General features: G+C 38.2%; 3 protein-coding genes across 11 annotated transcripts; 2 read left to right on the forward strand and 1 right to left on the reverse strand.

Annotated features, from left to right (window-relative positions):
- The first annotated feature begins 11,304 nt into the window (after window positions 1-11,304).
- On the forward strand, window positions 11,305-68,356 carry mak (male germ cell-associated kinase). Of its 7 annotated transcripts, none has more exons than XM_026237765.1 (15): window positions 11,305-11,485; window positions 31,744-31,975; window positions 45,030-45,084; window positions 45,519-45,640; window positions 45,909-45,988; window positions 48,651-48,783; window positions 49,316-49,487; window positions 52,459-52,626; window positions 54,274-54,522; window positions 55,295-55,464; window positions 56,449-56,591; window positions 57,032-57,160; window positions 66,577-66,696; window positions 67,372-67,467; window positions 67,836-68,356. In XM_026237765.1, the coding sequence occupies exons 2-15, from the start codon at window positions 31,875-31,877 to the stop codon at window positions 67,994-67,996; spliced, it is 1,899 nt and encodes a 632-aa protein (XP_026093550.1). In that variant the 5' UTR covers window positions 11,305-11,485; window positions 31,744-31,874; the 3' UTR covers window positions 67,997-68,356. The 7 variants fall into 7 exon arrangements, with proteins under 7 accessions (XP_026093550.1, XP_026093549.1, XP_026093551.1 ...); XM_026237764.1 differs by lacking the exon at window positions 45,909-45,988 and adding an exon at window positions 48,128-48,210; XM_026237766.1 differs by lacking the exons at window positions 45,909-45,988; window positions 67,372-67,467 and adding an exon at window positions 48,128-48,210.
- Window positions 68,357-68,575: 219 nt separating this feature from the next.
- Window positions 68,576-71,566, reverse strand: LOC113066116 (transmembrane protein 14C-like). 2 transcript variants are annotated; one of them, XM_026237773.1, is made up of 5 exons: window positions 71,433-71,566; window positions 70,830-70,914; window positions 69,572-69,673; window positions 69,332-69,419; window positions 68,576-68,758 (listed from the first exon to the last, which is right to left on the reverse strand). In XM_026237773.1, the coding sequence occupies exons 2-5, from the start codon at window positions 70,906-70,908 to the stop codon at window positions 68,701-68,703; spliced, it is 327 nt and encodes a 108-aa protein (XP_026093558.1). In that variant the 5' UTR covers window positions 70,909-70,914; window positions 71,433-71,566; the 3' UTR covers window positions 68,576-68,700. The 2 variants fall into 2 exon arrangements, with proteins under 2 accessions (XP_026093558.1, XP_026093557.1); XM_026237772.1 differs by having other exon boundaries at window positions 69,332-69,472.
- An 8,337-nt stretch (window positions 71,567-79,903) lies between these two features.
- On the forward strand, window positions 79,904-88,618 carry LOC113066117 (transcription factor AP-2-alpha-like). Of its 2 annotated transcripts, none has more exons than XM_026237774.1 (7): window positions 79,904-80,030; window positions 82,027-82,446; window positions 83,356-83,407; window positions 84,750-84,978; window positions 85,153-85,271; window positions 86,496-86,637; window positions 87,361-88,618. In XM_026237774.1, the coding sequence occupies exons 1-7, from the start codon at window positions 79,980-79,982 to the stop codon at window positions 87,647-87,649; spliced, it is 1,302 nt and encodes a 433-aa protein (XP_026093559.1). In that variant the 5' UTR covers window positions 79,904-79,979; the 3' UTR covers window positions 87,650-88,618. The 2 variants fall into 2 exon arrangements, with proteins under 2 accessions (XP_026093559.1, XP_026093560.1); XM_026237775.1 differs by lacking the exon at window positions 79,904-80,030 and adding an exon at window positions 81,067-81,537.
- Window positions 88,619-144,179: the final 55,561 nt, after the last annotated feature.

Below are 144,179 nucleotides of genomic sequence, written 5' to 3' on the forward strand. Positions count from 1 at the left end.
GTCCTCACACCATCGGTGCTCGGGCCCTAATAATAATAATAATAAACAAAGCAGATACAAGAGGGTCCTCGCACCTCGGTGCTCGGGCCCTAATAATCCTAAGGAATTGGAATGGATGGAATGGATTGATGATTCTATTCGTTCTCTCAGACGTTGTTGTAGAAGAGCAGAACGAAAGTGGAAAAAGGACAGGCTTCATGTTTCCTTTGAGATTTTAAAGGACTCTCTTTTTAAATATCAGAAAGCAGTAAAAAAAGCAAAATGTCGACATTTGTCAGATATTATTAACAAAAACTGTTCTAGACCAAAGACTCTTTTTAACATTATTAATGCTACTCTTAATCCGTCGGCCTGTCGTTTTTCTGGGGATTCTTCTCTTTCATGTGAAGAATTTTTATTATTTTTTGATGGTAAAATTAGGGATCTCCGGCTGGGGAGAACTCCCTCATTTTGTAATCCATCTAATTCCTCCATCGCAAAAACATTTTTTAGTCAGTTTAAACTAATCTCTCTTCCAGATTTGCTGGAAATAGTTGAGCACCTAAAGCCCTCGGGCTCGTCCTTGGATATTATTCCTCCTTTTTTACTTAAGCAAGTTTTTATTGACATCGCTCCATATCTTTTGTTCATCGTTAATCGCAGTTTAGAATCTGGCATTATGCCTGACTGTTTAAAGCATGCAGTGGTTTACCCACTGCTTAAAAAACAGAATCTGGATTCATCAGTTTTAACAAATTTTAGGCCCATTTCTAATCTGCCTTTTATCTCAAAGATTCTGGAAAAAATTGTGTTTTCACAGTTACAACATTTTTTATCTGACAATTCAATGTTTGAAACATTTCAGTCAGGTTTTTGTAAATGCCATTCTACCGAGACTGCACTCTTGAGGGTTCTTATTGATATTTTGATTTCATGTGATTCAGGTGATTTTGCAGTCCTGGTGCTCCTGGATTTGACGGCTGCTTTCGATACAGTCGATCATGCTGTTCTCATTGACCGTTTAGAACATTGTGTTGGTCTAAGAGGTATTGCTCTAGAATGGTTTAAATCATATTTTGCAAATAGGAGTTTTTCAGTCAAGATGGGTGAACATTACTCGAGTAATGCTTTTTTGCCCTGTGGGGTTCCTCAGGGTTCTATTTTGGCACCTTTGCTTTTTTCCCTCTATATGCTCCCACTTGGCTCAATTTTTAGAAAACATGGTTTGTCATTTCACTGTTATGCGGATGACACTCAGGTTTATCTGCCTGTCAAACGAAACTCTGTGGGTCTTGAGTCTCTTATGGCATGTTTGGCAGATGTAAAGACTTGGCTTTCCTTAAATTTTTTAATTTTCAATGAAAAGAAAACAGAAATTATATTTTTTGGTCCATCTGAATTTTCAAATTCCCCAAAAATTGATTTGGGAGGGATGACTCCATGTTTAAAATCATGGGTAAAAAACCTTGGCTTCATTTTTGATGATGGCTTAAAGTTTGACCGACAAATAAATTCAGTTGTCAAATCTGGCTTTTTTCAGCTGCGTCAGCTTTCTAAAGCTAAGCCTTTTCTTTCTTTTAAAGATTTTGAAAAAGTAATTCACGTTTTTATTTCATCAAGGCTGGACTACTGTAACTCACTTTACTTTGGAATTAGCCAGACAGCTTTATCCCGCTTGCAGCTTGTTCAGAATGCTGCGGCTAGACTCTTGTGTGGCGTCAAAAGGAGGGAGCATATCACTCCTATTTTATGCTCACTACATTGGCTGCCTGTTTGTTTTAGAATTGATTTTAAGATGTTGCTCCTCATCTTTAAATCCATGAATGGTTTGGCTCCACTTTATCTCAGGGAGTTGCTGACCGAGTATAAACCCACTAGATCCCTTCGGTCTTCCAACCAGGATCTATTGTTTACTCCAAAGTCGAGGCTTAAGTGCAGGGGAGACCGTGCTTTCTGTATTGCTGCCCCCAGGCTTTGGAACGCCTTGCCATTGTCCATTAGACAAGCCTCTTCTCTTAATATTTTTAAGTCCAGGCTAAAGACATTTTTATTTTCAAAAGCATTTGGCTGATGAGATATCTGTACAATTTTATATATATATTTTTTGTTTGTTTGTTTGTTTGTTCATTGTGTGTTTTTCTCTGTTTTTAATGACCTAATGGAAAGCACATTGGTCGACAGAAGTTGTAGTTAATTGTGCTATATAAATAAATTGTCATTGTCAAATTGTCATTGTCAAGAGGGTCCTCGCACCTCGGTGCTCGGGCCCTAATAATAATAAACGAAGCAGATACAATAGGGTCCTCACACCTTCGGTGCTCGGGCCCTAATAATAATAAACGGAGCAATTCCAAGAGGGTCCTCGCACCATCGGTGCTCGGGCCCTAATGATAATAATAATAATAAACAAAGCAGATACAAGAGGGTCCTCCCACCTCGGTGCTCGGGCCCTAATAATAAACAAAGCATATACAAGAGGGTCCTCGCACCTCGGTGCTCGGGCCCTAATAAACAAAGCAGATACAAGAGAGTCCTCGCACCTCGGTGCTCGGGCCCTAATAATAAACGGAGCAATTCCAAGAGCCCTTACGAAAAATAACCATGGTTTTATTATAGTAAAACTGTAGTAACCCATGGTTTTTTGGCGTATTGACTGCCATTTGTAAAACCACAGATTTACTACAAATACCATGGTTAAACTATGGCTAATATAGCAAAACCATGGTTAATTTGTGGTTACCATGGTTTAACTACAGTAACCATGGTTTTTTGGTTTTATTTGTAGTAAAACCATGGTTAATTTTCGTAAGGGAGGGTCCTCGCACCATCGGTGCTCGGGCCCTAATAATAAACAAAGCAGATAGAAGAGGGTCCTCGCACCTCGGTGCTCGGGCCCTAATTATATTGTACTTGCTATTAATTAGAAATATGTACAGGCCAAGGTGAATACTTTTTGTATTAAATCTTCTGTAATGGATATGATATGCATATTCTTTTACTAGTTGTGTATATTTACATTTGATACATTGTATGATATAACAAAGAAGATTTTTTCATGAGTTATTATAAAAATACTTTTCATTGTCAACTATTTCATTGTGTTATATTTTTATACAAAATATACATTTTACATTACAATAAAAAATGAAATAAAAATAAGTAAAAACACTTTTAATGATGGTAGGTATTAAAAGTATACACTGCAACTAACTGAAAAGGTAAAAAAAGAAAGAAAATATAATACATAAAAAACTACTGTTTTTTATGTTAACTAATGTTAACACTGTAACACTACTATTGTAATAATCACAGTCATTCTTAAAAAATCTAATATACTAATATACATTCACTGCTCAAGAAACATTGGTCCCTGATAATAAACCATAAAACAGCAATTATGCCAGATCTGATTAATACTTCCTGACAAGGTGAGTGGCACAACAGAATCCCAGATGTGTATTTCCTTGACCCTTCTAATGACCCTTTCCACCAGAAGTCTGAGGTGTGCAGTGGCCTGTGTTTTTTCACAGTCCTGTTTGCTGAACTGCTTGGCACATTTGAAAGGTTGAATGATCCATCTAGCACCAACACTGGAGAGCATATCTTCAATACTAAACCCCTTGTCTGCCATAACCACATCTCCACAGCACCACACAGAGCTACCCCAACCAGACCTTTGAATGTGGTAGTGCACTTATAACTTCAGAGTGGAGTTTCAGTGATGTAGGGCTTTCCCAGCCGATTTCTGTACAGACCAGGATGACATGCAGGTTTGGACTGAACAAACGGTAATTCTCTGGCATGGAGGAGCTTATTTGTTGGCTGGACATCTAAATGGGTACTGAATCCAGGTAATCATCCTGCTCAGCATAGCCACACTTACCCAGAAAATGTCAGCGATATCTTGATTGACTGAAACAAACAAATATATATTTAATTATAAGACAGAACCATTGTTTTTACTAAATCATTTAATTCAACAACTAGTGTTAGACTCATACAGGTATGTTATAATTAGACCAAGATTTCAATCTAATAGCTTGAGAGAATTCGCTTTACCCAGACGTAAAGTGACCATGGTTTTATTATAGTAAAAGTGTAGTAACGTTTTTTTTTGTGTAATGATTAACGTACCATTTGTATAACCACAGTTTTACTATAAACAGTAACACCATGGTTAAACTATGGTTAGTGTAGCAAAACCATGGTTAATCTGTGGATGCCATGATTTAACTATATTGACCAAGTTTTTTTTTTTTTTGATAGTAAAACCATGGTTATTTTTCGTAAAGGTGATTTTACTACATGTTTTGCTAGTTGCAAAATGGCTAACTAACTTTTTAAACGTCCACACAAGACTCTCGAAAAGCATGTTCTCTTCCCTATATAACTTAATTAGTGTAACATTTGAATAAAACTGTTAAAATATAAAATATCAGACGCTGCTTACCTCCTTTTGCCATCAATCAACCATTATATACCACTTCCTGTGAACGGCGTGCGTGTGACGTCACATGGGGCAGGGCAACGCGATACTCCACCTGAGTCTGTTTCGTCTGATGACTTTTTGTCTGAGTCCGTTTCGTCTGATGCCTAACATTAATTGTATGAGACTTGACACCTGACGTAATTTTTCCTGAGACCTGAAGCTTTTCAGTCAGAGGCGCGATGCCGTTTTGTCCGATGACTGTAGCCTTTTAGTCTGAGGCATGACGCCCTTTTATTTGATGACTGAGGTCTGAGGTTGCCATAAAATGTACACCGTACCGACACCACCCTGCCGTCACTGTGAGGACTCAACCTTCCCCTCAGCGGAAAATGCTGAGAAGGTTATTTTCAAATAGCCAAGTCCACTATACTCTCTTCTGTTTCTATCTAAATTTCCTCCCACTGTCTACCTCCAGGTCAATAAGTGGGTTTTCTTTACGCCGGTGGTGCTAACCAACCACAAAGTTTTTCTTTGAACCCGGCAGGCTCAACAAACACGTCTCAGTCTCTTTCACATTTAATTATCAGGCAACAAAGCATCCAACTTTCACCTCCACCGCATTTTAAAAGCATCCAAGAATTGTTCATTGTCCATAGGTGTTCTGTAAGTCATAATAATGAGAAACTTTCTCATAATAATGACTAGTAGGCTATAGTTATATTGAGAAACTTCCTCGTAATAATGAGAAAATGTATCATTATATTCTAATAATGAGAGCTTTTCTCGTAATGAGGAACTTTTTAGAAATAATGACTTAATCCACAAAAAAAGAAAAGAAAAAAAAAATCTAAATCGGTGCATGCACAACACAAGTTTGACGGCACGCCTAGCGACATGTTGGTCAAAAACATGCAGGAAAACCACAAACATTGCTTGTTATGTAATCTAAAGTGTATAATGCTATAATATGTCATGGGGGGGGGGGGGTGAAATGCTCGTTTTCACTCAATATCCTGTTAATCTTGAGGACCTATAGAGTAGTACTGCATCCTTCATAACTCCAAAAAGTCTTTAGTTTTATTATATTTATAAGAGAAAGATAGTCTGTACCGATTTTTCCCTGGCTGGAGGCGTGACGTGTGGGCGGAGCTAAAGAATCACGAGCACGAGTAGGCTTTTGCGTTGAGAGCGTTTGGAAGCTGTGACATTACCGTGAGGAAAAAAACATCCAAAACAAACCATGGCTAACAGTCAGATTCGGCGTATATTTATGGTCCAGAATCAAATCCAGAGGCTGAAATTTAACAAGAGCAGCATCAGCAACAACGTCTCAACAACGTCGATTACACTTCATCCTGCAACATCTGGACAAAACAGGGACTTATGTGAGGATCCTGTTTGTGGACTTTAGTTCGGCTTTCAACACCATCATCCCAACAACTCTCCAGACCAAACTGACCCAGCTCTCTGTTCCTAGCTCTATCTGTCAGTGGATCGCCAGCTTTCTGACAGATAGGCAACAGTTAGTGAGACTGGGGAAATTCATGTAAAACAGCTGCTCCACCAACACTGGTGCCCCTCAGGGATGTGTTCTCTCCCCTCTGCTCTTCTCCCTGTACACCAATGACTGCACCTCTAAAGACCCCTCTGTCAAGCCTCCTGAAGATTGCAGACGACACTACAGTCATCGGCCTCATCCAGGACGGTGATGAGTCTGCTTACAGACAAGAGGTTGAGCAGCTGGCTGTCTGGTGCAGTCTTAACAACCTGGAGCTGAACACGCTCAAAACAGTGGAGATGATTGTGGACTTTAGGAGGATCCCCCCTGCACTTTCCCCACTCACCATAATAAACAGCACAGTGGCTGCAGTGGAGTCATTCATATTCCTGGGAACCACCATCTCTCAGGACCTGAAGTGGGACATTCACATTGTGAAAAAGGCCCAACAAAGGTTGTACTTCCTTCGCCAGCTGAGGAAGTTTAACCTGCCACAGGAGCTGCTGAAACAGTTCTACTCAGCCGTCATTGAATCTGTACTGTGTATTTCAATAACTGTCTGGTTTGGTTCAGCAACAAAATCAGACATCAGAAGACTACACAGAACTGTTCGGAATACCGAAAGGATTATTGGTGCTCCTCTGCCCACCCTTCAAGAACTGTATACATCCAGAGTGAGGAAAAGAGCTCAGAAAATCACTCTGGATCCCTCACATCCAAGTCACCCCATCTTTGAACTTTTGCCATCTGGCCGGCGCCTCAGAGCCGCAAATACCAGAACAGCAAGGCACAAGAATAGTTTCTTCCCCCAGGCGATCTACCTCATGAACAGTTAAATGTTCTCCACTTATGCTTATATATTATCCTTATATTTATTTGTTACCCCTCCATCCTAGTACATCCCTGCATCTTATTCAATCCTATTCCATTATAATTTATAGCACAATTGTTTATACACTTATTTATTTGCCTACATTTCTTTTTTGTCTGTGTGTTGATGTCTCTGTGTACTGGAAGCCTATGTCACTAAAACAAATTCCTTGTATGCGCAAGCATACTTGGCAATAAAGCTCTTTCTGATTTCTGATTCGGATAAACTTAATTTATAGAGGTTTATTATGGAAGGATTTTCCGGACTATTTTCAAATGGAATTGCAAATTGTATTTTCACTTGTTTTCAAAATGTGGATGCATAAATTGTGACATAATCCAAATGCATTGCAAATCTTGCATTAGGCCTATACCGTTTGCATGTTCACATTCGCGAACGCACATGAATGCCAAATGTCCAGCATCTGAAATTTAGCAATGTAAGCAAACATAATTACTAGTAAAATCATAAAAATCACATTTCAACTCCCTCAAAATTGACAATTTCTTAATGACACATAATACATCCTTAAACCCTGCCATTTCTACAGCCTACTGTACTCTGTTTGGCCTCAGCTACAACTACAGTGATTGAGGGCAGATTAGAGTAGTAGACGTTTGAAGGACAGTCGATGACGTCCATAGGCTGGCATTATGCAAACAAACCTAACAGGTAACTGGTAACATAACATGAGATTGGAGTTTCTGAAACTCATTTCAGCACAGTAGTTCGGAAGTTTTCTTACTTTTCAGAGACAAAACTTGATTTGTTGTGCAATTTGATCTGTAAACCTTTGCAGACCTTTATACATTTACAAACAGCTAAATTGCAATTCATGAAAAATTATATTTGAGGGGAAAATAATATGGGCACTTATATCAGCAATAATATGGGCACAAATATCAGCAAGATTCTCAAATAAAACTAGAGGAGCTTACAAAGAAAGTCCAGAAATGTTCTTTCTCCAAGAAGGGACCACTGAAGACTTCTGCCTTTTCCAAGAATGTTATTCTACAAAGAGAAGACAAACGACATGACACAGTCACAGCTGTAATAAAAACAAATGTATGGGCCCTGAGTCCAGCACATAGTTTAGTAAAATAATAGTTTTATGAATATTAAACAATCCCGCCTTGAGAGCAGGATATAATACAATAAAAATAACAGTAATATGAATATTGAGAACTCCTGCCCTGAGAGCTGCATATAGTTTAGTAAAAGAAAAAATAATATGAATATTGAGTACTCCTGCCCTGAGAGCAGCGCATAGATTATTAAAATAATAGTAATATAAATAATTAGTATTCGTGCCCTGAGAGCAGGGCATAGATTATTCAAATAACAGTAATGTGAATATTGAGTACTCCTGACCTTAGAGCAGTGCATAGATAATTAAAATAATAGTAATATGAATATTGAGTATTCCTACCCTGAGAGCAGCTCATAGAACAGTAAAAATAACAGTAATATGAATATTGAGTACTCCTGCCCTGAGAGCAGCTCATAGTTTATGTAACGGAGGCCAGCGAGTAGTGCTGCACAGGTAAACCTCACTCCCCGATCTCAAGAGATGCACTAGCAACAGACGTTAGTGGCTGTAGCCATTTAGCCTCCTTGTTAGTGCGTCCACCTCCCATGCCGCAGGCCCGGGTTCGAGCCCTGCTCGTCGCGAGTGCGAGGAGCGTCAGAGAGGACCCGGGAGAGAGGGGTTACATTTAGTAAAATAACAGTAATATGAATATATAGTACTCCTGCCCTGAAAGCAGCACATAGTTTAGTAAAATACTAGTTATATGAATACTGAGTACTTCTGCCCTGAGAGCAGCACATAGTTTAGTAAAATAACAGTAATATGAATATTGAGTACTCCTGCCCTGAGAGCAGCTCATAGTTTAGTAAAATAATATTAATAAGAATATTGAGTAATTCTGCCCTGAGGGCAGCACATAGTTTAGTAAAATAACAGTTATATGAATATAGAGTACTCCTGCCCTGAAAGCAGCACATAGTTTAGTAAAATAATAGTTATATGAATACTGAGTATTTCTGCCCTGAGAGCAGCTCATAGTTTAGTAAAATAATAGTAATATGAATATAGAGTACTCCTGCCCTGAGAGCAGCTCATAGTTTAGTAAAATAATATTAATAAGAATATTGAGTAATTCTGCCCTGAGGGCAGCACATAGTTTAGTAAAATAACAGTAATATGAATATAGAGTACTCCTGCCCTGAGAGCAGCACAACACACACACATAACCATATAACTGTGATAAAGTTCAAACAAGCTAACTGGCACAAAGTTCAAACAAGCTAACTGACACAAACTTCAAACAAGCTAACTGGAACAGACTTCAAACAGCTTCTGTCAAAACCACATGATCGATGCGGGGGGAGTCTTTCCTATACCGTTAAAACTAGCCTTCAAAAAAATATAATTTAGAACTAATTAGGTCAATTAGGGTAAAACTTTCTGTCAAACCACATGATCGATACGTGGGGAGTCTTTCATACACCGTTAAAACTAGCCGTCAAAACCATGATTTAGAACTAACTAGGTCAATACGGTAAAACTTTCTGTCAAAACCGCATGATCGATGCGTGGGGAAGGGTCATAGGTTAACCCTTGAACTCATTTCGGAAAGTTTCGCCCATCCATCATAAGGTTACCGGAAGTTCAACCTGTCAAAAGGTCAAAGGTCAAAGTCATAAATCATCATGACAGAAAGTATAGAATATATAGTAGTCAGGTGTGTTTAATTAGGGTTGGCACAGTGGGCTCCATTAACAGGTTTGCACACCCCAGGGGCCTGTTCTTTGTACGTCACTAACTTAGTTAGCTGGATTTGATTGTTGATGATTTGGTTATTCTTGGATTATTTTTGTTCTTCGAAGCTCATCATGGACTTGTTGTCATCGCAACAGGTCCATAACCTGTTCGGGAGCAGGCTTATTTAATGTAAACAGGATTAGATTGCATCCTTTTACGAGGAATAAATAATTAAAATAATTACAAAATAATAAAAAAATTCTGTCTGAAGAACCAAATTAGCCAGGGATTAGTTGCCTTGATGAGAAGATCTGGCATCTTTCAAATCATCTCAGATGTCTTAAGCATGGTACGAAGAATGGGCCCCTGGTATAAACACAAGGGGACATTTAATTACCTACATTACAAAATGTAATAAATGTAACATTACCCAACATTGGTTAGATACACTGGCTGCATAAAAATACATAAAATTTGATTAATTTTAAGAGAGACCCTGCTGTTATGCTGCATAAATAATGTGAATATAAATTCAGAGTCATCAGCAGAACCGAAGGGGTTAAAAAAATAACAACAAGCCCCATGAACCTTCGCACATATATGTGACCCTTGATTTGGTGACGTGCACGCAAAGTTGAAGAGAACACCCGTTGTCTGATGCAGGCATTGGGTTTGGAGTATACGGCAATTGAAAAAAAAAAGTTTTGTCTGGATTGAGATGATTTCTGGGGTAGTTGATAAAGATGAAATGGAGTCAGATGACTGGAATCTAATAAGTAGTAGGAAAGGACAAGAAAAGAGAAAGAGTGGGTGAAATGAAGGGATCTGGGTAGATAGCCAACCTATTAAAAGGGGATTCGAAGGATCAGATCAGATGAAGATAACATGGTTGTACGTAAAAAAGATATAAAGAGGAATATAAAGAGAGGAATATAAAGTAATTCTTAAATTTTGAAAGGAAGATGAACATGTTAGTCTAAGTACAATAGCATTGTCTAGAGAGCTGAAGAAAAAGCTGAAGTGGATACGGCTAAGATTTTGAGAGATGAAAGCCAGTTTGTCATATGTAAAACAGAAGAACCAAACAAAATAATGCAAACGTTATGTAGAATTCAAATGATGGGGATTACATTGGTGTTTGAATGGGTGCTTGCATTTCAAGGAAATGAAATTGCATATAAAGAAGCAAGAGAAGCAGTTAAAAACAACAACATTAAATTACTTGTTAATCTAAGAATGAAATCAAGAGTATTATTAAGAAAAGACTGAAGGAAAGGTGTACAAAACTATGGGATAAGGAGAAAATAAGGTAGGTGGTTTACAGAATTCAAAGGAAAGTGGGAGAGATGAAAAGTGCAGGGAAAAACAGGAGAGAGAGAGTAATATCGAGGCTGAGATTTGGACACACAAGATTAAATAATACACCTTTTAAAATGGGTAAACATGATACGGGAAGGTGCGACTCTTGTGGACAAGAAGAAACAGTGGAACATATAATGTACTATCAAAAATTAAAAGAAAGAGCATAATGCAAAATTTAGAAAAGAAAAATGCAATTTACACTGAGAGTTATTTTACAATATAAATAATTTCAATAAAGGAATGCATGCTATAATGCTGTAGTTAAATTTTTTATATTCCTTATGTATAAATGGGGGGGAAAGGGATTGTCATTTTGATCCCCACTCCATACCAGTTGGTGGCGGAAATGCACCATTTTGTTGTTTGTCAACCGCCAATAAAATTTCAAGAAGAAGAAGAATACTCACTTCCGGCTGCGGCTTGCCGTGTGTTGCTAGCTGTAGCGAGTGTCGGTTGCCAGGGTGAGGTTAGATCACTCCTCTTTGCAAGAGAGATAAACTCACGTAGTATCTCTCTTAAACACATCTATCATATCTAGACACAGACAACGACTATAAGGGAGGAGTGCCATCACAACGGGTGAGTTTGCGGAGCAAAACTACGCAGAAGATCATGTGAATGAGAAAAACATTTATAGTCAACCCATGAGATTTAAATGAAAACACATTTCAGATTAATAATGATAGATAATTAAAAATGACTTAACTCTAATGTCTTATTCAACGTCTTTGTGTTGCAATACTAATAAATACTCATGAGGGTTGTCAGAAAATACTGTTAATGTTTAAGGTTAAGTGCAGTCTCGAGACACTTGTAAATTCATGTTTCTATTAACAGTTTATGCTTTTATATAGGTTGACTTTCTGCCCCCATATTAATTCACACGTGTTCAGTTTATTGAGTGACCTTGAGCAGCATCTTAACTCCATGTGTCATCTGTAGATCCACTAATGCTTCTTAAACCAGATTACTGACAGATCTGTTTTGTGAACCTTTATTTTTCCCATATGGTATGCTATTCACGCTTGGTCACAATAATTTGTGCATAATAATGTGTTGGGATTTAAAGTAGTGCAGTGGTGATAGATGTGTGTTTTATGTGTGCTTTTTATATATATTTAGATATATTGGATTTAATTGTGTGACATAATCTTTACCCTGAACCTAAAGTGTTGTTGTAAGTGTTGCCCTGCGCTGGTCAAAAGTCTACGGTGGCCGTAAGGAGACATGGTCGGTTAATTTAGTTTTGTCGTCGCCACGACATAACTCGCGGGAACGTGATAGTATGTCGTGGCCCGATATATTAATTTGAGGGAACGTCATATTAACTCATGGGAAGATGATATTATGTCTTAGCCACGAGATCATATTGTCGAGGTAATGACATCCTTATGTCATGGCGTCAGGACGCTATGTTGAGGGAATGACATCCATTTCTCGTTGCCACAACTCCTTATGTTGAGGAACAACATATTTTTCTCGTGGCCACGAGTTTAATACGTAAACAAACCTGCGTGACCATAGAAACCCGGGATTATCAAAAATAGATAAAACATTTTTATTGACATTAAACATTTAATATTTGTACATTATTATTATTATTGTTATTATTATTACATTAACTTATTAGGGTTATATATTTATATTTATTGCTATATATTTGCTTATTTCCCCGTTCAATTTGTGTATCGCTTTACATAGTTAACGTTTTGTATAATAATGCTAGTATTTGCTAGCCTACCATATATTTTATAAATAAACGCCTGACAAGTGTGCCAATAAAGTTTTGACTTTTTGATTGTATTTATGCCACTGTGTGATGGTAAATGAGCATGTTGTGTTTTCATTTACAAATGAAACTACTGAATGATTAATTTCTCAAAGAAATACTACAATATAATTATGGGCCATTAATTAGCCGAAATAAACAGATCTTTTTTTTTTTTTTTTTTTTTAAATGAAACTGCATTCCAGCAAAAATTCCAGTCAACATAAACTAAGCTTTATTGGCATGTCGAGCATTTACAGTAGGCTATTATTTACAAAAGTATTCAGAACGTTAAGTAAATAGATCGAAATGAAGGGGCAAAATGAATATAAACAAATATAAAAATATAACCAATAATATTAAGCTAATAATAATAATAGACAAATATTATGGAGAAAAATTATCAGTTAATGGACTTACAAGACTGTAGGATGGAATTTTTTTTTTCTTGTAGGCCTATTTTATATTATGCACTATACGTAACATTTATTCATGATAAGTTTGAATGTTGAATATCACACGTAATACAGTCCGATAGCCAAGGCCTATGGCTAATATAATAATTTTATAATGTAATGATTTCTATAATAAATAATATAATTTCTAAATTCAAAATAAAATATTAATGAATTCATCTCTGATACTTGCGGGTTGCTATTGTCATGCAAGTTTGTTTACATTAAACTCATAGCCACGCGAAAAATATGTTGTTCCCTCAACATAGCATCTTAAGGCCACGACATAAGAATGTCGTTACCTCGACAAAATGATCTCGTGGCCACAACATAATATCTCGTGCCCATGAGTTAATATGATGTTCCCTCAAATTAATATCTTGTGGCTAAGACATATTATCATGTTCCCACAAGTTATTATGTCGTGGCCATGACAAAACAAAGTGAACCGAACATGTCTCCTTACAGGCACCTTAAAAGTCTCCTTATATGTGATGATCTTTGATGAAAGTGAAATCTCATGAGCCTGGTTTCACAGTCCGGGCTTAGACTAAGCCAGGTTTAGGCCATACTTCAATTAGGACAATTAATTAAATGTAAAAATTAAATTTAAATTAAAAAATTTAAAATTAAATTTAATTTATGCATTTAGCAGATGCTTTTATCCAAAGCGACTTACAGTGCATTCAGGCTATCAATTTTTACATATCATGTGTTCCCGGGGAATCGAACCCCCAACTTTGCGCTTGCTTGTTTGCTAGCGCAGTGCTCTACCAGTTGAGCTACAGGTTTAATTAATTAATTACCTTTTATAAACGTTTCTGCTATGACTCTTTAGACAAAACATTGACACCGATACATTTTAAGATATGTCAATGCAAGTTTCTTCCAATTAAAACAGCTCAGTCATGCATTGTTATTTGTAGTCTGGGACTAGGCTTAAGCCTGGTCTTTGAAACCAAAGGAATAAGTCTTTTAAGAACATGAATAAGAGCAAGACACTTACGTTTTGGGTAAGGAAACTAAAACCTCTTTTTGGTTTTTAGAACTAGGGGTGCACAATATATATCGATGATAAATGTGTCCTCATGTCGCGTTTTATTACTGGACCTTTATGGTTTGTGTGTGAACGCACGCACATATTCCGGGAAATCACTGTCAGTGTGAATGAATCAAAATCTAACGATCTGGGAACAATTCCCGGGACACATATTATCCGCAGTAATGATTTTCTTAGCACCATTCATTCCTTAGGACATCCTTGTCATGTTGTTTTTACTATTTTGGAATAAATTGCATTACAGCCAAACTAATTTCACTATTATAAAGGCAGATATTTTGGCCAAAGAGGGCGAAGATAAAAATGTGCATTATTTTTTTTTTTAATAACAAAGAGAAAAGGATGATAAAGATACACATTACAACTACACACAATATAATAAAAAACAGTGCTTAATTGTAAGGTACAATAGGTGCATTTAGCAGGAGCTAGGGCTGTCACTTTTTATTCGATATTCGAATATGCATTCGAACATGACGTGAAATATCCATAATCGAACTATAAATAAAATATCCATTTTTTAAAATGCCATGTGTAGCCATGTTTTTTACAGTCTATGAATATACCGTTTGTTTTTTATTTTATTCTTTGCCATTTCTTATCCAGTTGAGGGCATTCTAGACGTATTGTAGCATAGGCCCATGACCAAATCAAGCGAATAATAGCTAGCCAGGCACGTCTGTGCACTCCCGAACATGTGTTCTCCACCGCGGGGAACATTGTAAACAAAAAGATAGCCGCACTTAGTCCAGATCAAGTTGATAGACTGGTGTTTCTTGCAAACAAAATTAAGAAATGAATTAGGCTAGGCTATATGCCTTACTCCTGCTGCTGTTTAAGTGGTCACGTTATTGTTTGTGCCTGTTCTGAATCGTTTTTTTTTTTTTTTTTTCATTTAGCCTAATGTTGTGGGATATGCATTATGGGTGTGCACGGATAGTCGAACAATCGAATATTCGGTCTGCTCTAATTATTTGATAAATAAAAATTATATTCGAATTTCGCAAAAAAAAAAAAAAAAAAAAACGTTCAAAATAAAAAAACCTAATTTGGTCACTTTCTGTGATTCTCCATGGCATATTTGAAGATGTATGCAAGCAAAAAATTATTAATGAATGATTAAGGGGCCATTCACATATCGCGCCTAAAAACGCGTGGAAAACGCTAGGCGCGCCGCTTTCTCCTTCTCCAAAGCGCTCGGGCAGAAGCACTCCTGATGTGTCTGCCGTTGCTAATCAACAATGACGCGCTCTCTCCATGAAGACACGGAATTTTCAGCAAAGGATAAATGGATTTGCAGCACAAATAATCGCTTTCAGTAGCTCTGCTACTAAATTTATTTCAAAATGGCAATCCATACAGCTATGACCAGCTGTTCCTTCATCTTGGATGAGCTTTCAACGTTGTTACAGGAAAGGATTAAGCTGAATGTTTATTTCTTGTCACATGACCTGCGGTGAAAAGTTCTGAAAAGAAAATTCTGAAAAGTTGAGATGTTTTTAACTCGATGCAGTGCAGACGCGCCTGGAAAAGACGGGCGCGTCGCACCCCGTCGCTTCCATTATGAGCATTACTACATTGGAAATAACGAACTTGAGCACGCAAAAGACGCGATATGTGAACTGCCCCTAAGAACTGCGGTCTTCTACAGTACTTCAAATATGCCGTGGGGAATCACAGAGAGTGACCGAATTCAAGAACATTGTTGCGTCATCTCTCAAGCAACGAATAAACACTGCTAACTTGGAGAATGCAGTGAAAACTCCTTTTCTTGTGTCTGCCCTAGACCCTCGGCACAAACATCTCAGATTTTCAATGAAAACATGAGAGAAGTAAAAAAAAAATGTTTTTTTTAACATTATCAGAACACTTGCCTTGATGCGAGTGGTGCGGATGCAGCCGCTGTCACCAATGATGAAGAGCAATGCCCACTCGTCGGAAAAGGCTGAGCCAGTTCTTCAGCGATGATTACAGAGAGTCCAGCCGAGACGAGTGGGAACAGTTCTTGCTGGAGCCATGTATTCCACCAGATGAGGATCCCATTCAGTGGTGAAACGAAAACACGAAGCGCTTCACAAAACTTATTCGCTTAGCACACCGTTATTTGTAGGGCTGTAGTCAACCAAAGAAATGCTTAGTCGACCGAAGTCCTGTCCTGCGCAATGATCAGTCGACTAAAAAAAAAAAAAACGCGATGTTTTACATTTTGATTTAACATTTATTAAACAATTGTCATAGAGCATTTATAAAACATCAATAATACATAAAACTATAATAATACAATTCTTTGAAAATTAAGTGATTTTTTTTCTACTGCAAAGTGAGGAGCTCTGTCCTAGGTCTATAGAGACGGTCACAATCGTGCACCTGACCACACCACACGCTACAAAAAAAAGGCAGCATTTACCAGTGGTGGACAGTAACGGATTAGCTTTACTTCGTTTCTGTACTTAAGTATATTTTTCAAGTATCTGTACTTTACTGGAGTAGTTTTATTTTGAGTAACTTTTACTTTTACTTCACTACATTCCAAAGCATAAAATCGTACTTTTAACTTCACTACATTTCATAAAACATATTGTTACTCCCTATAATATATCACGTGCTCCGACACGCAGAAGCGGTGTCTGATTCATCATGAACGAACTGAGTCTTTTCAAAATATACTTTTAAATCGGATCGCAAATCATACCAAACGATTCGTTTACGAACTAGAATGATCCGATTGCAGCCTACTGTCTATGGATTGCAGCTGTTCTGGAGTCGACCACTCACTGATTCAAATGAACCGTTTAGTGCGAGTCTCCAGAAGTAAGAACTGGGAGATCTTGTGAGCGCGCGTGCATCTGATGTTGCTAAAAGTAAGTTATTAATGTCGAAATTTTGGATTAATTATTGTAACTGAAAATCATATTTAGGTCAAAATTGTCAGTTTTTTGGGAACTAAATCCGTTGTAAAGAGTGATCTATTTAAGCCCACTGAAATGCTCGAGTGTAGACGATGCAGACACATCAATTTTGGGTAAAAAAAATAAAAATAAAAAACACAACCTTAAAATAACACAGATTAAACACAATAACTCATGCACGTTCAAATTCCCAGCTGCCGTAATGTTAACAGTTTTATTAAAATGTCCTTTGTGACGTCTGTTTTTATATTGTTTATCAACAGTAACGTTATATTGTTTTTATTAACTAGACAAGTAAACAGACATGAATGTTTATTCATAACCATACTGAAAATAAGTAAAGATTGTTAGCTGATCTGTCTAGCTAGCAAGCTTGTTGGTGCTAAGTTGAGGTAATTTTTATAAATAATGTCCAAATATTTTTATTCAACCCCCTATATATATATTACATCTGGGTAGAAAAGAAAGGATGTGATGTTAAGAACATGGTAACTACAGTAATTATCAAAGTGGGAAGAGATGCACCCCGTTTGGCCAGTGGTGTTTTTAAACCACAGGCAAGGTTTGAGAAGGAAAACAAATAATTATGAAAATACAATTATATTTTCCGTAATGTTCTTCCTAACTTCAGGCCTTATTATCATGTCATATATACAGTACAGACCAAAAGTTTGGACACACCTTCTCATTCAAAGAGTTTTCTTTATCTTCATGACTATGAAAATTGTAGATTCACACTGAAGGCATCATCAACACTATGAATTAACACATGTGGAATTATATATGGAATTATATACATAACAAAAAAAGTGTGAAACAACTGAAAATATGTCATGTTCTAGGTTCTTCAAAGTAGCCACCTTTGATTACTGCTTTGCACACTCTTGGCATTCTCTTGATGAGCTTCAAGAGGTCGTCACCTGAAATGGTCTTCCAACAGTCTTGAAGGAGTTCCCCGAGAGATGCTTAGCACTTGTTGGCCCTTTTGCCTTCTGTCTGTGGTCCAGCTCTCCCCTTAACCATCTCGATTAGGTTAAGGTCCGGTGACTGTGGAGACCAGGTCATCTGGCGCAGCACCCCATCACTCTCTTTCTTGCTCAAATAGCCCTTGATGCCTTCAGTGTGACTCTACAACTTTCATAGTCATGAAAATAAAGAAAACTCTTTGAATGAGAAGGTGTGTCCAAACTTTTGGTCTGTACTGTAACTTTGATGTTCTGTAAAACAACAAACTTTAAAATACTTTGTTCTTACTGGTGAAGATCAGATGGTCATCTCTGTTTTCTCTCAGGTACATCAGAGTGTAAGCTTCACAGTTAACCTCACTCTCATCAGCGTAGTCCATATCATCAACAAAAATATATCTTGACTCCATATAGTAGTTATTTTGGAAAAAATCCCAGGCATTTTGAGCAGTAGGATTATAAAAAATATGTGCCAATATAAAATTAAATTAAGTAGCCTATATAAAATTCAAAACATCTATTTTTCAGTACTTTTTTATTTAAGTACATAAAAAATCAAGTACTTTTGTAGTTTCACTTGAGTAAAATTGAAAAAGGAGTACTTTTACTCTTACTGGAGTAATATTTTATTATATGTATCTGTACGTTTACTCAAGTACTTGATTTGTGTACTTCGTCCACCACCATTTACACACAGCTGCAGGGTGTGGCCTGCACACCTAACCAACTCCAAGTCTGGCGCTGTTATAAAATAGCCTAAATTAAAGCATTTAAAGTTTGGGATAAAACATAGGCAAATTATATTTAGAATACAGTAATATATAACTGCCAATAAAGGAATCAATATCAAGGAGTAAATCAATGAAAATTTCTTTATTGGTGAAAAACAAAAGTAAAAAATTATGCAACTAAATGACTAAAGTTGACAGCCCTAGTTATTTGTGAGTCTCGCCCACGTCTGTGCCGTCAGAGCGCGTTTTCTCCACGGTCGGCCTTATTGTTAACAGACTAAGTAGCCGACTTCCCCCGATCATGTTTACATGCCCGTATTTCTTAACAAGAACATGTAAAACAATAGAAAAAAAGCAAAAAAGATTTGCTGACAGTTTCAAAGTTTCAAAGTTAAGTGTAGCCTACTTTCTACAACAGCCTAATTGCTGCAGGCTGCCTTACGTTTATTCTTTGTTCACTTTTCTTTTTTTTTTTTGCTTTTAATCTGTACTTTTGTTTGTTTGCAAGCATTGTTAAAGGTTTTCAGCTACAAAACACGATGTGCAATGTTCAAGCTTATTATGTGCAAGCTTGTTCAAAATGACGGAAACAATAAATGTTGCTGAAAAATAAGGTCTGTCTCATTAAACTTCATTTTTGTTTTGTTTTTGCTTGATTTCAAACTTAAACTGTGAGCTCAAATATTCGAATGTGATATTTGCGGAAAATGCCCATCCCTAATATGCATAGTGGCACTTCATATAAATGGATATTCAAGGTGATAACCTGCTGTTTCAAACATTAAGTAAAACAAATAATAATACAGATAGTCCTGTTTATGACTCACTGTTAAACATTTGTGATTGAATCTCCATTAGGGGTCGTTCACATATCGCGTCTTTTGCACGCTCATGTTCGTTATTTCCAATAAAGGCGCGCGGTATATTCAAATACATTGCATGAAATTCGATATCCGTTCGAATTTGATTTTTCTCAAAAGTGACAACCCTAGCAGGAGCATTCAAGAAATTGAATGAACAAATATAAAAATAAATAGGGGTGTATTTTCAAAAGCCAGTTCTCTAATCAACTGTAATTTCCATCAGGTGCATGATTTCCCATAGAGCAGCTTTTACTTCCACAGAGCCTTTGTTAACTGACAAGCTGCACAAATCAGTGGTGATAATGAATGTGGATTTTTGTAGCTTGTCAGTTAACAGTTAAACTGATTCCTAAAACAACTGTATTAAATTTCTTCAGTCAAGAGCAGTGAGTGATCTTTTTTTCTTTGTGTTTTGTTGTTTTATAAACAGTAAATAAATAGTTCACCCAAAGCTGTCTGTCAATTCTGTCATAGTGTTTTATATTTTATACCACCATTTACTCAATCAAAATGGGTTTTAAACCTGAATGAGTTTCTTTCTTCTTCTGAACATAACTGCTATTTTGAGGAACATGGAAAACCAAACAAGTACTTTTTTGCTACTATCAAATTAAATGTGGACCAGCAACTGTTTGGTTACCCACATTCTTTAAAATAAATTATTTTGTGTTCAGCATAAGAAATAAATTAATACGGGTTTGGGACAATGTGACAGTGAGTAAATAATGACATCAGGTGCGTGATTTCACATAGAGCAGCTGTTACTACACAGAGCCGTTGTTAACTGAGAAGATGCGCCAAAAAATGCTGAAAATGAAGTGGATTTGCGCATCTTCTCTATTAACAACGGTTCTGTGTAGTAACAGCTGCTCTATGTGAAATCACGCACCTGATGGAATTAACCGCTGATTAGATAACCGGCTTTACTGACGAAATGCGCATAACGATCAGCCGATCGTGATCGGAGCACCCCTAGTCTACATGTAAACCTTTTGTGTTTTGACAGCATTAGTGCAAAATATATTTTAGTTCAGTAACCAGGCACTGTTTGACAGGCTTTAGCGTGCGCTTCGTGTGTACATGTGGCGTTCAGAAATAGCACAGGTCATACCAGCGCGCGAATGAAACCTATAAAAGCACAAGCAAATAATGACAGAGTAAGTCCTCCGTTGAGTTAACACTGCTGTGAATGCGTGTGGCATTGTACAGTATATGATGAAGGCGCCAGAACTGCATCTGATAGAATGTGTGCTGTAGCACGATACTACGATATTTCTTCAAAAGCAGATCGTGAAGACATTTTTATTGTCCACGATCAAAAATCGTCATGTCGCACATCATTAAAGTATGGTGACACAAAATAAAACGTGGTGATTTTCTAAGCAGATAAAAAAAATTATAAATATAAAGTGGAAGTCATGACATTGTGCCAAGTAATGGTAACCAATACTCGGAATTGTTGCTCTGCATTTAACTCATCCAAATGCATACACAGAAGTGAGTAGGGAACACACCGTGAACACACTGGATATAGCTTGCAGTGGGCAAGCTATATCCAGCTCCCGGGGAGCAACTGGGGGTTTGCAAGGGCACTTCAGCCATGGGATTTGAGGGTGGAAGAGAGCACTGTTCATTCACTCACCACCCGCGCATCTCTAGGCTGCATGTGCGAGCACGAGTGATACAGTGGCCGCCGGTCCACGACTGGCAGAAAAAAATGACACTCATTAAAGCTCACTGGCTGAGTTTTCTCCTCTGAAAGAAAAAGTTGCACAACTGACAGGATAAGTTACAATATCTGAGATATTGCTGCTAAATAATTTTTTTTTGTTTTGTTTTTTTTTACTTGAATGCCATTGCTTAAATTGATATTATTTATCTTTTGACATTTAATCTTCTGAGTTCAGAAACATTGTTTAATATAATTGCTGTTCATATTTTTATTCAAAGTTCAGAATCAAGATACATTTATTTCTCTTATGTTTCTTAGGATAACTGAGATAATGCTGCTAAATTTATTCTTTCTTTACCTTGAATGTCATTTCTCTAATTTATTTTTTATATTTTTATATTTCATATTTTGTTCAAATGTTTAATATATCTGCTGTTCATATGTTCATTTATGAGTGTGTTATATGATTAGGATGTTGTCCCGGTTTTAAAATAAAGCACAGCAATGATATTTGAGAATGTATTTTCCCTTTTCAGGAAAAGTAAATTGAAAAAGTATCGAAATCGCAATTCTTGACTAGGTATCAGTATCGAAACAATAATTTTGGTATCATGACAACACTAGAATATGGAAAAATGGTGGCATTTTCCTTTAATGTCATCTCTTCTTTTGATTTTAATTACATAATGTTGTGTTCTTCTGTGCATATTGGCCAGTAGGTGGAAATAGAGGTTCATGATATATGGTTTAGTTGAATATCGAAGACTGAGGGAGTCAGAAACATTCCACCTGCTACTACGTGTGCGGTACCATTCTGCTATATAATTTGGTTGAATAAAGAATCTTGATTTTTGAATGCCTCCTCGTTGCTTCATACAAGGGATATAACAATTGGCGATGAGGTTTTTTTTTTTTTACTTGAGGATGGCAGCTATTTCTACTTTTCCCACGCCATTTTTACCATATCCCGGAGAACCAACTATTCTGCTTGACACGTGGCTGGGATGTTCCAGAATTATTTGCTCGTTGTTGGTGCTTCTGGAGATGCATGGCCGGTCGAACGAAAACGAGCACTGCTTCTACATTGTCTCGGGACTGAACGCCAAAGGTTGCTCTATACCTTGCCGAATCAAGGTGATTTGATGGAGGATGCAATCGTGACCATGGAAGCGCACTTTGCTCCTCGACGGAACATAGTGGCTGAGCGTCATGCTTTCAGGAAATATATTCAGGTACCAGGAGAAACCATACTTCAGTACATAGCTGCTCTAAGGGACTTAGCGGCTACTTGTGACTTTGCAACTACTCTGGATTGACATGTTGCTTGATCAGCTGGTGGAGAATGTGTCCAGTCATCGCATTCGTGAGAGATTGCTTTTGGAATCTGAATTGACTCTTGAAAGAGCCGTTACTATTAAAGCCCTGCATTTCAGCCTGAACCCGACGGGCCCCGTTTTATTTATGCCCCTAGGGCCGGGCTTCGGGCCAATTTTCACGCTATAGATCACATGCGGGCCGGGCCTCGGGCCTTTTTGGGTTATCTTTCTATTTATATTTTTATGCATTAATAAAAAATAAAAAAGAATTGAAGTTGACGTCGACGATAGAAAAACATACAAAGACATTTCATAACCTCATAACTTTCATAATTTGATAATTCAATCCGTTATAATTACACTGACATACTGACATGACCGTCTCACGCACGTATTTTCGCCAGCGCGACCCACGATTATACTTCACTTATATCCACTTATTGTAGTAGTAGATATTATAGGCCTCTACATTAATGTATTAATCATAAACGAATTGGCCAACTAATAATTATAAAATGATGATTCATGTAGCGGCGGGCATTTCTGTGTCTGCACCTGTTGCTGCGGGCCACGGAGCAAAGAAGAGAGCGCTGGCCGAGTATGAAAACATTGTGGAGCAGGACGAGGATGAAGACGATGAAGTACAGCAATACATGCCCCTCAATCACAACATGGAAGGGGATGGATGAGATGGGCTGCTATGGTGGAAACAGCACGAGACCCTGCTACCGCGACTGTCAAGACTGGCTCGTTCTGTGCTTAGTGTCCCGCCAGCAGCAGCTGCGAACGTGTCTTCAGTGCAGCGGGAAGAGAGGAGGACGGGGTTAAAACCTTCCACTCTGGATGCTATTCTTTTTCTCCACGATGCTCCGTAAGAGACTGTTCTAACTTTTCATTTGACTGGACTTTATTTTCGTTTACCTGTTGGAAAATGGAAAAAAGAATTAGAGCCCGACCGATATATCGGCTGGCCGATATTATCGGCCGATATGAGCTTATTGCATTTAAATCGGCATCGGCGTTTATAACGGCCGATGAAACATGAGAAACAGAGTCTCATGCTTCACTCATGTTGTGAGTGTTGCATAGTTTGCCCACCAGAGCGAGCTCTGCAGCTCCAGAGTTGAGAACAGCGCCAGAAATCCACTAGCGAAGAAAGCGATAAGCCAAGCCAGTCACGGAATTTTTTTTTCTGTTTTGACGGTGAGTCTGTCGTTCGTCATGTGAAATGATTTAGCTCATACACTGTATATACAATGATGTGGTAGTTCTAGCTAACGGTCCTATCATTATCACTTATAAATATTCTGTAATATCACTTACAGCCGCTAATGCATTGCTATATTAGATTAGCCACAGAGCTACTACCATGTTTATCAGTGGAAGAGTGTGAACGTTAATAAGAGGTCAAACTATAACGTTAGCGTTTAACTTATTCTAAATATATCTGCAGTGTTTCCCACATAATTACCGGGTAACTGTGGCAGGGGGGCAATGACTAGAAGTTATGTACAGCGTGCCTCGAAAAAACAACAGCTGTTATGTTATTGAATGTTATTGAAAACTTTTTTTTAAAGTTTTAATTACACAACATTTCTTCCATGTTTTATTTTTTTTTTTATATAGTAAATCCCCTTTGTTTACCAAAAAGTTAAGTAAATTTTCAATAATTAAAAGATAAATAAAATTAATGTTTTATGTGTTTAATGTGCAAGTACAAGTACAGACAGAAACAATGGGTAATAACTAAATGTTTATTTTTCATGTATGCATTTAATTCTATGCATTTAAAAAATAAAAATAAAAACATTTTTCTAAAAAAGGAAACTTAGTTGTTAATTTTTTCTCTTGCATAATTAATATTGCACTTTAATTAAGCAAAAACACATTTTATCCGATTACTTGATTAATCGATGGAATTTTTGGTAGAATACTCGATTACTAAAATATTCGATAGCTACAGCCCTATGTTATTCTAACGCTAATATAGCTTCCTTTTTAGCAGGCCCCTTAAATGCTTGCTATTAACTTGTTTGAAGGTGGTTCTTCTCAAAATTGACAGCGGTGTGTTCATGACACTAACGTTAACCATTCAACTTCGAGTAGGTGCGTCAGAAATGATTAACCAGAGGGGACATGTAAATAAATGTGAGCTGAACAAGCACTTTTTTAAAATTTAATTTTATATGTATTTTTTTACAGATTGTTTTAAAGCAGCTTTAAAGACATAACAGGAAAATGTTGTAATATTGTTAAATAGAAGTAGGTAATAGGTAATACATATTGCTTGACAAATAAAAAAATATATATATATTTCTAATTTTTGCCTATGTAGGAGATTCCTGTTTAATATAATTCTAATTCTAATGATGACACGAGTAATGATACATGGTGATATTATTAATACACATGCTTATTCTTTCTCTGTCTCTTTCTGCCCTACAGATGGCTGAAAAAGGTGAATGCTGTAGCAGCAAAGTGTGGGACTACTTCTGCCAATACTTTAACTTTAGTATTATAATTTATTTACAGAACACACAGACTGTTAAAACCAGCTTCAACTGGAAGAAAGTAAAAGTGTTAAATGTTTAAAACCAGACTGTTTTTTGATCATTAAAAAATATATACTTTTGATGTGCAATTGTTTAGTCATTGAGACTATAATCTAAGGCTTTTTTTTTTTACATAATCTCTTCTGGAAAATGGTTTATACAGCCCACATACATAGAACAGGCAGATATTTTGCTATTGAATGTTGTGTAAGTCCAGTATATAGGAAATGGGTCTAATATCCAGTTTATTTTCAAAATCAAAATATCGGCTTATAAATCGGCTCTTTTCGAGTTAATATCGGCATCGGCATCGGCATTGGCCCCCAAAAATCCATATCGGTCGGGCTCTAAAAAGAATAGACATGTTCTGTGGTGCATTTTTGAGGTAAAATAATCTGCAGGTTGGTTTTTAATTAATTTAATTTAATTTGTTTAGATTGTAGGCTATTTCTCATTTCGTTTGCGAGCGCTGTTGCGAGCCTGCCTCTGTATTTCAACATTTTTCATTTTACTCACTGTGGTTTAATAAATAAACATTTATTAAACTAACTGTCTGTGTGATATGCTTGAAGTGTTTTATATCTCTTAATTTTATTGTAGCCAAGTAAAGTATTAGCGTTGATTTGAGCGGCTTGGCTGATTAACGTTAATCGTCATTTTAAAAGAAAATGCTCCAAACATTTTTCTAAATTTGATAAAGAAATGAAAAGAAATATAAAACAAAACGGATCTATTTTAATTGCTGCAAATAGGGCAGGCTCCCGCTGTGTAATAAAATAAATAAATAAAAACAAGGGCTCGTGTATGACTCGGGCTGATAATTCTGATGAGCTGTCGGACACGGGTCGGGCTAGGGCCTGAGCGTCTCAGGCCAGGGCCGGGCTCGGGCCTAGATTTGAGGCCAGTGCAGGGCTCTAATTACTATTGCAACTCAAACAGAAGTTGCTGGTGAACAAGCCAAATTATTATCGAGTAATCGCTCAGTTCCTGTGCGAGTGATACATGCAAATACTCCACCTGCAGGTGCACGCCACCGTCAGAGACCACCTTCAAAGCCAGCATCCACAGTGCGTTCTTCAAAGCCACCATTTACGGTACCTGTTTCGTCGTCCCATGAATGTTATCGATGTGGATCAAGGAAACAACTTGTGAAGGACCGTAGTTGTCCTGCTGCATCAGCACAGTGTAATAACTGTAAAAAAATGGGACATTATTCACAAGTCTGTTGCTCGGGACTAGGGCTGTCACTTTTGTGAAAAAATCATTTTAGATTTTTAAGACATGTTTATTGAATCGACTGTAAAATCGATTTTCCATGTAAAAGTCAGCAATATTTCTTATTTATTGGCATGAAGTTTCATGCAGAATAACAAACCGCAAACAGCTAAAAATATATGTGCAGAGGGGACGGCTGCCATAACAAAAGAAAAACATCAGTGCAGGCTTCAACCCGGCTGCATTTATGATTTAGGCAATTCAGAAATCTCCAAGATTATTTTAAATAATGATTAAATCCATTTCAAACAACTGTTAAAAAAATTAACTTTAAATGGACTTGAGAACAGGCCATGTGTGTTTTTTTTTTTTATTGAACGTAACCGACACCATTACAAATTTATTGGACAGGAAAACAAGTCGATCAACATTCTCGGGGTCCAGAGCAGAGCGTTTTTTATTCACTGTATGTCCAGCTGTTGAGAAGATGCGCTCCGACCGCACTGATGTCCCAGGGACACTCAAGTACAGCTGCGCAAGGTGGGGGTATTACTGCCAATTTTCCACCACAAAAGCCGGTCGCTGTCAGCTGGCAACCGTCCTTTTCATAACTCAGAATCTCCTGTAACTAGATGCGCGAATGAGGCGAATTCACGTCTACCATGCCACGAGATCTCCAGACGCGCGTTAATGCATTGAAATCATTTGCGCCAGACGCTCTATTCACATTTGGTGTTAACGCAATGCAGCATAAGAGGTCTTAAAGGCTCGTAAAATTGCTGGTATTTTCTGTCTAGCTTTCGCAACGCATACTGCACTTAAATATATTTTATAATTGTTTAATTCTTTTTTTTTTTTTTTTTTTTTTTTTTTTTTTTTTAGATGTGTGCATATTTGGTTAAAACCGATTCCCTATTTTCATTTCCGAAACTTTTTTTGGTTGGTCAGATCGATTGTGCAATCAATTTTCAAACTAAAAGTGACAGCCCTACTCGGGACAAGCTCGCTCAGTGCGTGATTCCTGTACTTGGATGCTTACCTGTGACTGTCTCTAAGGATGACATCACCTGCTCCACATCGTTCTTCGTGGTTGAATCGTGGTTCATGCTTAGAATGGATCCGATCAATGGGCTGCATCTTCGTTTCGAAAGGCAATTCAATTTTGCCAGAGCGCACGTCAGCTCCGGTCTTGCGATTTGTCTGCTTCGATATCTGCGATATGGGATGCGCAAAAGGTTTTGTGCACAAGGTAAAAATTTGGTCTGATGTGACTCCTGTGCTCCAGAAATTCCACCGCTCACCTTTGTCTGTTCGAGACACAGTCATTGAAGAAATTCGTTGCCATCTTGAGTTGGGCGTAATTGAGAGAGTGGATGTTTTGCCGTGGGTCTCCCCGAAAGTCAGGGCTATTCGTATGTTTGTGGACCTGCGAGAGCCCAACAAGGCTGTAGTTATGGATCGCTACCCTCTACCACACATCGAAGAAATGTTGTCTTTGTTAAGAGGCGCGACTGTATTTTCCACTATCGATTTGGCAAGTGCTTACTTTCAGTTACCGTTACATGAGAGCCGTGATCTGACCTCCTTCATTACTCACAAAGGACTTTTCAGATTTTGTCGGGGCCCGTTTGGCCTTGTTTCAGCACCCTCCGCTTTTCAGAAAATGTTGGCGACAGTTTTATGAGGACTTCTGAATGTGGCCAATTACCTATCTGATTACCTCAGATTTCGTCTTGTCTGAAGACGCACAGCAATGCTTTAATGCTGTAAAGGAATTGCTCATCCATAGCCCTGCACTTTCATTATTCGATCCAAATTTGCCTACAGTGGTATCTACAGATGCCTTTAACTACGTTCTGGGCGCTGTTCTTGCTCAAGTTCATGCGGATAAAACGAAACTTAATTTCGTTTTTGCATTGCAGACCTTGTCAGCAGCTGAACGCAAGAACTCGACCATTGAAAAGGAAGCACTTGCTTGTGTTTGGGCCGTTGAAAAGTGGTGAACTTACTTGTGGGGCCACAAATTCTTCCTGCGCATGGACCACCAAGCCTTAACTGTGCTTCTCTCATCCAAAGGAACGCACCAGGATGCGCATTGCACGCTGGGCAGCGCGGTTACTGTGCTTCAATTGTGACATGATTTACAGGCCTAGGGCTGTGAATAAAAAGGCCGACTGTCTTTCTTACCTGCTGTTGCCTGCTTCGGAAGAAGACTGTTTGGAAGCTGAACCTTTATAGCGTTTCTGTCTCTTGCGATGTCTGCTTTGTCGCCAGCTGAGTATGCATCTGCTTCTGTGTCATGCTCTGAACTGAGTGCATTACGCGCACAAATAGCTCATGGTTGGCCTTCTTCAACTTCTGTGGATATTATTCTACGTCCCTACTTTCAACTATGTGATGAACTGAGTGTTCAGCAAGATTATGTGTTCAGAAGGTCACGTCTTGTTGTACCTGTTGCGCTACGGCACACATTGGTGAAGTTAGCTCATGAAGGTCACCAGGGTATTGTGCACACTAAACAGCGGCTTCGTGAACTGTACTGTTGGACTGGCATTGATTGTTTGGTTAGCATATCCAAGCCTGTCAAATGTGTCTTTCTTCTGACAAAACTGCTAACACCTTCGCTGCGCCACTGCAGCCAGTGCGTTTTCCGTCTGTACCATGGGAAAAGATAGCTATTGATGTGGTGGGTTCATTTGAAACCGCTGAGTGGGACTGCCATTATGCGCTGACATTTGATCGACTATCACAGTAAATGGCATGAAGTCGCTTTCACCCCCATAATGGGACCCAATTCACATCAGTAGAGTTAGCAAAATTGCTGGAAAAGAGAGACATTCAGCACATACGTACTTCGTTGTACCATCCTGATGCCAATGGAGCTGTAGAACGTTTCCATCGTGTGTTGAAAAGCTGTATTCAGTCTGCTGTTCTGGAAGCGAAGCCGTGGAAATCTACAGTCTTGGAATTTCTCCAAGTGTATTGTGCTGCTCCCCATTCTGCTACTGGACTTTCCCCGTTTGAGCTGCTTCATGGCAGAAAGATGCGAACGCGTCTCAATGTTCTTCCTCCTCCCACCACAAGTCAGGATGCTCCGGCGCTGCTTTAGTGAGATTCTTTAAAGCAAAAGAAAATTAAAGCATACACTGACTCCAGACGTGCAGTTCGCACTCCAGATTTTAAAGTGGGGGACTGGGTGCGTATTCCAACTCATGTTCCGAAAGCACATCCAAAGTTTACCAACCCTTGTCAAATTGTACGTAAATTGGGTGCGTGTACTTATCTGTTATCTGACGGAAAGAACTGGCATGCTTCTCACCTGGTTCGTTCTGTTACACCTATTTCGGAGGCAATTGACACAGGTGATGTGGACTTGTCATTTCAGCATCTTTCTTCGTCTCCTCCTCCAGAGATCCAAACTCCTGAAGCTCTTCAAAGGGTGTCTTTCCGGTTGAGACGACCTCCAAGTTGGCTGGAAGACTATGTCACTAAGTCACCTTGCATTGCATGATTATGATGGATGCGTAATTTATTAAGTCAGCTTACGATTGATTTTATATGAATGCTACGTCTAATAAATCTTGTGAAGATTAATTTTGTTCTTTGATCTGGTTACAAGTGTTATATAACAAGTGAATGCTTTAGTAACTTTGTGGTTGTGTTCCTTTTTTTGTTGTTGTTCCTAAATATAGGGGTAGGTAGGTTGCTTTAAGTGATGGGGGGATATGTTGTGTTCTTTTGTGCATATTGGCCAGTAGGTGGAAATAGAGGTTCATGATATATGTTTAGTTGAATATCGAAGACTGAGGGAGCATTCCAGCTGCTACTGCATGTGCGGTACCATTCTGCTATTTAATTTGGTTAAATAAAGAATCTTGATTTTCGAATGCCTCCTCGTTGCTTCATACAAGGAATATAACACATAATTTATACACAATTTACGTGAGGTTCACCCAGTTTGCATGGAGATATTTCCACATAGCATTTTTTTTTTACTTCTTATTTACTCATCACTTGTAACAAAACAGTTAATCTGAACATCCCCTGTATAGTATTAACTTTTAAAGATCTCATTAATTGACTAAATTGATAGCTGTCCTGTTGTGTTACATTTTGTAGGGATATACCGGTTGACCGTCCATCAATCGGAACCGGTTTTTGCTATTTTTTGGGGGGGGCCGATTTTCCCGGAAGTGCACCCGTGTGCACAGACTACATTGTAATCATTCACTATCATGTAATTTGTGAGGAAGTATTTCGAAATCTGTGCGCAGGACACGGGCAGCCGTTTAGCACTGAAAGTGCAGAGCTACACATCTGAGGCACAGATAGCAGGAAGCGAACACATCTATATATTTTTTTTTATTTAAGAGAAAAGTTATTTATTTTTCATCGGCTCAAGTAAAAAAATATAGATGTGAATCATTACCTTATTTTTTTTTAATTGGATGAATGAAACATTTTGCATCTTTGTTTTATTTGCACCAACATTAATTGTTTTGAACATTTTGGAATAATGTATTTATATAGCATACTTTTATTTATTTTTTACCAAATTTAAAAACTAAAACAAATACTGAATGCTGATTAAGAAACATCTTATTGAATGTGTGTTGATTGTGTTGTTTGGACTGTAGAACTATGCAGTTATTGCCTTTAATTTCACAAGGTTACAGTTAATCTTTTAATTTAAGGCCAGTTCTATGTAGTTTCAACCCAATTCAAAAACAAAAGCTAAATGCTGATATCTGTACCATCTATGTTTGTATTGAATGTAGGCTACTGTGCAGTTAGATGGTTTTAAGATGGTTACAGTTAATGTTTTCAATAACTAAAAGCTATTTTGGCCTATTAAATACCAAATAAACATCTTGAAAAAGAAATCCATGAAAAATCATGATTGTGCATCCCTAACATTTTGTACTCCATTTCAAAATATTTTTGTTAGAATTTAACTATTCGTTGCTGATCTTATTGTTAACAGTTCATTCATTTTGTATTTAGCGATTTATTAGTTTTTTTGGACTTTGGAATCTGTAATCAAAATGTCATTACTTGCTTAATGCAGAAGTAAAGTTGGTCAAAACTTCAGTTTCATGGACTCTGTTTAAAAAAGGTCCATGGAGAAGTTATTTGTAAACTCAATTAATAAACTATATGCAAACTGTGCGCATGTATTTTCTAATTACTTACATGTATAATTGTTCTTCAAGTTAATTTGCCATCAGTAATATTTTGAAGCATTGATTAATGTCAATTAAATTTGACTTAAGCAACATGATAGAGGACTGTTACATTGCATTGTGTTCTATTTTCTGTATTTGTTTTCAGTGCCAACATTGGGATGGAGTGGTGTTCACCGTTTCACTTCCATTAAGCTCATTTACAGGACAGATATGATCAGGTGATCTGAGGGGAGAGACGTCCATCTGTCAGTACCGTTTCTCTGGGTGAGAGTAAAGATGAACCGTTATACAACACTCAAGCAACTGGGTGATGGGACCTACGGCAGTGTTCTGATGGGGAAAAGCAATGAGTCTGGAGAGCTAGTGGCCATCAAGAGGTGCGTCAAACCATTAGGCTTTGTTCAAAACCAAAAGCATATTTCTTGCTTCTCAATCCATCAATGCCTTAGGCTAATTGTCACTTTGACTTCACACTTTCTAAAGAAACTTAGGCTTCCAAGGCAGAATAATTCCTGATTATACTGCACAAACTCATATAAGCTTTATAATGCTTAGCAGTTAAAATAATCATGCAGTCTAAAAAAAACAAAAAAAAACTTATTAAACTGCTAATTAATACCTTAAACTGCTTTTCAGACACCAAACTGAATGGTTGTTGGATATCATAGGTAATTAAGCATACATCTGTGTTTTAATTACATTAACTTATAACACATTCTAGGGATGGCACGGTTCACAAAAAAAAAAAAAAAAAAAACGTTCGGTTCACCACACGCGGTTCGGCACACGCTGGGAAAGCATCTCTAATATGGTTTACTATAAATATCACGTAAAGCAAACGGTTCAGCAAATATATGTTTCTGTTTATGAATGTGCATTCTGGCTTCCCAGACATTACAACAATAGCGATGGAAAAAAACAATTCTGGTCAAACCATTCACTTTTGTTCAATGCCAATATGCTGTATGCTGGAAAATGAGCAGTCATTTATTCCATCTTCACCCGGGTGCTGATAGTGCATGCGCACAGATGAGACCTGAACATCACACGTTAATGTGTTTAAACTCATTTAAGCTTTGTCAGTTTAAACATTTAAAGGCCGTGTTGCAAAGTAAATTTTTTAACGAATATGTGCAATTTTCTTGTTGGTAATAAACATTTAAACTGTTATCCATCGATTTTATGTTGTTGGGTATCACAAAACGGAATATAATACAAAAAAATAGGTACTATCTTACAGCGGTCTCCTTTCCCCCAAAATGCATTGCATCACGTCACGTTGGGGAGAGAATTTATCAAAGCCGCCTTGAGAGCATTGAGAGTGACTAGAGAGACGAGAGTATTCAGATAGCGCAGAACACAGATTATAGATAAATACATATATATATATAGATAGATAGATAGATAGATAGACTAGATACAGTATATAGATAGATAGACAGACAGATAGAGAGAGAGATAGTGACCCAAAGGCACTCACTTCCCTACAGCACAAGCTTTCTAACGCAGTTTACATGGGACGGCACCCACACAAGCACCTGCCAAACACAGCGACACACACGCGGCAACGTTTGCAACAACATTTTTACCGGAGGACGAGATAAACGCTTAGAAACGTCCATATAGCTAGCATGATTCCTTCTATTTCTAAATGACAAAGACAAAGTTTATCAGTTCTATGACACTATGACAAAGGTTACCGGTACTTATCTGAACTAACGTGATGATCACTGACACTAGATATAAAGAAAATGTTGATTTTTCACTCGGTGCTATTCAATGACAGTAATATATAAATAAAATTTTATATATATATATATATATATGTGTGTGTGTGTGTGTGTGTGTGTGTGTGTCGTTATTGTGCACTGCTGCTCGTAAACTAGCTCCAGTGCTCATTGCTGCGATGCTAAATGATAGCAACTCACCAGGACACTTCACCAACTCTCCACTCATTCTCCTCGGACCATGCATTACAGGCTTTGACGGACATCAGTTCTTGACAATTCCTCATTTGCCCTCTCACGTCTGGCTCGATCGAAATTACACAGCTGCGGGCATCATACATGTTTGCTCTCGCCACCTCTTCCTCATCCCAGTCAGTCGCTATAGTTCTGATGCTGCGTTCCAGGCAGGTTTTTGAGCTCGTAATCACTATTTCATACCACTACTAACGACTTTGTACCATTCCAGGCAAGTTACGCCAAACTTTCTGAGCGCAAGTAATTGTAACTAGATTATTTATTTTATTGTAAATCGTTTTTTCAACGTGTACTACTTGCATAAACACTGCATCCGTAGGCAGTATTATTCGTATGGGCTGTCATCGTTGTTTCGCGTGCTGTGTGACCTCGGAACTCAGAGTGCATCGATCTAGTATGAGACACGAGTTCACGGGTGGTAAGTCACGGATTTGATTGCCGTTCCAGTGCACTTTCATGGGTTTAAGGTTGGAAAAACACGGGTTGCCTGGAACGCTGCATCAAACTAGACTGAGGCTACCTTTCCTCCACCTCTCCCCAACATGACGTCATCACCGAGTTGCGTAAAAAAACCGTTAATACCTATGTGGCGGCGGAGGCGTGGTTCAGCGAGGTCTGCGACGGGAGAGAGAGTGAGGAGACGAGCGGTGGTAAGTGGCTCAAGTGAGAAACAAGTAACACCGTTGCAGTGATTGGCGTGGGGAATCGGCATTTAAGCCGCCCGCGAACCGGCAGAGACAGAGAGAGCTGAGGACTCGTGGGAGGAAGCAGCAGACGTGCGGGAGAGACCGTAACCCAGAATAGTGTTCAGTGAACGTGATTGATGCGCATGTGGCGCAAGTTTTGTTTTCTTTTTGAGCTAATAAATATTCCCACGAGCCTCAGAACGCCGACTCAGTTCTCCTTCCTTCTCAGCTGATCTTGAGCTTAATATCGCTACACTGGTGCCGAAACCCGGGAGGGAAGGAGAATCACCCCGCAATGCAGACTCCGCCAGGAACATCGGGATCGCCGTTTGCGGAGATCATCACGTCGCTTGCAGGCCTCCACCAAGAACACCACCAGGCCCTGCTGGACTTGCGGGCCGACCACGATCGCCGTTTCCAGGCGATGATGCAGGCCCAGCAGGAGGACCGCGAGCTGTTCCAGAGCTTGCTGGACCGTGAGGTTCGGACGCGGCCGGCAAGCCCCAGTGCCGGCCCCGCTGCCCACATGCCTCTCACGAAGATGGCGCCAACCGACGATCCGGAGGCGTTCCTGGACTTGTTTGAGAGGACGGCCGAGGCATGTGGGTGGCCATCAGACAGCTGGCCGGTCCGGCTGATCCCACTGCTGTCAGGAGAGGCCCAGAAGGCGGCCCAACAACTGCCCGTTCCCGAACCTCATGGTGTATGCCGACCTAAAAAGAGCTATTCTCCAAAGGGTCGGCCTCAGCCCCGAGCAGCATCGTCAGCGCTTCCGGTCGCTGGACCTGGCCGAAGCGGGCCGGCCCTTTGTCCTGGCCCAGCAGCTCCGGGACTCATGCCGCAAATGGCTGTTGGCCGGAGGAAGCGACGCCGAGAGTATCATCAACACGGTGGTACTGGAGCAGTTCGTCTCCCGTCTCCCGAAAAAGACTGCTCAGTGGGTCCAGAGCCACCGGCTGGCGTCGCTTGATCTGGCCATCCAACTGGCGGAGGACCAGCTGGCGGCTTGTTCCGGGGTCGGCGAACCCCTTCCAGCTATCTCTCTCTCTCTCTCTTCCCCTACATTTCTCTCTTCCCCTACCCCAAAGTCTGTTCCTTCTCCTAGGACCCTTTGAGGTCACACAGCGGATAGGGGATCTCAATTATGAAGTAGTACGAACGGATCGGGGCAACGCGCGCCAAATTTACCACCTCAACCTCCTCAAAAAATGGAGTGCGGAGGCGTCAGTGCTGTTAGCGACGGCAGTGAGCGGAGAGGAGGATCTCGGGCCAGAAGCGTTTGTCAAAGAGAAATCCCTCGCCCTGGCCCCAGGGGGGGATCACCTCTCGCCCTCGCAGCTCACTGACATCGGGCGGTTGCAGTCCGAATTTGCCGACGTGTTTTCGCCTCTGCCGGGTCGTACTAATTTGATTCAGCAACATATTGAGACCGAGCCGGGCGTGGTGGTTCGCAGCCGGCCATATAGATTACCTGAACACAAAAAAAAGGTAGTTCAGGCGGAATTAGAAGCTATGCTAGGGATGGGAGTAATCGAGGAGTCCCACAGTGATTGGGCGAGCCCGATAGTTTTGGTGCCTAAAACGGACGGCTCAGTGCGCTTTTGTGTGGACTATCGCAGGGTGAACGCAGTGTCACAGTTTGATGCTTATCCAATGCCACGGATTGACGAGTTGCTCGATCGGTTAGGCACGGCTCGTTTTTATTCGACACTGGACTTAACAAAGGGATATTGGCAGATCCCCTTATCTCCCATGTCCAAAGAAAAAACAGCCTTCACCACGCCGTTTGAATTGCACCAATTTGTGACGCTTCCGTTCGGTTTGTTCGGGGCACCGGCTACGTTTCAGCGCCTCATGGATTGGGTGCTAAGACCCCATGCTGCATATGCCGCGGCCTATCTGGATGATATTATCATCTATAGTGGAGACTGGCAGCGGCATATGGAGCATGTGAGGGCCGTACTTGGGGCGCTGAGATGGGCGGGGCTAACGGCCAATCCGAAGAAGTGCGCAGTTGGGCGGGTGGAGGTAAGGTATCTGGGCTTCCACTTGGGTCACGGGCAGGTGCGTCCCCAAATTGACAAGACGGCAGCGATTGCAGCCTGCCCCAGGCCCAAGACCAAAAAGGAGGTGAGGCAGTTCCTGGGGCTGGCGGGATATTACAGGAGGTTTATCCCTGACTATTCGGACCTCACCAGCCCGCTGACTGACCTCACTAAAAAGGGGGTACCAGATACGGTCCAGTGGACGGAGCGGTGCCAACAGGCTTTCACCCGGGTTAAGGGTGCCCTGTGTGGCTGACCGCTCCTGCACTCTCCTAACTTTTCTGTCCCCTTTTTTTTGCAGACTGACGCGTCGGACAGGGGGCTGGGCGCAGTCCTGTCCCAGGAGGTGGAGGGGGTGGACCGGCCGGTGCTGTACATTAGTCGAAAGCTCTCAAAGAGAGAGACTAAGTACAGCACCATAGAAAAGGAGTGTTTGGCCATCAGGTGGGCGGTTCTCACCCTTCGCTATTACCTCCTGGGGCGGGAGTTCACCCTCTGCTCGGACCATGCGCCCCTCCAGTGGCTCCACCGCATGAAGGATACCAACGCGCGAATCACTCGTTGGTATCTGGCTCTGCAGCCGTTTAAGTTCAAGGTGATTCACAGGCCGGGGGCGCAGATGGCTGTGGCCGACTTCCTCTCCAGGAATGGGGGGCTGCAGGCCGGATGGCTCCCCGGCCTGAGTCGGGCGGTGGGGGTATGTGGCGGCGGAGGCGTGGTTCAGCGAGGTCTGCGACGGGAGAGAGAGTGAGGAGACGAGCGGTGGTAAGTGGCTCAAGTGAGAAACAAGTAACACCTGCTTCTCGTTGCAGTGATTGGCGTGGGGAATCGGCATTTAAGCCGCCCGCGAACCGGCAGAGACAGAGAGAGCTGAGGACTCGTGGGAGGAAGCAGCAGACGTGCGGGAGAGACCGTAACCCAGAATAGTGTTCAGTGAACGTGATTGATGCGCATGTGGCGCGAGTTTTGTTTTCTTTTTGAGCTAATAAATATTCCCACGAGCCTCAGAAACGGCGACTCCGTTCTCCTTCCTTCTCAGCTGATCTTGAGCTTAATATCGCTACAACCAAAAACTTAAAAAATAGGTCTTTAAGACCATTTTTGAGACATTTTAAAAATGATATACATATCTTGAGTGATTTATGTACCCATTAATCGAAAGTGGTGTTTCACCTGCAACATGGCCTTTAAGAGCCAGAGGAGGCGAGCTCACACGTGCAGTGGGAAAATTTGTGAGTGTGCTTATCCGAAGTGCGCCTCAGAACGCATGCAAAAATTAAGCTCTCTCTGAAGTATTGTGTTTAAATGGATAAATTCACATAAAAATTATGTCAAAATGCCCGTCTTGGTAAAGCAGACCTAGCCGGCTGAACGTAGGCCTACTGTATCAGTGTATTCTCTTAAAGTGACATTTATATTAATCGAACAGCAACAACAAAGAAATCACTCACTAAAGAATAATCTTTAAAACATAGTCTAATATGCAATGCTGTTTTACATTTAATTACTTTATTCAATTTCTGTACCTAAAAACTAATGCTAGACCTCCCTAAAAAAACTGAAAATCATTGTTTATTTTTTGTATCTTTACTCTTTTGTATTAGTTTGTGCTGTTGCTTGTAGTTGGATAGAATATTCATTTTTTGTTTTTATTAGAAAGTATAGTTTTTCCATAAACATAGCACATACCGAACTGTACCGAAACTGTTACTCTAAAACCGCGAAACAAACCAAACCATGAAAAAGTTGAACCATGCCACCCATAACACATTCACAGTTGCATGTCATTTAACTTTTGAAACTTTTATCAAAATGTTATAACTTCCTCTGCCACTAAAGCCTCTTTTTATTCTCACTGACACATCAAGCACCTCACATCTCACCTCACTCCCTTCACATCTGATAAATTCCTAGTGCAAAACATAATTTTTCTCGTTGAAGATGATTTTTTTCTACTTAGAAATCAGATTATGCAAAGAAAATGGGAACAACTTCAGGAGAATATTAGATGTAATGTACCTATTCTGAAGAGAGATTAGCAGATTGCCTTTAAGGGAAAGAAGACTCTTACTCTGTTTAGTAATGAAAACCATGTCAGTGGTATGGTTTACAGTAATTGTGCTTGTGTTTTTCCTCCTGAAGTGCATAATATTTTTCAGCCTTTTGGGTTTGTATGTTTTACCCTAAGAGTATCTATCTTACTCAAACCCTTGACATTAGTATCTGACACAAATTGAATGACGGATACATACTATTAATAGCTGCAGATATGGACAACTCTAGTTAGTTAGTTTGCTGTCGGCTGCAGTCTGTGCGGTGTGTTGAGCGCACCTTTTTGGCCCGACGTTGCCAACTCGAGGTGACAACACTGTTGGCTTTTGTTACTGCTAGTTCTTTGAAGTCTGCTTGGTGTGTACCAACCTTTACATATTGTTGCTCTTTTGTTCGTTTGTTTGCTTGTTTTGTGCTCATTTGTAAGTCGCTTTGGATAAAAGTGTCTGCAAAATTATAAATGGTTAAATGCAAATGTAAATGTAGGAAAAGACGAGGGCTGCTCAAGTATAGAAACTAGGGATGTCAGAATGTCGTTTAAATTAACAATCAATTAATCGATTAATCGTTAACCTTAATACTGCAAAATGCGTATATTGCAGTGGCACAGTCACCGGCATGACATGATGTGCAAAAGCCACACACGCACACACGCAGACACACACACACACACACACACACACATAACGCTTTCTCACTTGAATTAAAAGGGGTTTTTGTCTTAATAAAATTCTAGTAGCATTATTATAAAATGAATAGATATGATTAAGATCATTTCAGTCTTCTATCCCACACGGAGACCGCTGAACGCGCCTCTTTAAATGGTTTTGTGGTGCTCGTTGTTCTTTTTCAAAACACAATTGCAATGTTTTCAACTGACATTATGGCATTTTAAAATAAAATTATCCCAAACATAACTGCGTGTGGCTGTGCTGCACAATAAGTGAACAGCTTCCATCAGCGCTGCAGCAAAACACACTGTTGTTCACATCTTTTTATGTGATTATTATGACCAGTACTTAATTTGATCCTGCTGGATTCTGTTCTGGAAAATGTCAGACTTAGAAGTTTTGCGTTCCGGTAGGCCTATTTGTTTAAAAAAATCCAGCATGCAGTCCATTAGATAGTGACAAAGCGTGCAGACGAAGACAAGCGAGCGCGGGTTTGGCTAAATTTATTTGGAGGTAATTGCTCATGTCTCATTTGGCACAAATCCAAATATTTCCATATTCACAATGTATTTGAATGTTAAACTATTATTTATAATGTAACCTAGGCATGTACTTTACACACATTTGCATATCAACATAAAAGATCATCCTCTTCATATGAGCAAAAACGTCCTTCGCATAACAGCAGAGTGAACCAGTATACTACGTTCTATTTAAACTGACTAGTGTAACCTTTTACATGTTTAGTTTTTATTTGGTTTTTATTTTGATAATGAACAGACTGCGATGTAAGTTTGAATTGCTGGAATACATGTGCACCAGGCTCTGGCACGATCGAAACAGCTGAGACATTAAAAAAAAAAAAATTACACAGAAGTGTTTACTTTCATTTGTGCACACTTACAATAAACACAGAAGATTTGTGCTCTTGTAAAATAAAGCAAACAAACAGTCACAGCGCCTATTAATTGCTGTTTTTATTCCAGCAATTATTTATTTACAAATTGTAAGCTCTGATTGTGACAAGTGTCGTATAAAAGCTTTGTTTATTAGATGAATAATAGGTTAACTGGAAAATGTTAGATTGCGACCATGTCTCTGGGGTGCCATTCGAGGCTATAGCTTTCATTTATGTGGCTTTGTTCTGGTTTGCCAGTTGGTCACGAATTTCCACAAATTCAATAACATTTTAGGCATTGTTTCTTTTCCTAAATCCTCACCCTCTAACACTCTAATTGTACAGGTTTATTTTATTATCTTTCACTTTTAATCACTTTTAATCATTTTTTTTAAATCCATGAATTAAGAATTAAATCGATTAATTTTTTCCCTTATTTCAGTTGAATCATGGGTTACTTAGGGAACAAAATTAATGAAACATGGACAGGTTCCACAAATTAATAAGTCGTAGGAATTAATTAACAAGTTATTAGGATAGCCTTTCTGTCCTGTGTCCCGCAGGCCACAGCCCTGCAAAGCGCATTTGCACCATATAACTATACATAATAGTCAAGTCAAGTCACCTTTATTTATATAGCTCTTTAAACAAAATACATTGCGTCAAAGCAACTGAACAACATTCATTAGGAAAACAGTGTATCAATAATGCAAAATGACAGTTAAAGACAGTTCATCATTGAAGTTAGTGATGTCATATCTGTTCAGTTTAAATACTGTCTGTGCAATTATTTGCAATCAAGTCAATGATATCGCTGTAGATGAAGTGACCCCAATGAAGCACGCCAGAGGGGACGGCGGAAAGGAACCGAAACTCCATCGGTGACAGAATGGAGAAAAAAACCTTGGGAGAAACCAGGCTCAGTTGGGGGGCCAGTTCTCCTCTGACCAGAGGAAACCAGCAGTTCAATTCCAGGCTGCAGCAAAGTGAGATTGTGCAGAAGAATCATCTGTTTCTTGTGGTCTTGTCCTGGTGGTCGTCTGAGACAAGGTCTTTACAGGGGATCTGTATCTGGGGCTCTAGTTGTCCTGGTCTCCGCTGTCTTTCAGGGATGTAGAAGTCCTTTCTAGGTGCTGATCCAACATCTGGTCTGGATACGTACTGGATCTGGGTGACTGCAGTTACCCTCTGATCTGGATACAGACTGGATCTGGTGGCTACGGTGACCTCGAAATAAGAGAGAAACAGACTAATATTAGCGTAGATGCAATTCTTCTAATGATGTAGCAAGTGCATCGGGTGTTATGGGAAGTGTTCCCGGTTCTGGTTTACCTAATTAATGCAGCCTAAAATCCTTTAATGGATTTGGATATTAAAAGCATATTAGTATGTTATGTGTAAGCCAGGTTAAAAAGATGGGTCTTTAATCTAGATTTAAACTGCAAGAGTGTATCTGCCTCCCGAACAATGTTAGGTAGGTTATTCCAGAGTTTAGGCACCAAATAGGAAAAGGATCTGCCGCCCGCAGTTGATTTTGATATTCTAGGTATTATCAAATTGCCTGAGTTTTGAGAATGTAGCGGACGTAGAGGATTATAATATAAAAGGAGCTCATTCAAATACTGAGGTGCTAAACCATTCAGGGCTTTGTAAGTAATAAGCAATATTTTAAAATCTATACGATGTTTGATAGGGAGCCAGTGCAGTGTTGACAGGACCGGGCTAATATGCTAAAATAATAAATGCATAGAATGCAATGCATACATCAAAAATAAACATTTAATTAGTACCCATTGTTTCTCTGTCTGTACTTGACAGTAAAGTTGACAGATGAATTAATTGCATTTAAGTGCCATTCCATTGGGGTTTTAAATAAAGCATTTTCTGAGATGCACATTAAACACATAAAACGTTAATTTAATTGATCTTTTAATTATTGAAAAAACTATTATTATTATTTTTTCTTTAAAAGAGTAGTTGGCTTAGTACGTTCTGCTGAACAATAGTAATACATCTCTGGCAAATACTTGACTTTAATCTAAACCGGACTTTTATTTTGACGGGTTGACGTTCCTTTACAGTTCTGTGTATGTGTTCTCACGTCTGTGACGTTAGTTTTACTCAAATCAAAAAGTCAAATGCTCATGAAGTGATTGTCAGAGCAGTTCTGGAGATGTTGTTCATGTGTTCATATCCTTATTTAGTGAGACAGCAGACGCTGTAAAAAAATAATTGCGAAAGAACCTGATGTGAGATTTAAAATAAATTAAAAGAAGCTTCGAGGCAGAGGAATTTGCCTCGATTATTTTTTGTAATCGAGTTACTCGAGGAATCGTTTCAGCCCTAAACTGTTCCTCAGGGGGTCTATAGTCTGATGGGATACTGTAGCTGGTGGCTGAATGGTTACAATTTTATCTCTAATAGTATCGATTTTAGAAGTAAAGTAGCTCATAAAGTCATTACTGCTGTGATGTTGGGAAATGTCAACACTTGTTGAGGCTTTATTTTTTTGTTAATTTAGCCACTGTATTGAATAAATATCTGGGGTTATGTTTGTTTTCTTCTAAAAGAGAAGAAAAGTAATCGGATCTAGCAGTTTTTAATGCTTTTCTGTAGGATAGGTTACTTTCCTGCCAAGCAATACGAAATACCTCTAGTTTTGTTTTCCTCCAGCTGCGCTCCATTTTCGGTCTGCTCTCTTTAGGGTGCGAGTGTGCTCATTATACCATGGTGTCATACTGGTTTCCTTAACCTTCATAAAGGAGCAACTGTATTTAAAATGCTAGAAAAGAGAGAGTCCATAGTTTCTGTTACATCATCAAGTTGTTCTGAGGTTTTGGATATGCTAAGGAATTCGGATACATCAGGAAGATAACTTAAAAAGCAGTCTGTTTTGGTAGAAGTGATGGTTCTACCATACTTGTAACAAGAAGTAGAATTGTCAATTTTGGCTATATGAAGTTTGCACAAAACTAAATAAGGATCTGAGATCATCACTTGGCTGCATAATTTCAACACTATCAACATCAATTCCATGTGACAGTATTAAATCTAGAGTATGCTTTCGACAATGAGTAGGTCCTGAAACGTGTTTTCTAACCCCAATAGAGTTCAGTTCATGTCTATAAATGCTTAATAATAGTTAATAATTATAATATGCCTAATAATTAACAGTAGGGGTGGGCGATATGGAAACAAAATATATCACAATTTATTTTAGACATATCACGATTCATGATTTTATCAAAATTCTTTGTCATGTTGGTTTTACTATTTTGCAAGTTGTCTGAGTATTACAGCCAAACTAATTTCCCTATTACAAAGACAAAGCCTTTCAAGGTAAAAAAAAAAGAAAAGAATGGCAGATATTTAGGCCAAAGAGGGTGGAGATGAAAAATGTTGTTCTTATTTTTTAAAAACAAAGATAAAAGAATGACAAAAAAAACAAAAAAAACATTACAACTACACAAAATAAAAAGGTGATTTATTTTCAGGTACAATAGGTGTATGATTTTTAAAGCAACTGTATTAACTTTATTCAGTCAAGAGCAGTGAGTGGTTTTTCTTTTTGTGTTTTGTTGTTTTATTAACGTTAAAGGAACAGTTCAGCCAAAAATAAAAATTGCCAATTTTGTCATAGTGTTTTATTTTTATATCACCATTTACTCACTTAGAAGTGGTTTTAAACCTGAATGGGTTTCTTTTTCTTCTGAACATAAATGCTATTTTGAGGAATGTGGAAAACCAAACAGTTCCTGGTCCAAAGTGATTTTGATAGTATTTTTTGCTATGATCATCTGTTTGGTTACACACATTCTTCAAAATATCTTCTTTTGTGTTCAGCACAAGAAAGAAATTAATACAGCTTTGGGACAACGTGACCGTGAGTAAATAATGACAGAAATGAAATTTTAGGGTGATCTATCCCTTAACAGTAATGACAGTAGGCTGCATGTTTAATAGGCCTGCTGTAACATTATGAAGTGATGAGAATATTTTTTACACAAAGAAAACAAAAATAACTTAATTCAACAGTTGCTCTCCTCTTTGTCTCTCCAAATCAGTATAGCACCATTTTGGCAAATCTGAGTGCTATTTGATTTGCCAAAATGGTGCTACGCTGATTTGGAGAGACAGAGGAGAGGAATTGTTAAAGTCATTATTTTTTATTTCTTTGTGTACAAGAAGTACTGTCGTTGCTTCATAATGTTAGGGTTGAATCACTGATGACAGATGGACTATTTTGATGATGCTGTTCATACTTTCCTGGACCTTGACATTCTTATTTATTTGGCAGTCTATGGGACAGTCTCAAGCCTACGGGTTTTCATCCAAAATATATTAAATTGTGTTCCCGTTTGGAACGACATGGGGGTAATTATTTTTGGATGGAGTAACCCTTTAAGACCGTCACACATCTAATATACAGACACTTATATGTTTTTCTCTCAACTGTTTACTTTCATTTTAGACATAACCAACTGAGTCTACATGTAAACCTTGAGTGTTTTGACGGTATTAGCGCAAAAGATAACTTAGTTCAATAATCAGATGCTGTTTGACAGGCTTTAGCGCATGCACTTTGGTAGTATGAGGTGCTCAGAAAATTCACAAGTCAGACCAGCGCACGAATGAAACATGTGAAAGCACATAAACTGCTGTGAATACACGTGTCGTTGTACAGTATATGACGGAGGCGCCAGAACTGCAGCTGATAGAATGTGTGCTGTAGCATGATACTACGATATTTCTTCAAAAGCAGATCATGGAGACATTTTTATTGTCCACGATCAAAAATCGTCATATTGCACACACTTAATTAACAGGAATATTTTACCACACAAATGCCACATGGAGAATTCTGTGATCAGTGATGATGCTGATATTGTGTTTATTGTGATTAAATTATGATTGTTGAATCAACTGTGAGACTGTAAGACTGATTCATAGTGCTATATTAAAGTTAACTATGTAAGTAATATTAATATTAGCATTGTTCTATAACATGGAGGTAGATTCTGATGATTGACTGGTTTATTTGAGCAGTTTGTTGGCAATGAAACCATGGAGATATAATGATCATTGTGTTTCTCACAGAATGAAGAGGAAGTTCTACTCTTGGGAGGAGTGCATGAATTTAAGGGAGGTCAAGGTATGATCTCAGAGGATGATTGAAGCTTTCATTAATTCCTTAAAAACTAAAAAAAAAAAATTGTCATCAGACATTTAGGATTTACACTGTGCTCTAACCACAATGCGACAACATTATTAAATTAATAAAAATATGTACATATTTACAGATACAGTCTTTGTCATGACATCCACTTGTTTGTACACCATTCACAGTTTGGCCGTTCTTCTTTGCTTCATTTCCTTACTTTCAAACTATGATTTGTCATTGGGTACATAGTTTTTTATTTTTTATTATTCTTGCTCCCAGCCGTGATGTTGCCGAAATAGAATGTTTTGCGTGTCAAATATTGTTGTCGCAGCTGGTTAAGATACGGTGTAAAAGGACACAGGCACAACTGTAAAATCTGGGGGTTCATAGTGTTTCTACTGGTATTCTTCATTTTTATGTTTCAGTCACTGAAGAAACTGAATCATGCTAATGTGGTGAAGTTAAAGGAGGTGATACGAGAGAATGACCACTTGTACTTTGTCTTTGAATACATGAAAGAAAACCTCTACCAGCTCATGAAAGACAGGTATGAAGAAATTCCATATTCCATCTGCTATTTCATATTTATTAAGGCCCCATGATGCATAATATACAAAGGAAATGAATAGTTCAACACTATCTATGGAAGCCAATGGTGACCTGAAACTCTTTGTTTAACCACAAGAAAGAAACTCAAAACATTTCCAACTATCCCTTGAAGTCAAACTTAACCTTGGTTAAAACATTTTGAAATGGTTGTCTCTGTGCTTGATAAATGGCACTTTTTGACAGCTGTGCTGATTCTCTGTCTCCAGAACCAAATTGTTCCCAGAGTCAGTCGTCAGGAATATAAGCTTTCAGATATTGCAGGGACTATCATTTATTCATAAACATGGTAGGTCACAGGGCTGTCATATTTGTGTCCAACAAACTAGAACAACTGAGTCTGAGTCCTGTATCAAATGTCTCAGGGCCTACTACAGACTGAATCTTGGGACTATTTTTGCTGAAGACTCAGTTGTTCTTGTATCTGTGTGGTGACAGGATGTGTGAGTATCTCAGCTGCTGCCAAAATGTTTAAATCCCAAAAAACCTGAAATTCCCATGTCTTCCCTTCAGACCCATTGTATTATAAGCAGTTAAAGGGTTCATATCATGTTTATTAAAATATTTTTCCCCTCTGAAGTTCACTGATTATGTTAGTGTCTTCGAGCCTTCCATATCAGTGCCTCACGGTAGCCAAAATAATTAGGGATCTTATAAAATTTTTTTATAAAATCTTTCAATTTTAGTTACTCCTTTCTAAAGGATAATTCACCTTGCACGACAAATGCTAATCTATGTCTGACACTTTTGTCTGTATTTGTCGCATACCCCTTTGGCATCTGTTGCTGGTTGGCAATTGTTCATGTTCATGTTCAGTTGCCATTCATTTGAGTCATGGAATGTCTGAGAAGTGACGTAATTTAATCTGGTGATATTTGCCATTGGTTGGTGCTGTTGATGGGGTGTGAATTAGCCTTACTGTTGATATTTATCAGAAAAATATTTGGAAGAACAGGTGCTATTCGCATCCAGAAACAACATTTTGACAACCTTTGATCACATTTTACATAATGTTTTTAAAATATTGGTAATATATTTATTTAGATTTTGTTCTTGTACAAACAAATACAAAAATTAGGGGAAAAAAATATTAATATTAGAAAAATTATTAAATGTCATGGGTGTATATTTACTAGTGGTGGGCATAGATTAATTTTTTAATCTAGATTAATCTCACTGTGATCTTGAAATTAATCTAGATTAATCTAGATTAAAATGGGTCATTTGAATTCTGCTGAAGGCATTCAGAATATGTATGCTACCCAAATAAAACATTGACAAAAAGTAAGTCTTTGAGAAGGGGTTTATCAAGCTAGGTGGTGCATTAGACCAGGGGCTCATCTCCTGTTTCCAAAATGCATTACAAACTGCTTGAGAAAGCAGTAAACTAATTCCACATTGCACAAGGTGCAAACAACCTTCTGCTGTTTAACACATACTCCGTTCTATGATTGTTTACGTACTGAGTAGCGGACTGCAAACGCGTCCTGTGTGAAAGCACATCGAGTCCATGCTGCACCACATACGACAACCACATGGACAGCATACACACTGCAGACGGAGTATGTGTTAAACAGGCGTGAGTCTTGTTGAGGTTTCCATTGGGAAGGCTTCAGCTGCATCCATGTTAGCACGTCACGTTTGATGTGGTAATATCACAGTAGTCATACACACAGGTTCGAAGACTCGTTCTCGCCCCCTACAGTGCAATTGGTTAGGTATACATCCACGCTAAAATATCAAGGTGAAAGTCATCACAGCTTGCTTAGTATAGACCCAGCTCCCAACCCAACTTTGAGAATAGATTAACGGCGATATTTTTTTTATCGCCCGATAAGAGTCTCCCATTAACGCAGCACATTAACACCGATAATGGCCCACCACTAATATTTACCAAGTAGTTCACTATTACAAAATTAAAAATTTCACCTGAGATTTAAAACTAAACTACTCTCTAAATATATATGATGATATATTGTAATGTTTAGGTTTTGTTTATTATTTGTTATTTATTTATTTATTTATTTGTGTGTTATCAAATATTTGAGCCTGGGAAGTTTCTGAAATTTGGTTGATTTGACTCGAAATAACCCAAAGGTTTTTATTTTAATTGTTGTTTGTTTATTTTTATTATTTTTTTGTACTAAGAATGGTGTTTTGAGTCCTGCAAGTTGAAGTATGTTTTCATGGTACAATGACCACTTAAAATAAATCCAATTTATTTTTCCATGATATGATCCCTTCAAAGAAGCTAATGTTTCTTCAGCGGTAGCTTTTTTAACTTATAGCACCTTTTTAAGAGCTTTAATCAATGAGAAAAAGCACTCAGTCTCACACATCTTGTAGGGCTGTTCTTTTCTTATCCTCTGTCTCTGTTTCTCTTTTATTTTCTCTTCTGTGTCTTTTTTGTGAAATTCTCTGGCATCAGGGAAAATAAGATGTTTACTGAGAATGAAATAAGGAACATCATGTTTCAAGTTCTCTCTGGTTTGGCATTTGTGCACAAGCATGGTAAGATTTTCTTACACTCATTTGTTTTTCACTAAAGTGTTAAGAAGCTTTATAACAACATTACAAACTTTATTTAGTTCGCTATTACATTTATAATAGTGATATGTGACATGTTTATGAGGTTATTTTTTTAGGTTTTATGTTTATAGGTTATCTTACACCCACAGTCAAGGAAGGGAATGAACATTATTGTCCATCACACAAGGTGGTTTAGCTTATGAAGGCAAATTTTTAAATACAAAATTATATATATACAGGTGTTAATTTTGTGTACACAATCCAAGTATATTTGTTACAAACTAAACTTTTTAATGTTTATTTAGGTTTAATGGTGTTATATAGGCTCCATATCTCTGCATTTGCATTAGGTGGAAGCAATAAACATAGAGGCGTTCTTATGTAAATGTTGACATCAGTATCTCTTTGGCTCAATCTTGTAGGATTTTTTCACCGGGATATGAAACCGGAAAATTTGCTATGTATGGGTCCAGAGCTGGTGAAAATTGCTGATTTTGGATTGGCTCGGGAGATCCGCTCTCGACCTCCTTATACAGACTATGTTTCAACAAGATGGTAAGAGTATAAAAACTGTCACTGGAATTATTATTATTATTATTACTATTTATTTATTTATTTTTTATTGTATTTATTTTTGGTGAAAATGTGCATTTTCACAAACTGACAAATGCACAGAAAAAAAAACAGCAAAACATAAAACTATTCTACTACTGTGGAACTAGGTAAATTGTGTACTGAGACATGGCCATAGTATTAGGGGAGGGCAGATAGCATTGTGTAATTTTATAATACAGATCTACCGATTATTTTCTAGTAAAAGAAACACGTATACATGCCAAAAGTAGTAGTACCATTAATCACTTTTCTCTGGTACCAATTCTTCTGTCAGGTATATTATGTTTCAATGAAAAGTCATAAGTGGGATTTCTGCAAAATGAGTTAATTTTTAGTATACTATATATTATATATTGATCAGCTTTGATACTTTAAGAACAGAGTGAATGTGCTAGTGTCTAACTGGCCATGGTATTCCCTACTGTCTGAAATGTGAGCATTTCAAAGTTCTGTCTTATGTGTTTGTGTTAAGGTATCGAGCTCCAGAGGTGTTATTGAGGTCGCCAGTGTATAGCTCACCAATAGACATCTGGGCAGTAGGTTGTATCATAGCTGAACTCTACACGCTTCGACCTCTGTTTCCTGGCAACAGTGAGGTGGATGAGATCTTCAAGATCTGCCAGGTTCTTGGTACAGTAAAGAAGGTATGATCAAATGTGAAGATGAACAACCTGTTTTAGGAAATTTGTAGTGGTCAAGTGATCAACAGCCCAAGGTAGTGTCTATTCAGGAGACTGGAAAAAAAATTGTTTGTGAGGTATTACATTTTGGGCCTGTAGAAACTGACTTGTAGAACTTTGAAACACCAACAACTTTGTGATACAGGTCAATTTTGAATGAGTTTTTCTAGGTTTATTAGTAACAGTAAGATTAACAGTAATGTTTATTGTGCATTGAATAATGTTAAAACAATTGTGATAACTGAAGAAAAAAAAAAACTACTTAGATTAGCCCTTCATTCTGCATTTAAGGTTACTCCCAAAATTAGTCTAGTGTCAAATATTCTCAAATGCTGAAGTGTTACATAAGGCTCACGACTAAACAATACTACAAATACCAAAAAGCATGAACTGATTAACATGCTCTAGCAGTGGAGAACACCCTCTTTACTCCTACACTTGTACCGAATGCATCTTGTCAAGTTGGATAGTAATAGGAAAACAATGCTCCTTTCACCAGATTTGTGGATCCTATGTAATAGGCTCTGTGTCTTTGTATTTCCTGACTTCATCCTTTGACTGATTATGCAGTGACAGAAGAGAATGTTGTCTTTTAGTGGAAAATGCATCTTAAAATAAGTCCTCAAAAAAGAGTCCACATTTTTTTTTCTGGCAGGTTGGGGTCAGATTTGTCAGATTCGCAACAGGATTTAGGCTTTGACATTCTAATTAATAACTTTTATAGAACTCATGTAGCCCAAATTATGTAGACCACAGTAATAAATTTATAAAATAGAAAAACACATTTACCATTATACATACTGTATATTTGTATTATAATGTAACTAGCTGAAATAATTTACATTAAGTTAATTTTCTTATCATTTATTTATAATTTAATTAAATATGTGATGACTCCATTCCAGACCCCCTGTCCGTTCATTTTAAGTTTTAATATTAACTGGCTTCAGTGCATTTATTTCATCTTTAGCACATTGTTATTTCTGCCTCTGTTAATGTCCACATATCTTTGGCATTTTTCCACACCTAGGTTGAGAGTAATGCAGTGCAAATTGTGGGCTGTTGTTCTATGAATCACTCCAACATGTCATGCACACTGTTCCACCTCATGCAAATGTTTTTTGTCGATTTATTTACAAGACTTCCAAGTACCTTTTGCTCGTCATGCAGGTCATATAATGTGTATCTATAGTCTATTTTTATTTAGATATATAGATACAATTTATGTTTTATATATATATATATATATATATATATATATATATAAAACATAAATTGTATCTATATATCTAAATATATTTATATATATATTAGGTCTGTCACTTTTTATTCGATATTCGAATATGCATTCGAACATGACGTGAAATATGCGTAATCGAACTATAAATAAAATATCCAGTTTTTAAAATACCATGTGTAGCGCATTTTTTACAGTCTATGATTAGACAGTTTGTTTTTTATTTTATTCTTTGCCATCTTATCCAGTAGAGGACTATATAGAGGAATATATTCAAATACATTGCATGATATTCAATGTCCGTTCAAATTATTTTTTCACAAAAGTGACAGCCCTATATATATATAATATTAGTAGTAGTAGTATTCTTTTTTTTTTTTTTTTTTTTTTTTTTTTGCTTAGCGTTCCAGTATGTTGATTTACTATCAATGATGTTCTTTTTAGCTTTCTATTCATCAAAGAATCCTAAACAAAATGTCACAGGTTCCAAAAAATATTAAGCAGCAAAACTGTTTCCAGCATTGGTAATAAATCAATATATTAGAATGATTTCTGAAAGATCTAGATTCTTAAAACACCTAATGAAATTTCTGAATTGCATCACTGAATTACATTATACTTTAAAGTATATTAATTATGTATTATATATGTCTAAATAACCTCTCACACGGAGAAGAATTAAAACTCTTCACATGACTAAGCTAAGTTTCCAAACATCTGAACATAACGAACCAAATGCACATTGACGGATCTTCTTCTGTCTGTTCTGCAAAATGTAAATAAATGTATATTTCTGCAAGCATAAATACTGTGGAAATATAAATATTAATTGTGTCTAGGCAAAGGCATTTCTCCTGGAACAGAGCTAACGTAGTTATAGAGGGTATTCATTTCATACTCTGTGACCGCTTATTTAATTTAAAAATTATAGATTGTATTTAATCTATAAATTACACATTACATACATTACAACAAACTGTTAATGTCATAGGCTACTTTCGATTACAGTACATGATACCACTAATTTATACCTGTTGAAACGTAGACAGCACAAAAAAAATAATAATAATAATTAATAATAATAATTTAAATTATTATTTAAATTATTATTTAAAATTATTTAAATTATTATTTAAAATTATTTAAATTATTATTTAAAATTATTTAAATTATTATTATAAAATTTAAATGTAAAATTATTATTAATCATTATTAGATCTAAAAAAAAGATCTCCATCGCTAGCAAACAATAGCCTTTGCAGATTTGCTTTCAATTGAATGTAGATCCAAAGCCACGTCTTCAACGCTCTTGATGTTCTTACATTTTTTTTTACAACTCTGAGTGAACCGCTTCAGACGGCTCAGCGCATGCTGCAGGGAACTGAACGAATCATTCAAACTGATTCACAAACCAATGTAGTTTGGAATAAACTGAAGCATTTATAACTTGTATTGTATTAAGATAAAGTAACGAGTGGAGCAAAAAACTGACATATGGGCATTATGTAGCAGGCCTTACAGTTTCGAGAGCAATTCGTATTTCTCAACAACACTGTATGGCCTTAAATCCTGACATATGAAGATCTATACATGTAACTTTAATAATGAATAGTCTTGATTTGGTTCTTATCTTTTACAGTATTTATTTAGTATCATAGGTAAAATGTGTTTGATAGTACAAGTTATTTTCCCCTGCAGTCAGACTGGCCAGAGGGTTATCAGCTTGCTGCTGCAATGAACTTCCGCTTCCCCCAGTGTGTTCCTACACCACTGAAAACTCTGATCCCCAATGCCACCAATGAGGCTTTAGACCTCATGAGAGATCTTCTCCAGTGGGACCCAAAGAAAAGACCCTCTGCTGCAAAGGTATATATAAATTGTATTGTTTGATAAAAAATTAAGTTTTGGTGTAGAAAGAATTCAGTTTGAGGTCTGACATTTGTTCTTTTGGTTGGTGTGAAAGGTGTCCGCTTTCATATTTTCACTTCGACACCCTCCAAGTTGACCATTATCCGAAGACTATAGAATCATGCCAAATTATTGTCAGATATCACCCACTGAGGTGTCACTTGACTGACAACCCATAAGGACATGTGTGCACAGATGATTTATCTTCACTATTCAAACTATTCATCTGTCTGCAGTGGAGTTTACAAGTTTTACAAAACACATTTATCCGATTACTCAATTAATCGATGGAATTTTTTGTAGAATACTCGATTACTAAAATATTAGATAGCTACAGCCCTAATTCCATTATAAAAAAAATCCTAGCAATATACAAGATGTGGTTACAGCATGTTTCATATGTAACCTTGGTTCCCTGAGTGGGGAAAAAGATGCTGCATAAGTGGCTATAATCCTCATTTTGCTTGGTTTCCTTCATAGCAAATATGTCTATGATAGTATAAGCACATTCTTCTGAGGCATCAGTAAAGCAACACCTCAGTGGGTGGTGCTAGTGCAGTCTGCCAATAAATTTACTTAAAGGGGGGGTGAAATGCTCGTTTTCACTCAATATCCGGCAGAGATATTTTAAGCAGTTTTACTCACCGCTTGCGGTTCCAACACACGATCGTGACCCTTTTTCGTTGGGATTGCATCATCCTTAAGAAATAAACGATACGCAAATCCGTCGTCAAACTGGGCCTTGTTTGTAAAACAAGCATCTTCGAAATGCAGGGAACAAACAAAAACACTTGCACAACTCCGTTGATGCTCTGTAAAAATAAACTCCATCCACTGGTCCCTTAATGCTGTTTTTTTTTTGGTAATCTGTGCAGGGTTGTCTTGCCCTGGCAACCAAAAACACACTTCTTTTGTGACTTTTCACGACGCTCTCGCTCTGATCAGTGAATCGCTCTGTGAAATGTCTGTGCTCAGCCTCGCTATATGGGAGCGCGCGCTCTTCCGGCAGAAGTTCCCTCAGGACCCATATAAGGAAATTCCGCTCCATCTAACGTCACACAGAGCCATACTCGAAAAAAACTTTCCGAAAATTGTGACAAACCGGAAGGAGTATTTTGGGAACAAAAATACTCCTTCAAACGTACAACTTAATTTTTGAAACTTTGTCCATGTTTAGCATGGGAATCCAACTCTTTAACAGTGTAAAAAACTCAGTATGCATGAAATAGCATTTCACCCCCCCTTTAATTCTGTATAGGCTTCATACAGTTATCACAACAGAGGATTTTTCCATAGCATCAACACATGGTCTCAGGGACCTCAAGGCACCATGTTTAATTAAGTGACGGAGACATTTTCTAAACTCTGTTTCATGAAACAGTGGAATATTGTTCATGTGGACTCCAGTACAGATTGTAATTGTTATGTATATAGCAATCAATGATGTTGAATTATTATAGTAATGCTAATGTACTAATAATTGTTTAGTTCATTTCCACAACAAACATGACCCTTTCGTCCCTTTTTGTGTTATTTCAATTGAGTTCATTTTTGACATCTATATTTTATGTTTGCATAAGTAATTGTTTATAAATATCTTATTAGGCACTCAGATACCCATACTTTCAAGTAGGACAAGTTCTTGGCCCCCTACCCATGACCCCTGATGTACGGAAGGCTCAGATAAAGATGACTCTGCCTAGTGAACCCAGATCAGAGCTGCAGTCTGTCTCAGAACAAGTGCTGCCATCACAGACTAAAGGCCAAAGCAGAAACTCCCATCAGCCACTGCAGCAGATTCTTCTGCCCCAGTCTCTTTCTCAGACAGACCCTCTCGCTCCATACACACAAAAGGTACAAAACCTCCTTCTCAAATGAATGTTGTAATTACCTTTAAAAAACTTGAGATTCCCATATTTTTATGCCACATGATATAACAAAATCTTAAAGTTTGTATTTTGTTATTAACTTTATATTTTGTTTTACTGCATCTTTGGCAAAGTTTTTATTATCATGAACAATGATTTCACCTAGTTTATCTCTTTGTAAATATGAACAGTGAATTCTTTTACAGTAAATATAAATGTACAAAGGGCCTAAAACCAACATTTCGCCACACATGCAGATTGCTAGTGACTAAAATTTATGAAGTATTTATGAAGAATTTATGAAGTAAAAATATGAAGTATTTCATAATAATACACGTAATTTATTATGTTTAGTTTTAGCTCAACTGGTAGAGCATTTGCTTATCAAGCGCAAGGTTGGGGGTTCAAATCCCTGGGGACACATGATATGTAAAAATTTATAGCCTGAATGCACTGTTAATAGCTTTGGATAAAAGCGTCTGTCTGCTAAATGCATACATTTATTTATTTATTTATTTATTTATTTATTTATATTACAAGTGACCTAAACTCATAGCACTTGCAGAGATGGAATTTGTGTGGAGCAGCATTTGATGCAAACTGAATCACTCTGACACCTATTTTTATAATTACAATGGAGTCTTTGTAATTTGATAATTGCGTTAAACCATATTACATTCTTAGTTACTTTTAATTGAATCCTACGTAAAAAGTTGTTATATGTGAGCCTGCTTGATTCTTTGTGTTCCTAACATGAGGTGGTCGGGGCTGAGAACAATTTGATTGGGCTGAAGAATGGACGAAGAAGGTGGGGACAGACCAACATGAAACCCTCAGACAGCTGGGATGAGTCTGACTGTTCTGATTCTGCAGCTTCTCTCTCTAAAAAACCCAGCAAAGGCCCAGAGGAGGAGAAAACTGCTACACAGTATGATGACTACATTCAGTTTAACATAAACAGTTTTGACACTTATTTAATTTGTAGCACATTTCAGTGAGCACACTATTCTGAAACCTAGTGAGCAGACTTACTGTCTACTTACCTTCTAACAAAGCATCCAAAGTGAAATTGAACTATTTGAAATTAAGATAAGTAGTTAAACTGAAGACAGTGTCGTTATTTAGCTCGAGTCAGTTCAATGTTGATTCAGTTCAGTTCAATAACAGAAAGTGCTACATAATTTGTCTCTTATGAACAAATTTGATTCAGCTCAAAAGTATTTTTAAAGAAGACAATAGTGTCATATAGTTTTTGTTCTCATCTAATAGTGTCAGTGCCATCAAATCTGTAATATGAATATTAAGTATATTTTAAACCCCACTAAGCAAGCCAAATGTTACAGTGGCAGGGAACCCAAACTCCATCCTGTGACAGAAACGGAGGAAATATCCTTGGGACCATTTCTTCCATGGCCAAATTAACAAAAATTCTGTGATTTAAGGAAGTTGCTAGATTTATGTTATTCAGTAAATTTTGCATCAATGTGTTTATGTATAATATCAGCATACATCACACTGGCATTAGGGGAAATGGAGAGTTGTAGTCTGAACATGATGGTAGAGCTGCTATTTAGCTAGAAGCAGATGAATGGCTTATCAATGGCCATATGCACAAAGAACATCCTTCTTGTTAAAAAACTTTGGTCCCAACTCATTCTAGCATGATTTGTTCATGGCTGGTCATAAGGATCTGTGCTGAGGACTTGTCTAGTCTAGAAAGCTGTGTTATATTGCTGCCTATCTTTTTAGCAGCCTTTTGTGTTGGGAGCGTGCCTGCGAAACCTGTCTAGTATCATGGGTGCTGACTAAGTTTGATAACAGGGCTTTTGTGTTTCTCTATTGTACGTTCAGTTTCAATTATTCCATTTGAGATTTCACTCTTTCCTTATTTATGTTATGAAAAACTTTGCAGGACCAAGGACCAGAAACCCCTTTATACATTTAGCACTGTAACCAAATTACCAAACACCAGCAGACTGAACCAGCCAGACTTTAGTCACCAGAGCACCTCTTCAGCCAGACAACATTACCTTCGCCAGTCCAGATACCTGCCAGGCAAGATCTAAGTTTAATTTAGTCTTTTCTTGTTTTCATTTATTTTTTATTTATTATTCTGAATTGCAGTGGTGCACAATACATTATATCAAAAATAAGATGAATGATTACCAGTGCATAAATCAAAATGGCTCAAATGGCTGACAATTCCTTACATGGCTTTCTACACATTTTGTAAGTAATATCCCTGCATGTACACAGGTACAGATCATTTGGAATGGCTTGAGATGAGTATCTCACAAAACACACATCACATGTTTAGATCTCATTGATAGATGCCACATTACATCACTGCTTATTTGCATAAAGATTTTTCAGAACCCATTAAAAACACGTCTTCTAAACAAATGTTCCTTTAATGCAGCAAATCGATGTATATGTAAACACCCCATTAGACTATTTTTCATAAATTAGACTTTACATTATTATATCAATCTTAGGGCTAATAAGCAAGAACACGCCATATCTGAGCAACAAGGAATCTCAACAAGACTTGTGGGACACCTCAGCTCCATTGAACAAACCTCTTGCACCCATTGGAGTAGCACCAGTGTCTAGAATCGGCCCAGGTGAGCACAAATGAATTAAAGCTGAGACTAACTTCTCAAATTAATGTGCAACCACAGAATACAAATAAATAAATAAATGGATAACCTTATACAAATGCATTAAGGTGGTTAAAATTAAAAGGTTAATTCACCCAAGAATGAAAATTAGACTGTGTTTTACTCACCCTCAAAGCATTCTATGTGTATGTGACTTTTTTTTTCTTTCAGACGAATCTAATCGGAGTTATTTAAAAAAAAAAAATCCTGGCCCCTCCAAGCCTTGCAATGGAGGTAAGTGGGTGTTGGTTGTAAAAACTTCAGACGACGTGATATAAAGTGCACACATCCTAATAAAACATCCCTCACAAAGCACTGGGGGGGTGAATAAAGGCCTCCTGGTAGTGAATCCATGCATTTTTGTAAGATAAATATACATATTTAAACACCTTTTTTTTTTTTTTTTACTTTGCTGACTGTCATACACGGAAGCCGTTCTTGCGGATGACGCAAGACACCGACATTGGATGATTAGTGACGAAAGAAATGTCGGAGGATTTTGATATAAGCCAAGAGGAGATGGGTTTTCCTTTGCTAAAGTAAGGATACTCTTTCTCCTTTGTTCCTGCGTTTCTCAGAGGCGCGTGCATGATGCATACGTCCTACATCATTGGCCTGAACATCTTCTGCATACCACAGTCAGCAGAAGTGAGAAAATAGCTCACCTGCTGATGATATCAAAAACAAATCTCCACATTTAACAGGTCTGTTACAGATGCACTCACTTTAATTTCACGTCTTTATTTCACGTCTGTTATTTCTGACATCATGTCACTGTTGACAACCAACACCTGCTAGCCCCCAATGAAAGGCTTGGAGGGGCCAGGACAATTTTTTTTATATACCGTATTTTCCGGACTATAAGTCGCACTTTTTTTCATAGTTTGCCTGGTCCTGTGATAGTCAGGTGTGACTTATTTATCTAAATTAATTCGAAATGAACCGAGAGAAATGAACCAATAGAAAACATTACAGTCTGCAGCTGCAAAAGGGGGCTCTATGCTGCTCAGTGCTCTTGTAGTCTACCCCTGAAAACATAGAACGCCCTCTCGTGGCTGTAGACGGTAATGTTTTCTCTTGGTTCTTGGTGCTAAATAAATGCGACTTAGTCCAGTGCGGCTTATATATGTTTTTTCCTCATCATGACGTATTTTTGGACTGATGCGACTTATACTTATGTGCGACTTATAGGCGAAAAATACGGTAACTCCAATGGGGTAGTTGCATATCTCCTCCATCTCGGTCTTGCGAGTGTGTGCGCATAGATATTTCCGGTTGTGCTAAATGTCAGTGCAGAGACCCGGAGAAATCCAAATATTACCTTCTATATGTTTACAGGATTTATAATATCACTTCAAATGCAAATAAGATATACACTGCTATTATTACTATACTATAAATGTTAACTGAGCCAGCGGATTTGAAACTTGTGTGTGTTTGGGTCCGGAGAATGAATGAAATACACTGATGTTCCCTACTGTTCATGAAATTAAAAGTTGAACTCATGGCGTGTATACACAGCTACATAATGTATTTTCATCTTATCAATTATGTAAATGTACAAACTACTTATTTCTCGAAAATGTTTGTATCACATCGATTTTTTTTTATTAAATATTTACCTCGTGAGACATGGACTGCGATTTATCTTCATAAGTATCCATTTCTCAATTGTGCACATGCATCAGTTTGTTTCATCATTATTTTCACAACATATTTTATTATTTGACACAGTTAACTAATACATGACTAATTTTAATATCAGTTTTTTTTCTGATAATTAATGCAAAAGAATAACAAAATAATTGCGCTGCTCATAGACGGATAATGATTTATGCTGCAGATCTTTCACAAAACAAATAAACATTGTTAAAAACACACATGAATGCAAACAGTGATCTTTTAATTAGTGCAAACCTACCATAATTGCATTACATTTAATTGTACAGTTACAGTTATAAATTATCAAAAACAGTTAATAAAACATGCTTTATCAGAAATGTCTGTGCCTCTCGTTTGACAGTTAGAAACCTTGACCTTACATAACAGTCGGAACGAAATCAGCTCTTCGAAAATGTAAAGTATTGCATATTTGAGTGGTTTGAGTTTGAAAGAAGAAATCCCTGTGGACTGACTAACCTGACGCTGATCCAGATAATCAACAGAAGAATAAAGTGTTGTATCTTGATGAATTTCCACACAGAGGTTGTTACATCCCCTTTGGTCTGTTTATGTGTGTTAGGCTTTGTGGGAGGTGTTTGTTTTTATCCAGGAAGAAGACCGGATTGGTTCCTGCAGTCTGATTGGTGTCACGCCCTGATTGATCCGCTGACACCTGGACGTGTATAAAAGCCTCCTACATTACTGTCTTCATTAGCCTTGTGCTCACTCGATACTTTGTCTTGCCTGACTTTGCTTCGATATTTGGTACGCCTGTTGAGAGTTTGTTTAAGTGGAAAGAGTTTGTTGAAGTGGAAAGAGTTTGTTTGATTCTTGTGAACTGCCATATTTGTGATAACGACCACCGCCTGTTTAATGACTTAGATTCCAGATAAACCCCTGAACTGATACCTGTTTATACTTTTGTTTTTATTTTATTTTGGGAGGTAGGGAGTCCGACGCCAACTCTTTGTTTTGATCTTTATTGCCTGTTTTTGATTAGGGAGTTGGGGAAGTAATTGTATTTTATTTTATTCTATTTTGTGGAGTAGGGCAGTAAGAGGTACATATAAATTAGTTATTTTGTTTGTTATGTTTGGCTCTGTCGGCTCCTGAGGTAAAATACCCAATTGTATTATTTTTTTTGACCTGTTAAAATTCAATAAATATTGTTCCATTTATTTCCACATAAAAAGAAACCGTTGCATTTCCTTATTTTTTTTCATGTTATGTCCTTTGCCCTAGACGGGGCGTAACATGAAATTGGGGGCTCGTCCGATTCTTTTTTTTTTTTCTCTTCTTTTCCTAAGACGAAATTACAAACTTGTTTTTCATCAGTGAAACTGGTCGATTTAAGTATTATTCAACTTGTTGTTTGCCTGGGTTTTTTACTTTGTGTGGGAGGAAACGTAGGGGGCGTGATGACGTCAAAATTTGAATTGGAAAAATTTACGATCGATCCCACACATGAACAGTTTGATAAGTGCCGTAAAGACGATTTATTAGTGCTTGCAGATTTCTTTAATATTCGCGTATCTCGTCATGCACTTAAAAAGGAGATAAAGGAGATGTTGCGCATGGAGCTTATAAAACAAAAGGTCTTACCGGAAGAGGGTGTGGCTCCGGGTGTTGCTTTTAACCTAGAACTTGAAGGTTTGGGTGCTGCGGAGGCGGAACTCAAATCTGGCGAAGTCGATGGCATAGATCCCATTGCCCCTTCACCGGGTGAGAAACAATTGGAAATCCGTTTAAAAGAATTAGACCTGGAAATTAGTCGGCAACAGTATCAGAGTCAGCTGCTAAATGTCCAGGCACTTGAGCTTGAGACGCGGCGTGATGTCCGACTGAAAGAGCTGGAGGTCGAGTTAAAGACCAGATTTCAGCGCCCTTCTCCGGAGACAAAGGAGAAGGTTATTCCAGGATCAGTAAGTGCCTCATCTGGTGCATCATCTCCTCTACCTTCAGCGTCGCGAACTGCGCCGGTAAGTTCTCCTGAATTTGATATTAGTAGACAAATTTCGCTTGTTCCGTTGTTCAGAGAGAGTGAAGTAGACACATACTTCACTGTTTTTGAACGAATCGCGACCACATTGCAGTGGCCTAGAAATATTTGGCCTTTGCTTTTACAGTGCAAATTGGTGGGAAAAGCACAGGGAGTGTGCTCTGCTCTAACATTAGAGCAAAGTTTGGAATATGATGCGATTAAAGCGGCAGTGTTACGTGCGTATGAGTTAGTTCCGGAGGCTTACCGTCAGAAATTTAGAAGACATGTAAAAAACCCCAGCCAAACATTTGTTGAGTTCGCTCGTGAAAAGACCACTTTATTTGAGAAATGGTGTGCAGCGAGTAAAATTACGACCTTTGAACAGTTGAAAGAGTTGATTTTGGTTGAGGAGTTTAAAAACTGTATATCTGAAAAAATTGTGGTCTATTTGAACGAACAGAAAGTTTCATCTCTTGCTGATGCTGCTATCTTTGCGGATGAGTTTGTGCTTACTCATAAAGTAATTTTTTCATCATCGCGATCTTCGCAACGCACCTCAATAGATCGTACTCACGATTCTAAGCATTCGGTAGTTTCTCAAAAGGATGATTCATCGCTTGATACCTCTTCGGTAGCTAGAGAATGTTTCTACTGTCATGAAAAGGGTCATTTGATCGCTGCTTGTCCAGTACTGCAGCGGAAAAATCTGCGGAAGACTCACAACATATCTAAGAGTGTAGCTTTCATTCATGTACCGTCTTCTGACTCCTTAAATTCTGTTGACCCGACATTTGAACCATTTGTATGTGATGGAGCAGTTGCTTTGTCTAACTCTGATTCAGAGTTCACACCTGTACGGATTTTAAGAGATACGGGGGCTGCGCAGTCGTTTATTTTAGCAAGTACGCTATCATTCTCACCTCAGTCTAGTTGTGGATCGGATGTGTTGGTTCAGGGAATTGAACTGGGAGTACTGAGAGTTCCTTTACATACCATTTACTTGCGTTCTGGCATTGTGACTGGTGAAGTTAAGGTCGCTGTACGTTCCCAGTTGCCAGTGAAGGGGATTTCTCTCATTCTTGGAAATGATCTTGCTGGAAGTAGAGTTAATGCTCTACCAGAGGTTACAGATATACCGTGTGTATCAGGGGAAGATGATGTGTTAGTGCAGGAATTTCCCAGTGTATTTCAGTCTTGTGTTGTTACTCGGGCACAAGCCCGAAAATTTGAAAATGAGGTTGATCTTTCCAACTCTTTTATGTGTTTAGAGGGGTCAGATATGAAAGCCAATGATGAAAATGATGTTTCCTCAGATGTGATTGTTGGGCTTAATTTTGATTTTCCTTTTGGCAAGCAACAGCTAATCAGTGCCCAGGAAGCGGATAAAACCCTGTTATCGAGCAGTTCTTCTGTGGTAGATAAGACTGAATTACTTAAACATGCAATTGCCTATTTTCTAGAGGACGGCGTACTCATGCGAAAGTGGAGCCCTGAGAAAGTGAAGCATGAGTGGAGCACCGTATTTCAAGTAGTCGTTCCACAATCCTATCGCGGGTACGTACTGAAGCTAGCCCATGACCATGATCTTTCTGGACATCTAGGAGTTAGGAAGACCTATCATAACCTCTTGAAACATTTTTATTGGCCAGGAATGAAATCCTCTGTGTCCCAATATTGCCGTTCGTGTCATTACTGCCAAGTTGCAGGAAAGCCTAATCAGGTTATTTCTCCTGCACCTTTAAGGCCAGTCCCAGTGCTAAGTGAACCATTCGAAAAGCTGGTGATAGATTGTGTAGGACCTCTGCCTAAGACTAAGTCTGGACATGTGTATTTGTTGACTATGATGTGTTCCGCTACTAGATTCCCTGAAGCCATTCCACTGCGTTCGTTAAAGACCCCCAACATCGTGAAGGCCCTGGTGAAATTTTGCACTACTTTTGGTCTACCAAAAATTATACAATCTGATCAAGGAACAAATTTCACCTCGCGCCTGTTTCGTAAGGTAATGAAAGAACTGAATGTTACCCACGCTGTGTCAAGTGCCTATCATCCTCAGTCCCAAGGTGTCATCGAACGGTTTCACCAGACTCTAAAAACTATGATTCGTACTTATTGTTTACAACATGAGAAAGATTGGGATGAGGAGGTACCACTTTTGCTGTTTGCTGTTCGTAACACGGTGCAAGAGTCGTTGGGATTTAGCCCAGCTGAGTTAGTCTTCGGGCACTCACTGCGTGGACCATTAAAGTTGCTTCAAGAGCATCTCCTCTCTGAAACCCACTCATCAGAACCTTCCTCCAATGTGTTAGATTATGTCAGTTCATTTCACGAACGTCTACATTCTGCATGGAGGCTTGCTCGTCAGTCTTTAACCTCATCACAGTCTCGAATGAAGGATAAATATGACAAAAAGTCTGTCAAACGCTCCTTTGAGGTTGGTGATAAAGTGCTTGTGTTGTTACCTATACCGGGTTCCTCATTGCAAGCAAAGTTTGCAGGCCCATATGAAATCGAAAAGAAATTAAGTGATACAGACTATGTTGTACGGACCCCTGAGAGACACCGAAAGTCTCGTGTTTGTCACGTAAACATGTTGAAATTGTATGTTTCACGTTCAAACTCTGAAAATTCTAGAAATGCTCGGATAATTTCTCCCACTGTCGCTGTTCCTGTGGAAGTAGTTTCATCTGCTGATTCTCCTAGTATTGATGGCCTTAGTTTGGGCAGTGCGGCCTTATCCGGTGCTCGTTTACAAAACTCAGAAGCCCTTACAACACTAAGTTCAAAACTATCCCATTTATCAGAGTCATCTCGAGATGAGTTGTTACAGTTAGTTGAGAAATTTTCCTTCCTTTTCTCAGACGTACCAACTGTAACCAATCTGTTACAGCATGATATTGATGTTGCTGATCATCGCCCAATTAAGCAAAATGCTTATCGTGTAAACCCTGCCAAGCGTGAAATAATGAAACGAGAAACTGAATACCTTGTGAAGCATGGGTTAGCTGTGCCTAGTTCTAGCCCCTGGTGCTCTCCATGTTTGCTGGTTCCGAAAACTGATGGTACCTCACGCTTCTGTACAGACTACAGAAAGGTTAACCAGGTCACTAAACCAGATTCCCATCCACTTCCACGGATAGAAGATTGTATTGACAGGATTGGGAAATCTAAGTTTGTAACCAAGTTGGACTTACTCAAGGGGTACTGGCAAGTGCCACTCACGGAGCGTGCATCTGAGATTTCAGCATTTGCTACTCCAGATGCCTTCTTACAGTATAAGGTCTTGGCTTTCGGCCTTAAAAATGCTCCAGCAACGTTTCAACGTTTGATGTGTAAAGTACTGTCTAATGTGAAAAATTGTGAGGCTTATCTTGACGATGTTGTGTGTTATTCCGAGACCTGGAAGGGTCATTTGGAGGTATTGGAGGAAGTGTTTGTTAGGTTTCAAGAAGCTAATCTAACCCTCAATCTTGCTAAATGTGAATTTTGTCATGCTACTGTTAGGTACTTAGGAAAGGAAGTGGGTCAGGGCACTGTACGACCAGTCGAAGCCAAAGTCAACGCCATTGTTAATTTTCCTATACCGCAGACAAAAAGGGAGCTTCGAGGTTTCCTTGGCATGGCTGGATTCTACAGAAGTTTCTGTAGGAATTTTTCTGATGTAGTGAAACCTCTTACTGATAACCTCCGAAAAGCAATTCCCTTTTTGTGGACTCCTCAGTGTCAGATTGCTTTTGATTCTTTGAAGAATTTGTTATGCAGCGCTCCTGTCTTAGCCACTCCTGACTTCACCAAACCGTTTAAACTTGAGGTTGATGCAAGCGGAACTGGTGCAGGTGCTGTACTGTTACAAGAAGATGAAAATGGAATTGATCACCCATTGTGTTTTTTTTCTAAGAAGTTTAATCGTCATCAATGTAACTACAGTACAATTGAGAAAGAAGCACTCGCGCTTTTGCTAGCTTTGCAACAGTTTGAAGTTTATATTGGTTCAAGTTCACAACCTGTTGAAGTTTTTACTGATCACAACCCTCTTGTATTTTTACAGAAGTTCTGTAACAAAAATCAAAGACTCATGCGCTGGGCTTTAATTTGTCAAGATTTTAACTTGCACATCCAGTACAAGAAGGGCACAGATAATGTTATTGCGGATTCTCTATCAAGATCTTGTGTATAAACATGTTTTCATGTTTATTTTTGTGTATGGGGGTGTTACATCCCCTTTGGTCTGTTTATGTGTGTTAGGCTTTGTGGGAGGTGTTTGTTTTTATCCAGGAAGAAGACCGGATTGGTTCCTGCAGTCTGATTGGTGTCACGCCCTGATTGATCCGCTGACACCTGGACGTGTATAAAAGCCTCCTACATTACTGTCTTCATTAGCCTTGTGCTCACTCGATACTTTGTCTTGCCTGACTTTGCTTCGATATTTGGTACGCCTGTTGAGAGTTTGTTTAAGTGGAAAGAGTTTGTTGAAGTGGAAAGAGTTTGTTTGATTCTTGTGAACTGCCATATTTGTGATAACGACCACCGCCTGTTTAATGACTTAGATTCCAGATAAACCCCTGAACTGATACCTGTTTATACTTTTGTTTTTATTTTATTTTGGGAGGTAGGGAGTCCGACGCCAACTCTTTGTTTTGATCTTTATTGCCTGTTTTTGATTAGGGAGTTGGGGAAGTAATTGTATTTTATTTTATTCTATTTTGTGGAGTAGGGCAGTAAGAGGTACATATAAATTAGTTATTTTGTTTGTTATGTTTGGCTCTGTCGGCTCCTGAGGTAAAATACCCAATTGTATTATTTTTTTTGACCTGTTAAAATTCAATAAATATTGTTCCATTTATTTCCACATAAAAAGAAACCGTTGCATTTCCTTATTTTTTTTCATGTTATGTCCTTTGCCCTAGACGGGGCGTAACAGAGGTACGCAAAAATGTAGGGATGATGTTTCCCCATGTCTTTGATATACCACTATCCGCTGTTAAATTTGAAAATCATTAATTATATACATCTAGCCAAGTTTCGTATCCAAGTTTCCCTTACAGTAATTGCGAGCGTCACAAGACCGGAAGTAAGTATGCAAGCTCACCGGTGCCATTTTGTGGATTCGTCTGAAAGAAGAAAGTCAACTAGGATGCTTTTAGGGCAATTAAAACACAGGCTAATTTTCATTTTTGGGTGAACTAACCCTTTAACCACATTGTACTTTATTTTATTAAATTGTTGTTTTTTTATTAATAAAATTATATTGATGAGGGTCATAACATTTTTATTTATTTATTTTGTTTTATTTATTTTTTGTACATGCCGAATTAAGAAATGTTATTATTTTTAGTCAATTTGTTCTCCTTTATGCATTCTAGGGTAACTAAAAAAGCCACATTGCATTAAACTCATCCATTTACTGAATTTGAACTGACGGCAAACAGGATGCAGCATTGCAATTCAAAATTGAAATTAATAAAGTAGAATTAAAATGGAATTTAGAAAAAGCAGTGTTTACTGTGTAGGGTAGTTAAAAACAACAAATGATACATGTCTGTTTTATGCATTACACATAGTACTGAGTTTCTATGTCTATAAACATTAAATAAACTATAAAAATTCATTTTTTTTTTAGAAGAATTGAGTGGGTATATTTAGCAAAAATGTAGATAATAAAAAAACTTGTTTGATTTGTTTCTTTAGCTGGTTATGTTCTCTTTCTTGACTCTTAAGTTGTGGCCTCTCCTCACAGGAAATATTGTTACAACCACATACAATCTTTCTGGAGGATATATACCTTCTTTCCAGAAGAAGGAAGTTGGAACTGTAGGACAAAGGATTCAGCTCGCCCCTCTTGGACACCAGCATGCACGTAAGAGTTTGGTTTTAGAATTCATCCTCAAATAATTAACTTTTGCCTTTCTTTGTTTTTTTTTAGAACAGCATTATAGATTCATATTTTTTATGCTGCATGTATGTTGGCTTTGCAATACTGATATTAAATTTAAAGGTGAAGTGTGTAATTTTTGTAAAGTTAAAATATATTCTTTGTTTATTATAATATGTATGTTTGTTTCCCTGACAAATGGAAACACAAAGGCATTATCAAAACGTTGCTCTGTTTGATTGAGCAGCCCGACCAACCAGAAAATTCCCAAAACAATGGTAGGAGGAGGCACATTATTATTTAAGATGAAAACAGCCTCCCTCCCCCAATTCTACATTTTAAAAATGTGACAAGTCTGACATAGCAACATTGCCTCAAATAGTGCTGTGTTTGGGATTTGAAATCCATTTGGTGACATTATGCCACAAAACCTACACACCTTTATACTAAATATTATTCTTACGAGACCCAAAATTTTTACTCCCCATATAAGCTTTTGTTTGTTTGTTTGTTCTTGTTCTTAGTTATAAAAAAAAAAAAAGTGTTCTACACATCTGTTGCTAGACCTCTAAAATCTGCTGTTTCTTTCTACATTCATTCATTCATTCACTCCGTCTCTGTCTGTCTGTGTCTCTCTCTCATCTTTATATCTGCTCTTAGTTGATCTCTCTGCCACTGCTGACTCAAAAACTGGCAAAGCTAAACCTTCAAAGTCCAAACCTTCCTCTACAGTTTCAGTCAGTGAGATCTCTGAAGGTAAAATCTCTGAACAGTTTAAGTTTTTGGTCAGCACTTCTTTCCAGGGTCCAAAATTAACGTTGTTACACCTTCCAGGTTCATTTTTACTTTTATTTTGTTATTGTTTGTACAGTGAATTTATATAACTGATACCATAACTGATACTTAATGCTATTATAGACTTCATTGAATACATACATTGAAATGACTGTCATTTGCAGCATCATATATGAGTCAGTCAGTGTATAATGGCTGTTGTCACAGTTCTTCCCGTTGGCAAATGTAAATTTTTGGCCTCTTCATTACCATGATCCTGTCAGAAGGAGCCCTTAACTCTGGCTTTGCTGATTTTGCACAAGTGTGAAATGCTCTTTCTTGCTTCTCAGATTATGAAGGATGGAAGAGGAGAGCTGATCAAACCCATAATAAAGGAACAAGTTACTCGGCTCTGGGCAAAAACTCTACCAATCTCATTACTCGTGCTCCACCAGTTCAGCCAGTGCATGGGCGGGTCGACTGGGCTGCAAAATATGGAAGCCATCGCTAATATATATATCATGCGAGCTACGGCTGCCGTGAGGTCTAAGGCCTGTTTCAACACTCGTGAATATTGTATAAACACTTATTTTGTTTCTAAGAGGAGTATATAGGATAGATCCACAACACTTAAGCCCACGGCTCCTTAATTGTTCAATTAAAAACAAGAATCTGTACAATGGACTTTTACAAACCTAACAATTTGTCGATCTTTAAATCTGTCTTGTTTAGTTTATGCATCCAATGCCTGTAATCTCTATTTTCAATGAAATGGTTAGATCTATATTCCATATATTGTATGTATTTTTTTGTAACCCTATTGACATTTTTTATAGTATGCAGTTTTTAAATATATTCTTGTTTTCTTTTTTATGTGTTACTATAATTCATACTGCAAGGCAGTGTTATTTATATTTCCTAGTGTGTGGAGTAGCCCTTTTTCCGTTTGTTTTTTTTTTTTTTTTTTTCTGTAAACATTACTCAGAATTAACACATGAACACATATAATGGAGATAACAGTGATTGGGTCGGGCTGAACTCAAATGAATAAATAATGTTTTGTTAGTGTATTATATGCATAAAATGGGCATGTTTTCAACAGAAGTCTTTAATTCAGATATTCACCTGACAACAATATGACAATGAACTATAATGACATGTTGTTCAAAGAAAATTATGTTTGAATGAAAGCAGACCATGATTTCTGTTTGGGTATTACGATTGCTGAGGTTTCTGTAGCATTCTGGCTCCGAGTTTTGCCAGCATCAGGACACTGCAAGAAAAAATTAAAGGAATAGGTCAGGCAAAAATAAAACTTCTTAATAGTCATCAGAAATGACAAATTTTGGTCCGTTCCTTACTCAAAGCTGTTGAATGACTTAAGAAGACAAAATATGTATTGACAAGGCACACAGGCAACTTTTATAATACTACTTATGGTATTTTTTGGAGCTTGACAGTCATGGTATTATAGAAAAGCTGCATCAAAGTTAATTTAAAGTTCTAACCCTTTTGTTTCATGGAAGCAAGCAAGTCAAAGTTGGTAATATTTATGGTACTTTTTGTGTTATAAATGACATGCTAAAATTTTTGGAGTGTGAGAGGCTAAGTGAGATTTAGTATAAAGTGGTCAGAAGTCCAGGAACAGAATTTTAATATTTCTGTTTCTCTTCACTTTAATCTCTTTTTTTGCTGCAGTCTGCATGGGTATGTGACCTGTTTATCTTTTTTATTAGTTGTTAATAAGTGAAAATATTTTACTAACAGTCGAGAGCTCTATCGTGCAAGAAAAAGGGAAACCCTGTATTAGACAAATGAAGTGTGATGTGTGGTGTGTGGTAGGTACCTCGCTCCAGCGATAAGACCAGCTGGAATGATTTTGTGCGAGTTATAGAATCTTTTTCCCATGATAGCAGCAAGTGTCCCAGATGCAGCTGAGAGAGGAAAAATATTGATGACACGTAGTGTAATTCAAAATCACTGTCACCTAATTTTATAAAACAAACATTAATACTGCTGATCACTTTTCAACTGCAACAAATATAATAATTGCACAATGCATGAAAAAAATAAAATAAATGCACACCTAAAGAAACCCAAATATTTTTGGGATCTTGTGATGTCTGGTAAGCACCAAAACCAGCCAAACCACCAAAGAGCAGCCCAGCTGCTAGGGACGGAACACTGCCTGCAAGACAAAATAAATAAAACATAAAATATACAAAAACACTGTGTTGATGAATGATATAAATTGTATAAAGTGTCAAAAGGAATTCAGAGTGCAAAATAAAGAGTGTTTAAAACATTTAGATGTTTGTAATTATCCACTTAAAACTTGTAAAACAAAAAATAGCAATTGTACAACAGAACTGAAGACCTTTAAAGATCATGCACAGGTTTTTGGTTCCAAATTGTGACATTTTCACTGAATATAGAGGAAACAACAAAATCTGTGTGAAAATAAATGATTGCAAAACTGTTTTTGTTAAAAATGGGATAAAGGTGGTGCATGTGTAGGATGTAATCTTAAACTTATGTTTTACATATAACAAATAACCTCATTACAAACATTCAGAATAAAATGCAAAAACAGACGTAATCAATTTACATATTCCAGTGGGAGAATATATATATATATATATATATACTTTTATATAATCCTGTATTTTAATGTAAAAAAACACTGCCAAACATCCATTGTACTAGGTTTGGCCTTATTAATTTGTGCTTTTGTACATTCACAGGCAACTATTTTGAGAAGACTATGGATCCAATACGTTTTCCCACACATGTGTGGTGTAAACCAGTTCTGTATTATCTTTTTTTTTACTGCTGTAAAACCAGCAAGCAGCATTCTTTTTTTTTTTTTTTTTTTTTTTTTTTGTATTGAGCTTATACAGAAGCCAGAATCATCAAGAAGACATAAACTAGGCTTAGCCATGTAATCAGTTTGTAGTAAAGAGGATAAAACAAAGTTTACATGTGTCCACAGATTATTGACAACAGGACACTCCCAAAACGTATGAAGAAAAGTATCTGATGATGCAGTATTACAGATATGGCAATTGTAATTTGGTTGTAGTTTAATTTTGAATCTTTTGTGAGGAGTTGCATATGCTCTGTGAACAACATAGACACGTATAAAACGATGAACCGAATTTTTTTAGGTTAAACTGAGGTTAGACCACACCCTCTCCCAGTCAACTGTGGGATGAGATCCAACTGGTTTAGCTGATAAATGTTTTATCTAATTTCCCAGTTTGACAAGCAATGGCCAGCAAACAAGCCTGGGCTCTTAATAATGTAAACTCTATAAATTATAATCTCTTGAGCTTTGTTATTACCTGCTTTGACATATCCTATGACTCCTCCAGATGCTACTAGTGCTGCGTATCCATATCCAGCCCAGTCCACTGCCATCATCAACACCTCAACACACAAGTTACATAAAAATGTCAAACATTCACAGCTTCAAAGTTTGCAGACAGGAACAGACAGTCTGAATGAAACTTACACAAACATACACATAATGTTTCTGGTATACGGGGACTCTCCAGAGGTGCGATGGTTTTTATTTCGTACGAACTGTGTGACAGCATAATATTAGGATATTGTTTATGAGGATGACATACAAACATAAGTAACCTTACACAAACCTACTGGCAAACACCGTTTAGCATGTTTGTTTGTGTGTCCTCCTCATAAACAATGTTTACGTTGTTATACCAATGCCATTAAACACATTTTGCAATAGACATTGTGTCTCCATAAACCATATTTTCAAACACACACAAAATGCGCTGTTGAAACTCTAGCTGTTATCAGATCTTTGCATAACTCGGGTCATAAATTGCATTTCTGCTGTATAAAAAAACATAGACTGGTGTTACTCTCAAAAGTATATTCTACATTCATCACATTGTTGCAATAAAAATATTAAATAATACCGCTGCCTGAGAATCTGTTTTCGCTGAGACGAAGTTCTCGTGATCCAAAAACGGTCGACTTGTGTACTGCTTAATCGTGAAATGAACGCTAGCTTACGCACCTGACGTAGCCTAATCGTTTCGAAATGTTTCTAGTTGACTTATGGGAAATGAAGTTTACTTTAACTCTTCTGAATGACTTTTGTAATATATATATTACAAAAACTTATGGCAGTTTTGAGGATTTGAGGATGTTTCTTTTTCTGTAAGAATACATTTTTTAAATACATTTTTATAAGTGCAAACCGATTTTTGGAAGAATTTAACTTTTTATTTAATTGCTTTTTGAAAAAAAAAAATATATATATATATATATTATATATGTGTGTGTGTGTGTGTGTGTGCGTGTGTGTGTGTGCGTGTGTGTGTGTGTGTGACCCTGCTGTTAATTATTTTGTTTTGCATTGCAAATAGTTTAACTTCAAGACACTTTGTCTAGATTTGAAGTCGTTTTTAACATAGATTTGCCATTCAAAAACTTAAAAAGTTAACTCAGTTTAGGCCTATTTGTTAACTATCCATCCATTCTACAAACTCCTTATCCTCTGCAGTCTGCAGCATCATGGGGATGCTGAAGGCTATCCCAGTGACTTCCCCTGGCGCAAGAGGGAAAAACACACTAGACAGATGGCCAGTCATTCACAGAGCTCACACACAGACTTACACACATTTACACCTGCTGACAATTTAGTGTCTCCAATTCAACCTATAATGCATGTCTGGATTGTGGGGGGACTAGAGTACATGGAGGAAACCCACACAGACATTCAAATGCCCTTCAGAAAAGTCTCCTGGCTCAGATTTTACTTGAACATACTGCACAACTTCTTGGACATTATCATTTCTAGGCTAGACTATATTGCAATGCTCTTCTGGCTGGACTTCTATCATGTGCAATCAAACTTCATCAAATGATTCAGAATGCAGCAGCATGCCAGTCCCGAAGGGGCCCATGTTATTGCATTACGAGCAGTTCCTGTGTTTATTTGCCTCTTTATGATGAATTGCTTGTTGTATTCCTCTTCTTCTCTTTGAATAAAAGTGTTTGTTAAATTAATACATTTAATTTAAATGAATAATGGATAACACCTTCTATGAGCCAATTTTTATAACACTTTATAAGGGTATTCTTAAGGCATTATAATGAATGCATAATGCTTTATATAAAAAGTTATGTTGTTAAATATAAATAATCAATTATAATACATATAAAACATTTATTTGAGGTTAGATCTTTTATGGCCATCATCCTGGTCCACCACCCAAAAAAACTAAATCACTGGATCACAAGGATTTTATTTTTGGACTTCAGTTGGGCCTTCAATACCATCATGCCCGATCTTCTCTCAGACAAACTGACCCAGGTCTCTGTGCCCACCTTCTGTCAGTGGATCACCAACTTCCTGACAGACAGGCAACAGCTAGTGAGGTTGGGGAAACTAACATCCAGAACCCTCACTATCAGTACTGGCACCCCCCAGGGATGTTTTCTCTCTACTTGTCTGGATCAGAGCCAGTTAGAAGCAGGATGTGGGTGGAGAAAAACTCCTACGTTTAAATAACATATAGAAAATATCTGCTTGATAAATTATTATGGAGCTGGGAATAAGCCCAAATAAGCAACTACACTTTAGAAACAAGCCCAAAAAAACGCTACCCACGACTACCAATATTTGTAAGCGACTTTACAGAAAAACAAGTCCAAAGAGAGGGACAGACAGGTTTAAGGCAAGTATTTTGTAGATATTGAAATCCAGAGACAACATAACTTAATATTTTTTAGACTAATGTGAGTTATCTTTTAGAAAATTAATGTTTCTATTGTTCCCTGACTGTTTACTTCACATTTTGATGCAACAACAGTATGATTACATGTTCATATTTTAACTATTGATGTCCCTTTTTTCTTTGCAGAACTCAAACTTACTTTGGAGTTAAGGACACAGAAGTCTGCATGTGTGAGGAGGCGATTTTCTCAGCTTCTTTGGAAGAGAGGGAAAGATAGTTTAAGGCAAGTAAACTTCATAATATCATGTTATCAGTTCTTTTTTTTTTCTTTTTTTTTTGCTAAGAGTAAAATAAGGTTGTTTTTTTTTTTTTTTTTTTTTTTTTTTGTAGATGTTGAAAGTCAGAGACATAGGAGAGCATCCCTCTTTTGAGATGTAAGTTATCATTAGAAAAATCAAATCAATTTATTTTGTCTCCTGCCTATTTACTTCACACTTTGATGCAACAACAGTGTGATTACGTGCTCATTTCATTAAAACCATTGATGTCTGTGTTTTTCATTGCAGAACTCAAACCAACTTTGGAGTTGTCTGATTTGGAGAGTCATCATTCTTGGTCTTCCCTCTTAAAGGAAAAGTTCACACAAAAAATTATTTATTTGCCCTCATGTCATTTCAAACCTATGAGACTTATTAAGACTTACAACAAAAAATAATACATTTTTTCATTTTCTCATAATTTTGTTAATCCATTTATAGTCTAGATAATCAGTATTTTCAAGCCTCATAAATACAGAGTTATTGTAGAAGTAATTCATTCTGATATTTATATATGAATAAATCTGAAATTATATGATAGCAAAATAAAATATTGGTTTTCAAAATAAAATATTGGTCTCCCAAACTAGCAATGGAGGACAAAAATTAAGAGAATATTAAATATTTATTTGTGTTTGTATTTGTGTTGAGTCTTGAACAACATGGAGAGAGTAAATTATGACCATTTTTTTTCCTTAGAACTTAGAAACTAATCCTTAGAAGTGCAGCCCTCCACGTACATGAACATTTGTGAGGTATGTGAATGTCATGACTGTTTTAATGTTTCAGTAAAGTAGCTTTCTGAAAGCTATACATTTATTCAAACAATTTCACCTGCCCTCACACTAGTGCTGCCAAGTTTTTCAAATGTTTTTCTCTTTTTAGGCCACTGATGAAGAACAGGTGGTGACTGGGATGAATGCTGTTCAAAGAAAATACGTCCTTTCCCCTAAACTGATGCAGCAGTGGTTTTAAAGGAGGATGCTGCCCTGAATGATGTAGATGATATCACATGTGCTGATGGGGCTTCTTCATGGCTACATCAGTTATGCTAAAGAGATCATGAAAGTTGACAGTGATGCATGATCTGTATTCATGGACTATAAAACCAATTGTAAGTGTATAATTTGTAAAAACAATGTTAAATGCGTGTTCTGTGTTGTTTAGTAGAAGAGTTTACACGCTGTCATTTATACACATGCTCACATTCTTTCACACTCAAATGTCTGTTAAATGTTATAATATCAATGTTAATGTTGTGGTTTATTTGTGTACTGTCATGCCAGAATATTTGGTAAAGAACTTAACTAATTGTACATGTATTGTATAATAGTGTTTTCGTATATTTTTATACAATATATAAAATTGAACAAAGTCCAATTTGATTTTAAAAGTTATATTCAACAAATGTTCAATGCTTTATTTATGAAATCTGTAGCTATTAATGCCATACTTTTCTGCATTTCTTCTTACATGCATGTTACTTTTTGACTTTTCTCGTTTTTAATAAATATTTACCTTTTGATAGTTGTTATTTGTGTGTAAAAGTGATTTTTAAAATGAACAAGATTTGTAGGTTTAATGCCTAGCTCAATTTGGATTCATTTTCCCACAGCTTTACATTCAATTCATGGCAGCACTCCGCAAGTTCATTTTCTGCCAGCAGGAGGTGCTAAGAGCGGAAGAGGTAAAGGTTTCTCCAGTAACAGCGGCAAAGTGATGCTGAGCTCACAAACGCTGCCTCCTCAAGCATTACATGAACATTAAAGTATCCAAACACAAGACGCGGAAAAGCTTAACAGTAGCTGGTTACTCGCATTATGTGTTCTGTGCGCAAGAGAGAGAGCTGCGTATCACGGCGTAAGAATTGAACCGAGCTCTCTTCTGAGTTCTCCTCGAAGTCCCTCCTGCACCTGAACGGACAAATACAAATCGCAATTTGAACAAACAAAAAGTTCTGTAACGCGGTGTTTTGGTGTTCAGGGCTCACGCAGAGAGAGGCGTCTCTCAAAACGCTTGCACACCAAATTTGCTTCTTTTTGCTTTTGTGCCGACATACATACAAAATATGTCAAAATACCCGCCTTGGAAAGTATGCTCGAAAAAAAAATTCAAGTAAAAAAAGTGAAAGTAAACAGTTGAGGAAAAAAATATATATTTTGGATGCGTTCATTGTCTCTTAAAGTGACCGTGCCTAATTTAGTTACAGCTGCTGCATTGTTAATCCAAGAAAATGAAAGAAAAAACACTCACTGCTCTTGACTGAATGTAGTTTTAACATGAATTATTGCACAGTTATGTCTAATTTAGCTATAGCTGCTGTCATGTTAATCCAAGAAAATGAAAGAAAAAACACTCACTGCTCTTGACTGAATGTAGTTTTAACATTAATTATTGCACAGTTATGTCTAATTTAGCTATAGCTACTGTCATGTTAATCCAAGAAAATGAAAGAAAAAACACTCACTGCTCTTGACTGAATGTAGTTTTAACATGAATTAATGCACAGTTATGTCTAATTTAGCTATAGCTGCTGTCATGTTAATCCAAGAAAATGAAAGAAAAAACACTCACTGCTCTTGACTGAATGTAGTTTTAACATGAATAATGCACAGTCAGACCAAAAACTATCCAGACACCAGGTGTAATTTTACTAGTAGGTACAGGACACTAGAATACATTTATGTGAGTATAGCAAAATTAGGCAAACTGTGACATATTATACCCAATATAAATGGGTTCGTCCCTTTTTGACCCAGCGCTGGGTTCCCAAAATAACCCAAATTGGGTTGTTTTCAACCCATCAGTTTTTAGAGTGTAGTTTTACTAGCTAATAAGAAAAAAAAAAAAAAGAAAAGAAAATGTTATTGTTCAGAAATGTGTAAATATTCAATCATTTTATTGAATATAAAATACATGATATTTATATTTTAATATTATATTAGGTTTTTATACAAACAAATCTAAATTAATATTTCAAATCATATTCATTATATATATATATATATATATATATATATATATATATATATATATATATATATATATATATAGTTTTAAACAAGTATCCAACAAGGTACTTTAAAAATAAAAGTAAATAAACATGACCTATTCTTGTTTTGTCTTTTTTAATCCAAATTCTTCTTCTTTCAGCCTCTCCTGATAAGAGGTCATCTTACAACGGATCATCTGTCTTAATTTTTCTCTGTCTTCCTCAGTCACACCAACCACCCCAATGTCCTCCATCACCACATCCAAAAATCTCCTCTTTGGTCTTCCTCTTCTCCTCCTGCCCGGTGGCTCCATCTTCAACACTCTTCTTCCAAAATACCCTGCATCTATGTATCATATATCATACTATGCACATGCCCAAAACATCTTAATCTTTTCTCTATAACTTTGTCTACAAACTGTCCTACCTTCACTGTCCCTTTAATATGTTCATTTCTGATCCTGTCCATTCTTGTCTCCCCCAAAGAAAATTGCAGCATCTTTATCTGTGCTACATCCACCATCTCCAAACACACAACAACTGGTTTCAGTACCATCTTGCAAATTTTCCCCTTCACTTACACTTAACTTAACCCTTCTTGTTTACTTCTCTACCGCACTCTCCATTACTTTTAGAGATCTGATCCCAAGTATTTAAATTAGAGATCTGATCCCAAGTATTTAAATTTATTCACCTTCACCACTTCAGCTCCTTGTAACTTTGCCACTATGCTGCCATCTCTTCCATTTGTCCTCTGTCTTGTACCTTCACCTCTTGTTCTCTACTCTCACTTCAAATCACAATATCATCCACGAACATCATAGTTAGCCTGTCAATCACCATAACAAACATAAAAGGGCTAAGGTCCTTCCTCATACAGTACTACAACTGCAATCCACATTAATAAAGTAAATCGTAATGCAGTTGCAGTTTAAAAAAATACCATTAGATGGCGCCAGATGACCAAACGAGAAACATACTGTAAATATGAAGTTTAATGTTTTATTGAATTGTGTTTCCAATACCTTTAAATCCCAGTTAAAAGTGGGTTCATAATAATTAATTTATATCAAATTAGAGCTATTTTGAGGCTCCCTTGTAAACATAAGAGAAAAATGCCGATAACTGGCCTTTTATTAAAATATTAAAGCGACAGGTTGAAACGTTGCATACTAAGGTCTGACTCCTGCTGACTTACTAGCCTACAAGTGGGTGGCCTATCTACTGTTTTCCAAAAGAGGGCGCCGGAGAACTTCAGGTGATTCAGAAGAAGTGACTATACATAACACTATTTTCTAACCTAGAAATTGTCACTCACATGTAATGCTTGGTGTAAAAAAATAATAATAATACAATTATTAAATTAGTCAGTAGTCTTGTCAACACTGATATTAATCAAGAACTAACCGATGTCTTGAATGAGTAAAATAAAATCTACAGTAAAAATATATTACTACAGTGCTACCTTTTATAAGTTTAAAATGATAAAACACCTTTTATTTTAAGGACAACGAATGTAACTGTGCAGTAGGTCTATCATCCAAAAACACAAGGTGCAAACACACTTGTTGTACTTTTTGTGCATGTTGACTGCATAATATTCAGTTTTAACATGTTGACACTTAAAACAGGAGGTTAAAAAAAAAAGCTGCTTTCTTCTCATGCTAATGTGCAGCAGGAATCTCAGGACTGCTTTTATCTTTTATTGTTTCCTTACTCGTGCCAATATAGTAGAGCGCATGCCCAGTGAGGCTCTTTTTTTGGCAGGTGAGTAGATTTTGTTCAGGTAAATGGAATTTTTTTTTTTTTTTTTTTTTTTTTTTTTTTTACCACATTCAGAAAGAAGACACAAGAATGACATTAATGGGCAAAATGGGAGACTGGCAGGTAAGTTCTTTATAAGGCAAATTAGGGTGATGAATGTGCACGTTTTTACTTTTGTATTTTAGTGAGTAATCTTATACTCGGTTGCTGTTGAGAACTTTTTTCCGGACAGTATTAGTCGTTAACCAATGCAAATAAAATGCTTCACACAAAACCTGTAGTTCACGAAGGTAGTTTTGAGTTTGAGACGGTAAGAGTAGGCTATGCAAAGGCGAGACCGCGGTGAAATACAACAACAATAATAATAATAATAATAACAATAAATCTCATGATCAATTTTATTTTAAATAAAGCACTCTCTGGGTGGCTGGTGAGAAAGTACAAATATATTGTTAGATATTGGATACGCAGACAGTTTATTTAATTTTGCTCACTGGTGGAATTTATTTATCTTTTATGTTTTTTTATTTTTTTACATTCATTTCCGACATTTTTCCAATTTGGCTATTTTGTACATGCCTACATAACACTTTGTCCTATAGTAACATAAACGGGAAATACTTTATTTATTATTTTCTCTATATACTTTGCAATAATGCAACAATAAGACACAATGTGTAATTTTTGTCAATTCGATTTGGCCCATTATGGCATTATAAAACAATAAACTGAACAAAAAAGAAAATATGAAAATCATCAATTATTTATTTTTTTCGAATACAAAACCGTAGCCTAAACTGACAGACAGTGTTCATTTAGATACGACTATTGTGAATGGACAATTTTCCCACATGGAAAATTGACAAATAGTGCTAAGAATGAAGACTAGTTCTGCCTTTCTTTCGTGCGATTTCAATGATGCGGACCCCCAATCAATAAGCAGCGAACAACAATGCAGCACACCCATCCATTTCTATTGCGCGTTTCACTGCCTGTCTTAATCGTCATTGTGTCTTAGTTTCTTTAGGCTTCTCATTAATGACAACTGGACTCACCCCACCAAAAATGGTAATGAAGATAAGGGAGAGACAACGCCTTACTGTAGACTCGGCGACCTGTCTCCTGCCCTCATTCACATTTAACAAGCCATGTTGTTGTGTTAATTATTTACATTTATCAAATTGTGCCGATACAGACACTAAATAGATGTATACCTACTGAAGAATCGACTTTTTTTGCATAACACTATTGAGAGTATTTCACAGGCCCAGTCTCACTATAGGACTAAAACAACAGTTTAAAGCTGTAAGACTGGAATCAATGTGGTTTATATATATAAAGAAATATAAAAAAGAGAAATATTTTTAATTGTTCATACTATTCTTGGCCTATTAATTCCGCTCTGAATGGAACAATTGGATGAATAATTCAAATGAAAAGGTGAAGTCCTTCTTCACCTCTGATATTAACCCCTGTATTTACAGTTCCCTTTTGAAATAAAAATGAAACTCAGCAAAGGAATTCCTGTTACAGTTTCTACCTGTGTATATTCATTGGCTTTGGTCTCTTGATATGCTAATGAGGTTTTTACAGTAGAGCTCGAGTCTTTCTCTCCCACCATTAGAGGGAGATCTGAGCGCGCGCAGCTCGAGCTTTGTGCACTGTGTCAAACTCAAGCGAAGGCAAACATCACTCTATCCACAACCAATGAAAATGCTTTGGAAATTAACTGATAATATTAAATATGAAGACTGCGAGGTAAGCGGGTTAACCAGGCTTTTAATACAAATTATTGCATGATATTTACCATAATTCTGAACGGCATTTAAGCTTTTATTTGTATTTATTTTTTTCTTGCTGTGTGTAGCCTACCATTTCATTTAACACAGGAACAAGTGATAAATAACATACTACAATACTGCATGATCCAGAAAACATGTAATTTTCAACACATTAATAATAAAAACACGTATCACGTATTAAATGCCTGTAGAATTTATGTAGGCCTACGAAAAAAAACAACAAAAAAATAAGCTTGAACAGTTGGTATCGAAATGTAATAAAGGTAATAATCAAACACATTAATTAGAGTGGATAATTTGTTTTTAAAATAAACGTAGGCCTATTTGTCAAATTATTTTTTAAGTTCTTAGCTACTTGTCTCTCCCCTCATATTTGACATGATTTGTTTGGTGAATGCAGTAATATATTTAAATAGTGGTGAAGCCAGTAAAACGTGTTTTCGCTCGTTTCCGGAGAATCATACGCCAGTTCATTATTCTCTACGCACAAACTTGCATTAATTGTAATACGTAATTACTTTCCGTTCCATAATAATCGCGCATGATATGAAAGCTTAGAGGGAAGTGTGTAGGATGAGTATACACACGTAAAGTTGGTTGAATATTTGTTCTGATGGTGAGTTAAGTTGCATCGGCGTGTGTTGCTGTGTCTTGACCGCGGTTAAATTCGTGGTGAGGGATGGTTAGTGGGCCATGAAGCAGGAACAGACGAAGACTAATGTGAAAAACAATGAGGTAGACGGGCATCCAGTGAACAGTAAAGATGTGCCAGCCCAGATGCCCTCAGCGTTTGCTGGATTTTCACCAGAATCAAAGGTGCACATTGTTTCCTTCCTTGTGTTCTCCCCCCTCGTTCTGTTTTCTTTCACTTTTGCTTGCCCTCGAACCTTTTTTAAAATGTACACCCCTCTCTGATTCGTCAGACGCAGAAGAATGTCCCTCTTTTGTCTCTCTCTCCCTCTCTCACCCACTCACTCTCTCCTCATCTCTGATTAGATATACTGATTCCCCATTCAATGGACGTCATTTAGTGCAGTCTGCCTTGAGTTGCTTCCTCCCTTCACGCTCGATTTACGACCATTCTTCTCTTATTAAGTATTCGTGTAATATTAAGTCATGAATATCTAAACTTTTAAGAGTGCAGAGGAAGAGGAAGATCTGTGCTAACATGAGCTCAAGCGAGGGAACATTTCACTGACAGAGCCTGGAGACGCCATGGGGATCTAAGAAACTTTTGAGAAAATCTTTGCATCTAAAGAGCAGATGAAGAACAGTGGGAATTTACCCAGATTCTGATGGATTAATAATTTATTTGAACGCTGGGCCACCGCCACCTCGCCCTTCAATTTATCATTGGCTTTATTTAATTTGCACGTTCATTTTCGTCTTGTCCCTCTGAAATTCTTGTCTTTTGAAGTCCTCGGAAATCCTCTCTGATGTTAGTGCACAGTTTTTCCGCGATGGTGAGTGACTGTCGGGAGTAAAATTTGAAGACTGCGCTCCACATTTACTCTCCGATTGTTTGTTTTTTATTTAGTATCATTATTTTTTTTTTTATCTAGTCGTTTTGTTTGTTCAATCATGCAAGCGGTTAGCATCAAATGCTACTACAAAGACTTCTTACTTAATGTGAGCTCTGATTATTTTTATCTGACTCTTGGTAGGATCTTTAATTGCTGAATGAATACCAAACAATCGATGTACATTTAAATATAGTATAAAACATTCGCTTATTCTATAGGCTATTGATATTATTCTAATTTCAATGTAGTGTTGTCGTTTTTTAAATATTTTTGTTCTTGACCAAATCAAAGGTATGTTCGGTATAAAATAAAATAATAATAATAATAATGCAAAAAGAAATGAAATATATATAATGTGTGTGTATAAATATGTGTTTGTGTATGTATATAACAGGACTAAAAAAGCACTGTATCTTTCTTTCTCCCAAGGATCGCCATGACGGGACCAGCAATGGCACAACCCGTTTACCCCAACTAGGCAGCGTGGGCCAGTCTCCGTACACCAGCGCTCCTCCGCTCTCTCACACGCCTAACTCAGACTTCCAGCCTCCATACTTTCCGCCACCCTACCAGCCCATCTACCCGCAGTCTCAAGACCCTTACTCTCACGTTAATGACCCGTACTCCATCAATTCTCTGCACGCCCAGCCTCAGACACAGCACCCGGGCTGGCCAGGCCAGCGGCAGAGTCAGGAGAACAGCCTGCTGCACCAGCACCGCGGGTTACCGCATCAGTTGTGCAGAGAGTACCGCAGAGAAGTGCTACTTCCTTCTGGTCACGGCATTGAGACTGGACTCACTGATTCAATCCCTATCCACGGAATACCTCACTCTTTAGAAGATGTTCAGGTAAAGAGAAAAGCTTAAATCTTATAACATATAACCGTCATACTCCAACGCCATTATTCGGATTTACTGCTGGCACTGTTCTTGGAAGAATCTCGGACAGTCCAATATCGTGTCATATATTTAAAAATTAGGCTATAAGTATTATATCATTCTTCTTTAAGTTATTATTTTATTTAATATATTATATTAATACACAACAGAATGAATTGATACATTGGTAAAGTTAGTAAAAATGTGGAAGTTTTTAAATTGCCGTGCGTAAATATAGCCTACTATTTACACGTATAGGCCTATTTGCATGTAAATATCAGTTATGTTCGATATTTTTTGCCTTGATGGCTTATGATAAACGTAGCATGTTTTGTAAGTAAAACAATTTAGGGGGACCATGAAGCCTATTTTATGTAAAATTCTGTTTTAAACGACAAACGAGTACTAACAATAATAATTAAACAATAATATAAAGAACCCCCCCCCCCCACCACCCCCCTCCGAAATATCTGTCATTTTAGGATGTGAATCTTGGCTGACCCCTTTTTCATCAGTGATTCGATGCATTGTGCCTGCTGAAGGGATCTGACGAATCGAGTCTGGACAAAATTCTCTGTCCCACCATAACTGCATGCTTTATACGTTCCCCTTGTTTATTTTCTGTGTAGATACAACTCAAATAAACATATTTACTATTATTATATTTTATGATATAAAAATATAATTTAAGCTTTTGTTATTTTAAACAGATAGTTTAAACAGTACAGACGTAATTAATATGGGTCATTGATGAATAAAAATAGCCCACTATTTAACGTTTTGTGCATTTTCTCTTTGAATTGCATTTAATTTCGCTTGCAAAAATTAAGATTTTTTTTTCTCTTTGATCATTATTAATATGCTTTTTGATCTTTACAGCATGTTGAAGATCAAGGAATTCACATCCCAGACCAAACTGTAATCAAGAAAGGTAAGCAATTTCCTCCCAAATACCGTACGTGCTTCCACTAGCAGCTCTCCGCTCGTAAAGTCTATCCGTGCTTGCTATGAGACAGATCAGGTTAATTTTTAGGCCTTAAGAAAGCCTGCACCAACAAATCATTTTAACCAAACGTTCGTATATTATATGTATGTTAGCCTATTTGTGTATTATATGTGTTTTGACGGTACATGACTTAGCTTAGTCTGTGACTAAATTTAAAATATCCTGAATGTTTCATTCAAAGATGATATGAGAAAGGCGCGTAGAGACTTAGTTTACTATGAAAAACATTTGTTGAAGTAAATTAAACATATGCCTACTGTGTACATTTCAGTATATGTCATTATTTTGCAATTACGTGTCTCTTTGTTTCGTTTCGAACCGCAGATGGTCAAGGCTGCATGAGAATGAGTGTGTTGAGATCGAATTATTTTCTCATATTTACGTGCGCTGTGGTTAGATTTGATTTTCTTCACAGCTTTGACGTTAAATTTCATGCACCATGTATAAATCCATAAAAATGCACGTTGCGCATACAGTTCGTTTAACTCTTCTTGTCTCTATTAGTCTCCCCTGAGCAATTAATGTCACTAGCGATCCATCCAGTAGGCTAATGCCTGTGCTTTTGTTTCCGGTTAGCACATAAAGAAACAACGGGTGCTGCTGCATGATAGGCCTGAACACTTATTTGTAAGCGCTCTTGTGTGAGTCTGAGTGTGTGTATTTAGGATTTGTGGGTGTAATTCATGTGGTTGTGTGGCTATTACCGACTGTTTAGAGATTAGAACTAGCTTGTAATAATAAGAAATAATGCGCAGTTTTATTTTCCGGAAGTATTGAAGTAAAATGCATTAGGCCTATTATTATTATTATTATTATTATTATTATTATTAGGCTACAATTTAAATAATTGTAAAAATGCAATAGTAAAAATACATATGTTTACAAAATTTCCGTGGATTATGCCTCTCTCTCTCTCTCTCTCTCTCTCCGTTTATCAGTTTCTGTTTTATGAATTCCAACAAATAACAGATACACTGAACAGTTTAGTGGAAAATTTGAGGCTATGCCATGCTTGTTGAGCTGTAATATTCTCCGAGCTTAGTGTGGAGTCACCATTTCGATAATATGAAATATTCTGATGCCTGGGCCACTTCATTACTTGGGGCATATTGCAGCAGTACATTCATGAGCTGAATGAAAACCTATTGCTGTGGTATCTACCATTGATTCCACATAGGCTTGCGAGATGATGTGCATATACACGCATAATCTTACTCAAAAGTTGCCTGCTGCATAGCAAATAATTTTTTCTTTTTTCTTTTTTAAGGTCCTGTTTCAATATCCAAGAACAACAGCAATATATCTGCCATACCAATAAATAAAGATGGGCTTTTTGGAGGTGTGATAAACCCAAACGAAGTATTCTGTTCGGTTCCGGGTCGTCTGTCTCTTCTTAGCTCAACGTCAAAATACAAAGTCACAGTAGCGGAGGTGCAGAGAAGGCTTTCTCCGCCTGAGTGCCTTAATGCTTCCCTGCTTGGCGGGGTCTTGAGAAGGTGAGCAGGACATCTATTGCATGCATAAGTAGTTATATATTATCAAGTGATATGTAAATATATAGCATGTATAATGTATAGCATATATCATAAATAGCAGTAAGATAATAAATTATAACATAATTACAGCACGTGTAATAACATTTAATACAATTTTTGTAATTTACTTCAAAGGGCCAAATCTAAGAATGGCGGAAGATCTTTAAGAGAAAAACTAGATAAAATCGGATTAAATCTACCAGCAGGAAGGCGCAAAGCTGCTAATGTTACACTCTTGACATCACTGGTCGAAGGTAAGTTTCCTGATAAATATATATTTTTTAATAAAACTGGTGTTTATTCGCCGTCACATGAGAGCCATTCTAAATCAGATTACATTCATCCGTGAAAAGGAGAAAGTTTGTCTTACAAGCAACAAAGCTGAAGGATAAAATAAAAGAGAACGGATTCCAGAGACACAATTTTGAAAACAAACTGTATAATCGCTGGATATATGGCACCACAACCGTAATCAGTATGACAAGTTATTATTATTATTATTATTATTATTATTATTATTATTATTATTATTATTATTATTATTATTATTATGTGTGGATTTTATCCTTGCCTGCTTGAGGCAGTTGACCTGCAGGATGAAAGGCTATTATAAAATATAAATTAGTTAATTATCTTGCACAGCGAAGATACCATTGCTGTTGAATAAATCCATTTTACTTGCAAAGTTGAAGGTGATTATTTCGTGCAGTGGTATTTGGTGTGCCATGGATTTTAAAGGTGAAAGCTGGAGACGGTTCATTGGTTCCTGTTAATCATTGCCGCTGAAGACTGAATGTAATATTCATCGCGCTTCATTGAAATTTAGTCTTGTATGGTAATGAGCATGAAGAAATGTATGATTCCTGCGAGATAAGGGTGAGGGGGCGGGGTGGTGGACAAGCAAGCATGCGCTGATTTAGTCGGAGGACACTGGCTTCTGAAGTGCTGTTATTGTTTATGACCTACTCCATTTTATGGAAAGCAGTTTAGTAGCGTTGAGCTTTGATGGTGATAGGCGCATACGTTCTTCTGGATTCTGGGTTTATGAAAGGAAGGCTCGCAGTAAAAATCCAACTGTTTCAGGAAATTAAAACCAAAGACAGAAAAAAAGAAAGAAACAAAGAAAGAAAGAAAGGAGGAGGAGAAGAAGAAGAAAGAGGAAGAAGAAGAAAGGCAAACACACATATCTAGTAGCTAAAATACTTTACATGGCTAACGTAGCCTATAAGAAGGTTTACTTTTTAGATTTATATACATAGCATCCTTCTAATATTGATAAAAGGATCACAAATCAATGACAATGTGTCATTTATAGTAAGGTGAGGCACATTTTGATGCATGAACGATGTCAGAATTGATGTCCTGCTCAAGGGCCGAGGCATTAATTAGAAAACACTTATGAAAAATGGTAAATTGTAGATTACTCTACATTATATTGCAGTAACATGCTACACATACTGACTCTCATTTTCTTCTAGGTGAAGCTGTGCATCTGGCCAGAGATTTTGGTTATGTATGCGAGACTGAGTTTCCAGCCAAGGCGGCAGCTGAATACATGAACCGACAGCATTCCGACCCAAATGAACAAGTCCAAAGAAAAAACATGTTATTGGCAACGAAGTAAGTGCTAAAAATTGTATTGAGATGTCAACGCTAATTTAATTGTTTATGACAGCATAATTTGTTTTTCGATAATTGTCGTGTTATAGGCTATTTAACACCACATTGAAAATTGCTTTCCTCTAGATACACAGGTGCCATATGGCTGTAGTCAATGTCTGTATTTTGGAAATAAGTGGCTTCGTAAAATACAATATGTGCATTATTCGCAACCAGTAACGAATAAGTATTTTTACTGAAGAATGAATGTGAATGAATGAATGAATGAATGAAGAAAAAAAAAAAAAAAACTAGAAACATATGCACCACTCTTAATTAAAATATATTATTCTATCATAATCACTCTTATTAAATTCTACGTCTCCATTTGACGTAATACTGACATACAACTGAGATGTTCGTAACTCTGATAGACACTGCCATTGATTAAGGGACATAAGGAGCAGTCTTAATACTGTGTTAATGAAGCACAGTCTTAATTCTGCCTTAATACCTTCAAGTGTAATTAGCTTTATCCTGACACTAAATTCTACGTCTCCATTTGACGTAATACTGACATACAACTGAGATGTTCGTAACTCTGATAGACACTGCCATTGATTAAGGGACATAAGGAGCAGTCTTAATACTGTGTTAATGAAGCACAGTCTTAATTCTGCCTTAATACCTTCAAGTGTAATTAGCTTTATCCTGACACACAGCCTGTATTTTGTCTCCTTCTAGACAAATCTGCAAAGAGTTCATGGACCTGCTCTCTCAAGACCGCTCACCTCTAGGGAATTCACGTCCACAGCCAATTCTTGAGCCTGGGATTCAGAGCTGCTTGACCCACTTCAGTCTTATTTCTCACGGATTCGGGACTCCAGCCATGTGCGCGGCCCTTACGGCGCTGCAGAACTATTTGACGGAGGGCATTAAAGCCATGGACAAAATCTACCTGAACAACAATCCTAACAGCCACAATGAGACGGGGTCGAAGGGGGGTGACAAAGACGAAAAGCACAGAAAGTGATGTCCGACTACCACATCCCAATTGATGACAAAATACATATATAGCAAACACTAGTGATCAAGATGAAACAGTGAATGCAGCACCTCCAGAGCTTGACATTTTGAAACTATTTATATATATATATATATAGATATATATATAGGCTATATACAGTTCAATTTGGGATTCGTGGACAAGGCATTTCTTTAAAAATAAAGCAGTATGCCAATGAAAGGATTATAGATCTGCCACAGAAGGACTTTTCATGAACTCTCTTTGTATGAATTCAGTGGTTCATCCCCTCTGTACGATTGTAATCGATTGTACGAAATGATCTTACAATCATTTACGATTGTATCCATGTGACAAGAAGCTGAAAAAGGAAGATGATTTTATTTTATTTTTTATCAGTATTGTGAATAATGAACTTGAAATAAATCTACAGCTCCATGCCATGACTTCAAGAACTGACTTTTCACTTGACCAAGTGAGAAACTTGAAATTCAACAAGATTCACGGTTATATGAGGGAATCTGTGTTCATGTATGTACATATTTATTTATGTGTAATTTAATGGGAATTGTAAATATGGTACGTCTGTTCAAACTACGTCTTTTTTTTACTATTTATCTGGTGCCTCCAGTTTTAGTGGGTTTGAATATTCGCTTAGTTCTTCATGTGATTTTATGGTTCTTAGAAAACAGAAGTTTGGCATATTCTTCTCTGGGATATTTCAATTTAGCCCTTTTGTAGCATGTCGAGGCGACACATTGAAGGAAATGAACAAATTTAAAAGAAACAAACATCAATTTATTTATATTATCCTTATGCCATTCAGTTTTAGATCGAAAATGTCATTGCAAAGACCCGGCGATGCTTTTGAGTTTCTATCTTCTTGTTTTTATACAAGCTTTTTATGTGTTGTGCTAATCACCTCTTGTTCTTCCCTCAACGCACCACAAGAGCAATAAATGGATATTGTGTTACGAATTCTTCTTCTTTTTCTTCCCCTTTTTAAATAAATTCAACACTTGGGACCATCTGATATCTTGTGTGGCCACTGTCTAAATTGGAGGCGGTTTCATATTTATTATATAAACCTGGACTGGCAATAGCTCCCATGCCTGTTAATGTAGCCTATTGTAGTTCTTTGTTGCCAATAAAATAAAATAAAATAAAATAAAATAAACATTTTATTCGTTCCTTTTTTATTCACTGCTTGTTGCGATGTATTCCTCTTTCGCTCGCTCGCTCGCCCCCCCCCCCCCCTTTTTTTATTCAGCAGTTGGCAGTTACTGTAATTGAGTTTAACTCTCCCTTGACGATTGATCTATGCAATAAGCAACTGAAACCATTGTTTCTCTCAAGTGTAATAATAATAATAATAAACTCTTAGGTCGAAGTATAGGTCCGCTGAAATATGGCAAGGAGCTTTTTGCCAAGTCAAATGACTCAGAAAACAATTAATTCTCTTTTGTGTTTGAAGTGAATGTGTGTAGTTTTATCCCTGGAGCAAGAGCGCTCTTTAAATCAGTCAGATATAGATTTTCATGCCTTTATTTGTAGACGTCACATTACTTCTAAACACTACTATTTATATGCTAAATATTTCCGTCATTAAAATGCAGATCCATAGTTCGCTGAAATAAGTTTACGGTTCGTTTGAACGAAATTGTGGGAATGGCACTTAAGCGTTAAAACGAAAAGCATCATGCATGTCGTAATATTACTCTTCCAATTTCGTCTATTCATTGGGTACCCCTGCAGATAATGTCATGCAGGAACACGTATGGTTATTTTATACATTACATAACTCGGATTCAAACAGAGTTTGATTGTTTATTAATAACATTCGCCTGGAAATCAATCTCCACTGGAGCTTGCTTGATTTGCTGAATTATGGTACAGCAGCCAGCAGACGTCTGTCATGGCGCTGCAAAAGAGATGCCTGCACAATATTGGCCATGTATTAAAAAAAATAAAAAATAAAAAAATATATAATAATCATCATCTTTTTTTCTTCTTCTTCTTTCAGTGCTTAGTTTGTTGGACTCAGATGCAATTGTAAAAAAAAAACAACAACAAAAAAAAAAAAAAAAAACCCTTGAATGGATCCTAACTACATGTCCTTGGAATAATTGCAATGAACAGTGCAGCAGCAGGTGAAGCGTGGCATTGACTGTCAGGACTGTTTTTGTAGGCTGCGTCTCAGATTCTGTGTGGGATTCTAACCTCGGGCACAATAGCTCTCTCAGAAAGGGTACCCGGCTGTTCCTTCTGTTCAGGCGCAGAAAAAACGGGCATAATTATGAATTTTAAGGGAAATCACAATCATGTTAAATCGTATTAATCGGAATTAGGAATTCCTTCACGTGCATATGTCATTAACGATAATGTCATTGATTAAACATATTAGAGGCCAAACGATTTTTTTAACGCATGAAAGCATTTATGTAGGCTATAACACACGAGCATTAGCGTTATGCCATTTTATAAAAAAAATAAAAAATAAAATAAAAACATCATATCACTTTTATTCACATCAATGTTGAAATTGTTTAACAGAATTGCAGCAAAATTAAAATATCTAAAAATCAGAGTTAAATGGTATATGAGGAGCTCCATATATTGACACATAGCGGGCAATCTCATAAGCCTACATGAGTTCACCTTGGGCTACTTTTTAAATATGTATGTAATTGTTTTTTTATAACTTACAGAAAAGCCTTGATTAGATTTAATTTGCCATATTTATTGATAGCTTTTTTAGTTATCACAACTTACATTTTGTTTGGCAGTATTGATACTGGAAAAGATTTTGGCCTTTGACCTATGCACTTGACAGCTCCCGTAAAGAAGTATTGCGTACTGATCAATGCAAATGCTAGATTGGTTCTCTGCATCTTCCTAAAAAAAAAAAAAAACCGGTAGGAAGCAATTTAGATTGTTCTTAAGAGCATGATTTGAAAGCCAATCGGTAAACATTTATTCAGATATCCTCATATCCTCTGTTGTTGAGAGGAAACAACTTATAAAGCGAAAGTTGAAATGTAATATATCTGAATATATTGACATATTTTAAGGAATAATAAACTATAGTAATATGTTTTCTTTGTTTTAATAAACATTTATTAATTATTTAATTAAATTGTTACCTCTTATGGAAGTATGATGAATGATGAATCAAATGGAAACAAATAGCGCTAATTCCAAAATGTTTATTTGATTGCGGTTAGGCTAAGTTTTATTATTATTATTATTATTATTATTATTATTATTATTATTATTATTATTATTATTATTATATAGCCTATATTGTCATTTACTGCTTATCTAAATCCTGACGCTTAGGAATGTTGTAGGAAGGAAAAACCGCATAGTTCGGGACAAATGACACACATCCCCAATAGAATGAACTGATTCTTTTTCAATGAAGCTTTCAGTGGAGCGTAAAATAGTTAATTGTGTTGGACTCGTAACTTCATCACCCACTCAACTCAAACCCTCCTGACTAAATAGAGCGGGCCCCCTTAATGTCAAAATAGGTCAGAAACTCCCTCGAATCATGATTACTTAAATATAAGGTAATCGAATAGACAACATTAAGTGCCTTTGAATAAACAAATTAATCTAAATAAGTGGACTCTTTTATGAGTACAGGGATTTTATTTGGATATAGAATGAAGTATCTCTCTCTCTCTTTCTCAATTAAATTCAATTCAGAATTGCGTTGACAGTAAATGATACAATATAGCCAAATCTTAGTATACACGTACAAAAGATAAAATAATAATAATATAATAACGATAATAATAATACAATTTATTTTATGAATCTTTCTCTCTCTCTCTCTCTCTCTCTCACACACACACACACACACACACACACTCAGTCAGAGCTAAGTTGCTTGATTGTTAACACTTTACACGTTTACCAAGGGGCGTACAGCACTACTTACAGAACAGAAATATAAAATATCTTTAAAAATATGGGTTGCGTTCACTCAATTGACTATGTGCTTCTTTTTATTTGATATACCAAGATTCTTTTAATTCCTGGACTTTCTAAAAAAAAAAAAAAAAACTAGAACAAAAAGAGAAACTAGAAAATACATTTTCTTTGGAAAATTGAATATGAAAGTAAGTAAAATGAATGGAAAAATGAAAAGCACAAACGGAGAAAAAAACAGATAGCTATAACGACGGAACAAGTTGAATGTTTGATTATGCTAACCGTGTATCTAAACTCATCAATTCAGTGTCTATTTAATTCAGTTTTTCTGGCATTAAAATCTTAATAAAACTATACCCTGACCTCATACATCCGAGTTCTTCACACATTCGTGTGCACCCCAAAATAAAGAGTCCACTACTGTGTTATGTTTCGCCCTTTTCCTCCAAATAGTTGATATTCTAGTTTCTGCCTCCCTCTCTCTCCTCATTCTCTGAAGCTAGCCGGGGGGAGTGTCGCCGCGGGCCAAACATATGCTTCTTTCCATTGCACTAATCCAAATTCAGAGTGCAGGAATAATTGCTGGAGTGGCCGTGCTTTTGCTGGGCTTTGTCCCACTCTGGCTCCCGTCAGCCAGGCACACGCCATTTCAATCAACTGCTTTTGAGGGCTGTCTCTTTTTATCAAACCTCAGAACCTCGCCAGTAATGTGAACATTTAACAAACCTCTTCACGCTTCTCTGCGTATGAAGGGACCTACAGTCTATGTATGTTTGTTTTGGTAATTTCCTTGTTGGTTAGAATTTTATTCATAGCGTTGCTTATCCCAATTTATAACCCTTCTCGAAGTGATGCCTCATTGCGTCGATTACAGTGAAATTATATATAAAAAACAAATCTTGTGATATTTCCAACTTCTATCCGCACCTTGATCATTGGCTACTTGATCTGACACTTAAATGGTATATAACAACATATTTAGTTATTAAAACTGAATATTTAACATATTATAAACAAATCATTTTACGCTCCGAAAAATAAATAAATAAATAAATAAATAAATAAATAAATACTTGACTTCAAACTGGCATCCGACAGGCAAAATTGCTCTTCAGAATTCGACATGTGGACAGTCAATGGACATAAATAAGATACATCTCTGACAAAAGAAAAAAAAAAAAAAACTAATTAACTAACTAACTAACTAACTAACTAACTAAAATGTCCAGTAACTGTACCAAATAAACAAAAGACAACTTTCAGACAAGAAGCATTAACGTTGAAAGGTCAGAATTAAAAATATGATCTGGTTGCTTCACATTCTACACAGTTTATTTCGACTTATATAACATTTGTAGCCCTGCATTAAGTCTGATCCACAAGTTTGTTGAGTTTTTATTTATATTTTTATGTTTTATTATTCTTATGATAATAATAATAATTATTAAAGGTACTTTATGTTAGGTGTCTTAACTGGCTAGTTAAATGTGTGTTGTTACATTGTACTTTCATTTACCTGCATGTAATTACTACTACAAATTACTAGTACTACTTGTATATATATATGCACAGTCACTGGCCACTTTATTAGGTACACCTTGCTTGTACCGGGTTGGACCCCCTTTTGTTTTCTGAACTGCCTTAATGCCTTAAAAATGCCCCTCAGAAAGTCCCTGCTGGCAAAGTAGTACTTTTTTAAAGTTCCGTAACTTTCTGCGGATGCTAAACATCCTGATTGGTTGAGTTCAACCACCATTTATTTGGATCAAAAATTTCTAAATATTACTGTTATTGTGTCATGAAATGTAATTTTACAATTATTTAAGACGAGAATGTAGTTGTTTAAAACTCAAATCTGTGATTTATTTATAAAGACAGAGCCTATTTTAAAATGTGCAAATTTATATAATTTTTAATTTCAGTGGCTGTATATATACACATATCTCTGAACTAAGAACATTTCAGCTGTTATTATGTGTAAATGAAAACGAAAGGAGGCAGTGGTATCTGATATCATATTTCGTTTTATTGTTAATGTACAGTGAGAAAAATTGCAGTAGTCAAGGCGAGCTGCCTGACCTTATCAAGTATGCTGCTGTCTGCAGAATTACCAGATTCGCAGGACATCACACTCCTGAGTTGAATGCGCAAAGTCCGAATTACCAAGGATGCAAGTCCAAAACGCGCACGGACCTACGTCACCAGTCTATTTCCCTAACCTTCCCGGTACTTTAGACCGCGGTGGAAACGCAGAGAGCAGCAGGTCTGGAGGGAAAATATAGTTCCCGGGAAAAAAAAGTTCCTGGTACAAATGTTCGGGTAATTTCGGTGGAAACGCCACAGACATCTAGATGCCTAAATGCATTGAGTTGCTGCCATGTGATTGGCTAACTAGTAATTTGTGTTACCAAGCAACAGGTGTACCTAATAAAGTGGCCAGTGTGTGTGTGTCTATATATATATATATATATATATATATATATATATATATATATTAGGGGTGTAACGGTTTACAAAATTCACTGATCGGTTTGATACGATACACTGATGTCACGGTTCGGTTCGGTTCGGTACGTTTTAGATGCACCAAAATGTAAAAACATCTCAACTTTTCAGAATGCCGCAAGCGCACCGCGGGTCATGTGACAAGAACTAACCAATCAGCTTCATCCTTTCCCGTAACAACGTTGAAAGCTCAGCCAAGATGAAGGAACAGCTGATCATAGTTGTATATGGATTGAAATTTTGAAATAAATTTAGTAGCAGAGCTACTGCAAGCGATTTTTAGAGCTGCAAATCCATTTATCCTTTGCTGAAATTTCCGCGTCTCATGGAGAGAGCATGTCATTGTTGCTTAGCAAAGAGAGACGCCTCATGAGCGCTTCTGCCCGAGCGCTTTGGAAAGGAGTAGAAAGCGGCGCGACTAGCATTTTCTAATGTCTAATGCATTTAACAGACCAGAAATAGAAGATCCTCCAATAACCAACAGGTCTGGTGTGTGGGTGCACTTTGGATTCCCTGTTAACTATAATGGTGTACCGGTGTCTAAATGCTGCGGGGATAGTTTGTTGCATGTATGTTTCTCCTTTTTTTCGTCTTTTCCCAGATACTGACACAATAAGGTGATGTCGGCGTAAATGAGTTGACATGTTTCAAGTATTCCCGCTGGTGTTTTTTTTGTATTCCTGCTGGTGTACCCTATTGTCATATAGCAGATGCAGGGGCGTTGCCTGTTACGTAGTTTGGGTTATTGGGCTACCTTGTTGAACGCATATCATTATATTTCTCTTTTTTTTTTTTTTTTTTTTCAAATATAATTAATTAGTCCAACGAACCGTTCGGTATACATAATGCGTACCGCGTACCGAACCGAAAGCCAATGCGAATACGCGTTTCGTTACACCCCTATATATATATATATATATATATATATATATATATATATATATATATATATATATATATATATATATATATATATATATGTCAATATATTTTGCATTTTTGACACAGTTTTCCTAATTAATTTTGTTCAAGTTGTCAAGTCACCTTTATTTATATAGAGCTTTATACAAAATACATTGCGTCAAAGCAACTGAACAACATTCATTAGGAAAACAGTGTGTCAATAGTGCAAAATGACACTTAAAGGCAGTTCATCATTGAATTCAGTGATGTCATCTCTGTTCAGTTTAAATAGTGTCTGGGTGAAACCAGGCTCAGTTGGGGGGCCAGTCCTCCTCTGACCAGACGAAACCAGCAGTTTAATTTCAGGCTGCAGCAAAGTCAGATTGTCAGATCATCAGTTCAGTTGCTGTGATGCTATCTTTTTTTTTGTTTAAAGGGGGGGGTGAAATGCTCGTTTTCACTCAATATCCTGTTAATCTTGAGTACCTATAGAGTAGTACTGCATCCTTCATAACTCCAAAAAGTCTTTAGTTTTATTATATTCATAAGAGAAAGATAGTCTGTACCAATTTTTTCCTGGAAAAACACGACCGACTGGAGGCGTGACGTGTGGGCGGAGCTAAAGAATCACGAGCGCCAGTAAGCTTTTGTGTTGAGAGCATTTGGAAGCTGTGACATTACCTTGAGGAAAAAAACATCATCCAAAACAAACCATGGCTAACAGTCAGATTCAGCCGTTTATTTATGATCCAGAATCAGATCCCGAGGCTGAAACTGAACGAGAGCAGCAGCAGCAATGACTCGCTCCGAGCGGGGCTCGAACCCGGGTCTCCGATGGGAGGTGGACGCACTAACAAGGAGGCAGAGATATTTGAAGCAGTTTTACTCACCGCCTGCGGTTCCAACACACGATCGTGACCCTTTTTCGTTGGGATTGCATCATCCTTAAGAAATAAACTATACGCAAATCCGTCGTCAAACTGGGCCTTGTTTGTAAAACAAGCATCTTCGAAATGCAGGGAACAAACACAAACACTTGCACAACTCCGTTGATGCTCTGTAAAAATAAACTCCATCCACTGGTCCCTTAATGCTGTTTTTTCTTTGGTAATCTGTGCAGGGTTGTCTTGCCCTGGCAACCAAAAACACTATCCTTTTGTGACATTTTGCGATGCTCTTGCTCTGATCAGTGATTGTCTGTGCTCAGCCTCTCAGTGCTCTGCTATACGGGAGCGAGCGCTCTTCCGGCAGACGTGCCTTTAGGACCCATATAAGGAAATTCCGCTCCATCTAACGTCACACAGAGCCATACTCTAAAAAAACTTTCCGAAACTTGTGACAAACCGGAAGGAGTATTTTTGGAACAGAAATACTCCTTCAAATGTACAACTTAATTTTTGAAACTTTGTCCATGTTTAGCATGGGAATCCAACTCTTTAACAGTATAAAAACTCAGTATGCATGACATAGCATTTCACCCCCCCCCCCCTTTAAAGTGCTATATAAATAAAGGTGACTATATATATATATATATATATATATATATATATATATATATATATATATATATATATATATATATATATATATATATATATATATATATATATACACACACAATAAAGAACTATATAAATGCTTCATTCATTCATATATATATATATATATATATATATATATATATATATATATATATATATATATATATATATATGTGTGTGTGTGTGTGTAGTGTTTGTTTGTATAGATGTAGAGAGAAGGATTGATTTTTCTTTAAATTGCTTATTTAATTTTTAATGTTTTGTGCATAATCCTGACTTTTTGAATGCTGTCTTATAAACTTTTTCTGTGAATCAGTGAATAATAAGTCGGCCCATTGCTTGGGAATCGCATGTTTTTATGCAGAATGACACACACACGCACGCACGCACACACACACACACACACACACACACACAGAGAGAGGGGTGGGGAGGGGAGAAGATAATTAATAGACATTATGATTTCACACTAACAAAAAACAATTTTCATGTGGTTCTATCTATTCCATCAGAGCGCAGCTGTGCTGTTATGATGAAGTTTGATGATGATGGTCTGAATCTTCCTCCAGGCGACTCATAGCTGCAGGCAGTGCCAGTGCCCGAGCCTGATAAACGACTTACATACACGAGCTAGCCAGATTTCTTCTCTTCTCTTCTCTTCTCTTCTCTTCTCTTCTCTTCTCTTCTCTTCTCTTCTCTTCTCTTCTCTTCTCTTCTCTTCTCTTTTCTTTTCTTTTTTAACAGCACACACAATCGCCCCCATCCCCAAATTGTATTTCAATAGGATAGCGAGTGCTATGTATGTACGTATGTAGCCTATATATGTATGCATTTATTTATTTATATATTTTGGTTATTGGGTATTTTATTTTAAAACTGATAAGATCAACCAGAAAAAATAGCGTAATCATAATAAAGTAAGTTGTGCATGAAGAAATTTATTAAAAAAGAGCACATTTAGCTGAGCAGGTTATCTCGCGTTATGCTAGATTAAATCATTAAAACCACCAGTTTGAATACTGACAGGCTTTTTGTTCGTATTTGCATTTATTTGTCAGATTGTTAAAAAAAAGAAGAAAAAAAAAACGCATTTGAACGCGCTGGTTGACATTTATAAAGCAGAGTGTTGATTATTTTTTTCATTTATATTATTTATGAATTTATCACTTGTTGTGCTTCGGTTTTAAGAATACTATGTGTATGTAAAAAACATAACACACAAAAAAAAACACTTCAAAACACATAATTTGTGTTTCTCTCTGGAAACTGCCTTTTAAAACATGTGATGACATTACAGGTTGTTGTGAAGTCAGCTGTATAAGATGTCTGACTCATTGGTGTATTTCTGATTTTATAAGAATGCAAAAGCAGCTGTGCACTGATTAGAGATTACGCAGTGTTGAGTGCTTAGAGAAGACGTCCGTCCAAACCACTTCCAAGACAGGCATAAAAAAATGTAAAAGTGAAAAGTAAGGCTATACGTCAACACAGTGCGTAGGACTATATTGCCCGCTGTTCAACATTGCTAATAAGTTGTTGAAGCTTTTATCCTTGTCGGAGAAGGTTATTCCTGCACAACCGGAGGCTGCAGTTTCAGGACCGCAACTCTTGGACCCTTTCTTTTACTGTCTATGCTTGGACCTAGCTTTAGGACCCTAGTTTTTTTTTTGACAGCGCCACCTACGGCACTGGATCAACACTAATTAAAGATGGACGACATGGACAGCAATCAGACGGTGAGTACTGATATTTAATTAAGTTTTATTTTATAACGTTTAAACGGTGCGAAGTTTACATAGTGAGAACTGCTAACTATGAATTAATAATTAAATCCCACCAAATTAAGAATTTGTGAGCTAGTTTTATTAATTACTTCGACGTTAATTCGTGGCCATGATTTCATAAATCCTTGTTCAGTTTTAATGAAGTATTATAAGTGAATCTAGCCTGCACATTAATTAAACATATCAGATGACAAGAGCATGGTTGATGTAAGGTTTGTAAGATTTACCGGTAGCTTAATGTATTAGTGTGAATACTGGCTTAATAGTCGTTGTTTTACCATATTTATGTATAAATATCATTCATAATTAAACTGCACTGACTGCCTAGTTGCAGTATGTGTTAGCCTGTTGTTTTGGCATTGTTTTGCAATGATGAATGAGGCGTTTGGCAATTTCAATAGCTTGTTACAATTTGGCCTAATCTGCAGGTCTACTCCACATACAGTCCATTGATATCATGTGTTAGATTCTGTCATGTTCTGCATGGCCAATATGAAGTTATTTTATGAATTTGGTTAGGCTCATTGTAGGACAGATGATTAAAAAAGGCACTAGGAATATTTTCATGATCTCAAAATATTCTAACAAGTAGGCTCTCTCTTTTTCAACATACAGCAATCCAAAAATGGAGATCCCTGCCCGAATTGAAGAGATGCACCACATGCTGCAAGGACTTTCACTTTTCATATATATATATATATATATATATATATATATATTAGTACAGACCAAAAGTTTGGACACACCTTCTCATTCAAAGAGTTTTCTTTATTTTCATGACTATGAAAATTGTAGATTCACACTGAAGGCATCAAAACTATGAATTAACACATGAGGAATTATATATGGAATTATATACATAACAAAAAAGTGTGAAACAACAGAAAATATGTCATATTCTAGGTTCTTCAAAGGAGCCACCTTTTGCTTTGATTACTGCTTTGCACACTCTTGGCATTCTCTTGATGAGCTTCAAGAGGTAGTCACCTGAAATGTTCTTCCAACAATCTTGAAGGAGTTCCCCGGAGATGCTTAGCACTTCTTGGCCCTTTTGTCTTCTGTCTGCAGTCCAGCTCACCCCTAAACCATCTCGATTGGGTATATATATATATATATATATATATATATATATATATATATATATATATATATATATATATATATATACATATATATATATATATATATATATATATATATATATATATATATATATATATATATATATGTATGTATGTAATTTAGTGACTCCATACGCTGATTCCAGCTTTAAATTACCTGATAATGAGCTTATTCAACTTACGGAGCTTAATCAATATACTGTATAATTCAAGAGACTAATAATTTTAAGGTTCTTCATTTTTTACAATTGTTTTAAAATTGATATACATCAATTTTACAAAATTGATATGTCATTTATATTTTGTGTAAATTCATGTTTAAATTTAAAATTGTGACTCAAAGCACACTTAGTAATTAACCTCTGTGGCATTTTGAATCAAAAATCACATTTAAAAACAAATACTACTGAGATTAATATATTGATGCTATATACAAAGTAACGTGACAGCAAACTAAACCAACGGGGTACTAGAACTGCGGTCCTGAAACTGCAGCCATCGCTATATCGTCAAGTACAGTAGGTGGTGCTGTAAGGAGAAACTAAGGTCCTAGGTATGCGGTCCTGAATCTGCAGCCTCTGAATCTGCAGGAACATACTATTGGGGCCTTGTCGCGTTTGCCGTTGTACTATTCTTTCTAAAGAGAGGGGGCGACGATGAGTAATCGTCCTCTAAATCCATCGGGAATCACCGTGAAAAGAAGTAATTTGCCTTTACTTGTATACAAGACTTCTCACGTGATGAGAAGTGGCTGAATTAGTAGGCTTGTTTGAGATGCGCCTTGCCTCGCCTGAAATGTAGGCGAAAGTAAGAGGCTGCAGTATGGGGAGGGGTCATAAAAGACCTTTGAAGTCAGACACTTCCTAAATCTCGCTGTTTTGTCGCCTGCAAACGTCAGCAATGGAAGAGATCGCGTTTGTGTATTTTATCGCAGACGAAGTGGATGTAATCGAAATACCAATGTTTTGTCATAACTTCACTAGGCGTGTTTTATTTTTTGTTTAGTTTATTCATGTAAATATAAATAAATAAATAAATGGGTAATCTGATTCTTAGAATAAAGAGAAAATGTATCAGCTGACATTTCAGCCAGTGAGCGTGAAGCTGTATCGTCAGTCAGTCGTTTCCCTTCATGCTTTTGTTCAGCGCAGTCGGTGGAGAGCAACTGTGCTCAACTGCTCAGTCCGACACAGCCGCCTCGCCGTTGCGAGAGTTTTTTGGCAGCATGTCATGTCAGCATGACATCAGAGCAAGGCAGACCCCAATGTGAAATCCATGCGGCCAGATGTGGGCCGGATCTGGGCCGAAACAGCTTGCTGTCTGGGACGTAACTCTGACACTTTTCTAACCGACATGCATCTCGCGGTGATCACTGGTAATCGGTTCTGTGCAGATTTTGCTCATCTCAAACAAGCCTAATAATATCATCATGAACAAACTGTTTACCTCAAACTATTGGCTTTATTTTGCATCAAACACGAGACAACTTTAAGCAAATAGTGTATAAGTAGTATCTAAATTAATTCTAATTATATTATACAGTAAAAATAAAACGTAGTCCTATTTCAAATAAAAAGCCTTGAAAACTATGCAAAAAAAAAAAAAAAAAAAGGACATAGAAAACCGATGCATTGTTTTCTGTCAAAATGAGTTTGCGTGCACTCAAAGGTAACTTCCGCAGCGTTGATGTATTGAAACGCCGTTTTCATAATGCTGCCAGGTGTTAAATAAGCGCCGTTATGAGATAAGTTAATGCCAGACGCCACCACGCGTTAAAATAACGCCACACGCCGCCCAACTTTAAGTTAACGCCACTTAAGATGCAGATTTATTTACTCATCTACATGGTCACACCTTTCATGGCTACAAGGACTCTATTTTGCACATGCTATAATGTAAGCATCATAAATGACCCCTTTGTGTTTAATAAAAAAATAAAAAATAAAAAAAAATATTGATTAGTGAAATGAAAGAATGATTTAATAAAAAATGAGATTGATTATTAATTGTCTCTTATTGGCCTGATTAGCTTAGCCCTCACAACCTTTCTTATTGATTGGTAGAGTATTGCATGATTTGTACATAATACACTTTGCATAAATGTTTGTAATTAGTTTTTTAAAAGGTAACATTACAGTATCAAGGCCTCTATGCTTACATTTCTTTTTGATATATATATATTTATATATACATTAGTGGTGGGCCGTTATCGGCGTTAACGTGCTACGTTAACATGAGAATCTTATCGGGCCATTAAAAAAAATATCGCCGTTAATCTATTCTCAAAGTTGGGTTGGGAGCTGGGTCTATTTAAGCACAAATGCTATTTTGGGGATTTCCGTTTTTCATTTTCCTACCTAATTTTGAATGCCTGCCTATACTAATGCTACAGTGTAAGCTCAGAAAGTTTGGTATAATTTCAAAGGAAACCCTTTGAAATTACATAAAACACTGTTGAAATTGATAAAAATGACAATATATGCTGTCTGTGTTATAATAAATAGGGAAAAAAACAAGGCGCTTTTTTATTTTATTTGTGTAAACTGAAGTTTGAAATGGTATAACTCAGGCATTGAAGGGGCTGGCAACTTCAGACCAATGTCTTGTGCTTGTTCCACTTGTCAGCTATTAGAGGAAAACAGAAATTTCTTTCTATCCTAATCTATGCAAAAGTTATTCTATTCCAACTGAAGGAAGGAATAATACCATTTTTGTATATACAGTATTGTTCAAAATAATAGCAGTACAATGTGACTAACCAGAATAATCAAGGTTTTTCGTATATTTTTTTATTGTTACGTGGCAAACAAGTTACCAGTAGGTTCAGTAGATTCTCAGAAAACAAATGAGACCCAGCATTCATGATATGCACGCTCTTAAGGCTGTGCAATTGGGCAATTAGTTGAATTAGTTGAAAGGGGTGTGTTCAAAAAAATAGCAGTGTGGCATTCAATCACTGAGGTCATCAATTTTGTGAAGAAACAGGTGTGAATCAGGTGGCCCCTATTTAAGGATGAAGCCAACACTTGTTGAACATGCATTTGAAAGCTGAGGAAAACGGGTCGTTCAAGACATTGTTCAGAAGAACAGCGTACTTTGATTAAAAAGTTGATTAGAGAGGGGAAAACCTATAAAGAGGTGCAAAAAATGATAGGATGTTCAGCTAAAATGATCTCCAATGCCTTAAAATGGAGAGCAAAACCAGAGAGACGTGGAAGAAAACGGAAGACAACCATCAAAATGGATAGAAGAATAACCAGAATGGCAAAGGCTCAGCCAATGATCACCTCCAGGATGATCAAAGACAGTCTGGAGTTACCTGTAAGTACTGTGACAGTTAGAAGACGTCTGTGTGAAGCTAATCTATTTTCAAGAATCCCCCGCAAAGTCCCTCTGTTAAAAAAAAGGCATGTGCAGAAGAGGTTACGATTTGCCAAAGAACACATCAACTGGCCTAAAGAGAAATGGAGGAACATTTTGTGGACTGATGAGAGTAAAATTGTTCTTTTTGGGTCCAAGGGCCATAGGCAGTTTGTGAGACGACCCCCAAACTCTGAATTCAAGCCACAGTACACAGTGAAGACAGTGAAGCATGGAGGTGAAAGCATCATGATATGGGCATGTTTCTCCTACTATGGTGTTGGGCCTATTTATCGCATACCAGGGATCATGGATCAGTTTGCATATGTTAAAATACTTGAAGAGGTCATGTTGCCCTATGCTGAAGAGGACATGCCCTTGAAATGGTTGTTTCAACAAGACAATGACCCAAAACACACTAGTAAACGGGCAAAGTCTTGGTTCCAAACCAACAAAATTAATGTTATGGAGTGGCCAGCCCAATCTCCAGACCTTAATCCAATTGAGAACTTGTGGGGTGATATCAAAAATGCTGTTTCTGAAGCAAAACCAAGAAATGTGAATGAACTGTGGAATGTTGTTAAAGAATCATGGAGTGGAATAACAGCTGAGAGGTGCCACAAGTTGGTTGACTCCATGCCACACAGATGTCAAGCAGTTTTAAAAAACTGTGGTCATACAACTAAATATTAGTTTAGTGATTCACAGGATTGCTAAATCCCAGAAAAAAAAAATGTTTGTACAAATTAGTTTTGAGTTTGTACAGTCAAAGGTAGACACTGCTATTTTTTTGAACACACCCCTTTCAACTAATTGCCCAATTGCACAGCCTTAAGAGCGTGCATATCATGAATGCTGGGTCTTGTTTGTTTTCTGACAATCTACTGAACCTACTGGTAACTTGTTTGCCACGTAGCAATAACAAATATACTAAAAACCTTGATTATTCTGGTTAGTCACATTGTACTGCTATTATTTTGAACAATACTGTAATTTTTGTCTAAATAAGTATGAAGTCATCTTTTGCACACTTGCAGTATGGAATAATGTGATATCTGTATATTATTTTACAGAAAACACTCAGAAGTTACATAAAAAGCTGCTGTTTGTGACAAATAGTATTATTTATGTTGTTTCACATATGATGAACCATCTCAATACAATGTGCTTTTTTTGTGTGTGGGTTTTCTGAACAGTCTTTGAAAGAGAATAAGTCAAATTACACAATAGCAACATGCATAAAATTATAAAAAAATATCTGGTCTATCAAAATCTAAAATAGAATCCACAATCTCCAGCTTCATATCGTTTCATTTATGTCTATTCTGCATCGTGTAAAGATTGGGAGACCTCGCCTGTCTCTTTCATATATAATATTTTGATGTTTTATCAGCGTGTCTGTTTGTTTCGATTCTGTTTCAGCGTAAACATGCTCCCCGAAGCTTCTACGCGAACTTCGGAGCGTCAACAAACTAATTTATGTTTATTCCCCCAGTACTGTACTGATTACTGTACATTCACTGAGATGCGGTCGAACACTGCACAGTTATGAAAATAAACATATTAGCTTATTGCTAGCGGAGCTTCCAAGCCTCAGAATAAAGAATCAAATGTATGAAAGCGAGTAGCACGCGTATACGCTTACCAGATGCGCGTCCTGACCTCTCCACGGTGACGCTGGTAATCCATAACTTGTTTTATGAATATTATGCATTATAAATCCGGAGATTCGGCCGCTTGTAGTTTCGCCTCGCGTGGCCTTTGTTTAGAAGCAGCCAAAAACTCAGTTTCCCAGACACCAGCGCGTCACACAGGCGGAAAGGAGTGGGCAGTCGCTGTCCAGTTCCTGTGCCCCCCGCGGAGCTGAATCACACCTTCGATTGGAGGGAACGACTTGTGAATGGCAGCTATTAGGTCAAATAGCGCTTCACAAAAGAGGTCAGATGTCTATAGCAGAAGAAAGGCTTTTAGACCCATCTATATGAGTTGAAGATCTTGTCAATCATACAGCTCTTGGAGCGCTTTTGCACACTTGTACAAAACGCTTTATATCTCAGCAATGGAAGCACGCAGAAACGTAAAAATGGTCTTGTTTGAAAGAAGAGATTCTAATCTAAAAGATTATATCGAGTATATAGGTATGCGTGGCTGTTTGCGGCTGACTGAAGCGGTGCAAAATGTATAAATAATAATTTGCAATAATTTACATCGCGATTCTGTTGAAGATCATTCGATCTGTGATTGTCACACAATAAAATGATCTACATCATCAGATTCCTGAGAATGAGAGCTTTCTTGTGATATATGACTTGACTGTTTTGTGAAAAATATTTTAAATACACATTCTTACGAAAACGTATTCGCAATCGTTAGATGGAAATTTATGGGGGGGGGAATATATTTCTTAGCTTAATTTGACTACTTTATGTATCATAAAACCCCAATTAATGGTATTCTTTGTAAAGAAAACACGCTAAGCTTTCAAATGAACCCATTTTTGGGCATATACCATATAAGGAAGGATATGCAAATGAGACACAAACAGCTGGCATGCTATTTTCGGACCGGTACCGGGTCTGCAGAGTTTAAGAGGCTAAGCAAGCTATGATGACTTTCACCTTGATATTTTATATAACCGACTGGCTGAGGCAAGCCTAAAAAGATGCTCAGGACAGTTGACAGACCACTGATTACACACTTAAACATTGTGTAAATACCACAAATAAATAAAAATGAATGCAAATTAAACAATTTCAAACAGGGCACACTGGTACAACCTTCACCGGGGCCCCGCTGACCCCAGCTATGAATCTAGATGAATCTAGATTTCAAGATCACAGTGAGATTAATCTAGATTAAAAAAAATAATCTATGCCCACCTCTAATATATATATATATATATATATATATATATATATATATATATATATATATATATATATATAAAATACAAAATAGTGTAGCTTTAAAAATTAATATTTAATTTAGAATTACACATGCTCTACTTTTGTTTCAGAAACTGCATCTGAATCGTCATACATTTACAGATTAAAACAGTTTGGTTATCAGCATTCTTCAAAATATCTTCCTCAAACGCAATAAAGGCACAAGGTTTGAAAATGTAAATAAACAGAATTTCTATTTTTGTGAAACTATCGCCAACTATTTATCAATTGAAATTATAGCCTACTCAAAATATAATATAATAATATTACTCTCTTATTAATTTAACTGTTGAATAAAATAATTTCCAAATTTGCACTCATTCGTGTGTGGTGTGATAACTTCATTAGACAAAAGCTCATTCAGGGTAATTTTTCCCGTATAAGTATAATTGTAAGGGCTATCCTTGCCATCTTCAAGCTCTTGCAAACTGGATGCTCTGAATTGCCATAGAGTCCTTGTAGCCATGAGAGGTGTGTCCATGTAGATGAGTAAATAAATCTGCATCTTAAGTGGCGTGTGGCGTTATTTTAACGCATGCTGGCGTCTGGCGTTAACTTATCGCGTAACATCGCTTATTTAACGCATGGCAGCGTTATGAAAACGGCGTTGAAAACACGCGAATTCTGGCCCACTTGGCTTTCCATATTGATGTCATATTTGCTGCGCATACCCAAGCGAACTAGTGGACGCGTCGAGGATAAATTAGCCTTTATGGTCCCCAATTTTTTTTATGTATTTTTGCAGGAAAAACTGTGGTTTTAAATCAGTTTAAAATAAATTAGGGAGTTTACAGCACCTTACACCATAACATTTCCTTGTCTTTTCTTTGAAAAATATTTCAGCTGGTGACATGGGTATGACACAGGTATTACAAGGAGAGGATGACTTATGACTTATGAGGACATAACCCATGTCCCTATTTTTCAAAACGCTTATAAACCATACAGAATTAGTTTTTTTGAGAAAGAAAAAATCCACAAAGTTTCCTGTGAGGGTTAGGGTTAGGTGTAGGGTGATAGAATATACAGTTTTACAGTATAAAAACCATTACGCCTATGGGATGTCCCCACTTTTCACAAAAACAAACGTGTGTGTGTGTGGTCCCACTTTATATTAGGTGGCCTTAACTACTTTTTCCTTACATAAAAAAATAAGTACAATGTACTTACTGTGAGCATATTGAATTGTAAAATAGTTTTGCTGCTATTGAGGTGGGATGGGGTAAGGTTAGGGAGAGGGTTGGAGGTATGGGTAAGTTTAAGGGTGGGTTAAGGTGTAAAGTATGGGTCAACAGTGTAATTATAAATGTAATTACAGAAATTAAATACAGATGTAATTACATGTCGGTTTTTTTAAATATAAGTACAATGTAAAAACATGTATGTACACAATAAGTACATTGTTCAAAGTTATTAATTAAAAAGTAAGTACATAGTAGTTAAGGCCACTTAATATAAAGTGTGTGTGTCACAATGGGTAATGGGACCTCCTCAGATAACTAATTAACAATGCATGAAAAATACAGAAGTATAGCAACACTAGGAGATATGCTGCCCCATTATTGGAACATTTTATATTTAGTGATTTGATATAGATTTTATGTGTCAGCATATTTCTCCTCATTCTTGCTATTTTGCCAATTCCAAACAATTCTGAGTCAGTGAACGTGTTTCCCAACGGTTCCCTAATCAACATCTTATCTATTGCATCATCTCAGCTGCATGGATCACTGAACCTGTTCAGCATATCATTACTAAAAGAAATGCAAACATCTCTGGAGAGATTAAGGAAGTATGCTGTCACCCAACTCTTACTGTCAATGCAGGCATATTATAGGGTTTGGTTCATTTGGATACATTTTATTTTCAGATTTGTGTATTGTTTAGAGCCACCATTTCATTGAAAGTATGTATGTACCTTCTGTTCCGCCTGCCGGTTTGCCCCTGCTGGCTCTGCTACACAGTGCAGATGTTAATTGGGCAACAGGTGTATTCAATCCTCGACTAACTCACCAGAGTATAAAGACCGGTGACTTGTAATGCGAGGAGGCTAGCTTCGCCCTCACTTCTCCCAACTTTGTCATTTGGTACATTTTTATTTTCTCATTAATCATCCCCTTTGCTATATTTGTTTATTTAATAACCACACGCGTATGTCCTATTTTTCCCCTAGACGTCAGTTTATTTTGTTGTTTATTTGGTTTGATAATAAATTGCTTTATTTTTAAAGAATTTGTTGTCTGCCTCTTTTATGTTGCGGTCTACGAGCCAGCCGTAACACCTTCAAAGAAAAAAAAAGTGTGGATAGTCATGTGAACATAACAAAATATCTTCTAAGACAGTTACACTATCACTTCCTTCAGTGACATTTATTATCAAATGCACATTAAATATCTCACCCTTGACTGTGTTTAACACAAGTTTCATTAAATTAGTACATTACTTGTAGAGCCTGAGGACCGAGAGCAACGAGAGAGAGAGAGAGAGAGAGAGAGAGAAGCAACAGCGAAGGGTAGAAAGCTGCGATAATTTCATCGATAATTAAGTGTTGGTTGGTTACTGTATGAGGTGTTGCTGTACTTTGCTTACCAATCCAAAGGCTGTTGGTTTTCTCCTCTGTTTGTGTCAACATCACATGCTGTCTAATAGACTGCAATTAGAGCAACGGGCGCTGGGGGTAATTATGACTTAACACATTTGTTTGAGGGGATTAGATCAGCAGCGATGGGGATCAAGTGGAGAGGGACTTATTTATTAGACTTTATCTTTGTCCTTTTTTCACAGTGGTAAAGATGGTGGCTAAATATTGTCTGTGTGGAACTGTGCTTCTTGTGTCAGATAATGCCAGGCGCATTTGCGTGTCACATTCAAACCATGCACTTTGCATGTCCATAACTCCACACACCTGCCCCTGTGGGCTATCAATAGCATAATTGGATATGGCAAGAAGTCAAAGTCACCTTTATTTATATAGCGCTTTAAACAAAATACATTGCATCAAAGCAACTAAACAACATTCATTACGAAAACAGTGTCTCAATAATGCAAAATGATAGTTAAAGGCAGTTCATCATGAATTCAGTTATGTCATCTCTGTTCAGTTTAAATAGTGTCTGTGCATTAATTTAAAATCAAGTCAATGATATCGCTGTAGATGAAGTGACCCCAACTAAGCAAGCCAGAGGCGACAGCGGCAAGGAACCGAAACTCCATCGTTGACAGAATGGAGAAAAAAACCTTGGGAGAAACCAGGCTCAGTTGGGGGGGCAGTTCTCCTCTGACCAGACGAAACCAGTAGTTCAATTCCAGGGTGCAGCAAAGTCAGATTGTGCAGAGGAATCATCTGTTTCCTGTGGTCTTGTCCTGGTGGTCCTCTGAGACAAGGTCTTTACAGGGGATCTGTATCTGGGGCTCTAGTTGTCCTGGTCTCCGCTGTCTTTCAGGGCAGTAGAGGTCTTTTCTAGGTGCTGATCCACCATCTGGTCTGGATACGTACTGGATTCGGGTGACTGCAGTGATCCTCTGATCTGGACACAGACTGGATCTGGTGGCCACGGTGACCTCTGAACAAGAGAGAAACAGACAAATATTAGCGTAGATGCCATTCTTCTAATGATGTAGCAAGTACATAGGGTGTTATGTGAAGTGTTTCCGGTTCCGGTTTACCTAATTAATTCAGCCTAAAAATCCTTTAACGGATTTGGATATTAAAAGCATATTAGTATGTTATGTGTATGCCATGTTAAAGAGATGGGTATTTAATCTAGATTTAAACTGCAAGAGTGTGTCTGCCTCCCGAACAATGTTAGGTAGGTTATTCCAGAGTTTAGGCGCCAAATAGGAAAAGGATCTGCCGCCCGCAGTTGATTTTGATATTCTAGGTAGTATCAAATTGCCTGAGTTTTGAAAATGTAGCGGACATAGAGGAGTATAATGTAAAAGGAGCTTATTCAAATACTGAGGTACTAAACCATTCAGGGCTTTATAAGTAATAAGCAATATTTTAAAATCTATACCATGATCGTTTGGAGCCAGTGCAGCGATGACAGGACAGGGCTAATATGGTCATACTTCCTGGTTCTAGTAAGAAGGTTCTAGTGCTCTTGCTGCTGCATTTTGGACTAGCTGTAGTTTGTTTACTAAGCGTTCAGAACAACCACCCAATAAAGCATTACAATAATCTAACCTTGAGGTCATAAATGCATGGATTAACATTTCTGCATTTGACATTGAGAGCATAGGCTGTAATTTAGATATATTTTTGAGATGGAAAAATGCAGTTTTAAAAATGATAGAAACGTGGCTTTCTAAGGAAAGATTGCGATCAAATAGCACACCTAGGTTCCTAACTGATGACAAAGAATTGACAGAGCAACCATCAAGTCTTAGACAGTGTTCTAGGTTAAAGAAAACATAATACTGTTCGCAGTTAGAAATGACTTATGTCACAGATTATGGGTTTTATCAAGAAAAGGAGATTTGATCCTGATAAGGACTAACCATTCCAATAGAAGCCAGAACTTTGGCTGATTACAAATGATTGTGGAAAATTTTTCTGGCTGTTGAAAGATTCTATTGCTTCCCTAGGGAAATCTTCTAGGCCGTTTCCCTCTATTCTCTAAGGTTAAAGTCATCCTTCAGTAAAAAAAATTAACTTACAGCCCAGAGACACAAAATCAAGGAACCATCACTGAAAAGTGAATATTTACTGTGGTAGACTTGAAAGAGTGGGAGGGAAAAGAGAAAATTTAAAGGGACAATAAGTAACTTTTTAGGTATTTTATTATCTAAAATCAATATTTTTATTCATAAATATGCCCTCAATGGTGTACAAATACCTATGCCAATGTTTAAACTAATCCTTGTAAATGAAGAATTTATTATCTTTATATACATGGGACGGGTAGGTCGACGGAGGCTTCCATGTAGTTCCGCCATCTTGCAAAACTATAATAGCAGAGAGGGACAAAAAGTACTAAGCCAACGCGTTTCCACAGCGCGTTTTCGGTCAGAGCCAGAAACGCAGGTGCAGAGCATTGAGAGGCGCTTGAAACTGCACCGGCAAGTTTAAAAGTCTGGATTGCATTCTTATTATGGACCATACATATGCCGCGCCACAGGAGAAGAAAACATAGTCGCCAAAACTGTAAAAAATAGAACGTAAAAGGAAACGTGACCGTAGATTACAGAAAACAAGAGTTAATGTCGGGGAAGCTTTTTCTAGGTGGAAAGAGCTAATGCTTGATAAAGATTTCAAAAGAGACGCTGAAGTGGCCAGTTTTCTTCTCGACAGGTAAGTCAGTGTTACAATCTATATTATAATATTTTTTTTATATCTAACAATGCATATAATTCAGAAAATATAACGAATAAATTAGACATAACTACTAATTACAATATTTCATGTTTTCCACAGTCAGTAATTCATACTGTAACATTCGTTTGTTATTTGTCATGTTGCAGTTTGTTTGAAATAACACACCTGTTCACCTGAAGGAAAACTCGACGAAGTGCTATTAGAAGACATCCTGTCAAAGCTTTTTGGTACATATCGCCTACCGTAGATGCAACGCGCATTTGAAAAAGCAAGGCGCTGGAGAGCAAAATTAGTTTGAATGCAAAATACAATTTCACCACTAGATGGGAGTAATTCCTACTTAGTGTCCCTTTAAAGATTGAAAAAGGACAGCAAAAAGAATGACAGAAAAGCAAGTGATTTATACCAGGCAAATTGTTCGCGATCATTCTGGCAAATAAGTTCCTTCCTCCCACTGTTGAACAGATACGCACAATAAAAGTAAGTTGGGAATGATGCTTTTGACAGGCTGCTAATGAGTCGCTGTTGGCCCATCTGCCTCAATGCAAACAGAAATGTGGTTAGATCTCGTGAACTGTTACCACTGTCACTGTAAACAATTGTCAAACATATTTACTCGCAATCATTTTAGCAGATGTCAAGCTTTTTGTTTTTGCCCGGCTTTTGTATCTCTTCTTTGCAGACATGCCACTCGCCCTGAACATACTTTTTGCTTGAATATTGAGCAGGTATTTAAAGGGTGCTTCAGGGCACAAGGTTGTGAGGGGGGGAGAGGTTAAGAATGGATGTAAAGCTAGAGAGAAGGAGATTATCTGGCCCCCTCATCAGGAGAGCGCCCACTCCCTACCCATGATGCCCTGAGGCCTAGGGGGACAGCCCTGCCTCACAGTCATGCACCTCTTTATCACCCTAATCTGTTAATTGTGGAAGCTCAATTGGCACATGGTGGCTTTTTATTACAGCCTACCCGCATTAACCAGACAGAGACTGTGGCAGTCTGCACAACCCCTGCATACTGTCGTCCTCCATCACTCCCTCTCATTTGCTCTCTTTAGTGTCAGCCTTAAATGGACGAGTCTTTTTTGAGACCGTGCACAACTGCTCCGATCTCTAGTGTTTTTTTCATTGTTGTTTTTTTTCTACACTTTTCCTTTCTCTTCTGTTGCTATCTTTTGTGACTTGAAACAGAAAAAAGAGAGCATGTTGCTGATTTTTGTGTCTATGTGTTAACCACATGGAGAGGGCCGTCTGTTTCAAATTGATTTTTTTACTAGGACTGTCTGACTTATTTTCTTCAGATCTGATGCTCAGAAACTTTCAAATCAAATTAATTTATTTGGATAAAAGTGTTTTGAAAATATCTTGCGCTGCACACAGGCAATGTTAAAGAATGTATATCATGTTATTATACATTGTAAAAAATACAGTACGTTATTTAAAGCAATATCATGTGCTTCGCATTAAAATATAACCAGTCAAATTTAAGCAGCCCCAGAGTAGTTTACGGCCTGTGCAATGTTGGTTATTCAGATCAGAGTAATAGTTTTCTCATATGAAATAATAATAATAATAATAATGAAAAGACTGGACTAGCTGGAGTTTGTTTACTAAGCGTGCAGAACAACCACTCAATAAAGCATTACAATAATCTAACCTTGACATCATGAACGCATGAATTGACGTTTTAGCATTTGATATTGAGAGCATAGGTCGTAATTTAGATATATTTTTGAGATGGAAAAATGCAGTTTTACGAATGGTAGAAATGTGGCTTTCAAAGGAACGATTGGTATCAAATAATACACCTAGGTTCCCATCTGATGAAGAAGAAAAGACAGAGCAGCCATCAAGTCTTAGACAGCGTTCTAGGTTATTACATGCAGTAATAAATTTAGTAATAGCTTTTTTCAGAATTTACCGGTAAGAAATTGCTCCTCATCCAGGTTTTTATATCGGATTAGTCTGACAAGTCTGTACCCAATGCAACGTTTTAATACAACTACTGTTTACCTCTCATAATACATCGTAAGTGTTTTATTATTAAGTTTGAGCAAATCATTTGCCTGGAGTTGAAGGTGCTTTGCCATTGAAATGTAATCCCACAGATTATTGCATTACTGCCAAGACAAACAAGAAGAAATCAATTTCATTGGAAAGGGAGAAAAAGAGAAGGATAAGGAAAGTAAAACATATGGGCCTTACTCGCTGACAGGCCCCTGATAATCAGTGGGCAAAAAGCAAAAAATTGACTGAGAGGGCCCATGAAGCCTCCAACTGGAGATCTGGACTCAGGACAACGGATGTGTGGTTCTTCTTGGTTTTGGCAGAATAAAAGGACTTTGGGCCATCCATCAAGGAGGACTCTCTCGACATCCGACAGGAGATCAATTCTCAACGCATCAGAAGGATATGTTTCGCTTGTGGGCGGCAAGAGGGATAGCTGAGAAGGTTTGTACAGTGTTGGCGGGAGGTCGAGACTCATGGTGTCAGATGGCTAAACCTCGTCAACCGTTGAGCAGAAAGGTAAAGTTATGGGGCCGGGAGACTCTTGTCAACATCCGACAGGAGCAAACAGCATCGAACAGGTAAGCCTCACCGGCTGTAGAATGGAAAAGGTAAAGTTTGTCTGTCCAGGAGGCTCTCGCCGATTATCTGACAGGAGCACACAGCATAAAATGTATAAGCCTCGCTGATCGTAGAATGGAAAAGGTAAGGTTGTCTAGCAGGTAGACACTCGGCGACATCTGATGGGAGCTCAATACTCATGGCATTGAGCCTCACCGAATGTAAGACAGAAAGATAAAGTTGTGTGGCCAGCAGGCTCTCACCTGCATCTGACAGGAGCTCAATACTCGATGCATCATATAGTCAAGCTTCGCAGGCCGTAGAATGGTAATGGTAAGTTTGTGTGGCTGGGAGGCTCTCAACGGCATCCGACAGGAGCTCAATACTCATGGCATCAGATGTTTTGTGTGGCCTGGAGGCTGTCGCCATCATCAGATGGGAATGCCTCGCTGACCGTATGATGAAAATATGTTTTTCTTTTTTTATATAGTTTGATGACCAATTAGGGTTTGGTGTTCTGATGTAGCTTTGGTAAGCTTCTGAAGAACAACTTTCAAGAGATTGGATCTGCTGCCTGTTGAGTCCTTTTTGGGCTGCTAATGTTGCTGCCCTGATATGGAAAGAATGGCTGGAGAAATTAATTGCTGGGATGCCCAACAATTGCAAGACAGAGCTGAAATTTTTTTGGAACCAGAAGTGAGTGACAGGTTTTTTGAAGTCATCTAAAGATAGTGGTTTGTGCAGGATTTTAGCCTGAGAATTTATAAGGCGGAGGTATTTTAAAATAAACTAGTATATATAACCTGTGCGGAGGGTGTGGATACATTTTGTACAAATTTCTAACGTTATGGGTTGTCTAGAGTCTGGATGAGTGGGCTGAGATTTAACATCTAAGGATGCTAAGGGCAGGATAATGAGAACGGCCTTTATTAATACACTGAACTGCTGCTTAGTTGTTACACTGCACTAAAATACTTTTAGAAGCCCATTCGTTCCCCCACTGGAAGACTGCTACAATGAGGGTATAAAGCTCAAAAGCAGCTGAGAATTGAAGTAAGACCTGCAGTTGGGGGGGCATTTAGACATGAACCAACGTCCTTGGTAAAAGCCTTCAAAGCCAATTGAAGGAGCTGCATCTGTAAATAGTTTGATGTCGAAATGAGATGAAATGAGGTTATTTTACAAAAGGGAAAGGTCGTTCCAATGTATAAGGAACATTACCTATAACTTAAGTTTTTTGTAGCATACCTGAGATAAGGAAATTAGGTCCTCGAGCATGTGAACCGAAGACGCAAATGAAAGGAGATGCGATATGAAGGGGCGGCCTCGGGAATGATGTGCATTGCATAGTTTACGTGTCCAAGCAGAGAAAGGTGTTTGCGTTTAGAACAGCTTGGGCTGCAGAGGAGGGTAGAGGAGATGATGATTATTCTATCGATCTTCTCCTTGGGCAGGGAAAGATGAATGCTGAGGAACTTGATGGATGTAGCGGGATCCCAAGGTAGATAAAGTGGGGAATTTCATAATTATTGGACAAGATCCAGCAAATGGCTTTTGATAACATGTCTAAAATTTTGTTTATTTTCATCCAAAGGATAAAGGGATGGCGAAATAGTATTTCCTGAGCCATCGTATCCTGAACAAGAGTCTGGATGAATAAGCATCACTTTGAAGGCAGAAGTAATGTCTATTTTTGTGAGCCAGGTTTCTCGACCCAAAATTTTAATCAATTCCACTGCCTGATCTATGTCGAGGTACTTGAGAGAAATTTCGTCCAGAGGGATAAAACTATTAATGCTTGGGACCGAGGCACTATGAGGTGACAGATCAATTATTAGGCATTACTTACTTGAAAAAATGTCTTGTAGCCACTCCGATGGGGCTGCCGAAAAACTTTTCGAAAAGGGTCGATCATAAAACCTGACTTGACTTCTTTTTTGATTAGGTTGTCTACAGAGATTGTGGCAGAGGGCATTTTGGGAAAGAACACATTCGGTTTCGGTTAAAACCATGTCTGAGGTCAGACAGAAGATAATTATTAAATTCTTTGTCTGGATGATGAGCGAGTTCGATGGTCAGAAGATAAATATTCACAGGAGTCGCTAAATAATTTTTATTACACAGCTGTACACTGGGCAAACAATTTGGGTGTGAGTTCCGCCACAGAATCTGCAGATGTGCAGGTAGCGGCAGTACTGTCTGATGCATCTCCTGCTGTTGAATGAGATGCCTCTTATCTGCTTCTGGTTGGGCTATTTGCTCTGGACCCAAGTTTGCAGTTGTCGCAGATCTTGGGACGTAGCTGGTGGATTTTACCAGAAGTATCAGGGCATGGGGGTATAGTGGGGTTGATTTGTGGGCAAGTCATGGTGGAGTGGGTGACTGACCTACAAACACAACAGAATTGAGCTTGTGTCGCCTGTGGGGGAAGACTAAATGCGATGGTGAACTCATAAAAAGAAAGTCGTTGTGATGAAAGAGGATTTTTTTTTTAAAGGGACTGAAAAATCCCAGAAGTCTATTCGATGGTTTGAATCAGAAGTGGGCAGGAGGGAAAGAAGAGAAGAGAGATCGACATCCGCACCTGCTAATATCTGCGCTTGGATGTTGTGAGCCACTTGGGGAGGTTCAGAGGCGATGGCGTTTGATGGGACGGGCATTGGTTTAGCAGTGAGGAGTGAGTATGGCGATTTCTCTTAGAGGAGAGTGTTGAAGAGGACTGGGGGCAGGGCTGTATATAACCATGGGCCATGGGCCCCGAGCTGGAAGGAGTAGGCAGTGGGGCTGAGTATGGTGGCCAGCGGGGCCAAGCTGTGTGTGACAGCCAGTGCTGGCAAGTTCCTCCTTGGGGAGCAGACCCTGAGCTGGAAGGGGCGGTCGGCGAGACTGTGTTTGATGGCCAGTGTGGCCAAGCACTTCCTTGGGCCACAGACTCAGAACTGGAGGTGGCCAGCAGCGGGGCTGTGTTTGACACCAGTACTGCCAAGCGCTTGCTTGGACTGTGAGGTCTGAGCCAAAAGTAGCGTTTGCCGGGGTTGTGATTGTATCTTGAGCTACAGGCCCCTGCGTTGTTGAAGTAGAAGCCTCGTTGTGTGGCTGAGCTGCGGCTAGTTCAACGGTGGGATCCGGTGCATGGCCAAGGCTTGATGACACTCTGATGCTGCAGCTTGATTAATGCGTAGAGCTGGGTCAGCCGGTGGAGTCTGCTGAGACATATCTGGAGTTTTGTCTTGCTTTTTGCCCTTCTTTATGGGGGATTCGAGAGAGAGGTTAGATAGATGCAGATTAGTGTACAAGTCATATAATAATGTTTTATTTAACTTACTTGAAAGCTGGATGTCAGATTTTGTCAGTGCTTTCCTCAGACTAGACATAGTCTACATTCCTATGGGCGGAATCATTGCCCTGGCCAAGCGATAGGTGGATGCTGGGGAGTCAACTGGGATTCTCACCAGCGGTGGCGAGGGTAGGTCTAGGCATCTTGGGAGGGTCGGCGTGATTTTGCCGAGTAAGACATGTTCCTGGATCAACAACTTCAGACGATCCTGAATCAACATTATTGTACAAAAATATAGACTTAACCCATTCCCTACCCATAATTTATTACTAAAATTAGTGGGAAATGAAAGCTGATTAACAAGGGTGTAGAAGCACGTAACCCTGGTTGTAAGCCTAAAACAGATATCTCAATTCTGATTGGGTGATTGGAATGGAACATGTTTTACTGGTGGCTACTCGAGCTGTAGCGCATCTTCAAGATGAGGCCTGGGCCTCGATAATAAAACATAATTTAAAGACTCATATTATAAACATACATTGTTTCAGTTAACAGACACACTGTAGTGCCCTTATTTTTAATGGATGAAGATTGTAAAAAAAGACAATCTTGTTATTCGTAAGATGTCTTACCACCTGCAGTAATTATATTATAAAATACATTATTAAAATATGTTAAGGTAGTAAAATATATTTTCAAAGATTTTATATTTATTATATTGAATGGGAAAACAATACTACTTTTTAAGCAAAATGTTTGCATTTATTGTTCTTTATGTTTGTATTGGTAGTCTTTTTTGTTTATTTTTATGAAGTTGAAGTCATGTTTAAGTGTGTTTGTAAGACATTTTGTCAAGGGTGTTTGGGAAACAGCAGAGGATATGAGAGAGTGACACTGCCTTCTCTCTCTGACCTTTAACAGCACAGGGCCATCAGACACAGACAGACACACGCACATGTGCTCACAGGGCAGTGGAGGGCTACAGTGCTCATTCACCATTTAAACGTAGGGCAGAAATTAGCCTGAAGATCAAATACACAAGCAGATCTCTGGCACAGCACCACTACACACACAAACCCACTACAACACAAAGGGAGAGCAAGATATGATGGAATATGGCATATGGAAAGGGAGAGAAAGAGGAAGATGGAGAGAAAGCTGCAAGTAACATCAAGCTAACAGGGTTAATGCCTGGTGAATGATGTCATGGAAAAGTTTGCTGTGCTGCTGAGGTGTGTTGCAGTGGTCTGATCGGTGCTTTATTTTGCTACAAAAGGATGGCCAGAGTGCTGGACTGGCATGTCCTATGCCGGACAAAACTCAGCTGTGCTACACTGAACTGTTCAGGTGTGGATGATTCCTCATCCTTAAGTATCTTCTCCACTTTTCACATTTGTCTGAAATGTCTACTATACATGCAACCTGTAACATATCATCACCAGACGGGGAATCCATTTTGCAGGCTTTATTGAATAACTCGTGGTCGTACAGGCAGGGATCAGTACCAGCAAACACAATAGCAGAGATAACCAGAATCGTCGTCAAACACAGGCAAAAGATCGGGGTAGCAGGCAATATTCAGAGTCCAATAAACAATCCAAGGTCAAGAGGCAGGCAGCAATGGTTCAAGAGGCGGTAAACAAAAAGAACTGGTAAACAGGAAATCAAACACGGGAAATAACGCTTGGAAATGTCAGCCGGAGCAAAACAAGACTTCGCGTTTGACTGATGGAGTTGTGCAGCTTATATACCCGTACCAATGAGCTGCACCTGTGTGATGATCAGAGTCCGAGGCACGGGGATGATGGGTAGTGTAGTGCAAATCAGTATAAGTGAGTGTGAGAGTCAATATTCAGGAGATGGAGCCCTCTGCTGGCCAGTAGCGGGAATCACGGGGTTCGTCTCGGTGACAGAGCCCCCCCCTTGCGAGCAACTCCTGGCGCGAGATGGTAGCCGACGTCGGGGTCTACCGCGTGGTCGAGGGGCCTGTCTCTCCGGATGTAACCGATGAAACTCAGTGATGAGGTTGGGGTCTAGTATGTTGTCAGCATTGACCCGGGATTGTTCCTCTGGACCGTACCCCTCCCAGTCGACCAGATACTGCAGGATGCGTCCACAATGCCTGGAGTTAAGAAGTTCTCGCACCTGGTAAGTTTCCTCAGTTTCAATCTGGACGGGCTGGGGACTCTGCTCACGGGACCTCCCCTCTCCCTCCTCACCAGGGGCCATAGCGGGCTTGAGCAGAGATACATGAAAGGTGGGAGAGATGCGATAGGTGTCAGGTAATGCAAGACGGAATGAAACAGGAGTGATCTGATGTGTAATCTTGAATGGACCCACGTACCTTGGACTCAACTTCTTGCAGGGTAGTCGGAGACGGAGATCTCAGGTAGAGAGCCACACCCATTGTCCGGGTTGGTATACAGGCCCAGGACGCCGACGGTGGTCAGCATGTACCTTTTGATGGCGGATGGCTCGTTGAAGGTGTACGTGAGCTTGATTCCAAGTCTCCTCACTGCGTTGCAACCAGTCCGTGACGGCGGGTATGTCGGTGGGTTCCCCGGACCAGGGAAACATGGGAGGTTGATAGCCTAGGATGCACTTAAAGGGAGTTATACCAGTAGCTGGCTTGACCAGGGAGTTCTGTGCGTACTCAGCCCAAAGGAGGTACCGTGCCCAATCTTCTTGGTTGGAACTACAGTATGATCTCAGGAACCGGGTGAGTTCCTGATTGAGTCTTTCAACCTGACCGTTGGATTGAGGGTGGTAACCGGAGGTCAGGCTTACGTTTATATTGAGGGCTTGGGAGAAGGCTTTCCAGAGACGAGATGTGAATTGAGGACCTCTATCGGAGACGATATCCTCCAGTAGTCCGTAGAGACAGAAGACCCAGTTACAGAGCAGTTCGGCAGTCTGTAGAGCAGTAGGCAGCTTGGGTAGAGGAATAAGGCGACAGGCTTTGGAGAATCGATCAATCACAGTCAGAACAAGAGTGTTACCCTGAGAGACAGGTAGATCAGTGATTGGACCTTGGGTGGGACCAAGGTCGTTGTGGGATAGGGAGTGGTTGGAGTAATCCGGCTGGCAATTGGCGGGGAGTCTTGTGCGCATTACAGGTTTGGCATTGTTGGATGAAGGCTATGGTGTCCTTGGGTAATGATTCCCACCAGAACCGGTTCTGAAGCAGATGAATGGTAGCCGTGATACCTGGATGACCGGATGCGGGCAAACAGTGCGTGTGGTTGAGTATTTGATCACGTAGGGTGGGTGGTACGTAAACCTTATCAGGAGGACAAGTTGTTGGAGGTGCATGTTGAGAGTTGTGTTGTTGGATAAGTGTCATGATGTCCCATTTTACTGGTGCAATGATTACCTTGAAAGGGAGTATAGATTCAGGTTCGGAGGGGATCTGTTCATCTTCGTGAATACGGGATAGCGCATCTGCCTTTGTGTTCTTGGAGCCTGGATGGTAGGTAACTGAGAAGTCAAATCGGGAGAAGAACAGTGACCATCTGGCCTGCCGTGGATTGAGGCGCTTGGCTGAGTGCAAATACTCAAGGTTCTTATGATCGGTTAGTACGGTGAAAGGAAAGTTGGCCCCCTCCAGCCAGTGTCTCCACTCCTCGAAGGCCGCCTTCATAGCGAGGAGTTCACGGTCTCCTACGTCGTAGTTACGTTCAGCAGCATTGAGTTTGCGGGAGTAAAAGGCACATGGGTGGAGTTTAGCGGTAGAACTCTGGCGTTGAGAGAGAATAGCCCCGATACCAGTGTTGGAGGCGTCCACTTCGACGAGAAACTGAAGAGATGGGTCAGGATGGTGGAGTATGGGTGCGGTCACAAACCGTCTCTTTAGTTCTTGGAATGCTTGAAGAGCAGCTTCAGCCCAGTGTAGCCGATGGGTTCCTTTCTTGACCATTGATGTGAGGGGACTGACCACAGAGCTGAAGTTCCTGATGAAACGGCGGTAGAAATTAGCAAACCCCAGAAAGCGTTGGAGCTCCTTTAGTGTTTTCGGTACTGACCACTTGAGAACGGCATTCACTTTGCTCTCATCCATGGCGACCCCCTCTGGGCTGATGACGTACCCCAGAAAGGTGGTGGAGGTGGTATGGAATTCACACTTCTCCGCCTTAGCATAGAGTTGGTGTTCAATGAGTCGTTGCAGCACGGCTCTCACATGTTGGATATGTTCCTCCAGGGTATCTGAATAGATCAAGATATCGTCAATGTATATGATAACAGTTCTATTTAGCATGCCTTTGAAGAAGTCATTGACAAAGGATTGGAAAACCGAAGGACTATTGACCAGTCCGAACGGCATCACCCGGTATTCGTAGTGCCCATTGGTGGTTGAGAAAGCTGTCTTCCACTCGTCCCCCTCCCTAATGCGGATGAGGTTATATGCGCAGCGCAAATCCAATTTGGTGTAGTATTGTGCAGTTCGTAGCTGTTCTAATGCAGAGGGCACCAGTGGCAGTGGATAGCGAAACTTTACTGTTATCTCGTTGAGTCCACAATAATCGATGCAAGGGCACAAACCTCCATCCTTCTTACGGACAAAGAAGAAGCCAGCTGAAGCAGGAGAGGTGGATGGACGTATGAACCCCTTCTCCAACTCCTCCTCGATGTACTTGGCCATAGCTTCTGACTCGGGTAATGATAATGGAAATACACGACCCGGGGGTGGTGATGAGCCTGGAATTAGATCAATGGCACAATCATGACTGCGGTGTGGTGGTAATGTGTCTGCTTGTACCTTGCTGAAGGCGGTGGCGAGATCGTGATACTCCTTGGGCAGATTGGGAATGCTGGTGAACTCCGAGTCTAACGTGACAACCTGCACAGTCATGGGAGAGATGGTCGAGAGGCATGATTTCTGACACTGGGTGCTCCATCTAAGAATTTGTCCCTCTTTCCACGACACCTGAGGATCATGCAGTCTGGGCCAGGGCAAGCCCAAAATAACAGGGGTGTTAGATACAGGGAGCACGTAGAATTGAATGGTTTCTTGGTGTAGCAGACTGGTAAACATTTGTAGATCTTGAGTGCGGTGAGTAATCAATCCAGACCCCAAAGGGCGTCCATCTATTGTGGCTACAGACAGAGAATTAGTGCATGAAATTAGAGAAATGTTATTCCTTCTGGCAAATTCCTCAGAGATAAAGTTCCCAGCTGCTCCTGAGTCAAGTAGAGCAGTGGTAGCCACTCGAACGTTGTTGGTCTTGATTACCAGAGGGACTGAAACACAGGTAAAAGATGCACTCACCGATTTCAGAGTATAAGAAGAGCGACGTGAGGGGCAAGTAATTCGTTGATGTCCCGGAGCGCCACAGTAGAGACAGAGTCGGTTAGACCTGCGGCGGTGATGTTCCTCATCCGTCAGATGATAGGAGTTGATCTGCATGGATTCTGTAGTTTCTGCTGATTGTGTAGTCGCAGCGGGGAAGAGTCGTTGAGCACTGACACGGCGAGAGCGTTGCAGGTTATCAATGGTTATGGTTAGCGAAATGAGATCACTCAGAGTTCTCCCCTCATCACGGCAAGCGAGTTCGGTTTGCAGTTCATGATTAAGCCCCTTGCGAAACAATACCTTCAGCGTGTCACTCACCCATGACGTCGGAGCAGCCAGTGTACGAAAGTTCAAGGCATACTCCGCTGCTGTTAATCCTCCCTGCGACAACTCAAGCAGACGCTCACCCGCTCCTTTCCCCTTTCGGGGGTGATCAAACACCTCACGGAATCGCACCAGAAAGTCAGTGAAAGTGGTGAACGCCGTTCCATCCTCGCGCCATACAGCCGTTATCCATTCCAAAGCTCTTCCCGTTAATAATGAGCAAACGAAGGCGATCTTACCAGCATCAGTGGTGTAAAGGGTGGGTTGCTGCTCGACGAACAGCGAGCATTGCAGTAGGAAGCCCTTACACTTGGTAGAGTCCCCGTCAAATTTCTCCGGGTAAGCCAGTCGTGGATTAACTTGCGCTGGCGTTCCTGCCGCGTGAGCAATGGCGGCCGCTGCCGGTGGTGGTGACGTCACGGCAGAGCTGTGGAGGTTTCGAACAGCTTGTACCAGTTCCTCAGTGATTGAAGTCAAACGATTCAATTGATGCTGGTAAGCAGCGATTTGACTTGCCTGAGCTGCCATTGTAGCACACAGATGATCGTAAGCCGCTGGATTCGGTTGTGGCGAAGTCTTCTGTAACATATCATCACCAGACAGGGAATCCATTTTGCAGGCTTTATTGAATAACTCGTGGTCGTACAGGCAGGGATAAGTACCAGCAAACACAATAGCAGAGATAACCAGAATCGTCGTCAAACACAGGCAAAAGATCGGGGTAGCAGGCAATATTCAGAGTCCAATAAACAATCCAAGGTCAAGAGGCAGGCAGCAATGGTTCAAGAGGCGGTAAACAAACAGAACTGGTAAACAGGAAATCAAACACGGGAAATAACGCTTGGAAATGTCAGCCAGAGCAAAACAAGACTTCGCGTTTGACTGATGGAGTTGTGCAGCTTATATACCCGTACCAATGAGCTGCACCTGTGTGATGATCAGAGTCCGAGGCACGGGGATGATGGGTAGTGTAGTGCGAATCAGTATAAGTGAGTGTGAGAGTCAATATTCAGGAGATGGAGCCCTCTGCTGGCCAGTAGCAGGAATCACGGGGTTCGTCTCCGTGACACAACCAAATTAATGTCTGATTATGTTTTAACTAAATGACACTCAATATGCACAAAATATGCATGAACAGTCAGCTATGTGTGTGAGTGTGTTATAAACCAAACAAAAAGGTATATGATTGCTATCTGTAGACATATTGTGTAAATATAGTAAATATAGATATACCCATAATTTTAGGAAATGGGTCAGAGTTACACCTATGGATGACCTAGCAAAATAATTATTTACAAATTGAACATATCTGTGCCAATGTACTTATTATATGTTCCTATCCTTTTGAAAAAGATAAAATTACATTTACTGGCACTCAAGGCATTTGTGTAATAGCAACGTGTCTGTTCGTATAGCCACACACTGTCACAAACCAAGGTGGAAACGGAGAGTTAGGAATAAGATGGAATTTATTAACAGAACGGATTGGTAATGAAACTGGAGAATATAAATTCACTGAAGGAGAATGCACAGAGTCCAGGTACTTGTAACAAGGGGAGACAACGAAGGGAAATTCAGAGGAGGAAGGTAGTGATATCTCAGGTTAGAGAAAACATAAGTTATTAGAGAGGAGTCTGGCAACTGTTCAGTAGAGTGAACGATAGACCGGACACTGGTGATGACTGAGGTGGTGGTGACGGTAAATCCCTGACACAAACAAACATGAGCTTCCTTTAAAGTTTTATTTACCTTGACCTCAGATCCATGTTCACCGTGAGAGCTGCTCAGACCAGCTTGTGCTCAAATATGCAAATAGAAGTTGATTAACCAGATCTACAACATTTCAATAGCAGCTTGAATATATGTGTTTGTGAGACAGTATGGAGTGAGTTTTGGTTCTTTATTACATGCGAGAAAATAAAAGATCTGAGAGAAAAAAAAAAGTTTGAGAGAAAAAGTTATCACACTGATAGCAAAAAAACATTTCATGAGAGAAAAAAGAATATTTGAGAGAAAAAGTTTTCATGCCAATAGCAAAAAATAATAATATTTGAGACTAAAAAAAGTTTTGAGATAAAGTATTTTGTCATAGAACATAAAAAAATATACATTTGAAATTTTTAAAATTATTTCTGAGAAAAAAAATCTCTCTCAAAATACTTTGAAAAAAACTCTCAAATATATATGTTTTGCTATCAGTGTGAAAATATTTTCTCTAAAAAAAAAAAGTGTTTCTCTCGAAACGCTTTTCTTTGCTCTTGATGCAATTTCTTGCTCTCGTGTCAGGATTTTGCTTTCACTGTGAGAATTGTGTCATGGGCGGGGCCACGTTCCTATTGGCCAGTCGGGTGAGCATCGTCTTGTCTTGGGAGTCGAACTGAATCATTACACCATTGTTCGGTTCACCTGCATAGATGCCGCCTCTGCCTTATGGATAGTTAAGTTGAGCAGTGAGCACGGACACTCCAATGTTTGGGTAAGATGATGACACACAGCTGGCTGAGCAAGTTCAGTATCACTGAAGATTAAACATTAAAAAATAGCACTCATATTCATGAATGAACGTGTATTATATTATTTGCTTGCTAATCGCTAGTAAAGCTAACCACCCATCATGCTAGGTAAACTTGCAAACTCACCTGGTTTATACTATGTTTAAATCAAATGCCAAATTAATGTTTTGATTTAGATAGTTTCACGCCTTATTTAGTGAGTAGTGAGCTAGTTTCTACCTTTGCACTTGCTAGCCTCAAAGCACCTGAAGAGTAACTGCTTGTTCATACAACCTCCCGTACAACTTTCAACTAACGTTAGTATGCATGGAAGGTGGCAACCCTACAACTAGCTAACGTTAGACAGTGATTGACATACCGTTTGAAAGATTTAAAAGAAAAAATAATTACCATGACAATACAGGCACAAACATATTTGTGGGTTGCTAATGTAAGAGTTAGTTCTAGACCTGCAATTTACCTTGTCAGCTCTAGACCTCAGCTAGATGGTAAAAAATATTTAGAATAAGCCCCGTGTAGCTGAGTTTGCGAGCTATACATGCAGTGTAGCTAAACATGTGCAACAACCATACAAAGACTATTTTAAACAAAACTAGGTGGGACACTTTCAAACGGTATATCAATCACTGCTCACTGCTCACTACTCACTAAATAAGGCGTGAAACTATCTAAATCAAAACATTAATTTGGCATTTGATTTAAACATAGTATAAACCAGGTGAGTTTGCAAGTTTACCTAGCATGATGGCTGGTTAGCTTTACTAGCAATTAGCAAGCAAATAATATAATACACATTCATTCATGAATATGAGTGCTATTTTTAATGTTTAATCTTCAGTGATACTGAACTTGCTCAGCCAGCTGTGTGTCATCATCTTACCCAAACATTGGAGTGTCCAGTGTTGCCAACTTCTTTCAATGGAAAGTAGCTAAACCCTGCCTGAAAAGTCGCTAAATGTCGCTAGATGACGTAATATGCTAATTAGCATATTCATGACGTAAGTGCGTCATATTATCTTGCCCTTTCTGTGCTCATGTACTGCATTTTAAGGCAGCCAAAATTCTCAATAAAAGTTTTATTATTATATTTGAATGTTTCTGTTGTTCAACAACTGAATTAATATTATAATGACTGAAACGCGCCTATTAAGAATACATAACCAGCTCTCAAAGATGTTAATCTCTGCACTAAAATCCTATTTACGACATTGTCTAATGAAATCACATACACATAAGATTAAGATAATGATTGTACTGTGATTTCGGCTATACTTGTATGTAAAATAGAGTTAGAAGCAACAGAATATATTTTTTTAACTGAAAGTGCTGCTCCTCTCTGCTCGTTGAACATAGCAGATGCAGAGAGAGTGAGGCGTGTGCGCACGCTGGGAGAGAGAGAGAGCGAGAGAGCTCGTGCGGCAGTACCGGAAAGTCTCAGAGACTAAATAAGGTCTGTCAAAAAAAGTCGCTAGATTTGTCGCTAGTCGCTTTTTTGGAAAAAAGTCGCTATGGGGGTCTGAAAAGTCGCTAAATCTAGCGACAAAGTCGCTAAGTTGGCAACACTGGGAGTGTCCGTGCTGAACTTAACTATCCATAAGGCAGAGGCGGCATCTATGCAGGTGAACCGAACAATGGTGTAATGATTCAGTTCGACTCCCAAGACAAGACGATGCTCACCCGACTGGCCAATAGGAACGTGGCCCCGCCCATGACACAATTCTCACAGTGAAAGCAAAATCCTGACACGAGAGCAAGAAATTGCATCAAGAGCAAAGAAAAGCGTTTCGAGAGAAACACTTTTTTTTTTTAGAGAAAATATTTTCACACTGATAGCAAAACATATATATTTGAGAGTTTTTTTCAAAGTATTTTGAGAGAGATTTTTTTTCTCAGAAATAATTTTAAAAATTTCAAATGTATATTTTTTTATGTTCTATGACAAAATACTTTATCTCAAAACTTTTTTTAGTCTCAAATATTATTATTTTTTGCTATTGGCATGAAAACTTTTTCTCTCAAATATTCTTTTTTCTCTCATGAAATGTTTTTTTGCTATCAGTGTGATAACTTTTTCTCTCAAACTTTTTTTTTTCTCTCAGATCTTTTATTTTCTCGCATGTAATAAAGAACCAAAACTCACTCCATAAGACAGACAAAGAGAGAGAAAATATCATGAAAAATGTGGGAGAGTGTGATACTAAGTTCCTGACAGTTTGGTCTTAAAAGAATAACTCACACATCTGTCGAGCAAGACAGTATTTAGCTGTGAAGAAGGACAAAAAAACTAAATAAAAATGCATTCTATTTCAGTAATATTCATTAGTAGTATCTCTTATCTCTTAAAATCAATATTCACTGTGTGCTATCTAAAATTAGAACAATAATTTCTCATGAATATAAAATGTATTGTCAGAAATTAAATAACATACTGAATTCAGAATATACTCTATACAATAACATTGTATTTTAATCACGGCTTCTCAAACAGTAATATAAACAAAATGTGAAAAATGTGTGTATGTTGGTGTGTTAAAAAATATTTCAGCCCAACATTACCTTCAGCTACACAATGAGAAATCTCTTTTTTCAGGAATTTTTTTTTTTTGATGTGAGGCAGCTAAACAGAAGGAATAACATGCCTGCAAAGCGTGATTTTTTTTATTTTGCTGTATGCCCTGTTGTCTATGGTTGTGTATTTTAGAGTATATCCAAAGATATTACATGACAAGACAAAGAGAGGGAGAATCACCCCTGGGGCACTTGTGCTTAAAGTCATGTAATTTCCCTTCATGGCAGGCAGCACTAAATAAGTAACTTATAAGCTTTTATTGATGCATGAGTGTGGCATCTGTTCTTGGGCTGGATCTCTGGCTGCAATTAACAAAAAACTTACACTTCAAACAAACAAAATCACATATTTTAAAAGATGACCATTTGCTCCCTTTTCCCCTTGAAAAACCATCATTAGACTCTGATTAAGTTATTATCTCTATTATTATCCATAAGAAAACAGCAAACAGTAAAGAGCAATATAAAAAGAATATAAAATAGTGGTTCCATTTTCCTGAGAAGTAGAGCGCGCACACACACACACACGTTTATATACAGTACTGTGCAAAAGTCTGAGATATGATCTGACCATCATCCAGTCTGTCTGGAATAACATGTAGAAACAGAACAAATGAAGACAGACTAAATCCAGAAGAACTGTGGCAATGTCTACAAGACTTCAGGAAACCTGCCTGCAAAGCCATCTAAAAAACATGTGCAAGTGCATCTGGGACAAATTCTCTCTTTTTTTTTTTTACGTATTGTGTGGTCACACCAAATGTTGATTTAATTTAGTTAAGTTATTAGAAGTCAATTACTAAAATCTATTTATAGTATTATTTTTGGCAGCATCCTCACTTTACAGCATTTTTACACAAGTGCCTAAAACTTTGCACAGTACTGTAGCTTTGCATGTTTCTTGAAGTGTTTTGGAGACATTGCCACAGTTCTTCTTGATTTAGTCTGTCTCAGTTTGTTCTGTTTCTTCATGGCATTCCAGACAGGCTGGATGATGAGGAGATCAGATCTGTGTGTGACGCACTGGCTGGTGTCAGACTCTTTGTGCAAACGAAAATCTCACTGGATTATTACAATTTATGGCAAAAATAATGTTTGGAAATGTAAACTGATATTTACTAATTACACACTACAGCAAAACATATAAATAACTGACTTAAAACCATTTTTTGTTGGTAAAAATACTAGTGGCCTAAGACTTTTGCAATGTTTTAAAATGGCATAATGCAACAAAACAGGTTTGAACTGCAAACAAGCAAGTTTGATTAATTTCTGGGAAATTTAAACATATAAACTATTAGTTTTATTGTGGAGAACAGTGAATTACTTTATATCTAAGCCTTGGGTAGAGTCTTTGTAGTGAGTCTCATTTGATATTACCAAAGTTTTATTTATTTATTTTTTTTAATTGAGTGCTTGACATGATAACCATAAAGCGTTCACAAAGGCCTGAATTGCATCACACAGTAAATGTCATTTGCCATTAACAATGCACTAGTGAGGTTCATAAAGCATTAATATACCCTTTACAACTCTAACTGGACTGGACACATCTCCTGTCTTGCCCATTTTTAATGTTATGTAATTGCTCTACCCGAATTTGATTGAAACCACACAGGCATTACAAATGTTGACTCTTTAATTTGGAATTAAAGAACAGGGAAAAGAAAATGAAGAAAACAAACACTCATTGCGTCTTTGCTAAATGCTATCTTGAGTCTGGGAAAACAATTTCCAAACATTATAGTCTTTAAAATGTGATAAAATAAACTGATTTTCATATAGAGACCCACGGGGTGGTGGAAAAAAATGTACAATTTTGACTGATGAGTCACTCATTTGAGACACTATTGTGGGAAAAAGTAACTGACAGGCGATCCGTCAACCCCTGGAGTGAGACACCCTGTAAGATCCATGGAGCCGGTCTGGGTCACACTGCCGCCAAGCTATAGATCATCATGGGGAGTTCATTGGGTAAAGATGTGACTAAAGCCACATAATGGGCCACAGTCTGCAGGATGCAGCTAAGCAGCTGGGCGTCGCCTTCCTGAATAGGGGCCTGAGAGTCCCCCTCAGACAAGCCTTTATGCATTGTCTGTCCCTTGCACTAGGGTAAGATGGTCAGAGCAAGTAGGGTTTCTATCATTTATGACTTATGTGGCCAGTTGACAGTAATGGATGAATAGATGAGATATAGGAAAAAGAGAGGCGAACATGAGTGATGCTAATAGAAGAATTTGAGAAGCACAGGCTGCACATTACAAGCCTGAAGCAGTTTGTCTGTGTTTATTTGGAAAGGGAGGGAGAAAGTAAACAGGATATGTGTGTATGAATGGAATAAAGTGTTTGGAAAGCTCATTCAGAGATATTACAAGCCAGTTTTGGTTATTACACGAGGCTCTTAATTTGCAGCATGTTCATTGGCATGTCCTCAGTTATGAGGTTTTGGGTATTTTAAAGGCTTAAATTAGAATGTTATTGTCTCAGATCTCGGGTTAGATATAGTGGAATGACTAGGTCAACCTTTTATTGGGCTCCTTTTCTGGAGAATACTCAAGACCGAAGAAATGAAAATCTTCAACTATGCCAGAACATAATTTCTTCTTGTGACTCAGTCAAGCATGTCCAGGCACATGTTTGTCAGTGAGATCCCACAAACACCTGCTGCTTTTGTTCCCACCTCCGGACCATCATTTTTCCTATCAAAACTCCACCCATATACACATTGTAATTATGAAGGAGTCATCTGCATTATCATGACACTGCTTCCACCACAGCCTTGAACTTTTTTAGCTCTGCCCTTGGTTTGGCGAGTGTTTAATCAAATTAGTTGAATTCACTCAGCATCTAGCTGACACAACATGAAGAAGAGTCTGGTGGTGGAGAGTTCACCCCAAGTTCAGCACGTCTTTAAAAGAGATCTTATGTTCACATTATGCTGGCACATTAACCTTTTCTTTAGAAGCACATAACAGAGAGATGGATTTGATTCAGACCTATATAGAGAGTGATGTGCTATGATGGATCTCTGATACTTTGGTTACAAATAGATCAGAGCTGGTTCTTACCACTCGCTGTCTTATCACTTGACCAGAGTAAGTGAGCAGATTAGTTTCTCATTCATCATGGCCTTATCACTCCCTGACCCCAGTACAATTACAAGTCAGATGTCAATGCGTGAATTTTAAAGAAGGTGATTTCCCACAAATTTTTGGCCAAAAACTAAAAATGGCATTTTGAGATGAAAAGTTTAAAGGGGCCATATGACGTTGCTAAAAAAGAACATTCTTTTGTGTATTTGGTGTAATTAAATGTGTTTATGTGGTTTAATATAAAAACAAAACAAAACATAAAAACATTATTTTCAACATACTGTACATTATTGTTTCTCCTCTATGCCCCGCCTTTCTGAAACACATCGATTTTTAAAAAGCTCATCATTCTGAAAAGCGAGGTGTATGCTGATTGGCCAGTTATCCAGTGCATTGTGATTGGCCAAATACCTCTAGCATGTGACGGAAATGTTACGCCCTTGCCATAATGTCATGCCTTTAGGAAAAAGGTTGGTGTAGACTTTAATAAAACACAATCTAACAGGTATGAAAAATTATTTATTGTTGGTTTGCTCTAGCTGTATCCCTTCTATCAACAATACGGTCTTTTGACACATTGCATATTACACCATATAAACATAAATCCATGTATGCATTTGTGATCAGAGAAACGACAAAGAACAATGTAGTTCAGTACGACATAGCGGCGGCAGCAACAATACTACAGAGAGAATCAAAGTTACTCCTTATTTGTTTGTGTGAACATTTGGGAGGTGTAATGCAAATCTTCCCACACAGTGCCATATATGTGGGGGTGTGTTTAAACAAGGCAATTTAAGGAGGGCATGAAAGTGAAAGTCGTAACATTTGCCAGGTATGGTAACCCATACTCAGAACTGGTGCTCTGCATCTAACCCATCCAAGTGCACACACACAGCATTGAGAAGTGAACATACACCCCCAGAGTAATGGGCAGTTATATATTCTGCACCCAGGGAGCAAACGGAGGTTCAGTGCCTTGCTCAAGGGCACTTCAACCATGGGTATTGAGGGTGGAAGAGTCAAGTCAAGTCACCTTTATTTATATAGTGCTTTAAACAAAATACATTGTGTCAAAGCAACTGAACAACATTCATTAGCAAAACAGTGTGTCAAGTGCAAGAGAGCACTGTTCATTCACTCCCTCCCACCTACAACTCCTGCCAGCACCAAGACTCGAACCTGCGACCTTCGGGTTACAAGTCCAACTCTTTAACCATTAGAAGATGGATGAGTAAATTTTTATAAATATTATCTCTTTGAGTTTGAGACTTTGAAACTTCAGAGATCTTATCTATTCACAAACAGCCTATAACTAAAGAGAAAGGGAAACTTGAAATCGCATCATAAGACCCCCTTAAAAATCAGAATTCTGAATCCATACACACTCTTAAACTAATCATTAACAATGATTTGTACTTCAGATCAGAGGTAAATGATAGGTTGATTCAAAAAGGGTTCAAGTCTCTAAATCCAGCCCTGCCTGTTCTTTGTACTGAAATCTGATTGGTTTAAAGAAATGTTATACCAGGACCAATGAGGATGTTGATCCAGAAACATATCCTGCTTTGTCAATTACAGTCAAAACAGCTTTACAGTTGGATTTTCCTCTTAACCCTATGCTTTACGACTGCCCTGGGTTTAACAATGTTAATGCAATTATTGATTAGGATTTCTAGTCGCATTAAATTTGATGTGTCATTCTGCAGTGTGAACTGCTCATTGTCAGTACTTCTCTTACTTACTGTGCTTTTATCTTATGCTCTCTGTATCAGTATGATAGTGACAACAGCTACTCAGCCACTCTCAATATGAAGTTTCCTAACTCTAACTGGCTTTAGACAGTAATGAGAGCAGCCAATCAGGTCAATATCTGCTTAAAACCACACACTGTGCTAAATGAGACCACCTGATGGTGCTGCCTCTTCACAGTCCTCCTGTGGACAGAAGGTGACATTTTGTAATGAGTTAACCCCTGTTAAATGCCCTACCCCAACCCTTCCCATCAGCCAGGGTCGTCTTCTGGCAGGCTTACTCTGACATGCCATGTTGAGGACACAATGAGTTAGTAGTGGTGACTAATTAACAGGATCTGGACTCTTGAGGGACCTGTGTAGACCCTGATCCCTAAAAGTCTCCATCTTATGGCCCTACACCATGGGCGGTCATCCACAGAAACTTCTACCAACACAATAATAATGCTGTGCTGAGACAAAGAGGTACTTGTGGTTCTTTATGAAGGGACTAGGGCATCCACATGTTTCTTTCCCACACTGCCAAAACAGTGAAATAGCATAGTCATTGATGTAGGTCCCAAAGATACCAAGAGTTAATTGTAACACATAGACAAATGCGTTTATGGTTAGAACTATAAATAGTTTGGATGAGATAGTTTCACAATTAGTAGGATAGCTCATGCCATAGACAGATAGATGTTTAGTGTGTAAAGTAGAATAATGTACTATTGTACAGCTTCTTCTTCTTCTTCAAAAAAGGAGAGAGAGATTTTCATTTATTTTGTATGGGTTCTATATATGACTGTCTTTAGATTTATATTTTAAATCTCATACTTCCAGTGTCTATATTGATTTCTCAAAAATGCATTTTTCTCTATTCCGCACTTTCTGTTTGCTCTGTTATACTGGCAAGACATCATTCTGACACTCTGCTACATAAACACTAATCAGAATACAACATCTATACATACTAATCAGAATACAAATGGCCTCAAGTTGTGCATTTGTGGGACAAGTGTTTATTCTTTAAATACTGGATTATAAATTGTGTCATGTAAAAATACTAACAGTGAGTTTGTGGTGCTATCAAAACAATGCTCTGTTTGTTTTAGCTGTACAACATGTCAAGTTCTAGTTCTGGACAAAAGATGTTTGGAGAGGGACTGCAGGAGTGTTTGGATAACTTCTTTGAAAGTAGCCATTATGTTTATGGCTACTTTCTGTTAGTGGCACAGGAGTTAACACACTTTACTTTGTGTTGCTCCAATTATCGAATTATCGGATAGTTGGATTATGTTTTTAACATAATTTTATTAATATTATTATTATTTTACCACATAGTTCAAACAGAGGCATTTCACTGACAGTCTTTATATGTATTTCTTTGTCTTTTCTTTATCTATCTATTAATCTATCTAAAAAAACAAAAACTTTTTATTCTACTGTTCTCCAGTAGACATTCTGTTGGCTATTATTAACGTTGCAACTAAATGTTAAGTAACTTTTATTGGAGTATTACAGTAGTGAATTGGTGGACTGTTACTTTTAGGGTTAGACATATTAGAATAAGTTGAAATGTACTTTCCAGTAGTCAGTATAGTTGGTATAATGTCTGTTAGGGGTCTAAAACAATCAGATACAAGCACAGTTGCACTGTTAGGGTTATTTATGAAATGTTCTACCTAATGGTAAGATAAAAGACCCATGAGATTCTGGACCTAAAACAGCAGCAGATGGTCATACAGAATGTTGTGTGCTGGTGTGAATGTGAAATTCCCATTCCTTGAGGGGCCCAATCACTGATGTCCCCAGTACACACTCCTCTCATTGTGTTCCTTTTTCATGCATGTTCTGATGGTGGGGTGATGGTCAGTGACTGCTCTGCCACTGGAGGAGCTGCTTATAATTAAAAGTTTCCCTGCAGCCCTCAAGGGCCGACTGGTCGGCAAGGAGCTGAGCCCACGTAAGCAGCCACCAATGAGTCGTGGCTGTCATGTATTGCCACTAATCGATCCAATGCCTAACACTCATAAATGATTGGTCAGTGCTGACTGAAACCATAGTCACCAAATTACCTTCAGCCCACAGACATGAATAATAATACTAATAAGACACTCTCTAAGGCTTTCACTCCCAATTTGTGTATAAAAGGATTCCTTTGTGATAGCAGATATCATAGCTCAAACAGCATTCTGTCATCTGTCCTTTAGAGTTTTATAATTAATTTGACTGGTTTACTCTTTACACTGGTGTTATTTTTGAAGCAGTTTGCACAAACTCTCAATGAACACAGATAGCATTTAAACGCTTTTACAGATGAATAGTTTTTATTAAGCCATTAAAACAAACTAGAGCACACATGCACAATACACTTCAAATACAATGGTCCTGAAACTAAACTGGTTCTAGCACAAAAAAGGCCCCTTGTTGACATCTCTGCTTCTAAATACGACGGCATTAAGCGTCATGCTATATAAAGAAATGATTCCAGCATGATGTGACAGATTTAACAGTATAAAGCAAATGCTCTAGAGACAGGTATGAAGCAAAGTGCTGGAGAATAGCAATCTACATTTAAATTACACACACTTTGAGTATTTGTGTGTGTGTGTGTGTATATAGGATGTAGAGGGGTCTTGATGTGGCTCTTTCCCCCTTAGGGCAAAGGCTTCAGTGTTTCAAGCAAACAGGTTTTTTGTTCTTCAGTTGTAAAACTGCTTCCAAAAAAAATTGACAATACTGTACTATTTTAGAGGTTTTGTACAACATAAAAAATATTAATAAACACAAAAAAGTGTTTTCTTACATTTATGCATTTAGCAGACACTTTTATTCAGGCTATGATTATTGATTTATTTATTTATTTTAACAGTAGTCTTATTAGGAAGATATAACTATTTGCATCATAAAGTATTCATGGGTTTAATGTGGAAGTTTTTTTTTTTTTTTTTTTTGTGTGAAATTAAGACCTAAGGGATCATATGACTTTTAACTCCAAGGACAACAATGACACCTCTAACTCCTGAATTTTACCTACCTGATGTGTAAAGTCCCATAAATACCTGACCACATTATCATGTTCATTGATGAACCTTCACTGACAAATTTTATGGCTTGAGAAACATCAGGGGCTACAAAAGCCCCCAGGCAGAGATTAACAAAAAGGATTTTACTGTATACAAACACTACAGCTCCAAACAATAAGACAAAAAGGGGCCACGAAAGCAGCCTGCCAGAGAAAAGAGGAGATTTGCTACAGTCCTTTCTTTTCTCACTGGCTCTGTTATTCAGTGCTGGTGAAATCAAAGATGCTTTGAAATGATTACCTTTAAATAAATAGTAGGCCTGCATGCAGTCTAGACACTCTGATGCTATAAGACAGGTAAAGCCAATAAGCACAACTGAACCAGAAACTGAACCAGAACTGAACCAACCCTCTGCGCAATCATCAGCATCTACATATTTATCTGCAGGTTGGCATTCATCCAGCCTACAATGCATCCACTTCTCTTTCATTATGAGAAACGTATTGTAGTAATACCATGGTGCAGAGATCATATCAGCGGAAATTCATATGGGTCATCTTAGGAAACTCCCATGATTTACCACACAAAATTATGACAAATGACAAAATGCACACAATCGTGAATTTATATAGGTTTGGCACCGTTTAGTTTGTCAAGTCACTTTTATTGTCACATCACCACAGCACATGTGCGTAGGCTCTAGGGAAAAGTTCCTGTGGCTCAGTGGTAGAGCTCTGGGTTAGCAGTGCAAAAGATCATGGGTTCAATTCCTAGGAAACAATAAATAAATTATATATAGCCTGAATTCACTGTAAATTGCTTTGGATTAAAGCGTCTGCTAAAAGAATAAATAAATATATCTGTGTGTGAAACTACTTCCTTCTGCCACACATTCAAATATTAGGCTGACAGTTTAAATGACCTCAAACCTCTGTTACTAATTTGAAAAGGTAATTCAAAAAATAGCAACAAAGGTACCTTCAGTTGGCTCATTGAAAGCTTATCCCAAAGCTACTGGAAGGCAAGCCTGCAGCCTTTAGTCAAAAAAGCATAATGGCTAATACTAACACTTCTGCATTGGTGGTACGGAGAGAATGAGACCAGAGGCCATTTTGTTTTATAAGAGAAGTCAGTAACTTTTTGCAACAGGTTTAATTCATCTTACAGCACTTCTCATTCATTCCTATTTTATCCGTAAACGGTGTGAGTGTCACACATCTCTGACTGAAATTCAGAGACATCAAGGCTATACACTCACTGGCCACTTTATTAGGTAATAAATAAACCACCTTGATAGTACCAGGTTAGACCCCCTTTTGTCTTCAGAACTGCCTTAATTCTACGTGGCATAGATTCAACAAGGTTTTGGAAACATTCCTCAGAGATTTTGGTCCATATTGACATGATACCACCCCTGACAGCAAGCAGTTTCGGTCCAGATTTGGCCCACATCTGGCCCGCATGGATTTCATGCATGCCAGATGTGAGGCGGATCTGGGCCGACACTATGTTGCTATCTGGGCACAACACAGTTGCTGCAGATTTGTCAGCTGCACATCCATAATACAAATCTCCCTTTCCACCACATCGCAAAGGTACTCTATTGGATTCAGATCTGGTGACTGTGGAGGCCATTTGAGTGAAGTGAACTCATTGTCATGTTCAAGAAACCAGTATGAGCAAATAGCAAATTGTAGCCTCCATTTCCAGTTCTTAGCTGAAAGGAGCAGCACTCGGTGTAGTCTTCTGCTGCTATAGCCGATCTGCTTCAGGGTTCGAAGTGTTGTGTGTTCATACTATTGCCTTTCTATCATCTCTAACCAGTCTGCCCATTCTCCTCTGACACCAACAAGGCATTTGCATCTACACAACTGCCTCTTACTGGATATTTTCTCTATATTTTCGGATCATTCTCTGTAAACCCTAGAGATGGTTGTGTGTGAACATCCCACTAGATAAGCAGTTTTTGAAATACCACGTATACCAATACCAATAACTATATCCACGTTCAAAGTCACTTAAATCCCTTTTCTTTCCCAATTCTGATGCTCGGTTTGAATTTCAGCAAGTCATCTTCACCACATCTAGAGGCCTAAATGCATTAAGTTGCTGCGATGTGATTGGCTAACTAGCAATTTGTGTTACCAAGCAATTGAACAGGTGTACCCCATAAAGTGGCCGGTGAGTGTAATGTAATGTGAATGGTTGTGATGGGTTATCAGCTTGGATGACACATGATCACAAGTGTCACGTACGGTGATACAAGAAACACGGAAGAGATCCAAATGCAGGTAAGAGGTTTTATTGAGGGGCAATCCAAATGGGGTAAACAGTCCAGGCAGGGTCAAAACCAGAAAATCCAATGACATAAAAACAAAACAAGAAAACACGGGAAAAGCAGACTCTGGAATGTATCATACATACAACAAGGACTCTGTGACAAAGACTCAGACAGACCGGGTATTTATACACAGAAGGATAATGGGGAAACAGGAGACAGATGGGGGAACAATCAATTAACTAAAACAAGGAGGAAGGTGACCAAATAAGGGAACAGGAAGTGATAAGATTACAGACACCGTGGGAACTGAGGACACCTAGTGGACACCCAGGGAACACAACCCAGACACTGTGACAGAACCCAACCTCTACCGAGCGGCTTCCAGACGCTCCACGATAGACAACACAGAGACCAAGAGGGAGGTGGACAGGTGGAGGCTCAGGGGGAGGGACGGAGGGCCAGACTAACAGAGGGGAACAGAAACAGGAGTGAAGACACAAAACAAAAAACAAACAGTAACATGAAGCCCCCCCAGGGCGGAGCAGAAGACCACCATATCCATGTGGTCAGAGTGGAAGCCCCCCAGGGCGGAGCAGAACACCACCACGTCCTCGAAGTCGCCGCCAGAGTCCCTCAGGGCAGAGCGGATGACCACCACGTTCTCGTGGTCGCCGCCGGAGTCCCCCAGGGCGGAGCGGATGACCACCACGTCGGAGTGGTCGACGTCGGAGTCCCCCAGGGCGGAGCAGATGACCACCACGTCCCTGTGGTTGAGGCCAGAGTCCCCCAGGGCAGAGCAGCAGACCACCCAGTGACTTGACTTGACTCCGGAGGGTCCTCGGTGAATGGCCCTGGCTCTGGAGGGTCCTCGGTGACTGGCCCTGGCTCTGGAGGGTCCACTGGCACCTGACTCGACTCTGGAGGGTCTGCTGGCACCTGACTCGACTCTGGAGGGTCCGCTGGCACCTGACTCGACTCTGGAGGGTCAACTGGAACTAGCCCTGACTCTGGAGGGTCAACGGTCACTAACCCTGACTCAGGAGGGTCCATGAACACCTGACTCGACTCAAGAGGGTCAACCGGGAACTGACTCAACTCTGGAAAGTCAATGGGCACCTGACTTGACTTTGGACTGCTTGTAGAGACGTGAGACGCCTCGGCTTCGGGCACCGCCTCGGTAACGGCCTTGGGAGCGGCCTCAGGCACCGCATCGGGAACGGCCTCGGGCACCGCCTCGGCCTCCAGAACAGCATCGGGCACCGCCTCGGCCTCCAGAACAGCATCGGGCACCACCTAGGCCACCGGAACAGCATCGGGCACCGCCTCGGCCTCCGGAACAGCATGGGGCACCGCCTCGACCTCCGGAACAGCATCGGGCACCACCTCGACCTCCGGAACAGCATCGGGCACCGCCTCGACCTCCGGAACAGCATCGGGCACCGCCTCGGCATCGGGCACCGCCTCGACCTCCGGAACAGCATCGGGCACCGCCTCGACCTCCGGAACAGCATCGGGTACCGCCTCGGCATCGGGCACCGCCTCGGCCTCCGGAACAGCATCGGGCACCGCCACGGCTTCCGGAACAGCATCGGGTACTGCCTCGGCATCGGGCACCGCCTCGACATCGGGGACTGCCTCGACATCGGGCACCACCTAAGCCTCCGGAACAGCATCGGGCACCTGCTGAGCTTCCTCTCGCCCACCTCCTCCTCGGCGACCTCCCCTGGTCCCGCGAAATACGACCAGGCGGGTTCCCTCAAAGCGATCGCCTCTCTCCCGCTCGGTGGCTGGGGAAGAAGCGTTAAGCGACATACCGCTGGATCTCTGCATGACGGAGTCCTTCTGTCACGTACGGTGATACAAGAAACACGGAAGAGATCCAAATGCAGGTAAGAGGTTTTATTGAGGGGCAATCCAAAAGGGGTAAACAGTCCAGGCAGGGTCAAAACCAGAAAATCCAATGACATGGACACCCAGGGAACACAACCCAGACACTGTGACAACAAGTGCTTTTATCGAGCATTGTGTAAAAATCTAAATTTATGAAACTTTGACTTTAGCCAAAACTATTTGCTCTACAACAAATAATAGATAAATGACAATAAGTTATTGCCCCTTAGATATACCAAAGATGACTCATGTTTAACCGCCATACAGACATAAGAGCAAGCAGCAAATTCCAGAAGAACTGGCCAAAGTAAGGATCTCATAAGCAATGAATGGTCGCTGACAATGGAGCTCACATCTTAAAAAATGTCAAAGCAAGTTTTCAAATAGATGCTATCTTTATTTCAAAACTGAATGTTTAAACCTAAACAACTACCCCCCCCCAAAAAAAAAAAAAAAAAAAACTAAACAAAATAACCTTAAACTATTAATTCTGTGACACAACTGTATTAGGCCTTTTTCTAGTGGGTTTGGTCCCCTGCCATGACACTCGCTGTAAGAAATGCTGCAAGTGGAGTGATCTATTTCAAACAAAAAGTTTTTTTCTTCTTTTTTTTTACTCGTCATCTCTGTGTACAAATCAAAGACACTTTGAGAAAAGAATTATTCTTACTGAATAAAAAAAAAAGAAAAAGAAAAAAAAAAGTAGATCATATTTGCCCATGCAAACATTTTCTCAGGATATACCTTCACAGAACTACAGCCTGCTGGACATGATTGTAATATGATATTAAAGTGAATAGTTTGAGTGCATATATAAGATGAGGTGAGGTCATACATGGATGGTGTTCTGTTTGGATCATTGTGCAGGTAATTTAACAACAGGAGAAACATCCATATCTGTCCAGCATCACACAGACAGAGAAAGATTAAGTAGTTCAGTAGCAGTAGTTCATATGTGTGTTCTTAAGAGATAAAAATGTCACACTGAATGCATTTGTTTTTGCTTTTTTATACAGCATATTATTTGCACACCTGTTTTAGGTAAAATAATTTTTGTTTGTGTACATAAAAAAATATACAGTAACTATAGTATACGTAGATGGAGTGTTTGTTAAACTATAAATATATTGCAAGCATAAATATGCTTGTTTGATGTTTTATTTTAAATATTACCGAATTTCTCAAAGGTGATTGTTATTAGATTACTATAATATATACTGTGATCTGTCTTCCACATTTAGTGTATTGAACTTTAAATTGAGAAATCTGGCTATCCAATTGAGCCCCAAAGAATTTGATTATGGATCTGTGTTGCATGAACAATAGTCAAAATAAAAGAAGAAAAGAAAAGAAGAGTAAAGAGAGAAGAAAAGAAATCTTAACTTAATGCATTAAAATTGATAGAAGGGATAAAAGTGGATTAGCATTACTGGATATCGAACTCTATGAAGCAGCATATAAGCTTGCAAGATACTGATGTGAAAATGATTTGGCTTTATTCTGATAGAACTAGACTAATAGAACTAATACTAATTAATTAAGATTTTTTTTAATGTTTTTGACAGAGGTTTAGAGGACATTAGCACAATATGGCCATTACAACTTTAAACAACAACTACAACAGCAATATTATATTAACGCTACACGTAAGTATATTAATGTAAGATCATCTTTGTTTGTATACACTGGCGGAATACATAGTAAAGACAAATTTTATGGGCTTTTATCTAATATTAAATTAGTAGAAAAAAAAATCATTTAGAGTGCTGGGATTGTTTTTGGATGATTTATGGATCATTTGAGGGCAGTATATAATACTTGGGTGAAAACGTTTAACCCATTTGAAGTGTGACCCCCTTTAAATTGTTGGGGTAGAGTGAACAGGTGGGTGGGAATTTCATTGGGGGTAGGCCTAGAGATTAAAATGGTGGAATGTTATAGCTTAACAATTGACACAAAAAAGTGACAATGACCTCTCTGGAACACTGTGGATTTGCTATCAAGAAAAAAAAAAGAAAAAAAAAAGAAAAGAAGAAATGATAATGAAAACAAATTAAATAAATACAAACACTCAAATCTGTGTAAATTAATTTCTATATACGAGTGCTATCAATTACTGTGGCGGTCAAGTCTCTGTGTTAGCTATTAGTAGTTTATAGCTAAACTTCAAGTTCAAAGGTCAAAAGAGTTGTTCTTGTTTATTTCTAAACATTTAAGCAAAGTCTAAAAATACAGTTTCTGAATTTAATTTTCTTAATTTGTGCAGAAAAGATGTCATTTGAAGTTAAAATAACAAGACTGTATTGTGCTTTAATACTGTTCTTATGGGCACACACACCCACTGATAGCTTGTGTTATTTAATTGTTTAGAGCAGTGTTTCTTAAACCTGTCCTTGAAGTACCCCCAAAACTGCACGTTTTGTATGTCTCCCTATATCTGACACACCCACTTCAAGTCTTGCATTCTCCACCAATGAGCTGATGAGTTGAAACATATGTGATAGATGTGGGAGAAATACAAAATGTTTAGGGCTGAGGGTACTCAGGACAGGTTTGAGAACCACTGGTCTAGAGCAGGGGTAGGCAACATCGGTCCTGGAGTGTCGATGTCCTGTAGAGTTTAGCTGAATCATTGAATCATTGCTTTGAAGAGAGGGGCCGGCCAGAGCTGTGGGAACAGAGCGAGGCCGGTAAAGAGTTAATGAGAATGTGCGACACCTGCGCCACATAAAAGGAGTAGTATCAACAGTGTTGGACAAGAGACGACCAGGCCTGGGTTTTATTTTGTGTTTTAATTCTGTTTGTGCATGACAGTTGTCCACGAGGAGCTGTCGTGCTGTTTTGTGTTTATTTTGTTATTACATTTTTATTTAAATGTTCGCCGGTTCCCACCTCCTCCTTCTTCATGAACTATGAACTGTGTTACAATTGCAAAGAAAGATTTACTGAAAAAAAAACGAAACACTTCTGATGATTCAAACTCTATTAAAGCTTTCTTTCGCTCTCTCTCTCTCTCTCTCTCTCTGTGTGTGTATGTCCCTGGGGACTGATTCTGTAAATGATTTGATGTGGGAAATCCCGTAATCTGATCTCCACTTTTTCACCCATCCTTATGGTTAACTAATACTCACTGTTCACTCAAAAATAATGATACTAATGACACTCAATACTCATGTCTCTTTGTTCTCAGCTCACTTGTGATACATTTATTCCACAAACACAATACAGCCATTGCATCATTAGTTTCTCAAGATTTTACAGAATGATGTTTAAAAGACATGTCAAATGATCAACTACTTTATCTAGTGTGTGTTACGATGTTGAAGATGGACTGTCACGTCTGTTGTCCTAACACAAGACAGTAATCTATAAAAATTAATTTTCTCTCTCATATCTATTTGTCTGTCTATCCATTCGTCCGTCCGTCTGTTTATATTGCACACAATATCTTGCTAAATTGTGAAACTAGTCAAAACTATTATTTCTTTATTAGTTCATAAAATGATGACTACATCATCAGCATAAGGAACCAGAATTATTTTATTAGCACTAATAGAGATTGTTTTCCCCCAAGTTTTTTGACATTTCAGTGGATGTCACACATTTATGACACACAGAAAGCTAATTGAATACAATAAAAATAAATATGTTCAAATTATATTTTGTTTGGCAAAGTGAATCCACATATGAAAGGAAAGTCTTTTCTAAACATCCATTTACGGACAGCAGACCGTTTATTGGTTCCAGACACTGTTGGCCTTTCTAATATGAAACAATGTTTTAATGAAGTTTATCTTTCTCTCTTGAAGTGGAGTGTTGTAGGAACAGAAGAACTTTCTCTGAGGGCTGTGGTGGACTATCTCTGTCAATTATGTAAAAAAAGCGAGGTTACCCCTCCCTCCCGTCTTTAGACTTGTGTAAATGTTTAAATGTTACCTCAGCCATTGCATTTGTGTCAGGCTGCAATTAAGGGCCCATGACTGTGAATAACAAAAGCTGTACTGCTCATCTGTGTCTGGCCCCAGGTGCTACTGACATGGCTGTGCATCAAAGACATTTTTAACCTCTCACAGTCTATTCGTTTAGGCATTAATCCACACTGGAAAACATCATCCTAATCCTATAGGGAAAAAAAGATACCCCAGACAGGTGAAGAGAGTACAGAAGCACTACACAACTCTCTCTCTCTCACTCTCTCTCTCTCTATAGACACTCACAACATCTAGGTTTATTCAGTTTTGTTCTAATATTGCTCAGAAATTACATTTTGACAATCAGTTAGTACCTTTTGGCAATCATTTGTCAGATGGAAACAAACACAGTGAAGCAAAAAATGCAGTATCAGTAATAGTTACACACACAAACACACATGTTGGCATATGTGGTTTACAGAGACTCTCCATAGGAGTAATGTTTTTTATAATGTACAAACTTTATTTTTTATCACCCTACACCTAAACCTACACCAAACACCCCTCACAGAAATCTTTCAGAATTTTTATTTGAATAAAACAAAAAAACACAATTTTTGTATTATGGGGGCACATGAAGTGTCCTCATAA

The sequence above is a fragment of the Carassius auratus genome, chromosome 49 (genome assembly GCF_003368295.1).
Source record: "Carassius auratus strain Wakin chromosome 49, ASM336829v1, whole genome shotgun sequence".
Lineage (NCBI taxonomy): Eukaryota > Metazoa > Chordata > Actinopteri > Cypriniformes > Cyprinidae > Carassius > Carassius auratus.

Bases quoted from the DNA above. Each gene is read 5' to 3' on its own strand.
- mak (XM_026237764.1), top strand. From the start codon at position 31,875: ATGAACCGTTATACAACACTCAAGCAACTGGGTGATGGGACCTACGGC. The intron at 31,976-45,029 runs GTGCGTCAAACC...TGTTTCTCACAG, and splicing joins GAGCTAGTGGCCATCAAGAG to AATGAAGAGGAAGTTCTACT. The intron at 66,697-67,371 runs GTAAGAGTTTGG...ATCTGCTCTTAG, and splicing joins TCTTGGACACCAGCATGCAC to TTGATCTCTCTGCCACTGCT.
- LOC113066116 (XM_026237772.1), bottom strand. From the start codon at position 70,908: ATGATGGCAGTGGACTGGGCTGGATATGGATACGCAGCACTAGTAGCA. The intron at 69,674-70,829 runs GTAATAACAAAG...TTTGTCTTGCAG, and splicing joins CATAGGATATGTCAAAGCAG to GCAGTGTTCCGTCCCTAGCA. The intron at 69,473-69,571 runs GTGTGCATTTAT...TTATAAAATTAG, and splicing joins AAATATTTGGGTTTCTTTAG to GTGACAGTGATTTTGAATTA.
- LOC113066117 (XM_026237774.1), top strand. From the start codon at position 79,980: ATGAAAATGCTTTGGAAATTAACTGATAATATTAAATATGAAGACTGC. The intron at 82,447-83,355 runs GTAAAGAGAAAA...TGATCTTTACAG, and splicing joins ACTCTTTAGAAGATGTTCAG to CATGTTGAAGATCAAGGAAT. The intron at 85,272-86,495 runs GTAAGTTTCCTG...ATTTTCTTCTAG, and splicing joins CTTGACATCACTGGTCGAAG to GTGAAGCTGTGCATCTGGCC.